Here is a 144,179-nt window from a genome sequence, read left to right on the forward strand (position 1 = left end):
AATCCCAGAACCCTGAGATCATGACCAGAGCTGAAATCAAGAGTCTGACGCTTAACTGACTGAGCCACCCAGGCGCCCCTGTACAGAAGCTTTCAGTTTGATGTAGTCCCACTTGTTTATTTGTGCTTTTGTTGCCTTTGCTTTTGGTGTCAGATTTAAAAAAATCATCACCAAGAGACTGATGTCAAGGAGCTTACCCCCTATGTTTTCTTCTAGAAGTTTTATGGTTTCAGGTCTTACATTCCCATCTTTAAATCCTTAAGTCAATTTTTGTGTTTGTAAAGTCCAGTTTCATTCTTTTGCATGTGGCAGTTTAATTTTCCCCACACTAGTTATTGAAGAGACTGTGTTTTCCCCATTGTACATTCTTGTCACCTCTCTTGTAAAATAATTAACTTTATAGGTGCATGGGTTTATTTCTGGATTCTGGATTCTGTATTCTGTTCCATTGATCTATATGTCTGTTTTTATGGCAACACCACACTGTTTTAATTACTCTAGCTTTGTAATCTAGTTTGCAATCAGGGAGCATGATGCCTGTTTGTCGCTTGTTTTTTCACTTTATTTTATGGTGTCTTTGTTCTTCTTTCTCAAGATTGTTTTGGCTATTTGAGGTCTTTTGTGGTTCCATGCAAATTTTAGGATTGTATGTCTATTTCTGTGAAAAATGACATTGGAATATTTTGAGAGGGATTGCACTGGGTCCATAGATTGCTTTGTGTAGTATACATTTTAACAGTATTAATTCTTCTAATCCATGAACATGGAATATCTTTCCATTTATTTGTGCCCCCTTCAATTTCTTTCATCTGCATCTTATGGTTTTTAGTATACAGGTCTTTCACCTCCTTGGTTAAGTTTATTCCTAAGTATTTTATTCTTTTTAATGCACTTATAAATGGGATCATTTTCTTAATTTCTCTTCTTGATATTTATAATTTTTTTATCCAACTTTACTGAATTTGTTCATTAGTTCTAACAGATTTCTAGTGGAATCTTTAGAGTTTCTATATATAATAACGTGTCATCTGCAAATAGTGAGTTTTACCCCTTCCTTTTCAATTTGGATGCCTTTTTATTCCTTGCCTAATTGCTCTGGCTAGAACTTCTAATAATATGTTGATTAAAAGTGGCAAGAATAGATATCCTTGTCTTGTTCCTGATCTTAAATTAAGGAAAAGCTTTCAGCTTTTCACTGTTGAGTATGTTAGTTGTGGGCTTGTCATATATGGCCTTTATTATGTTGAGATGCATTCCCTCTATATCCTTTTTGTTGAGAGTTTTTAAAATCATAATTGAAAGTTGAATTTTCTCAACTTTTTTTTCCTGCATGTATTGAGATGATCATAAGATTTTTAACCTTAATTTCTTAATGTGGTGTATCACACTGACTTATTTGCAGATATTGAACCATCCTTGCATCCCTGGAATGAATCCCACTTGATCATGGCGTGTGATCTTTTTAATGTATTGTTGAATTCAGTTTGCTAATATTTTGTTGAGGATTTTTGCATCTTTGTTCAGCAGGGATACTGGCTTGTAATTTTCTGGTGGCATCCTTGTCTGGTTTTGGTATCAGAGTAATGCTGGCCCTGCAAAATGAGTTTGGAAGAGTTCCTTCCTCTTCTGTTTTTTTGGAAGAGTTTAAGAAGGATTAGTATTAATTTTTTGAATGTTTGGTAGAATTCACCAGGGATGCCATCTGATCCTGGACTTTTGTTTGTTGAAAGGTATTCAGTTGCTGATTCAATCTCCTTACTAGCATTGGTCTACTCAGATTTTTGGTTCTTTATGATTTAGGCTTGGTAGGTTATATGTTGGAATTTATTCATTTCTTCTAGGTTGTCTAATTTATTGGCATATAATTGTTCATAGCAGTTTCTTAGGATCCTGTGTATTTGTGGTATCAGCTCGTCTTTCATTTCTGAAATTATTTTTTTAAGTCTTTATCTTTTCAAAGAACCAGCCTTTCATTGATCTTTTACATTGGTCCTTTTAAAATCTGTTTCATTTATTTTTGCTCTGATCTTTGTTATATTTTCTTCCTTCTATGAACTTTGGGTTTGGTTTGTTCTTTTTCTAGCTCTTTTTAAAAATTAATTACTTAATTAAAATATTTTTTATTATGTTCAATTAACCAACATGTAGTACATCATTAGTTTTTGATGTAGTGTTCAACAGTTCATTAGTTGTGTATAACACCCAGGGCTCATCACCACACATGCCCTCCTTAATACCCATCACCTGGTTACCCCATCCCCCAACCCCCTCCCTTCTGTAACCCTCAGTTTGGTTCCCAGAATCCAGAGTCTCTCATGGTTTGTCTCCCTCACTGATTTCTTCCCATTCAGTTTTCCCTCCCTCCCCTATGGTCCTCTGTGCTATTCCTTATGTTCCACATATAAGTGAAACTATATGATAATTGTCTTTCTCTGCTTCACTTATTTCACTTAGCATAATCCCCTCCAGTTCTATCCATGTCAATGCAAATGAGCTAGAAAAAGCTCTTTGAGTTATAATGTTCTTTTGAGATTTTGTTTCATGAGGTGAGCATTTGTTGTGAACTTCCTTTTTAGAACTGCTTTTGCTGCATCCTATAAATTTTGGTGTGTTGTATTTTCATTTTCATTTTTCTCAAGGTATTTTATTTCTATTGATTTCTATGTTGACTCATTGGTTATTCTATAGCATGTTGACTAACCTCCACATATTTGTGAATTTTCCAGTTTCCTTCTTGTAATGACTTCTAGTGTCATACTATTTGGTGGAAAAGCTGCTTGATATGGTATTAATCCTCTTAAATAAATTAAGACCTGTTTTGTGGTCTATTCTGGAGAATGTTCCATGTGCGCTTTAGAAAAATGTGTATTCTGTTGTTTTTGGATGGAATATTCTGTAAATATCAAGTTCATTTCATCTAATGTGTCATTTGAGGCCAATATTTACTGACTGATTTTCTGATATCCATTATTGATGTAAGTGGGATATTAAAGTCCCCTACTATTATTGTATTGTTGTCCATTCCTTTTGGTCTCAATACTTTTTTTAAAGATTTTATTTATTTGACAGAGAGAGCACAAGCAGGGGAAGCGGCAGAAGGAGCGGAAAGCAGGCTCCCAGTGCTGAGCAGCAAGCCTGACACTGGGCTCAATCCCAGGACCCTGGGATTATGACCTGAGCCGAAGGCAGATGCTTAACCAACTGAGCCACCCAGATGCCCCTGGCTCTTAATATTTGCTTTATATATTTAGTGCTCCTATATGAGGTACATAAATATTTCCATATCTTTTTTGTGGGGGGAGCTTGACCCCTTATTTTATAATGCTTTTGTCTCTTATTACAGTCTTTGTTTTAAAGTCTATTTTGTCCAATACAAGTATAGCTACCCCAGCTTTCTTTTGGCTTCCATTTACATGGACTTTTTCCATCCCCTCACTTTGTGTGTTCTTACAGCTGAAGTATCTTGTAGGCAGCATATAGATGGGTCTTGTTTGTTTGTTTAATTCAGCTGCTCTTTTTTTTACTGGAGAATTTAGTCCATTTACATTTAAAGTAATTATTGATAGGTACGTTTTTATTTCCATTTTTGTTTTTGGCTGTTGTGTAGTTCCTCCCTGTTCCTTTTTCTTCTCTTGCTTTCTTCCTTTGTGGTTTGATGACTTTCTTTAGTGGTATACTTAGATTCCTTTTTCTCATTATCTTTATCTACCTGATGTTTTTGTTTTGTGGTTACTATGAGGCTTACATATATATTTATGACAGCCTATTTTAAGTTGATAACTTAAGTTTGAACTCATTCTAAATCTCTACATTTTTATCCACCCCCCCACTGCATTTTACGGTTTTGATATATTTTATGTTTTTATCCTTTGTATCACTCAACTAATTATTGTAAGTTTAGTTTATTTTTACTACTTTCTTTTAATTTTCATATTAGCTTTATAAGTGATTACTACCTTTACTCTGTGTGTGTGTGTGTGTGTGTAGATAGATAGATAGATATAGTAACTTTTTTTAAGTAGGCTCCATGACCAGTGTAGAGCCCAATGTGTGGCTTGAACTCATGACCCTGAGACCTGAGCTGAGGTCAAGAGGTGGAGCTTAACTGACTGAGCCACCCAAGCACCCCCACCTTTAACTTTACCAGTGTGAATTACACTTTCATATGTTTTCTTGTTACTAATTAGCACCTTTTTTTTTCAACTTAAAGTGGTCTGACATTTCTTATAAGGCTAATTTAGTGGTGAATTCCTTTAGTTTTGCTTGTCTGTGAAACTTTATCTTTCCTTCAATTCTGATTAACTTTGCCAGGTAGAGTATTCTTGGTTAGAAATTTTTTTCTTTTTTAGCACTTGGAATATATTGTGGCACTCCCTTCTGGCCTGCAAAATTTCTTCTAAAAACTCTGATAGTTTTGTGGGGATTCCCTTGTATGTAACAAGTTGTTTTTCTCTTGCTTTTAAGACTCTCTCCTTTAACTTTTGACATTTTAATTGTAATGTGTCCCAGGGTGGGTCTGTTTGGGTTCATCTTATTTGGAACTCTCTGGTCTTCTGGATCTGAATGTCTGTTTTCTTCCTCAGGTTAGGAAGTTTTCAGCCATTATTTCTCCAAATAAGTTTCCTGCCATTTTCTCTTTCTCTCTTCTCCTTCTGGAACCTCTATAATGTGAGTGTTAGTGTGTTTGATGTTGTCCCTAAGTCCCTTAAAGCTATCTTTACTTTTATTCTTTTTTTGTTGTTGTTGTTGCTCTGATGGGGTGAGTTGTACTGCCCTGTCTTAGAGTTCACTAATCCTTTTTTTTCTGCCCATGTAGTCTGCTATTGAACACCTTTACTGTATATGTTAGTACAGTTATTGTATTCTTTTGCCCCGTGACTTCTCTTTGGTATTTTCTTACATTTTCTCTTTTTTAAGTTTTCACTGTTCATTCTTCTCCCAGTTTTGGTGAGAATCTTTATGATCACTGCTTTGAACTCTTAATCAGGTTACTTATCACTGTATTAACTTTTTATTGCTGCTACCACACACTTGGGGGTTTAAAATAATACAAACTTCAATGCAAACCTGGGCTTCCTGGCTGGCTCAGTTGGTGGAGCGTGCAACTCTTGATCTTGGGTTTGTGAGTTAAAGCCCCATGTTGGGTATAGAGCTTACTTTAAAAAATAAAAAATAAGAAAATTTAAAAAATACAAACTTATTATCTCACAGTTTCTGTGGGTCAGGAATCTAGAGTGGGGCTAAAATCTCAGGGTTTCCCAGGCTGAAATCAAGGGGTTGGCAGAACTGTGCTCCTTTCTGAAGGGCTGGGGTAAGAATCTACTTTGAAGCTTATTCTGGTTGTTAGCAGAATTCAGTTCCTGGCAGTTTTAGGACTGAGGTCTCCATTTCCTTGTTGGTTTTTAGACAGGGGTTGCTCTCAGCTTCTAGATGCACCTGCATTCCTTGCTTTGCAGCCTTCTCCATCTTCAACCCAGCAGGGGAACATGAAATCTTCTTGTGCTTCAAATCTCGGACTTACCATTGGAGAAAATGGCTTTTTGGAATACTCTGTCCTTCAAGTCAACTGTGACATGTAATCTAATCATGAGCATGAAACCCATCATTTTCACCATCTAAGAGATGATGTAGGCATGTCTTCCAGAAGATGGGAAATCTTGGGCCCTATTGTAGAATTCTGCTGACCACATTGCTCCACTGTTGCCTTGCTTAGTGCATTGGTTTATAAACGTGATGCCAGTTTCTTTTGCCTTTGTAAATTATTTGACCTTTTTACCTGTAGACTTTGACAATATTTTGTGTTTGAAATCTAGTAGTTTTATTAGAGTATGTCATGAAGTTGATTTTTTTTTTTTCAGTTTCCTGGTGAGTTCTTTCAATATGTAGATTCAGATATATTTTTTTCTATGTTCTTGGGCCGTAATTTTGTTTTTATTTTTATTTTTATTTTAGAGGTGGGGGAGGGGCAAAGGGAAAGGGAGAGAATCTTAAACAGGCTCCACACCCAGCACAGAGCCTGACATGGGGCTGGATCTCACAACCCTGAGGTCATGACCTGAGCTAAAATCAAGAGTTGGACACTTACCTGACTGAGCCACCCAGGCGCCCCTATAGTTTTAAATATTACTTCTGATCTACTGTTTTTTCTTCAGGCACCCCAATAACACAAATATTATTCCTTCTTTGCCCATCTTCCATTCCATTACTTTTTCTCTGAACTTTATTTTTTTTTTTTAGATTTTATTATTTTTAAGTATTCTTGACACCCAACATGGGGCTCAAACTCACAACCGCAAGATCAAGAGTTACACACTCCACTGACTGAGCCAGTGAAGCACCCCTGACCTTTTTTACTTCTTAATGCCATTTTCATTTCCTTGTTTTCCTGCCTTTCTTCAGTGACTCTTACTTTGATCTGAATCAGTTCTCACTTGGGCATCTTGTAACGTATTCCTCATTTCTGAGATAATTTTATCTTTTCCATTGTCCTAAGTGCAAACAAGTCTTTTTATTTCTCTGATTTTTGTCCATTTCTGTCCTTAGTTTTTAAAATTTGTTTCACAGTGGTTCACCTGTCCTGAAAAATTCATCTGAAATACAGTTTGTTTCGACTGTTCACTTTGGAGTTTCTTCCCCTTCATGAGGGTTTTTACTGGGGGCAATTTTCCTCCGTTGATATGGAAGGAATTTCATTCCTGACTTTCTGCAGGACTCTTAAGGACTTAACTTTCCTCTTGTTCATGTGTATGGTATTGGGTTGTTTTGCAATATTTCTAATTTATTGAGCCCTCATTTGGCCATATAGCAAAGTCCAGGTGCTTTTCAGGGTGTTTCTTGTGTTTTGGTTAGGGCGTATTTGTGTTGTGGGGTTGAGAGTCCTTCAATTTTTTGTTTCTTTTTCTTTTTTTTAACTGACCCTAAAACTTCATTTTCCTTTTCCCTTAACAGTCCAATTTCCAGTGGGGGCTTCTCCCTTTTGCCTTTCTCTCCTCCTCCAGCAGACATGCATTTTGCAGAATGCCACTTTAAATCACACCTTTAAATCCTGTGTACCTGGAAGTTCCTTTGCTGTAATTCATACTCTGATCTGTCTGGACACTTTTTTCAGTACTCCTCTGTTCTGGGGGCATTTAGTCCTTGTGGCGGCAGTGTCAGATCCACCTTAGATCCCTTCACTAGCTTCCTTTTTCTACCTTGATCTGCCTTTGTCTGCTCTAAACCTTGTAGTGAGGTGGGGCCGAAGTGTGAGTGAGCACACACTGGGATTTGCTGATTTTTCTCCTTTTACTTACTTTTAACGATTTGACATTGTCTGCAAGTTCTACTAAGTGTGGTTTTATGTAGAATTCACTTTTCCTTTGTTTCCTATTGCTTGTGAAGGAAATAGGAGGAGGTAGGTAGCTAAGCAGCTGCCTCAAACTCTCTAGGTTATTAAAGAATCAGTTTTAAAAGCCCAGGAAGAACTTGACAGCCTCTGGCTGTCTCCTAGAAATGCTTTGGAGGAAATGGAGTGTCAATACGAAAGGAACCTAGCACCTACTCAGAGCTCTGGGGCTGTGTTAATGAAGTTCAGTAGTGACCACGCTGGTTTATTTTCTCTGCTTACAGTCTTTTGACAGTTGTGATAGACATCTGTGGTTTTGATCTGACTTACCTCCATTTCCCCTTCTAGGAACATCACTGAGATTTCCTTTGGGGAACTATTCTCAGTTCCAGTTGGATACATCTCACCTCTAGACCTAGCCAATTAGTATATAATTTATCTTTGAAGTTACAGTGATTGATTGAGGGTGGACATGTCATCAGCCCATCCAATGAGACTCAATCCTGGATTTATTGGAGCTATATGAAATCTCTGCTGGGGTTGGTAAGCAGAAAACGTTCCAGTCTATTCTAGTCTTCTATATATTGTACATTGTTTCTGACCACTTATAAAATGGCTTGTATTAGCAAATGGTTTAGAGTCCCTATTGCCCAAAGAAGTCCAAAGTGGAGAACATCAGATGATGTAGAACAGTGGAACCTAAAGTCATCTTGCTCACTGAAATGCAATTGATCAGAGATAAGAGCCCAGAGTAAATGTTCTTGAGGAGATGCCAAATACCATCCAATAGTCAAATTTCTTAGATATTTTGCTTTTTTTTTTTCTTTTCTAAAGATTTTATTTATTTATTTGACAGACAGAGAGAGAGCACAAGTAGGCAGAGAGGCAGGCAGAGGGAGAGGGAGAAGCAGGGAGCCCGACGCAGGGCCCGATCCCAGGACCCCAGGATCATGACCCGAGCCAAAGGCAGATGCTTAATGACTGAGCCACCCAGGCGCCCCTCTTCTTTCAAATGGTATCCTGAGGTAGACCCAATAGCTGAAGTAAGAGCCTTATGTCCTTTTTGTTAATGGACTCAAATCTAAACTAGGGAATTTAATAAGAAAAAACACTGAAATGTGAAACTATTTTGGAAAACCAGTAATCTGTAGCTAGAAGTTTTTGGAAGTCTTAGAGTACACAAGCTCTGGCTGTCTATATAAAACAACTGACCCTGAGATAAAAATGAGGCCAAAAGATCTGTTAAGAATTGGAAGTCTGTCAATAAAGAGATTGGGAGAAATTCTAAGCAAAAATGTCATTGGGCTAATAGAAACTGAAGGACAACCCTCTGAAATCTAATGATGCCACTCTGGGGGAGATGAGCCCACAATTCCTTGTCTTTCCTCTAAACTCCCAAGTGGAATAGAACAGCACTTGATGCAAGTGTTAGCTACAACTAATCCTACTACTCTGGAACATCTGCTCCTTCAGGCCAAAATGTTAAAGCCTAAAAAGCAGGCGCCTGGGTGGCTCAGTCAGGTAAGCATCTGACTCTTAATTTCAGCTCAAGTCATGATCTCAGGGTTGGGAGATCGAGCCCCATGTAGGGCCCTGCACTGGGTGTGGAGCCTGGCTTAAGATTTTCTCTCCCCCTCTGCCCCTCCCCCCAACAAAAAAGTTGCCTAAAAAGAAAAGCAAAATGACTTACAGTGTGTGAGAGAGTGGTTTCGTCTTAATATAAAGGTGACTTTACGACAAAAGATGGTAGTAGGGGCGCCTGGGTGGCTCAGTTGCTTAAGCGTCTGCCTTCGGCTCGGGTCATGATCCCGGGGTCCTAGGATCGAGCCCCACATCGGGCTCCCTGCTCCGCGGGAAGCCTGCTTCTCTCTCCCGCTCCCCCTGCTTGTGCTCTCTCTCTGTCAAATAAATAAATTTTAAGAAAAAAAAAAAAGATGGTAATAAAAGATGAATTTGAAAATGTGTAGTAATTATAGAAGTTTGAGAGGAAATGAACATTATTTGCTTTGGTTTACTAAAACCACTCTAAAAAATGAGAACTTACAGCAATTTTGAGTCCTTTCCTAAGTCTCAACCCGTATCTGATACTTTGGGATCACTGGTCAGAATCCATATGGATTCTTCCTAGATTTTCATAAATCTTTTTGTACTAACATGAAAAGGTGGGTAGGTGTTAAAACAGCATACTACCATTGCCTATCCCTTAATTCAGTAGCCACAGCTTAGTCTCCTTGCTTCAGAACTACAGTTGTCAAAAAAAATAGTCAAAGCGTCTTCAGATCTTGTATCAGAATCCCCTTTAAGCCTGTTACCACATGTAAGTCTCCACTGCTAAAGCAAACCACCCGTCATTTTTCTACTAGTTAATAATTATGAATTATTTTCAATCTTCTATTACCATCCATTGTTGTAATATTCTTTGAACATATAGCTACAGTAACTGTTTTAGTGTCTTTGTCACTCCTGACATCTATGTTAGTTCTGGGTCAAATTATCCTGCTTCTTTGTATGTCTGATAATTTTGGATTGAATACCACAAATTGTGATTTTTTTTTTTTTTACCTTGATGGGTGCCATATATTTTTGTATTCCTCTAAATATTCTTGAGCTCTGTTTTGGAATGCAGTCACTTGGAAATGGGTCATTTGGGGTCTTGCTTTTAAGGTTCGTTAGGTAGGAGCAGAGCAGTGTTTCCTGTAGGGCTAACTCGTCTCTACATCTGAGACCGATACTCTTTAGTATACTCCCCCCAGTGTCCTGGAAAGCATGAGGTTTCTGATTCTGGCTGGTGGGAACTGGTACTGTGTGTGGTGGGTGCTGTTAACTCGGGCCCTTTTGGATGATTCTTTCTCCAGCCTTGGGTGGTTTCCTCCCATGCATGTATTCAGCTGAATACTCAGAGGAACTTCGGGACCTCTCTGAAGTTCTCCCTCCGTGCAGCTCTGTCCTCTCTGGGACTTGGTCCTGGACTCCGGCAGTCATGTCTCCCTGGGCTCTGGTTCCTTAATTCGGGGAGTCCACGTTGATTTCCCCTCCTTGCAATGCAGCATGAACACTCTGAAGGCTGTAAGCTGGGGCAATAGTAGGGTTTACCTCATCTGCGTCCTCTCTCTCAGGGACCACTTCTGTTGCATGATGTCTGGTGTCTTAAAAACCACTGTTTGACATTTTGTTTTTTGGTTGTTTCTGATGAAAGTAGAGGCCCACAATGGAAGCTAGTATACTATACAATAGACACTTGCAAAGGTACTATAGAAACACTTGAGCAAATTCATCATTCTAAACAGGCGGTTCTAACTGTAAGCTTTACTAGAAATGATCACCGACCTAACTCTATAATTCACTTCTCTCAAGCTAATGTTTGTTTAGTATACCCAACCTAAAAAATGATAAAAAGGTACGTTACACTGACTTTAATAGTGATACTCTTTGAAGACCATACACAAGTGAAGAAAAATGTCTTTGTTCTGGATGAAGATAAACATATTCTTGGCCAGTAACAGTCAATGTCATGACAACACTCAGAAACGGTAGGTTTACAATCCATTAAGGTTGATCATCTCTCCCATGCAGTAACTGGGATCTTTTTTCCTACAAAGAATTCAGGACTAAGGTCAACTCTTTTGTGGGGCTCTTGGTTAAACTATTTCAAGATTGACTCCCTGGTACCCTCAATTGACTTCATCTTAGATCTTATGAGGAGTCCAAAGGGATAGAGCCTGGGAGTTAGACAACTTGAGGCAGCTTTTACCAGTCTGCCAATCAGTGAGGCCTTACCTCTGAAAGCCCGACAACAGGAATGGACACACTCCAATAAACTTGCCCCTGAAAGCCAATTAACAGGCTCACCCCCATTAACTACACTTCTACAGAGGCCTCATAAGCCTCTGAAAGTCTTGAAATCCTTGACATCCTTGCTTCCCCAACACCCTGTAGAAGATCAGCAGTCTGCTCAGCTCAGGGACGACTCTGCCTGACCAACACAGCTCTTCTTTACCAGTGAGCATTAAACTCAGCTTTGTCTTTTTATATAAGATAAAGAGTGGTGGGCTCTTCAACCTCTGAGAGTCTTATTTTTTATATTCTCTCCAGTTTCACAATTGCTCACTTGATTTAGGTCCTGATAGTATCAGTAGCTGCCATGGCTTGAGCATCAATTAGGCTAGTTATTATGGTAATCCAGACTTAATATATATAATCTACCACTCAGTATCTGAAATTAAAAATCTGAATTTATTGCTTACTATAGTAAGGAAAAGCTGCATTGGTCAGGCATAGTTTCCTGGAGCAGAGTAGACTGCTCTACAGAATAATTTGCTTTGTAAATGTCCAAGGAAGCTGTAAATACAATCTCTTATATAAGAATAGATATGGGGGTGCCTAGCTGGCTCAGCTGGTAGAGCGTGTGACTCTTGACCTCAGGGTGGTGAGTTCAAGCCCCACACTGGGGGTAGAACTTACTTAAAACAAACAATAAAATACAGAATAGAGACATCATCTTACTAGGTAATTTACCTAGCATAAAAGGTATACATTTGTATGACTGTGGAAGAGTTTTACCATTTTCCAGATGATTCCAGTTCCAGGGATTATCTACTGGATATTAGGATATTTTGTTTCAATGAAATGCCCTAGTCTATCATTTGGTTGCCATATCATCTAGTACCTTACTAAGTGCTTTTTGATAAAATGTACTTGCCAAATATCATGCAACAGCATCACCTATAATACAACAAATTAATATAAATTTATTGGGTGGAAAATGGGGAAAAGGACAAAAAAGATGGGGTGGTTCTGTACTGATATCACCAAGCTCATAAAACGATAAACTCAAGTCCCAAATCTTCAGCCCACATCAAAGACTTCATGTTCTGATGACTGTGGACAAGGCCAGCCCTGGTCACCAGGCTCAGGAAATCATGGCAGTGTAGCTCTAAAGGAAGAAGCGCCTCTGTCAAGGACATCACTTTCTCTCTAGTTCAGAATGACCCTTCTTGGGCACAAGTTTAAGATTCTGTTTATTCTCCCATCGATGTAGAGCAGACTGGCTGGATGCAACATTGTGCCAGTTACCTTGGTCCTGTTAGAGAGAAAACAGACCTAACACTGTTCAAAACTACCTGCAGAGCTGAAGACCTATTTTGTCTTTATGAATATAATCTATTCATCAAGGTGAGTGGTTCTAATCTAGACAGTTTGGGAGATGGGCAACTTTTAAGGAAGAAACTTTGTTTGTTTTCCTTGCAGTTTAAAGAAATCTAAAGATTAGTGGGGAGAGGAGCTGGATGAAGAGAGAACTTCTGCAATGAGAAAATGAGAAGGAACAAATCCAAAATTGCTGAAGACAGCCATGTCTAAATACCCTACCTCTTCCAGCCACCTATCTTCTCGGGGAAGCCTCTGCAACCGGTTTTTGGTCAGCTCAAGTTGGAGGCCATCAAACCTGCACTTAAACCAGCGATGAGCTTCTTCCAGGTTAGCTGTTATCTGGACATATAAGTGTTATCAGTAAAAATCACAACAAAGAAAGTTATAAGTGTTTTGTGTATTAGTTGCAGAGACTTTTTGACCCAGATGTTAAAAGACCCAAATTCTGAGTGCAAGATCCTTGCAACATATTTGCATAACACAACTCCTACAGATGGGAGTGATTTCTGAATGCAGAGCTGAATGCATGCAAATCTGCTGCTTTCACGCTTTATTAATATTTCCTGGATGTGAATGGAAGTGAGAGGACCCAGGAGGAAAATAAGAATGAAAAGGACAAGATGGCACTGCTAACAAATATGGTAGTTCAAACCATAGTTTGAATTTTTGAGTTCTGTTCTCTAAGACTAAATAGTTCTCCAAAGTCCCTACACTAGATCTTTCTTTTGGGCTTTATGAAAGTAATTGAATTAGTAAAAGACTGGACTAGCTTAGTGTAAATTGCATTCCCTTTATTTCCTTTATCCTCAAAATATTGTATACTTTAGCTCCTAAGCACAAACTTCTAAATTACCTTTGTTAGACTTAAACGGTCCTTCTAGTAGTCTGCCTTTGAAGATGATCTGGAATCATTTGACAAATATTTACAGAGTGCCTATATGTGCCTGGCACTTTTGTATGTATTTGGGATACTTCAGTATTTTAAGGTAAAGCTGACATGCTTTTAGGTTATATAAAGGTTGCTTCAAAATAGCTCCAAAACATATCCTCTAGAATAAAAAGTAAAATGACTGTTTTCCCCATGTGATTATTTGTTTCATGGACAGCATTTTCGTTTTTTGATTCTGAAGTCAGGTATTTCTCTTGCCTGGGAGAAGGCAAGTTCCATGAAAGCAGGGGCGTCCTCGGGCTTGGTTCATCCAGCATCCCATCACCCAGCCCAGCGCCCACCATAGGATAGGTCCACAGTCAGTATGTGTGACTAAATATTTGTCCTAGATTAGCCAGGTCCTTGTGTGGGTACAAAATAGTGAGGTAAGAAAATAAAGCTCCCCTTGGCATTTAACCTTTAGAAAGCTACAAAGCTCATGCACTTTCCAGGGCTGTTTGTATATCCTAATGCCAGTGATACTCTCACACCCCCTCCCCCAAACCCAACCCCACCTTTCTCAGGCATTCTTTACCAGGGGTGGAGGGAAAGATGCTTGCAATGGCCCTGTACATCATGTCTCCTCTTGTATGGTGAATGAGAAGGGAGGTACTACTTATTGAGACGTACTCTGAGTCATCTAACAGCATAACGGCTTAGTAAGTCGTACTATCCCGACTTTTTGGGATGTGGTAACTGATGAGTTAATGTAAATGTAACATCCTCAAGGGCACAGAAAGTGTCACAGCTGGTGTTCAAACTCATGCGTGTCAGAGTCCATATTCCTTTTAATATACCATTCTGATAGTCCTATTGTCCTGTCATTTAATGGCTATAAAAAGGACAAATCATGACCAACCAATGACATCATCACTATGATAGCTTAAGAATCTCTTTTCTTATCTGGAAAATGAGGAGTGGTTGTGTCAGACAATGATTTCAAAGATCCTTTCCAGCTCTAAAAAATGTATGATTTTAAATACCTTCAAAAAGGCCAATTTAAGATTAGAGAAAGCAAATTCCCAAATTAAAAGGGCCTATGAGGTGTGCCTGGCTGCCTCAGTTAGAAGAGCAAGCAGCTCTTAATCTCAGGGTTGTGAGTTTGAGCCCCATGTTGGGTGGAGAGATTACTTCAGAAAAATAAAACTTAAAAAAAAAAAAAGAGGGCCTACTTTACATTTCTAGTTATTGACTGAACAAAGAGCTTCCATTTTTATTAGTGATGTCAAGCAGGAATGCATTAAAATTTACACACATGCTGGTCTTCCTTCTTATATTTAGGGGTAGAGACTTGGACTTAGTTTAGTCAGTATTTCAACATTCTTTTATTAGGACACAGAATCTCAATCTAAAAATTATTCTTCATAGTAGATATTAGGCTTAGTTAAGTTATTGGTTCTTGCCTGTTACACTCCTGACAACTATGTTAATGAAGGATTTTACCTTGAATGTCTAAGTCTTTATGTCCGTGGCTTACCTGTTCTGATTCCACACTGGCTTCTTTCAGTTTATGCTCTGTTGCCTCTTTACATTTCTTTAGGTGTCTGATAGTTTCTTCCAATTCCTGAAAATGTGATACAAAGATTTTTACAAATTCCCAATATACCATATGGAACAGGAAGCTTCCATATTGTAATAAATGGGCAACCAAATTATGAAAGTATAATGGGGTTATACTTTCTAACTTCATGTGCTACCAAAATAAAAGATAAGAACTGTTACTCTCAGTAGTATACATAATGCATATGATCACAGATTTTGATTTTATGTATTCTCCTGAGGAGGAAGAGATTGACATCTCTTTCCAGAACCGAAGGAATACTTTTTCACAGGAGACACCGTCTGCTAGAAGGCAAGAGCTTGATGATCCCTTGAAGTCCCTGTATTCAGTGACAGAATGTTGTGCTTTTCAGAAGGCTGGGTAGAGCTGCAAGTCCTATTACAGCAGCAGGGATAGCTGAGCTTCAGGGAAGGACCAAAGGCTATAAAGTTCCTGAAAGACTAGGAAATTCAGTTCCAAAGTCTTAGGAACCAGTATTTTGCATATGTGAGCTTCAGTTGTTAAGAATGAATACTTCATAAATTGAAAATTGAGAACATGTGCCATATTCTCAGCTATAGGCTTCTTCCTCTTGCAGGTTTATGTTTCTTCTTTAGAATCTAGAAAATCTAGGTGCTCTGATGCTGGGTTTCAGTACATGTCATTTGCTGCTCATCTCAGAGGACTCTGAGGAAGCCTCTCACCCGGCACCGGCTCTCTAGTTCCTGCCTTATTTTCCGCTCTGCCTCGAGTCGCAGCTCTTGCTGTTTATTCCGTGCTGACGTCTCATATTGGCTCTTGGCCAACAGCTGCATCTCCTTCTGTAGGTTACTCATTTCGGATACGAACTTCTGGATACTCAGTGACTGGTGGGGCACAAAGAGGGAAGCAGTTGGTGAACCTGAGTCTTGAGATTTTATGTGAATGGTAAACATGCAGTTTGTGAAAATCACCTACCTGTTCATAATTTTTTTTCTGATATTGATCCTTAATTAGCTCCATTTGCCTCAATTCTGTTTCTATTTGCTGAAAGTAAATGTGGAAATAACATAGAAAGATGATCAGTGAAAAAACTGGCTTGCTCTTTTTGCCTATAGGATGACAGAAAGAATCCCATATGAGACCCACAGTTAGCAGCTCCTCCTGGGTCCTCCTTCCTGTCTGGCCCACTACCCTAAAAGAGCAAAGTTGTATGCAACCACTGGGGAAGAGGCAGTTGGGGGGGCCAGAAGGTGACATGGCAGCTAATGAGAAACCACACATTTACACAGCAGTATCTCTGCTGGAAAAAGAGATAGTAACCCCCCCCCCAGGCCCCCCGGCAATCTGCCCACACCCCAGGTGTAGCTCTAATTCCCAGAGAACACAGCTGCTGTTAGAGGACTCTGGAACCATCTTCACCGGACCCCGCCACCTGCCTGGATCCTCATCAGATACTAAAGAAGTGAGGGGAGACTTAGCATTTCTCATACAACCTTCATCCTCTCTACATTCTGAGTATTATTCGCCTTGGTCGACAAGTGGAGCTTAATTTGGGCCTTTTGATTCTTTATTTTCTCCTTGCTACTGTTCAGGATCTTCTCCAGCTCTGTCAGTTTCTGCCGCAGCTCTCGGTTGGTCCGGGTTACCTCCACTGATCGGAAGTTGGCTTCGTCAAGGGCTTTCTTCAGCTGTGGAACACAAAGGGAAAATTTGATCATTTTAAGCTTCCATTCTGGAAAAGAAGCTTATGATTAGGCCTGTCCCCGTATTTAGTTCTCTTTGGACCTTTCTTTTAAAGAGGAGGGTAAGTGAGGCAATAATAATGATGTCTCATTAAGAATTGTGGAGCAAAATTCTAAGTGGTTTTCATCCTTTTTTTTGTTTTAATTTTTAACACTAAACACAATCTTTCCTAGAACAGATAAACAATATATATTCATCATTTGCTTTTAAAGAGCATGACTTTGGAGTCCAACCTAAGTTCAAATCTCAGCTGTAGCACTTATTAGCCAAGTATGCAAATGACCTATCTCCTAGGATTCCTAGTTAAGTAAGATAAAGTAGAGAAAGAAGGGAGAGCCTGGCACATATGCTCAGCTTTAAGCTTTTCTCTTCCTTTCTGTTGCTTGTGACTTCATGTCTGGAGAACTGAAAATTAGAAGGTTAATTTATATAAATACTTGCCCGTTACTACCATTGTATAGATTTTTATAATACTGCTTTCAGTTTTTAAAGATTTTAATAAACTTGTCTGGCGGAAAAATGGCATAGAGATTACTGTTAAAAACAAGATGATAGCCCCAAATGGAATCCTGTATGCTAAGCCCCACGTCACCAAACTGAGACTGAATTAGTTCTGGCTTTCCCAGAAATGAACTCTTAAACGAGTCCTTCAGGAATTGCCTGATCAACACGAGTTGGGTAATCTGCCTGACCCTGCCATCCCCTACAGGAAAGAAACTCTGCAATAAGCAACTCAAGTCATGGCTTGTATGACTTGTTCCTGCTCCCTTCTGCCTCTAAAAGCCTTCATTTTGTACAGCTCCTTGGAGCTCTCTGCTAGATTGCATAATGCCCAATTTGAATCAATTTTTGTTCAAATAAACTCTTAAAAGATAAACTGAGGCATATTAAATATTTAACAGTTCTGGTGTCAGAAGAGAAAAAGGAAGGAGAGCAATGATCCCTGGGAGCAACAAGCAACCAGGTGTAGGCACCCACTGAGCTCCCTGCTTCCTTGAAGCCTCTGGAGGTCACAGTAAGTCCCTATTGGATCCTTGCTCTGCAGCTTTGTGTTAGCAGCTGTCAGACTTTGAGCCTTTGTTTTTCTGAACTAGGTCCAGAAACTGACTGGAGTTAGATTGGTTCTGACCCTAAAATCGAATTGGGTCCAGAGTTGGAGTGGGTCCAGTGTGAGGCCTCAGGTGAATAAAACTTTAAGGCTGAACAGACAGATAATTTGGAAGTACAGTGGCTACCATGGAGAACTTTTAACCTAAATAAGCTTATCCATGTATGATGTACTCTAGAGAAGCAAAGCCAAGCACTTATAATGGGTAGAAGGAAAATTATTATTTTTCATCCTCTCTTGTTTCTGGTGACTAGAATGAGACCCGCTGGAATTCCCCACTTGCCCACAGCCTACAGACAGGATTTGGAAAACTAGCAGAAGCTAGCAACGGGTGACAAGTCTTACCAAAGTCAGCTCTCTCAGATGTCCGTGGTGTCTGGTTGAGAGAGGAAGGTAAAATTTCACATCCCTTCCAAATTCAGACTGACAGGCAAAAGATAGGTGTAAGAATTAGATCTTTGAATTGTGTCTTGTGAATCTGCTTTTGGGTACCCATTGGTAGTTGATCCTTTGTCTCCGAGGGACAACTACTGCCTTCTTGTTTATCTGGTTTTGTGTCCTGAGAACTTGGCTAGGCAACCATCAGGTTAGAGGCTCTAAAATTATGGTTGGCTAGGAACCTGACTGATGCCAGCCAGGACAATTCTTTTGGTTATCTTTGGGGGTGGCTCTGGATCTTGGGCGGGGATTATCTTTTGTGTCCTCTCTGGGGACCTCTCTTGCATCCATGGGGTTGTTCAGTAATGCTAGGAATATTTACTGTTTGTCATGGCTAAAACCTGGCAAGATATCTGAAAGGATTTCAAGTAGCTCTATGGTCAGAAGATGGCCATATTCAGAGCCTGATAGACTTAAAAGTTCCTTTCTTCCCCCTGCCATGATGGCAGTATTTTTTGTCAACAGCAGTTCACCTAGTGAGTGCTGATACTTTGGGTCTGAGTGAAGCTGAGGAAAAAAGAAAAGTCCTTCTCCCCTCAGCTAAAATGAAACTATGTACCTAGAGAGAAAGAGAAACATTCTAAAGTCTCTATGGGAGCATTTACTAAAATATTCCAAAGACACACAACTCTAAATCTGCAACATAGGAATCTTTTGGATACAAAGAAGCAAATCGAAGATAATGTAGTTGGCTGGGTGGGTCAGTCTGTATATTATTAAAGGTTGTAACCCAATTCTTTGATAAATTAAAAACTGTACTTGTCTTGTAAATCAAGTGTACAAGAACATCAATTCAGGCCTAGACTAATTCAAATTTTTTACCAATCCCCAAAACTCCCCTAATTCATCTAAGGCTTGCAGATACTGTAAAAGATCTGGATTTAGGGAACAAAATCCTCCTTGGTGCAACTTATATTCTTTTTCTGTGACTTTTGAAATGTAAGTATTCTACTTGGTCTTTTCCAAGAATGAAGGAGGAAAAAAAAAAAAGGATATTTTGAAAAGTAGGCCCATGAAGAATCTTAAAATTCTCCTTCACGAAAAGGAGTTAAAAGCTTGAGCCTGAACAGGTAACCTTAATTTTATTTCATTTGTCAAAAACAGAATTTGGATCCAACTGTTCTTTTATAAACTAGTGAGTTTTGCATTATTGTACCTGTCTCAAAACTAAAGTTGTAAAATGAAACTTGTAAGATCTGTTTGTATCTGTATGTTTGTTTTTGTATGCACGTTAGAGGCTTTTTTCTTACCTTTGAAATGAATTTATCAAGAGCTCTATTTAATTGGTTTAAAGACAAGTATTTATACATATCAAGTTCATAAGATCGAGGATAATCGTCAACAAATAAAACAACAAACTTAAACTAACTTTTACTTAAAATATCCATGTCTTCAGAATTATCAGCATTAGCTGTAATACTTCTGTTTTACCACGTTTACTAAAAGTCAGATAGGCTCATCTATCTGTTACAGAATTTGTCAGCAAGAAATTTAAGATCATGGTAAGCTGTTTAATGTCTCATGAAATTTTCATCAGTAATCTAAACATAATTGTTAAAGAGATGTAGGATAAAATTTTCCAATTTTGGGTAAAATTACCCAATTTTTTGTTAACTAGAAATCTTGAAATCACCCTAAAATAAATTAAATGGTGGATACTCATTGAATATCTAGATCATTTCCAAATAAAATACCAAAACATTAATTACTAAACATAGGTTTATCCACTTTTGGCTTTCTTTTACAGAGAAACTAAAGATATTTGGGTTAGTAAACATTTTTTTTGTGCTACATTAGAAAGTTTACTATGAGGAAGAATATACTTCTAGAAAGTAAGAAATGTATTTATAAACTTGCCAACCCACAGAATTTTAGTGTAACACACTCTACAACTGCTTATTTCTTAGTTTTCACTAGGAATAAGGGTTCTAAGGGTTAAGGATTCTAGTCAATATGTGTAATTAAAATTACTTCAAAATAACTATGAAAAGTAGTAAGGAAAGTAAAATGACTGACTGCTCCTGAATGAGAAAGAGGAAAAGACACAGAACAAAGTTTGAATGGATAAAAGAAAGAGTTGGTTTGTGGAAAAGGAGTCTTGAGAAAGGAATTTTATGTGTGGTCAAGGTGGTTGTTTTTAAAGAATGAATTTGGTGCAAAATTAGAATTTGGTTTTCTCTTCATTAGAGGGACAGTTTTCTTGGACTATTGGTCTGTTCTTGATAAGAGTCTCTGAAAGGTTTTTTTTTTTTTTAAATCTTTTGGGTAATCTCCCTGAAAAACAAAGATTTTTACATCCTAGCAAAATAACTTACTGTGCTTCACATTGTCTTTTATTACTTAACATTGAGAAGACTGGGTTTTCTTAAGAGCTAAGTTTTGTTCACAACTATATAACTTTCTGTATTTGCCTTTAAAACTTCTATTGTCACTTTGTTTAAATAATATTTCATAGTAATTTGTGATCATAGTCAAATGTTCAAATGTTTTGACAACTTCCCCAAATCAAATTCTAAATGGAGTCTTTTTTGATCTCAAAGTATTTGTGTCTCACCATGTAAAAGAGAAATGTTAAATTAATTAGGTTTATTTGGTATGCTAAATTACATGGGAAGCATTGTCAAATAAGTGATGATAAGCCTTATATTTGTATAATGTGTGTTATTAATATGTGTTCTAGCAATTGTAGGAAATTCCTAAAAATCTGGTATGTTCTTTTATCAGTCATAATTCCAGTTATTATCTTAAAATGGTGTATATCACAGATATAACCCAATATCCTTATCAATTCTATTAGAGTGAACTCTCATCAGATCTTTAAACATGAGCATATTAAAGTCAGCTGTTGTTACACGTGGATACTTTTGCAAAAGGGAGATTCCTGGAAAGGACCCTACTAAGTACTCTTGAGTACTGACACCCCTGCCAAATTAGAAGGTATCAAACCTTTGGTGCACATTTCACAACTGAAGAAGGCTCCATCTGACATCTGGTCCTATGTAAATATGAGGTGTGGAGGCCTCAAAATCAAATTGACTGAGAAGTAGCTGACATTGGGGTAGACTGTTTCCGCCTAAGATGTCAGATCAAGAATGTTTCTTTCCATTCTTCCTTCTCTCTCTGACCATCATTTTCCTAATTCTTACACCATGAAGGTCTTTAGGATTCTTTTGCCCACCTTTTGCCTTGCTCTGGCCTACAAAAATGATGCCATTGCAAAGGGTGTAATCCAACCTTCAAACAACTGGTGGAAATGCCATGATGTCGGTGATCCTGTAGTTCTGCCCATCACACACTTCTCCCTGATTTCCAATGCTTCAGTTTCTCTGGACCAAATTCTCCCCCCTCTCCACTGTATCATACTCCCTACACCCAAGGGTCAATTTCTCTGCTTCTGGTTAAAAACTCTAAGCCCGGGGAATCTTGCATCCAGGTTCTGTACAAAAAAGGGACAGAGGCAAAGGGAACTAGAATAAAATTGGTGTGGTCTACAGACTTAAATTTTACTGGCCTCCACTGTTGTCACCTTTCCAGTCCTGAGCCACAGACTGAAAACAGTACTTACCAGGAGGCATTCATGATTCAAAATTAGCTTCCTTTGGCAGATCCCTAGTGCCTTGGCTAGCAGTATGTGCAAATGGGGCTACAATCAGAAACCTCTCCTTAACTCTTAAAGGTACTGCAGAATCTGCTGATAAATAGCTGCCCAACAAAAACCCCTAGACTCTCTGCCTGAACTTGTTCTGGATAATAGGGTATTATTGATTATCTTTTAGCTGAGTAAGGAGGTGTTTGTGCTGGGGACAACACCACATGCTGCACTTAGACTGACACTTCTGGGGAAGCTGAGACTCAGCTACATAAGATTACTGAACAAGCTAGCTGGCTTAAGAAAGTGACTCCTTCAACAGAGTCCTTCCCTTATTAGACTCTGATTGATTTGGGTCTTGGGGACCATGGCTCCAAAGGACATTCTAGACATTGGGAATTATCCTGCTTATAATAATCATAGCAGTCTCCCTAGTGTGCTGTATTCTCTCAAAACCTTGAAATGTATGTTCATTGTTGCTAACCACCAAGTAATCTGCCTGATAAGACCCCTGCCATCCCCTAAAGGAAAGTACTTTTCTATAACCAACCTGCTTTTTTGCCTAATATATCTTGTTCCTGGCTCCTGGCTGCCTCTGAAAGCCTTTCATCTTGTACCACTCCTTGAAGCTCCTTTTTATCTGCTAGATTGGATACTGCCTGATTTGAACTGAGTTTTGCTCAAATAAACTCTTAAAATGTTTAATATGCCTCAGTTTATCTTTTAACATGACTTAAATCATTTTACAGAGCTCCTTTCCTCCTCCAGTACCCTTACATCAGTGCCGCTTGGTTTTTAGGAAGAGGTGGCAGCACACAAGGGAGAAGAATGCAGTACTTGGGACGGCTGGTAGTGTTTGACATGCTGTTATTTGTACATTTTCTTTCTACACTGGCTCACTCCTTCAGATCCTAACTCCATTCCACAGTGCTGGCCTTTTTATTTATATTCTACCATTACCTCAATCACAGCTTTGTCAAAACTGGGTAAGCCCTAATAATGATCACTTACTTTGTACTTACTATGTTCGGGCACTGTGATAATTACATATATTTTCCCACTTAAAAAAAATAAAAACAAAAACAAAAACACTGGAAAGTAGTTATGATGATTTCCATTTTATGACTGAGGAAATAGAGACTCTGAAATTATCTGCAGTTAATTAACACCCCGTTAATAAGAGGCAGAGCCGGGACTCTTGAGTGGTGCACCCTGAGCCCACCCTGCTGCTAACCAGCCCCCCCAACATCAACTCTCACTCTTCCATTGGTCTCCCCACAAGTTCACAATCTTCAGTGATCCTTGTTAAAAGGATTTAAATTTTATAAGTATTCTGACAACTATCTCTGATTAAAGGTGCCTTTAATTTCAGTGTACCTTTGTTTCCCTTTATAAAGTTTTAATGTTTAAATAGTGTTTTGTAATTTACAAATTTTCTAAATGGTCTCTGTAAATTGCAATCGCTAAATACACCAAATTTGGCAAAATATAGACCTACAGACCAGCCACTCCAAGCAAGTCTTGGAGTTAATTCCTCCCTCCCCTTTGTTCATGATACAACATTCAGTGTCTGTTTGATGATTTTTCTATTAAAATACTTTTTTGATTTATTGTTCTCTATTTTCAGCTTAACTATGTTGGTTGGCCCTAATCTTCGAAAGCCCAAAGTAACTGTCCTAGTTTTCTTTTTTTTTTTTTTTTTAAAGATTTATTTATTTGACAGAGAGAGATAGCGAGAGAAGGAACACAAGCAGGGGGAGTGGGAGAGGGAGAAGCAGGCTTCCCACAGCACAGGGAGCCCGATGTGGGGCTCGATCCCAGGACCCTGGGACCATGACCTGAGCCGAAGGCAGACGCTTAATGACTGAGCCACCCAGGCACCCCAACTGTCCTAGTTTTCTTGGGTCTACATGCCTCCCATTTCTCTTCATGCTTGCCTACTCCCCACTACCACCAGACTCCCCTTCCTAAAATGGTGGTTACATCACACCACCCATTTCTTAGAAAGCCACAGAACTCCACTTTGACCTGAAAGTTCACCTCTAACCTTCTGACAGTCAAGGTACCAGCTGGTACCATCTCAGCTACCAACTCTTTCTCAGACATTTCCCAAAATCTCTGCTCTGATTGGGAGAAAGAAATCCTATTCATTTGCTCACACGTCCTATTCATTTTTGTAACTAAGCTTTGGTCATCCCCTTACACTGGGTGTCCTGGCCCCGTCAGCTCTGCCCGGCTCAATAGTGTACTTTTGTTTCCCTTCTTCTATCACCCAACCCTTACTCTGAGTTCCTTCAGAATTGTACATAGCCTCTAGTTACTCAACAAAGGTCCTCTGCTGTTTACCCTATTTGTCTTATGTAAAGAGTGGAGATCACAATTAAGTAAGGGTCACGTAGCACACATCAGAGCATGGACATACGTGCCTCTCAAGAGAAGGTAAACGAGTAATAGGTGCTAATGAAGCAAATTGAAGAGACAGACGATTTGATGCCTACCCTATGGGCAGCCACTTCCTTCCTCTATCCCTCAGTTATCACTGTCCAATGGGAAAGCTCTCATCGAGACACTCCTTGGCTGGGCAGAGAACTGTCTATCAGAAGCTTTTTGTGTTTTGATTTATGAAGAGCACAGAGATGGCTTGATCACATTGGGCTTATTGATCACAGAGGGACTAGAAGGACCAAAGAACAACTGCAGCCACGCTTGGAAATCCTGTAACTGGTTCTGCTCTTAAAAGGCACTCATCTAGAGAGACACTTCTTGTCACTTGACTCCATACCTCAGTCATTTCCCGTTGTGCTGCTTTCTTGGCCGTTTCTCTCTCAGTTTGAAACTGCTTTCTTAGAGCTTCTATGCGTTCAGCATGCATTTCCGCTTCCATTTTAGATTCCTCAGTCATTCGTTCTCTGTTTCGGGGGGAAAAAAGAAGTCACCCTTAGAAATCATCTTTAGGAGGTAAGGAAGGCCTGGAGAGGAACATGCAACTGTCCAAAAGGTGTGATTTACAAACAAGAAGCAGATCAGGCACCAGGTGAACTTCATTGGTCTGGAGCCCATTAACAGAAGGGGGGGAAAAAAGCATGTACCTGTAGCATTAAAAGCCAAAAAGTCATTCACAATATAAAGATACCCAACTCAAAGAGTCAAACATACTCTTGTTTCAACCAATAAACAAGCCAGCAACAGTTTCTGGCTCATTTCTTGAGCTAGCAACATTTCACTACATTACAGAATTTGCACAGATCATAAATTGGAAAACATGCCTTTTCGTTTTATGCCTTTCGTGTATCAGTATGTTCACTAGCCGAAAGGCATAAAGATCTATGTGCACACTGTGTTTCCCTTGGTTAAAAATTTTCATGAAATTTTATATCCAAATCCTATTTACCTAGATGCAGTTTACAAAAAAATGAGGGGCTTGACCTGAACTTGATGGGTTTGACCTAACTAATTTTAGGCCCCAAGGGAAAACAATGGTTTAGGATCTGCCTGGGTGGAGTCATCCCACTCCTAGAATGGGTTATTCCCACCCAGGCTGTTGCTCTTCCTTTCCCAAATCATGCTTCTTAAGGACACATCAGCTTTTGATAGGAAAGGGTTGGCAGAAACATGCAATATTCTTTAAGTTTTGGTTTAACCTTCATGTGGAGCAGCAGCTTGACACTAGATGAGGGAAGAGCTGAAAAGGAGATCCGAATGAGCATACCCCAGCTAGCTAGTGTCTGCTGCTGATCAGGTATGTCTGGTTCCTTAACATGGCTCTGCTGGGAGTACCAGTTCCAAGCTGAAGACTGGCGCAAACTGGTTTATGTGATTGGGCTGAACTTTCTCTCCCAGAGGCTCTTCCCTAATTTCACCGTGACTATCCTGCCCTTACTTGAAGCTTTCCAAATTTTGTCGCTCAAGTTCATTGTTTTCCAATTTCTCTTGAACATGATCGAGCTTTGTTTGTAGATGATTATTTGTCTGGAGAGATTGTTCCAGGCTCAAAGCCAGTTTCCTGTTGTCTTCTCTAGCTACATCGAGAGCTTTCTGTAGAGGCTCCATCTGAAAGAGAGAAGGCTCTTTTTAATTCCACTATCACAGATGCAAGAAGTCTGTAACACTATATATTCACTCCTTACACTTTACCATCAAGTGCCCTGAAACAATAATTAGATGGAACCAGAACCAAAGACTGCAGCTGCCTGGGATATATATGTGAGAACTTACTACAGACATTGCTTAGGAGACGCTCAGAAGGCAATGGGAAAAGTATGCTCCACTGGTAACCAGTGAGCTTTGAAAAATTGAGCCAACTTTATTTTTATTTTTAAAATTTTAAACTAGTTAAATTCCCCTTTCTGATCCTATAACCTTCAGGGGTCACTGCCTAGATAGATAAGAATAGGCACTTGTTCCTTATATGTCCTTTCAGAAAAAGCTCCTTTATATGAAATACCCCTGGCTTTTTAATATATGTGCATATATGTAGAGATATATTCGTAAGTGCATACACCCGTGAGCACACACATGTAAATATGTCTCCTTATTCATAGTGGGATCACTCCAACAACTTTTGACTGAAGTTACAAATTACTCTCTGAGACTTTAACTTCTGCAGTTATTTACACATTAATAAATAAAAAGAAGTAAACCATATAAGAAAGAGAAAATTAGGCATAACTGCGGTCCTGGTTTGCCAATAAATGGCTCCCTGGAAGGCTCCAGCAGGACCACTTCCCATTTGTAACCGAAACTCAGACTTGGATGAACAAAGAAATTTCCCTGATTATTTTACTCCCTTTTCCTAAAAGAGCAATATCCCCCCAAAATAAAAAATATCAACATTATCATCTATAAAAAAAAAGTGGCCTTTACCTCACTGTTGTGCTGGGCATCTACAACCAGCATCCTGGCCTGCCACTGGTCCACTTCTGCCTCCAGCTTCTGCACCCTCTGTTGATTTAGAGCCCTAAAAATGGAAAGCGCAGGAAGAATGATTGCAGAAAAGAACCATCTAGGAATGATACCACTGGGAGTTACAGGGCACTCTTCTTCCAAGAAGCTCAAATAGCATACGTAGTAGAGATGCTCAGAGTATCTAAGACTTGGCAAGTGACAATTAGTAGCTTCAGCTTCAGGTTAAGAAATTAAGGCTCCCAGAGATTAAAAATTTGTCCCAGCTATGATTCAATTTGGCTTAATACATTAAGCTGTCAATACTTGTTAATGACTAACTTACGAGCTGGTAATTTTATACATATATACAAATCACTAGTACAAAAATATATCCCCTCTAGATGGATGGGCCTGTTGTTGACATTTTGCTTCTAAATACAACCACCTAGAATTTTATTGTGAATGGCAAGCAATTTTCAATACCATCCCCTTAACTTTTTAAGTTCAGGGATAACATATTTATAATATGTAAAAAATAAAAATAAGTACAATGGAGAATATAAAACTGGCATCTGTTCCCCCATAACACAGAGGGTATATGCACCATTAATATACACATTACAATATATTTCAGAGCAATTATTAAACTCAAACCATTTGTTTATTAACCTCAAGGGGAAACTTTTATGCAACTTGAAACATTCAAAGAAGGAGTTTACTCATAAAACATGGCTAGAAGTAGTTCTCAGAATTCCTCTAAAATAATTATTAATCTTTAAATAGGACACTAATAGGGGCACCTGGGTGGCTCAGTCGTTAAGCATCTGCCTTCGGCTCAGGTCATGATCCCAGGGTCCTGGGATCGAGCCCCGCATCAGGCTCCCTGCTCCGCGGGAAGCCCACTTCTCCCTCTCCCACTCCCCCTGCTTGCGTTTCCTCTCTCACTGTCTCTCTCTCCCTGTCAAATAAATAAATAAAATCTTTAAAAATAAATAAATAAATAAATAGGACACTAATATATAGATAATTCAAACTCAAGTAGGCACTTAGCTTTAGTTATCTAGACTAGACAACTATTATTCTGTAGACCCAAGAGTAGGTTTAAATGGTGTAGAAACAGGATGGGTAAAGCAGCAATATCACACACGAACTTCTAGAATACAACTCCTTTACATCACTACAAAATACGGGAATTTTCAATCTTTGAAAATCATGTTCATTGCTAATTCCAGATTCTCCCTAATTTTCTAGGTCTTTATGTTTTATAATATTGCGTTTCATTGAAGAGGTCTACATTTCACCATTTCTGAAACGTAAAGCTAAAATAGAGGACTTTACGAGTGTAGCATAGTAAAGGGGATGAATGGTCATATTCATACATTTAGTGAGTAGTAAAATAGGGAGAGGGAAATATGTCAAACTTTGGGTTGGAATTGGAAGAAAAACCTGTTCAGGACTGAAGGGAGGTCCTTGGTTCCAAACAAAAATCTCCCCTTGACTAAAGACTATCCAAATAAGCATGTTGGTTTACAAAGAACAGTGCGTTGCACAAAACCCCACTGGGCAGGAGGAATGGCCAGGATACAAGGGTGCGGCTGCGGGGGCAGCCAGCGTGCATCAGGCACGGCCTGGCAGGAGGCGGGGGACCCCGGGTGGAGGCTGTGGCTCCGGGCCGAGGCCTGTAGGTAAGAGCAGCTTGGGAAGTCGAGAGGCCGAGGTTAGTGCATTCACCATAAGATCTTGCTTTCCGGTCAAGTTCCTAGGATGCTTTCCTCAAACAGGGCCTAGTTCTTTAGTTTAGAGTGACTGTTCCTTGACTGCACGCCGCTCCTTACTATAATGCAGCAGACAGCTACACGCACAAAGACAGAAAAATAATCTCCAGTACCTTTCTTTCTTGAGGCCTGCAATCTCTGAATCCCTCCGCCCAAGCTCTATTTGTACTTTTTCCAGAGCACCTTGCATCTTACTGTGAGAAGCCAGCACATTCTCCAACATAATTGTAACCTTGCAGTTGTCTTCTTTAGCCTCTGCCAGTTGTCGCTGAAAGTTTCCCACCTAAGAGAAAATGAAACAAGACAAAGATATTTGATCCTTTCTGGTTATTCTGCTGTTGCTGAGTCCCATTACTTCTAGGCAAGAGTATGGAAAGCAAGCATGGGTAGAATGCTAAGAGGAACGGAAGCATGTTTATCTTGTTAAGATCTGAAGCTATTGTGACTTAGAGAAAAAGGAACACTAGACCCCACATCCTGTGGGGAACTGCAGTGCTTCCCCACAGCGGCCTCCCGCACGGCGTGCGTATTAACCAGAGGCAACAGCATCAACGACTGCCCGGTTCTCCATGTGCGTGTCCCAGGCTGGTCTGCTTGGTGAGCTCATGATGGGGCCAGAGGAGAACACACCTGAGAGCCATCAGAATTAAGTGACGTCTTAATAACACTTAAGTAGACAGTTTTTTGTTACCAAGGTCCCATGTGTTTCAACAGAAAAAAATTAGGACATTTTCTTTTAAGATTGGGAGTTAAGTGATGTGTTTTTAAGGCAAATACTTTGCAGCTCTTCTAAAGTTATCTTTAGGAAAAATAATCCACCTCTGATCAATCCTCATTCTTACTCAAGGGAACAAGAAATGAAGGAATAGGACTTGTGAAAGATTTCTTAAGCACCTCGTGTCAGTAACAAACTCTCACAAAGGACTGATGCCTTGCCTTCTTGTTCTCTCTGTCCTCCAAGGCCTCGAGGTCCCCTTTCAACCTCTGGCTCTCTTTCAGGGCTGCGTCCCGACACTTCATGGCTTGTGAGAGCTCCTCTTCATTCTTTTCAAGAATGGATTTCACCTTAGTAGAGAACAAAGCACTGTAAATCAGCAATTAGAATAAGACACAGCAATTTGGAAACCAAACTTAAAATGTTTAATTAAATACGCTTATCCACTATAATAAATCCACCAGCTTTATTGGCTATTTTTCCCTTTAAAGAAAACTACAAAGCAAAATAAAAAAAAAAAAAATCTGTGTCAGTAAACATGAGCAAACCTAATAGATGTCAATCTCCAGGAAAGTACAGGCTAAGTGATAAGGGAGATAAGACTATGAAGGTCAGATGTAATGGGGGGGGAAACAGATTATCATGGAATTTGAGAGTATAACAAATGCAGACTATAACAAAAGCAAAGACAAATAAATACTAAGTAGTGTCAAGAAAATAGTGTTAGAGTGCATCCTAATTAGAAGTATTAGTATTTTATATCCCTGAAATACTTTTAGTATATCTACGCAATCATTTCAAACGATCACACTATTTTAAATATTATTTTTTTAAAAAGTGTTGAAATAACTAGATTCATAGGATGTTGCAAAAGTAGCACAGAGTCTTATGTATTCTTCACCCTGCTTCTAATGGTGACATCTTACACTACTGTAATTCAACATCAAAATTGGGAAACGGACTTTGGCACATTATTGTTAACTAGCAGATTAAATGGACTACAGAACTTACTCCATTTTCCCTTTTTAAACCTGCATTCATCTGTGTGTGTGCATGCACAGAGCTCTATGTAATCTGATCCCATGAACGTTATTCACATGAACACCATCGCAATCAAGATACAGAACTGCCCCATCCCGCCACAAAAGAATCCACATGTGCTACTTCTTTGTACACACACTCTCCCAAACCCATCCCCTGCCCCGGGGCAAGTAATAATTTGTTCTAGACCTCCGTAGTTTTGTCATTTCAAGAATGTTGAACATTTTAATGTAATTAACTTTTGTATAGGTAATACGTTCACATTATCCTTTTTTAAACAGCATGACTGAGGTATGAATGACCTACAATAAGCTGTGTATATTTCAGGCATACAGTTCTGACATCTGTATAAACTGAAACCATAATCAAGATAATAAGCATTTCTATCATCTCAAAAGTTCTCTCATGCCTCTTTGTAATCTCCCCCTTCTGTCTCTCCTTGTTCCCCCACCTCCACACAAGGCAACTAGTCTGTTTTCTGTCATGATAGTTTTTATTTTCTAGAATTTTTTATAAATAGAATTATATTGTATGTACTCTTTTTTGAATGGCTTTCACTCAGCATAATTATTTTGAGATTCATTCCATCTTTTTCATGTATCAATAGTTCGATCCTTTCTGTTGCTGAACAGTATTCTATTGTAGGACATACCACAATTTACTCATCCATTCACCTTCTGGACACTTGCGTTGCTTCCAGCTTTAAGCTATTACAAATAAAGCTGCTGTGAATAGTTGTATACAAGACTTTGTATAGATTTATGCTTTATCTTTGGTAGATATGTAGGAGAGGAATGGCTGGGTTATACAGTAGTGTTTCGTTTTTAAAGAAACTACCAAACTATTTTTCAAAGTGGTTGTACCATTTGACATTCCCTTCAGCAGTGTGTGTGAGTCCCAGTTGCTCTGCATCTTCACTAACATTTGGTATGATCAGTTTTTCAGTTTTATACATTCTAATAGGTGTGTGGTACTATCTCACTGTGGTTTTAATTTGCATTTCCCTAATGACTGATGTTTAACATCTTTTCAAGTACTTAGTTATTATCCATGTATCTTTTTTTTCATTGAGTTGTTTTCTTCTTAATAAGTTTTGATAGTTTAATACATTCTGGAGACAAGGCCTTTATAAGATATGTGATTTACAACTATTTCCTCCCGCTCTACAGCTTATATCTCATTCTATTAATATTGCTGAAGAGCATAAGCTGTCGTATCTTTTTTTTCCCTTTATGGATCATGCTTTTGATGTCAAATCTAAGATATCTCTGAGTGATCCAAGATCACAAAGATTTCCTCCTATGTTTTCTTCTAGAAGTTTTACAGTTTTAGGTTTTACATTTAGGACTGATCCATTTTGAGTTCACTGATTTTTTTTTTTTAAAGATTTTATTTATTTGAGAGAGAGAGTGAGCACACAAGGAGGAACAGAGGGAAAGGGGCAAGCAGGGCTCAATCTCACGACCCTGAGATCATGACCTGAGCCAAAATCAAGAGACCAGCGCTTAACTGAATGAGCTACCCAGGTGCCCCTGAGTTAATTTTTACATATGGTGTGAGGTATGAATCATAGGCTTTTTGTTTTTGCATATGGATATCCAACTGCTCCAGCACCATTTGTTGAAAAGACCATTCTTTCTCTACCTTCACTTTTGTTGAAAATGAAATGTTCATAAAATTACTTTGAATAGGTGTCACATTATTAAGATACAAAAGGGTAAAGTGAAAAATTTCCCTGCCATCCAGTTTTCTTCCTCAAAAATAATGTTGCCAATTTATGATGCATTGTGGAGCTATTCTATGCATTACAAGTGAATATATATATATATATATATATATATATACACACACACACACACACACACTCACATATGTATATATTTTTTATCCTCCTACCCCTTTTACTACACAAATAGTAAAATACTATGTATACTCTTCTGAACCTTGACTGTTTTAATATAATACATATATACTATATACATATGTAGTATATACATACATATGTTCAAACAGTATTCCAAACCATGAATACACCATGATTTATTTAGCTAGTCTCTTACTGATGAAATTTTGGTTGCTTCCAGTCTTTTGCTATTAACAAACAGTACTTCAATAAATAATCTTGGAAGCATGTCATATGTATAAGCTGGTATATCTGTAGGAGAAAGTCCTAAAAGTATAACTGTGAGGTGAAATGATAGATACTAAATTGTCCTCCACAAGAAGTTGTAACATTTTACACTTCCAACAGCAACAAAAAACAGTATCTTTTCTCTACATCTTCTTCAACATTATTACACTCCCTTAAAACTTTTCACCTATAACATTTGAAATACTTTTTAAGGTTCCAAAAATATTACAAAGGATGTCAATTCACAGACTCTGAAAACCTACTCGATTTTGTTCTAGAAAGGGACTCAAGGAAGAATACAGTTTTTATAATTTTACCAATTTTTTAAGATACATATGAAAAGGCCACTAGCAGAAATGTTTACAGAAAAGATCTAAATAGTAGTCAACTCTAGAAGACAAACTATATAGTAATTTCTATTTTTAAATATCAAGCAAAGATGGATACTCTAAAAAGTTTTCTTTGGAAAATATTTTCCAATGTTCAAGTTCTTGGGGCTTTTATTAATGTATTTCTATTTTAAAAGCAGGCTTTATCTAAACATTTTACCATGAATATTAAGATTAGATATTTTGAATTTTAAAAAAATCAAAATCAGATTAAAAAAATCTCAATGGCTATTGTTAATCCAAATCTTTGTCTAAAAATTAGTTATGTGCTAGCCAAAATGATGGTTTCAATCTACATTGTCAGTTTTTCTTATTTGTGAAGAACCTAACTTCCTTGTTGTTACTCATACCTCCAAACATTATCTTTCTGGATTGTTACTACTTTTCTTCATTGTTGTATAAATCTGAAATTTCCTTATGACTTAATTTGTGGTCTTCACTTACCGAATCCCGTTTAAGAAAATTTGGTGATTCATTAATTAATGGTCTTGAAGCAAGAATGTCTATTTTACCTTCCAGTCTTCCCTCCATGGTTTTAATAGCATTCAAAAGAGTCTTTAGAGAGATTCTAGAGTCTCCAATCTCCTGAGAAGCTCTCATAGTAGTCAGAGTAGGTGCAAAGGTCACACGGCGTGCAGAGTTGGGAATAACACTGGGCAAACCAACTGACGAAGTTCTTTCCCTTACGTTGTTTACATGGGGCCTATAGCTTTCAAACAATTTCGAAGACGCAGGCCTCTCCGGAGATTTCCTTCTTCTTGGAGGCATCACCAATTAAAAACAGTAAAATGACTAAACCTAGAGTTATTTTTCAATGAGTGCTCCTTTTATGAGGAGGAACAACACAATACTCTAAATGAAGCTCTGATGGAAAATATACTTGAAAATGTGTTCCTTTGCTTTCAGAATGAAGAAATCACACTGTAAAGTTGTCCTAGTGAAGAAACAGACCTTCCTTAAATCGAATTCCCTGTAGGAGAGTGTATCTAATGAGGCCCCCTTTTCCAGTATAGTCAGATGGTTAGAACCCTAACAGTATTCTCTTTGAAGACACATTCTACCTCCTTGGTTACCAGTGGTATACAAACAAAAATATTATAGATACAGAAGTTAGACATACTGAGTATTTAAGATTTTTTTTTTTAAATTTCATACATGGTAAATCTAAATCGTTGAAATGAATCACTTTCTCTTGGTAACACATTCCTGGATTATTTTTCTTTTTTCTTTTCTCTCTTTTTTTTTAGGGACAAAGGACTTTATTTTCATGGCACAACAAACAGCATGGGCATCAGCATATTTTCATTCACTCCCTGAGTCCTAAGGGCAATACGAGGGCCAGATGGCACTAGCACACGCAATGAGTAGCATTAGAAAAGAGGAACCCTGAGTTTATGGAACTTGAATCTTCTATAATGGACAATAAGCATGCCTGCCCCTTGGTCAGGAGAGAGATGATGCCATCTCTGTCCCACAAGGCTATTTGCTATATATTCATTCTTGAAAAGAGTCCGAAACAAGAGGCAGTAAGTGTCACATGGAGAAGAACAAAGAATCATGGCAAGTTTTTTCTCAACAAAAAATAATTTTTACAGTTGGCCAAATTTGTAAGTCTGGAAACTACTGAATTAGATGTAATTCCTGAGAATAAGGAGAAAAGAAAAAGCAAGGAAGCAAACAAACAAACAAAAAAGAGGACAGTTATTTTGTGGGAGTGTGGGGAGGTGACAAAAATTCTTCCTGAGGTTCTATATCTGACTCCTAAGTAATTAACCAGCTCTTAAAGTTAGCTTTATATTGTGTCCTATTAATAGGAATAATGGCTTTAATTATTTTTCAACCATTAATTTATTGCCATAATGATTCTGAAGTGTAGCCTATAATAGTGTAAATGTTTTGGGTTATGTCATCTTTGTTGAGTAAGTGGCTTTGTACTACTGAATTTTGAATTCAAATTGATAATATTAGCATTTTTTGAAAAGGTATGATAATTTTACATTTTTGTTAAGTGTTCATCGAAATTTTCAAAACAATTTCAGAAATTTCTGTGAAAGAGGGAATGTGAATCTTGGGGAGAAAAAATAGGACCATTTACTACAAGCAGCTTACATGAAGTCGTCTTCTATGTAACTACTCTGATTATTTTTCTTCACTAAATATTTTGTTACATTGTTTGTCTTTCTCCATTCATGTGTTAAAATTTTATATGAACTACAAAATGTTTTCAGCCTCAGCAGCCACCACGGTGACAAGTAAGCACTTATACTAATGCCTCTTTCATGTGAGCTGTCTGGTGCAGGTGTATCTTGTTGGCACTGAGTTCTGAATTTGCCAATAATTATAAAACCGCTTCCTCTATGAAAGTGTTTCTCGATGCTTTCATTAAAATGATGCTCCCTATGAATGCTCACTCATAACATTATTTTGCTTCTGAAAGACATAACTTTTAATTCTATAATAAAGTTTATGAGTACATTCCTAAGCCTCCAATTAGAGCATAAATAAGTTGGAATGTCCCAGTCCTATTTCAGGCATCTTTTTTTCTCACAGTTCAGCAAAACCTTGTACATTGGGGTGTTTAAAAAATATTTGTGAATTGAGTCAAATGAGAGAATATTCATCTTTCTGGGACTATATGGTAAGGTGGGGAGAAAGGCATCAATTTCTTAAAACCTAATTAAAACAATATAACAGCAATCTGTTTTGTAGCTATTAATCACACCTGAGCATATTTGCTCTCTAGAGCCTTGTTCAACTTGCGTAGATGGTCATTCTGTGAACTGGTTTCAGTAAAAGAATGTAGTTGTTCTTCTAGCTGTTTAACTTTTATCTAGGGTAAAACAGAAGAATAATAAAATAAGGCTTATTAATTTTATGTGTATATATATTATTAATACATATACTCTAAAAGGATATATTATATATATACACACATATACATATACATACATATATACATGCACATACTCTAAAAGGATATATATGTTATACATATATACACACACACACACAAAACTCTAAAAAGAAAAATAAGATGTCATGAGTTTGGAAAAATCACAGAGAATCCTTAAAAGTTATAAAAGCAATCCCAAGTTTTTCTAATCATGTAAAGAACGCTATTTCAACTAACATAGCTATTTCAATAGCTTAAAGTAGGCTATAGCCATTTACATGTACGGAGATAACTAATTTGGTTTCTATTGCTTATGGGAACTCCAAATTAACATGACTCATGAATATAAAAGTGAGACTTTGTGGGTAATAATTTCAATTAAAAAATTGTGATATCTAACATTCAAAACACATTTTGAATATGGATAATTAGAATTGTCAATATGCAAGATGACAGTCTTGTTTTATTGACAGAATTATAAAAGTTGAATAAATGAAGTTCTTATACAATGAATTATACTTTAACACTAACTGAGAAAGATGACATATCTTTCTCTTTAAAGAAAATGATCATTTGGGGGAATGAAATCATTAATATTTACTCACTAACCTCCAAACTGTGTTTTTCCACATTTTCTTCCTATCCTACCCACCCTTTCATACAAACCAACAATTAACATTACTGAGCTTATCCCTGAATCAGAAAAAATTTCATCCAAAACTTTTTTATTTAAATCAACTTTTCCCCCTCTGTGTGTCTTGTTTCCTACCTGTAGAGGGTAAACACTTCTTGCCTATAGTTACTGGACACTTTCAGGAACTGTTAAAAATGTGATTGCTAATATTGGGTTTTTTCAAAGACTGCATAAAAACACATTCTGTCTCAGGATCTCTCTCCTGTTCCACTAAGCTGGATCCTTCTTTTATCTTTGCTTAACTCAACCTCTAGGTACACAGTAAAATGCTCTGAAACTTTTCAGATGGCATGTTCTCATTTATAAGCACTTTAATTTTTGTATTGTCTTATTTGGCATGATTTTTAATTCAGGACATTCATAGGGGAAAGAACACAGAAGCAAATACATTGTGCTGCCCCACAGAGATCTGGGTGGGTGGGGGGATTAAAATTCAAGCAGCTTCCAACACTAGCTTATCAGCTAGTCTCAGGAACAGCAATAACTTAGGTCAAGGTCTTTTGTTTATCATTCTTAACCCTTTTTAATAGTTTTACTATAAATGTATCCCTAAATAGTATATAGTATTATTTTATGAGACTGATCCATGTTAACACATGTCTCTATTATAGAGACTGCTTTCAAAACTGGTATAACTACTTTCAGGAGTAATTTAATAAACTCTAGTAAAATTCAACATCTGTAATCCTACAATCCAGGAATTCTCCTCTCAAGATTTATACTCAGCCTAGAGAATTTTTTTACATATGAGTACAAGGAGACATGTACAATAATTCATCACATTGGTGTTGTTTGTAAGCAATTGGAAACTGCCTAAATGTCCATCAATAGAAGAAAGGATAAATCTATTTTGGCATATTTATAAAATGGAATAGTACATTACATTGAAAATAAAGTTCAGACCATGTTTGAATCTGGGGCAGCAGTTTCTGACACAGTCTATATTCGCAGCTAAAACCCACTCTTTATACCAATCATTAAGTCAATTCTAAAATGTAATCTTTTATCAAATGATTCATAGGTAATATTTTAATCAATTATTCAATGTAGAGAGAACACAGAAGATTATTTTGATCATGTTTAGTATGCAGCTCTTCCTTTAAATTATCTTGCAAGAGTATTATGGTATAAGAGCATTTTCCCTTGGGTTGATGAAGTCAGTCCCTTTGGAATGTGCAAACCCAAGGTATGACATAAAAACACCATGAGTCAATAGTTTCAAGTGTTTCAGCTTTCAAAGACTATCAAAAACATTAAGCCCTTGTTGTAGGAATATGAGCAGAAAAAAGTTGTATTTTCCTTAAGATTCTGAGGATAACCTCTAAAGTATGTAATTGAGGTATAAAAGGTTAAATAGTAATCTATACACCCAGCCTGTAATGTTGACTAGCTTTCCTAATGAAAAGGAGATGAGAGGTATGCTTTCCCCTCCTCATTTTATAGGTGAAAGAGATGAAACTCAAACACAATCAAAAAACGATTAACAAAATGCCAGTAAGTACCTATCAAGAATTGCTTTAAATGTAAATGGACTAAGTGCTCCAATCAAACAACATAGGATGCAACCCAAGCACTTTTAAGAGGGAAGTGTACAGCAAGGCAAAAGAAAAATCTCACATAAACAACCTAACCTTACACCTAGAGGAGGTAGAAAAAGAAAAAGCCCAAAGTTAGCAGAAGGAAGGAAATAATAAAGACTAGAGCAGAAATAAACCAAAGAGAGACTGAAAAAATAGAAAAGATCAATGAAACCAAAAGCTGGTTCTTTGAAAAGATAAAACTGATAAACCTTTAGTCAAACTCATCAAGAAAAAGAGGACTCAAGTAAATAAAATCAGAAATGAAGGAGGAGAAATAAACACCATATCACAGAAATACAAAGGATTATAAGAGAATATGAAAAATTATATGCCAACAAACTGGACAACCTAGAAAACATGGATAAATTCCTAGAAACATACAATCTCCCCAGACTGAATCAGGGACAGAAAATTTGAACAGACTGATTACTAGTAATGAAATTGAATCAGCAATAAAAAAAATCCTAATAAACAAAAGTCAAGGATCAGATGACTTCACAGGTGACTTCTACCAAACATTTAAAGTAACAGGTTCTGGGGCACCTGGGTGGCTCAGTCAGTTGAGCATCTGCTTTCAGCTCAGGTCATGATCCTGGAGTTCTGGGATCAAGCCCTGCATCAGGCTCTCTGCTGAGCAGGGAGCCTGCTTCTCCCTCTGCCCCCTGCTCTTGCTCTCTATCTCAAATAAATAAGTAAAATCTTAAAATGAATAAATAAATAAATAAATAAAATAATAGGTTCTGCTGATACTTCTGTGGTTTACTGCCTACATTAAAAAAATTTTTATAGTTGACATACAATATTATATAATTTTCTCTGTCATTTATTTATTTCATAACTGGAAGTTTGTACCTCTTAATCCCCTTCACCTATTTCACCACCCCCCGCCCCTGACAACTACCAGTTCTCTGTATTTATGAATCTGTTTCTGATTTTTGGAAGTTTTTCTTCCTCTTCTATATTCTGGAATATTTGGGAATATTGAAAAAGAATGAAATCTTGCCATTTGGAATGACATAGATGGACTTAGAGGGTATTATGCTAAGTGAAATAAGTCAGAGAAAAACAAATACCATGTAATTTCACTTCTACGTGGAATCTAAAACAAAACAAATGAACAAAACACCAGAAACAGATTCATAAATACATGGCTGTCAGAGGTGGGGGGGAATGGATAGGTGAATTAGGTGAAGGGGATTAAGAGGTACAAACTTCCAGTTATGAAATAAGTGACAGGGATGAAAAGTACAGCATTGGGAATATTGTCAATAATGTTATAATAACTTTGTATGGTGACAGATGGTAACTACACTTATGGTAAGCATTTTGTAATGTACATAATTACTGATTCACTATGTTGTATGTCTAAAATTATATAATATTGTATGCCAACTATGTTTCAATTAAAAATAAAAAAATGTAGGCAGTACACCACAGTAGTGTTAGCAGCACTTCTTACTTTGTTTCCAGTAGACATCACAGATATTTTCATATCACATTAACAGTTACTGCAAATATCTTGAGAAGCTGTGCTTATCACTAGTTTGAAATTATAGTTTATAAAAACACTATTAGATCTTGTTATTGAATGCATTAAAAAAGAAACAAATATTAAAGTATCAATTATTTTTGAATATTTTGATAAATAGATTTTAAAAGAATTTTTTTTTTTAGAGAATGCACAGTGGGGTGCGGGGTGGAGAGGCAGAGGGAGAGGGAAGAGAGAATTTTTTTTTTTTTTTTAAGATTTTATTTATTTATTTGACAGAGAGAAAGAGCAAAAACAGGGGAAGTGGCAGAGGGAAAGGGAGAAGCCGGCTCCCCGCTGAGCAGGGAGCCAGACCTGCAGCTTGATCCCAGGACCCTGAGCCGATGCTTAACCAACTGAGCCACCCAGGCGTCCCTGGAAAGAGAGAATCTTAAGCAAGCTCCATGCCCAGCATGGAGCCCGACATAAGGCTTGATTTCACAACCCTGAGGGCCATGACCTAAGCCGAAATCAAGAGTCCAAAGTTAACCAACTGGGCCACCCAGATATCCCAGGAATTGAATTTTTTAAAAAAATATGAAATTCAAGAAAATTAAGACTTGCCCAAGGTTAAACAAATATAAATGATTATATTTAAATGTATCACTGACTCCAGAAAATATTAAAAGCACACAGACAGTGGCCAAATAGCCTTATTTTTCAGTGGACAACCTATTATTTCACAACCAACTTTACCAACTGCCTTTTACATATCTGGGCCGATCTGGTGTGCTAACCCTATAACAAGCTCCTGGAGCAAATGAGATGAGATTAACACTGACATGCTTTACATGTCTGTAGTGAGATTACTTAATCAAATCAGCTCTAACTGGACTTCACTTCATACCATTTAATCCAGTGGTCCTCAAGTATGGTTGCATATTAGAATCACTGGGGAGCTTAAAAAGCACTGAAGCCTAGGACCTATTCCCTGAGATTCTGATCTAATTGTTCTGGGGGGCAAGCCTTGTCATGGGGATTTTTCCCCTTGTATTTTATAGATAAACAGAAAAATTGAAAGAATTTTACTGTGAATGTGAATACCCTCACCATCCAAATTCTACCATTAATTTTTTTATACCTGCTTATCACATACCAATTCACCTATCAATTTCCTCTATTGATCCACCAAACTATTTTTTTTTTCTGATTCATTTCAAAGTAAATGGCAGACATCATACACTTCCCAGAATGAGGTGTTTAAAAAATTCCTCAAGTTGTAATGTGTAGCTAAGGCTGTGACCCATTTATTCAGACTTCAGCATTTCTGCTGGAGTTGGTTATCAATGGCAAGCTTCTTGCTCTGCAGGTACTATAGGGATAAACCCCACAGGAAGCAAAACAGTATCCCATTCACTCAAGTCTATTGCCTTTGAGTCCCAATTTCCAGGGTTATTTCTTTTTAAGAATATTACAAAATTCCAGCAAAAAAAGAGAGCATAGGCTGTCTACATTCTCAGCGAATGACCATGCATAAAACAATTATAATACAACTTCAAATAGTCACAGAATGGGCTTTGGTTTCATAATTTTAACTTTCAGTATTATATTACAGATATGTGAATAGAAGTCATCTGGATTTTATTTAATAAGGCAACAAACTTAGGGGGGGTTCAAAAACTTTGGTCCAAAGTTACAGAATTTCTCAAAACCTGGCAATATTTAACTTGACAACTGTGATTAAAAAATTACACAACACAAATCAGAAAATAAAACCTCATACCTGGAGTTTTCCCTTTTCATAGGCCAGTTTATTTTTACTCTCAGTAATTTTTCCCAAAGCCTTTTCCACTTGCTGTTGGGCAAGCTGACAAAGCAAACACAGGTATCAGTACCTAGGCATAGAATGGAATAACCATTTTCTGAACAAGTATTCATACCCTTATCATTTCTACAGTGACAAAACCAGGATTCATATTTATTTGCCTCTGCTGCCTCTTAGTTTTTCCCTAGAGTGACTAGTCTTTCTATACAACCTACCCCAAAATTATGCACATTCAATATAAAAATTTATATCCAATATGAAGCATCAGTAGGTTAACTATTATGGCCATCTGAGTATTTGTCCTATCAGAGCAGTATTTATTTCATACATTAATTATACATATTCATACATTGTTTCTCAAAGTTTCTTTTTTTTTTTTTAAAGATTTTATTTATTTATTTATTTGAGAGAGAGAGAATGAGAGACAGAGAGCATGAGAGGGAGGAGGGTCAGAGGGAGAAGCAGACTCCCTGCCGATCCCGGGACTCCAGGATCATGACCTGAACCGAAGGCAGTCGCTTAACCAACTGAGCCACCCAGGCGCCCCAAAGTTTCTTTTTTTTAAGAGAGACAGCAGCACGACAGAGTACAAGGGGGGAGTGGGCAGAGGGAGAGGGAGAGAGAGAATCTTAAGTAGGCTCTGTGCAGAGCCCAACATGGGGCTTGATCTCAAGATCCTGAGATCATGACCTGAGCTGAAAGTCGGACGCTTAACTGACTGAGCCATCCAGATGCCCCATTAAAGTTTCACTTTTAATCACTATGTGTGGTTCCCACTAAGGCAAAGGAAAATATTTTTTAAAAGCATTCAGACCAAAAAAGTATTGGTTTCAAAATAACCTAAGAGAAATATAGACTGTTATCAATAAATAGGCGGCTAATAACAATATATTATCATAAAGTTAATCATCAATTTTCTGTCAGTGGAAATCCCCCTTTCCCACAATACTTTCTATTTTGGAAACTGAGGCAAAAACATTCCATGAACACAACATTTGGGATTATGTTTTGACTAAGTCTTCAGCAAAAATAAATGACAAGGGTGGCCAATGATGTTACAAAAACAAAGCTATACCATAACCATAAAAGCTTAGTTACTTAGAATTCAATTCTAAAGTCTATAAACTGAGGTGCCCAATGTACTGTAAAGTGCAGATTCAGTGTATAAAACACCAAGAGCTAGATTTAACCTAAAATATGCTAGCTGTAACAAACAGAGATAACTGCTTGCCTTTTTGGAATATGAAAAGGGTTTTTTTTGCAGTAACTTAGATGATCTGGGTCTCTTACAAAAGGTGTCCAGGAATTTTTTTAAATAATGGCACTTTTACCTCAATAAAATTCCCTCTTTTAAGCAAAGGTATACAGAAATTCTATTAATCTGTTAAGTATACTTTAAAAATAATCTTCCCTTTTTTTGGTCACCTAAGAGAATGCTAATGCAGTGGTAAGTGTAAAGTGTCTAAGCAAAATCAAAATGTGATTAATATTTGACACAAGGTCACTTAAATTCACAACAAAGAAAGAAATTGTTCTAGTTGCTAAAGGAAAGCAGATATTAAGGCAGTAATTTAAATTATTGTTTCCAGATTATTATTATTATTATTTTTTTAAAGATTTTATTTATTTATTTATTAGAGAGCAAGCGAGAGAGAAACAGCATGAGAGGGGAGAGGGTCAGAGGGAGAAGCAGGCTCCCCGCTGAGCCGGGAGCCCGATGTGGGACTCGATCCCAGGACCCTTGGATCATGACCTGAGCCGAAGGCAGTCGCTTAACCAACTGAGCCACCCAGGCGCCCTGTTTCCAGATTATTTAAATAGGCCTTATATTAAAGAGAATCAATGGAAGACCAGAAATTAGAGAGCACTTGAATGAGTGAACTGAGTTGTGGAAGGCCAAACAGAGATTAACCTTTGCTTAAATAATCTTGTCAATATACTACAAAGGTTATTAATATGCAAAGCAAAATAGAAACTGGAGAATCATTTGAGAATTACCATACAAAGAAAAATGCTAATGGTTAGAATATGCATTTTAACTGATTCAAAAATATCACTACTTGGAAAAAGCAGGAAGCAAACAGAATTATCTTAAGATATGAAAGAAAGGTTGACAAGGATTCAACTGTAAGCCACAGAATGATTTCTAAAATCATTTTTAAATTTTAGGTGAGCTGACCCTACTCAGCGGGGACTCTGCTTCTCCCTCTCCCCCTGCTCGTGCTTGCTCTCTCTCTCTCAAATAAATAAAATCTTTTAAAAAAAATTTAGATAAGCTGTGAAAGTTAGCAGAAGCTGTTAGAATACATAAAGCCAACAGATACTAGCATCTTGTTAAAGCTATTTTATAGGCAGACTGTAAGCAGGGATTTTTTTTTTAAGTAATCTCTATACCCAACATGGGGCTTGGACTCACAACCCCGAGATCAAGAGTTGCATGCTCTACTGACTGAGCCGTCAGGCACTCCTGTAAGCAGGAACTTTATCCAAATATTTAACAACTAGGGGTGCCTGGGTGGCTCAGTCGGTTAAGTGTCTGCCTTTGTCTTAGGGTCATGATCCTGGGGTCCTGGGATCGAGCCCCACATTGGGCTCCCTGCTCAGGGAGGAGCCTGCTTCTCCCTCCCTTCCCTGCTCAGTGTTCTCACTCGCTATCTCTGTCTCTTGCTCTCAAATAGATAAAATCTTTTAAAAAAATATTTAACAACTAGTTTGCACGGGCCACAGCAAACAGAACCAACTTTGACACCTGCCCAACTGTACACTGACTGAATGTCATCCTAGTTTTAAGAAATACATTTATTTATTTATTCTTAAGATTTTATTTATCTGAGAGAGAGAAGAAATACAGTTAATTCATTTTTTAATGATTTCAAATCATTAAAGTCCTAGTTGTGTAGGGAACTGTATTTCTGTCTAGTGCTATCATTTGAAATCGAGAAGTGAGGAGAATAGTTATTTAACTTGAACTCAGGAATAGTAAGCTTCCCCCATTTTCATCATTCCTCACTATGGTTCCCTGAATGACTGCCTGTGGTGAGAGACTTATACCATCATTAAAGGCCAAAATAAAAACAAACCCAAAATCAGTGTGAAGAAGAAAAAAAAGAATACTGTTTAAACATGGATAAAGTAAGCTAGGCCCCGTGATGAGCACTTTACACACAATATGACATTTAATCCTCATATCCTGGCAAGATAGACATGACCCTCCTTATGTTCCACTGAATTAATCTTTCTCAAATACCTATTATGTATTAAGTGCTATGTTAGGTAAGGGAGTATAAAGATAAGTAACTACAGTTCTTGCATTAGAAGAGAGTGAAGGCAGATACATAATTCTAATCAATTTCTAATCAATGAAATTATTATTTTGATATGTATATGCACAGCATGCTGTGGGAACCCCATGGTTAGGGGGGATCTCCTTAGTCCCAAAGTCCATAGAGGTTAAGGCCTGCACAAGTCACACAGTAAATGGAACCAAGGGTTGAAACCAGGTCTGTCTGAATTCAAATCTGTGGTGTGGCATATGTAACACACACTCATAAGCATTATCTCCAAAATCCAGTAAGAGGTTATTTTAGAAGGTAGTTCTTATTGAGAAGTTCAAGTGTTAATTCCCAAAGAACAAAAATACACTGCCAACATTGAATGGTGATAGGTTTAACGATATTGCTGAGATTAAAAAAAAAAAAAAACAAAAAAACCCCCTGACACCTCAACCGCATTTCTCAAGATTCATACAGCCAACAGGAGGGCTTCCAGGCAGGCGTGGTCAGAGAAAATTCTATGTGGAAACACAGAACTGCAAGATGGAATTGAGGTTTGTTTTATCACTGAGAGACCTTAAGAGGTGCTATGAGCAGGCAAGAATCAACACTGACTGATCAAATCATTGGCAGGATCTGTCAAAATCACTATTAGGATGAGGTTACAGGCCTACTCACTGGCAGAGGGGGATGAAAGAATCAGGAAGACTGAGATGTGGTCTTCCAGAGGGACCAGAAGCAGGTGGATTGATATGCCCAGCTGATGCATGGCCAATGAGCAAGTAGAGGACATGGATAAATCTTTAATCTTGGGGGAGGGAGTATTGGTCTGAGATAGTACCAGGAATTAGAGCTAATGCACCTTGTTGCTGTAATAGCAACTTAAAGGCCTTTTTTCTGGGATGGTTCAGATACTAAAATTTCAATAAATGCTAGTTATCTGCTACATGCTTTACATGTATTAACATACTTAATCCTCAGACAACTTCCTAATAATGGTATTATTTTCCCCACTTTGACAGATTAAGAAACTGAAGCTCAGAGAGGTCACAGCCAAAATTGAAACATAGGCAGTCTGGCTCTAAAGCTATGAAAATGTAATGGATTTAGACTTACTCTCTACATAGTTGAAGTAATGAGCAGCTTATGACAGAGGTTGAAAGAATTTAACTCAGATTAAGACAGACTCACATCGGAGCCTTCTCTGCAATTTTCAAAGGTGATCTGCATTCTATAGAAACAATTTTTTTTTTCAAGTACTCAAAAGCACACAGGAAAACTCATTAGCTGCTTAACAGAATGATCATCTCTTTAAATACCTTTCACTGAGAGATGTTTTACAAACTCTACCATTTATTTGTTTTGCACTGACCTTGTCAAACAGCTTTTAGAAATTGTACTTATTACTGATTACCTAATAGAACTGTCAGACAAGGAAAAGAAAAATATATAAGTTTCTTCCTCATAATTTATGGAAGAGGAAATATTTTAAAACATTATAAATATTTGTGCTTTTCAGTATTATAGATCATCTGTGGAGGCAGATGTTTAATAGCTGCCTTAAATTCTTGTTTTCTTAAATCTTTTATTGTTTGAGTACTCATAAGGCTCTCTGCTATATTAAGCCTGAGTTATCCAGGACTTAATAATTATTAAAACGCAAACAAATGAAGAAAACCCATCTTCTGACTTCTGATTTTTAAAAAACTCATCAGGCATTAATTCCTAATTTAGACTGACCTTTTTATACCCACCCCATTGTAATCAGAAGTGACTTGCTGAAGTTCTAGGGAAGCCATTTGTTCCGCCAGGTGCTTATTCTTTTCCTCTAGAGTCTGCAGGTTGTGGGTTAATGCATTTATATCTACCTTTGAAACACAAAAGGAGAAAAGAAATCTATTTATGCTAGATCCAAAAATATTATCTTATTTTAAAAATGACATTTTTAACTGTAATTTAGAAGTTATTGTATGAACATGTCCTCCTGTCTCTAAATGCAGGGATTTGTAGTCTGATAGCTCTGATGATTTTGTAAACTTTTTTCTTTTCTTTTAAAAATTTTCAGCTTTTCTAGTTGTCTTCAGCAGGAGGGCTATGACAAATTACATTGTTCACATTTACTAGAAGTAGAAGACCTTCTGGTACTTGGTATTTACTTAAATATTAATTTAAGCTTATGAACATAGATGCAGAAAGCCTCCACCAAATACTAGTAAAATGATTTCAGCAATATATAAAAAGGATAACAAGCCAGGACTAAGTTTATCCCAGCAACACAAAGCTTGTTGAACATTCAAAATTAATTAGTATAATTCACTACCATCAATAAATTAGAGAAGAAAAAATGTATGACCATCTCAATAGATGCAGAAAAAGCATTTCACAAAACTCAACATTACTTCATGATAAAAACTCAGCAATCTGGAAATGAAAGGGAACCATCTTTACCTGATGAAGTGTATGTATAAAAAACCTACAACTAATATCAATCTTAATAGTAAAAGACTTGAATGTTTCCCCCTAACACTGGGAAAAAAGCAAGGATATTTACTCTCACTATTCCTGTTCATTATCATACAGAAGGCTATAGCTGATGCAATAAGGCAAGAAAAAGTACAATAGACCTAAAGATTGGAAATGGAGAAATAAAAATATCTCTACTTACAACAGATATGATCATCTACATAGGAAATCCCACAAAAGTGTACAAAAAAGATACCAGAATAAGTGACTTTAGTAAAGTTGAAGGATACAAGGGATGCAACTCAATTGTATTTCTATATACTAGCAATAAACAATTGGAAATTTCTTAAAAGTATGCCTTTTGTAATAGTATCAAAACCCATGAAATTCTTTGGTACAAATCTAAAAAAAAATATGTCCAATATTCAATATGCTCAAAATTATAAAATACTGGTAAGAGAAATTAAAAACCTAAATAAAATGGAGCGATATATCACATTCGTGAATAAGATCAATTGCTAAAATGTAAATTCTCTCTAATCCCAATTAAAATTGTGTGGGCCTGGACCAGGTCCACTCTTTGGTGGGGCCTGGACTTAGGGCTAGAAAAATATGCCCTAGAATAAAGACTAAAGGGAGTTCTTCAGGCTGAAATAAAAGGCTATTAGACAATAACTGGAATTCACATAAAGAAAGAATACAGCTACTCAGTAAAGGTAGCAACATGAGTACATATAAAAGGTGTTTATGTCTGTAACTCTCTTTATTACCCATAACTCAAAATTATATAGTAAAAGAAAGAATAAGGGAATTTAAAAAGTACACTAGAAGTATCTTAACACAGAAGGCAGCAGTAATGGAGAGAGAGAGGAATAAAAAGCATATAAGACAAAAAAAATAAATAAAGAGTAAAGTGGCAGACGTAAATCCTACCTTATCAGTAATTATGATAAATATAAATGGATTAAACACTCCACCAAAAAAAAAGCAGAGACAGGCAGAATGAATTTTTTAAAAGATCCAACTGTATGCTGTTTATAAAAGACACATTTTATTTATTTATTTATTTTAAATTTTATTATGTTATGTTAGTCACCATACAATACATCATTGGTTTTTGATGTTGTGATCCATGATCCATTGTTTTCGTATAACACCCAGTGCTCCATGCAGTACGTGCCCTCCTTAATACCCATCACCGGGCTAACCAATCCCCCCTCCCCTCTAAAACCCTGTTTGTTTCTCAGAGTCCATAGTCTCTCATGGTTCATCTCTCCCTCCAATTTCCCCCCCCCATTTTTCCCTTCCTTCTCCTAATGTCCTCCATGTTATTCCTTACGTTCCACAAATAAGTGAAACCATATGATAATTGACTTTCTCTGCCTGACTTATTTCACTTAGCATAATCTCCTCCAGTTCCATCCATGTTGATGTAGAAGTTGGGTATTCATCTTTTCTGATGGCTGAATAATATTCCATTGTATATATGGACCACATCTTCTTTATCCATTCATCTGTTAAAGGGCATCTCGGCTCTTTCCATAGTTTGGCTATTGCGGACATTGCTGCTATGAACATTGGGGTGCATATGGCCCTTCTTTTCACTACATCTGTGTCTTTGGGGTAAATACCCAGTAGTGCAATTGCTGGGTCATAGGGTAGCTCTATTTTTAAATTTTTGAGGAACCTCCACACTGTTTTCCAAAGTGGCCGTACCAACTTGCATTCCCACCAACAGTGTAACCACTAAGGAAATTGAAGCAGTAATCAAAAATCTCCCAACAAACAAAAGCCCAGGGCCAGATGGCTTCCCAGGGGAATGCTACCAAACATTTAAAAAAGAATTAATACCTATTCTTCTGAAACTGTTCCAAAAAATAGAAATGGAAGGAAAACTTCCAAACTCATGAGTCCACCATTACCTTGATCCCAAAACCAGACAAAGACCCCATCAAAAAGGAGAATTACATACCAATATCCTTGATGAACATGGATGCAAAAACTCTCACCAAAATACTAGCCAGTAGGATCCAACAGTACATTAAAAGGATTATTCACCACGACCAAGTGGGATTTATCCCTGGGCTGCAAGGTTGGTTCAACATCCGCAAATCAATCAATGTGATATAATACATTAATAAAAGAAAGAACAAGAACCATATGATCCTCTCAATAGATGCAGAAAAAGCATTTGACAAAGTACAGCATCCTTTCTTGATCAAAACTCTTCAGAGTATAGGGATAGAGGGTGCATACCTCAATATCATAAAAGCCATCTATGAAAAACCCACAGCGAATATCATTCTCAATGGGGAAAAACTGAGAGCTTTCCCCCTAAGGTCAGGAACATGGCAGGGATGTCCACTATTACCACTGCTATTCAACATAGTATTAGAAGTCCTGGCCACAGCAATCAGACAACAAAAAGAAATAAAAGGCATCCGAATCGGCAGAGAAGAAGTCAAACTCTCACTCTTTGCAGATGATATGATACTTTATGTGGAAAACCCAAAAGACTCCACCCCAAAACTGCTAGAACTCATACAGGAATTCAGTCAAGTAGCAGGATATAAAATCAATGCACAGAAATCAGTGGCATTCCTATAAACCAACAACAAGACAGAAGAAAGAGAAATGAAGGGGTCGATCCCATTTACAACTGCACCCAAAATCGTAAGATACCTAGGAATAAATCTAACCAAAGAGGCAAAGAATCTGTACTCAGGAAACTATAAAATACTCATGAAAGAAACTGAGGAAGACACAAAGAAATGGAAAAATGTTCCATGCTCATGGATTGGAAAAACAAATATTGTGAAGATGTCAATGCTACCTAGGGCAATCTACACATTCAATGCAATCCCTATCAAAATACCATCCACTTTTTTCAAAGAAATGGAACAAATAATCCTAAAATTTGTATGGAACCAGAAAAGACCCCGAATAGCCAGAGGAATGTTGAAAAAGAAAAGCAAAGCTGGCAGCATCACAATTCCGGACTTCAAGCTCTATTACAAAGCTGTCATCATCAAGACAGTATGGTACTGGCACAAAAACAGACACATAGATCAATGGAACAGAATAGAGAAATGGACCCTCAACTCTATGGTCAACTAATCTTCGACAAAGCAGGAAAGAATGTCCAATGGAAAAAAGACAGTCTCTTCAACAAATGGTATTGGGAAAATTAGACAGCCACATGCAGAAGAATGAAACTGGACCATTTCCTTACACCACACACAAAAATAGACTCCAAATGGTTGAAAGACCTAAATGTGAGATAGGAGTCCATCAAAATCCTAAAGGAGAACACAGGCAGCAACCTCTTCGACCTCAGCCTCAGCAACTTCTTCCTAGAAACATCACCAAAGGCAAGGGAAGCAAGGGCAAAAATGAACTATTGGGACTTCATTAAGATAAAAAGCTTTTGCACAGCAAAGGAAACAGTCAACAAAACCAAAAGACAACCGACAGAATGGGAGAAGATATTTGCAAATGACATATCAGATAAAGGGCTAGCATCCAAAATCTATAAAGAACTTCTTAAACTCAACACCCAAAGAACAAATGATCCAATCAAGAAATGGGCAGAAGACATGAACAGACATTTTTCCAAAGAAGACATCCAAATGGCCAACAGACACATGAAAAAGTGCTCAACATCACTCGGCATCAGGGAAATCCAAATCAAAACCTCAATGAGATACCACCTCACACCAGTCAGAATGGCTAAAATTAACAAGTCAGGAAACGACAGACATTGGCAGGGATGCAGAGAAAGGGGAACCCTCCTACACTGTTGGTGGGAATGCAACCTGGTGCAGCCACTCTGGAAAACAGTATGGAGGTTCCTCAAAAAGTTGAAAATAGAGCTACCATATGACCCAGCAATTGCACTAATGGGTATTTACCCCAAAGATACAAATGTAGTGACCCGAAGGGGTATGAGCACCCTGATGTTTACAGCAGCGATGTCCACAATAGCCAAACCATGGAAAGAGCTAAGATGGCCATCGACAGATGAATGCATAAAGAAGATGTGATACACACACACACACACACACACACACACACACACACACACACACACACAATGGAATATTATGCAGCCATCAAAAGGAATGAAATCTTGCCATTTGCAACAACGTGGATGGAACTGAAGGGTATTATGCTGAGCAAAATAAGTCAATCAGAGAAAGACATGTATCATATGATCTCACTGATATGAGGAATTCTTAAACTCAGGAAACTGAGAGTTGCTGGGAGTGGTGGGGGTGGGAGGGATGGGGGTGCTGGGTGATAGACATTGGGGAGGGTATGTGCTATGGTGAGCGCTGTGAATTGTGTAAGACTGTTGAATCACAGACCTGTACCTCTGAAACAAATAATACATTATATGTTAAAAAAAAAAAGAATATAGCAGGAAGGGAGAAATGAATGGGGGGAAATCGGAGGGGGAGACGAACCAATGAGTGACTATGGACTCTGAGAAACAAACAGGGTTCTAGAGGGGTGGGGGTTGGGGGGGGATGGGTTAGCCTGGTGATGGGTATTAAAGAGGGTACGTATTGAATGGAGCACTCGGTGTTATATGAAACAATGAATCATGGAACACTACATCAAAAACTAATGATGTAATGTATGGTGATTAACATAATAAAATTAAAAAAAATAAAACTTCAAAAAAACTATAAAATTCTTAGAATAAAAAAGTGTTAATTTTTGTGGCCCTGGATTAGGCAACAGTTTCTTAGATGTGACATCTAAGGCATAAGCAACCAAAAAAAAAAAAAAAAAAAAGTTAAACTGAACATAATAAAAATCTAAAAATTTAAAAACAGAACCCATAGAATGGGAGAAAAATATCTGCAAATCATGTATCTGATAAGGGTCTGCTATCTAGAATATATAAAGAACTCTTACAACTCAACAATTAAAAGACAACCGAGTTTACAATGGGCTACTGATCTGAATAGACATTTCTCCAAAGAAGATATACAAATGGCCAATAAGCACATGAAAAGATGCTCAACATCATTAGTCATTAGACAGATGCAAATCGAAATCACAAGGTACCACTTTTCATATCTACTAGGATGGCTATTATTAAAAAACAAAAAAAACAACAGTGTTGGTGAGGATGTAGAGAAACTGGAACCTATGTACACTGCTGGTGGGAAGGTAAAATGGTCTGGCACTGTGGGGCGCCTGGGTGGCTCAGTCGTTAAGCATCTGCCTTCAGCTCAGGTCATGATCCCGGGGTCCTGGGATTGAGCCCCGCATCGGGCTCCCCGCTCCGCGGGAAGCCTGCTTCTCCCTCTCCCACTCCCGCTGCTTGTGTTCCCTTTCTCGCTGTGTTTCTCTCTGTCAAATAAATAAAATCGTAAAAAAAAAAGAAAAAGGTTTGGTACTGTGGACAAGAGTCTGGTGCTTCCTCATAAAGTTAAACAAAATTACCATATGACCCAGCAATTCCACTCCTAGATATGTATCTCAAGTAAATACATGTATAACACACACATTTATAGCAACACTAATCACAACAGCTGAAAGGTGCAAACAATGCAAATGTCTATCAATAGATGAAAAGATGAACAAGACAAACTGTGGTGTGTGTGTATATATATACATACCACATACAAAGACACATACACAGTGAATTCTTACTCATCCATAAAAGGAGTAAAAGGGAATGAAGTTCTGCTTTGTAGAACAACATGGATGAACCTCAAAAATGTTATGCTAAGAAGCCAGACATGAAAGATCACATATTGTATGATTATATGAAATATCCAGAATAGGTAAATCTACACAGATGGAATGCAGATTAGTGGCTGTCAGAGGTCAGGGGAAGGAGGGAATAGGGAGTGATTGCTTAATGGGAACAGGGTTTCCCTTTGGGGTGATAAAAAGGTTTTGGAACTAGAAGAGTTGGTGGTTATACAACACTGTAAATATACAAAATGCTACTGAATTGTTCACTTTAAAGTGTTTGATTTTCTATTATGTGAATTTCACCTTAATTGAAAAAACAAAGTGAGATACTTCATACCCACTTGGATGAGTATATTAATTTTTTAAAAAGCAGATAGTAACAGATGTAGGTGAAGATGTGCAGATATTTGAATCCTCATACACTGCTGGTGAGATTGTAAAATGGTGCAGCTACTTTGTAAAAACACTTTGGTAGTTTCTCAAAATGATAAAGAGTTATCCTATGACCCAGTTTTACTCCTACAGAATCGAAAACATATGCTCACATACAAAAAAAATGTATACACATGTTCATAGCATTATTAAACAGCCAAAATAATGGGAACAACCTGAATGTCTACCAATTGATGAATGGCTAAATGAAGTGTGGTACAGTCACATAATATAATATCATTCAACCATAAAAAGGAATAAGATACTGACATACATTACAGTATGGATAAACCTTGAAAACATTAACCTAGCAAAGAGGCCAGAGACAAAAGGCCACATACTGTTTTATTCTATTTATATGAAATGTGGGAATAGACACACCCATGGAGACAGAAAGTAGAACAGTGGTTGCCGGGGGCTGGGGGCAGAACAGAATGGGGAGTGACTGTTAATGGGTACCAGGTTTCTTCTTGGTGATAAAAAGGTTCTAGAATTAGATAGTGGTGATGTTTGCACAGACTTGTGAATAAACTAAGAAACCATTGAATTGTATATTTTAAGAAGGTGAATTGACAGTATATTAATTATATCTCAATAATAAAAGGTACCAGATCAGACTATCCATCTAAAAATAAAATGAACCTTGCATGATATACGAAAATTAACTAAAAATGGATCATTGACCTATGTAAGACCTAAAACTATAAAAGTTCTAGAGAACTAAAAGGAAAATCTTTGTGATTTTAGGTTAGGCAAAAATTTCTCAGCTATGACGCAAAGGGTATGATCCAAAATTTAAAAACTGACAAGTTGGATTTCATCAAAATGTGAAACTTCTGCTCTTTGAAAGAGCATTAAAAACAAGGCGTAAAATGGAAGAAAAAATATGTTAAGCACTTAGAAGATTTGCACATATACAAAAAGTATGAATTTTTTATGTAAGAATCAACATGAGACTATTTTAAAATCTCTGAAAAATCAATAATAAGAAAATAAACAACTGAATTAAAATGGTTAAAATATTTGAAGAGACACTTAAACTTGTGGATGGATAACCAATAAACAGATGAAAAGATGCTCAATATATTAATCACTAGAGAAATGCAAATTATAGCCACAATGATATGCCAGTATACACCAGTTAGAATGGCTAAGACCAAAAGGACCAACAATACTAAGCGCTGGTGAGAATGCAGAGAAAGTGGAGCTCTTTCATACTATTGATGGAAGGCAAGATAGTACAGATTCTTTGGAAAACAGCTGCTGAATAGTTTACTATGTTAAATATTTATTTCCCATAGGATCTAGAATTCCAACTCCTGATAATTAGCCAAGAGAAATAAAAATACATGTTCATATGTGAACATTTATATAGGCTTTATTCATAATTGCCAAAATTTACCAACTCAAATGTCCTTCAGGTGGCAAATAGATAAAGAAATTGTGATATATCCATATAATGGAACACAAACAACTGATACACACAACAAGAACTTGGATGAACTTCAAATGCCTTATGCTAAATAAAAGAAGCCAGACTTAAAATGTTGCATGTTGTATGATTCCATTTCTGGGATATTCTGGGAAAGACGTAACTATAGGAACAGAAGAACAGGTCAGTGGTTGCCAAGGGATGGAGGCGGAGGAAGAGGTTAATGATAAAGAGGCACAAGGGACCTTCCTGAGGGGATAGAAGTGTTCTGTATTTTGATTGTGGTGGTGGTTACATAATTGTGTTGGTCAAAACTCACAGAACTGTACACTAAAAAAAGGGTATATTTCACTATGTATATTATAACTTAATAAGCCTGACTTCAGAAAAACATAGCTTTACAATGAATACACATTTGAAAAATATCAAATTAGACCTAAGAAGAAAAAAATGGGACTCTGTATAAGCATTATCATTTGGCCTAATAGAACCTCTCTAATGAGCCAGTATCTTTCAGCCCCATGAACTTACACTTAGCCTACGTTCAGACAAATAAAATCAGAAAAGCAAAACTGTTTTAATCACAGACATACAGCATTTGCCTTAGCCATGTAACATTCCCTACATTTTAAGCAAAAAGCATTCATGAATTTAATAGTATCCACCAATTTTCCAAATTTTAAAAAGCATATTGGAGGACAAACTGACACCAGTAAGTCCTTACCATGGGAAGTGAACTTTTTAAAAAGATTCTTAGGTTGGACTATTTTTCAAATCACTACAGTTTAGTCAATAAGCCACAGATTACCTGCCAGAGTGGTGAGCTGTATTAGAGCTTGGGCTCAGAATTTATCTTCTCTTCTCTCTCGAATTCTTAAATTACAAGTTCACACATACATGGTAATATGGTGATGGTAATATGAATACTATTTAATTGGGCCAGAAGCCAAGAAGAAATCAAGGATTGACTGTTATATTGACATGTGTTGCAGAATTTACTGTCTGGGGTAGGCTAATTCTCCTTGACACTCCAGATAATTCCAGATGACAGTGATACATAATCTTTACGCTCTTCAAAATTTGAAACACAAACAGCAATGTTTTAAAGACTGGCTTTTGTTTTATTTTAATAAGAATTGTATTTGTGTCTCTGGCCATTCTATCTTTTTAGAACCCAGAAAAGAGTATATTGCAGATGAAGTGACAGGTGCTAACAGGTACTTAGGAAGTCTTTAAAACAAAATAAAACAAAACAGCACTGTCAGCAATGATCTCTTTGCCTCCCACAGGGCCAGCAGCTCACTCTCAATGGATTTCCTGGCTAAAATACTCAGTGAACACTAGGGCCAGAGCCAGTCATGACTCTGGCCCACACCAGATGCTCAACAAGCAAACGCTGCCCAGAAGCAGCCCTGTGCTGCCGTGACCGGAGTGCTCGGTGCTGCACCCACCTCAGTGGCTCCTTTATCCTCCCACAGCCTGGTATTCGACAAAATAACCCATCTCTTCAGTAAGATAAGCTGATACCGGAGGCAGAAATACAGAAGGGAATACAGTGAAATATCAACAAAGAAAATGTGGAATACCTTGTTTTTAGCTAATTCCTTTTCCAAATTGCATTTTTCTTGCGCTGTTTCTTTCTCTGTTTTATTCACCTGCCCAAGGAGGGGAAAAGAAATGGGTGAATTTTAAAGCACCTGCTCTACGGTAGCAGACACACCCTGCACGTTAGTTAATACCTACACTGCAGAGATAGCACATCCTCTCAGAAAGGGGGCCACTCAGGGAGTCTCTGAGGCAGAGCAGACTTCACAAATAGCCCTGAAATTAGAAAGACACGTCTGCATGTCAGACTGCTGCTTCCGTCCTAAAGAGGAAGACAGAGCTGTCCCCCCCTTAACCTCCATTGTCCCACGCCTTCAGGGGAAATCAGCTTTTTAAATCTGACCCCTTAGCTATCATGAGGATGTGTGAGCTATTAGTTAATGCTATAAAAGGGTACTCTGTTTGGCACAGTCTACTTCACATGCTAAAAGACAGAGATTAGCCACCTAAAGATTTCTTTAATGGGCAACTCAGACAAACTGCATCTGGGCTGTATTTCTTATCTTTTGCACTTAAAATAGTTTTAAAACAAGATCACCGCCACAACCAGGAGGTAACATAAATCTGCTTCTACCTACCTCTCCCTGAAATCTTTCTTTCTCCTCTAGCAGAGACTTCTTCTCTTGGATTGATGCTTCCAATTCACCTCGCAATCTTGCAATAGTTGTTTCTAGCAGCTCTTTCTGCAAGGCTGTCCTCTTCTCAGCATCCTGTGCTTTCTGGATACACTGATTATGCTCAAGGATTACATGGTCCCTGGAAGAAGACAACGAGGAGATACGACCGTTAGACAAGAGTTCTTTAATAGACTCATGTTCTCCAAGAACATACTGGCTGAGAGCAGTTACCAAAACGTTCTAACAAGACTAGTTCCCTGGGGGCAAAGCCTTTATTTTATCTTTGTGTCTGGCCCAAGAAAAGCAGAATGAAACGTTTCCATTAAAGATAAGAAATCAAATGCAAGAACAAAAGATACAGAAGAAGTTGCCTGTAATTTACTTACAGATGTGCTTGGAGTTGGATTTTCTCATTCTGAACGGTCTGTAGCTCAGTAGCGATGTTGGCGTGGGCTGCATCCAGGAGTAAGTTTTGTTCTTGAAATGTCTGTGTCATCATTTTCTGCTCTACCTGAGTTTTGGAAGTAATATTAAAAGCTGAGATGCCAGAAAGTCATTTAATAGGGTACCACTGAAATTAACTGATCAAATATACTGAATTAGCTTATGAAAGACAAATTTTTATATAAATAAAACCTCTTTTTATTTAATGTTCAGCTTTCTCTTTGTCCCCACTCTGTCCTGACCACAATTCTATCATTTTACAGCTCTACCAGCCAACAGTGAAGATGCATTATTTATTTTTATTTTTATTTTTTTTAAAGATTTCTTTTATGTATTTATTTGACAGAGAGAGACACAGCGAGAGAGGGAACACAAGCAGGGGGAGTGGGAGAGGGACAAGCAGGCTTCCTGCGGAGCAGGGAGCCTGATCCGGGGCTCGATCCCAGGACCCTGGGATCATGACCTGAGCCGAAGGCAGACGCTTAACGGCTGAGCCACCCAGGCGCCCCTGAAGATGCATTATTTACCCAGCCTGTTGCAAAATTTATAAAACTCTTAACATGAACATATTTTTAGATATAAAATTCTACTAGGAATATTTTGATACTTTAAAATTTCAATATGACACATATTTTATTTTAAAAAAACATCAATGTGTATAAAGTGAAAAGATCTCTTCACTTATACTCCCCCCTCCTTAAAATAATCTCACTCTCCAGGGACAATCATGTTAATAATCTGGTGTGAATTCTTCCGAAAATATTTGAAATTGCACTCAGATACTGTTACAGAAGAAAGACTATATGGCAATACCTAGGAAATACTGTGGGTTCACTTCCAGACCACCACAATAAAGTGAATAGTACAATAAAGCCAGTCAAATAATTTTTTGTTTCCCATTGCATATACAAGTTATCGTCTATTAAGTGTGTAGTAGCATTATGTCTTAAAAATACAACGTACATAATTTAAAAATACTTTTTTGCGAAAAAATGCTAACCATCATCTGAGTTCTCAGTGAGTCATAATCTTTTTGCTGGTGGAGGGTCTTGCCTTGGTGTTGATGGCTGCTGACTTATCAGGGTGGTGGTTGCTGAAGGTTAGGGTAGTTGTGGCAGTTTCTTAAAACAAGACAACAATGAAGTTTGCCACATTGATCGTCTCTCCCCTTCATGAGCGATTTCTCTGTAGCATGTGATGCTGTTTGGACAGCATTTTATCCACAGGAGAACTTCCTTCAAAATGGGAGTCAATCCTCTCAAACTCTGCTGCTGCTTTATCAACTAAGCCTACATAATATTCTAAATGCTCTGTTGTCATTTCAGCATCTTCACCAGGAGTAGGTTAAGAAACCACTTTCTTTGCTCATCCATAAAAAGCAACTCCTCATCCATTCAGGTTTTATCATGAGATTGTACCAATTCAGTCACATCTTGAAGCTCTTCTATTTCTAGTTCTCTTACGATTTCCACTATATCAGCAAGTACTTCCTCCACTGAAGTCTTGAAGCCCTCAAGGGCATCAATGAGGGTTGAAATCCCTTTCTTCAAAATTCCTGTGAGTGTTGATGTTTTGGCCTCTTACCATGAATCACAAATGTTCTTAAAGGCATCTAGAATGGTGAATCCTTTCCAAAGGTTTTCAATTTCCTTTGCCCAGATCCATCCAAGTAACCACTATCTATGGCAGCTATAGCTTTGTGAAATAGATTTCTTAAATAATAAGACTAGAAAATTGAAATTACTCCTTGGTTCATGGATTGAAGAACAGATGTTGCATTAGCAGGCATGAAAACATTAATCTTGTCCATCTCTATCAGAGCTCTTGGGTGACCAAGTACGTTGTCAATGAGTGGTAATATTTTGAAAGGAATCTTTTTTCTGAGCATTAGGTCTCAACAGTGGGCTTAAAATTTTCAGTAAATCATGTTGTAACCAGATGTGCTGTCATCCAGGCTTTGTTGTTCCATTTATAGAGCACAGGCAGAGTAGATTTAGCACAATTCTTAAGGGTCTTGGATTTTCAGAATGGTCAAGGAACATTGGCTTCAACTTAAAGTCACCAGCTGCATTAGCCCCAAACAAAGAGCCAGCTTTGCTCTTTCTCTTCAACGAGTTGGCCAAGCAGCAGATGCACAGATGCAGATTTTTGTGAAGACTCTGACCCTCACTCTGACCCTATAGATTGTGCCCAGTGACACCATTTAGAACGTCAAAGCCAAGGGGTGCCTTGGTGGCTCAGTTGGTTAAGTGTCTGATTCTTGATTTCAACTCAAGTCATGATCTCAGGGTCGTGAGACTGAGGCCCAGCTCAGGGCTCTGCGCTGAGCGTGGAGCCTGCTTAAGAATCTCTCTCTCTGGGATGCCTGGGTGGCTCAGTCAGCTAAGTGTCTGCCTTTAGCTCAGGTCATGATCCTGGAGTCCCAGGATGACACCCCACGTTGGGCTCCCTGCTCAGCAGGGAGTCTGCTTCTCCCTCTTCCTCTGCCCCTCCCCTCGTTCCTGCTCTCACTCGCTAACAGATAAAATCTTAAAAAAAAAACAAAAAAGGATTCTCTCTCTCTCCCTCTCTTTCCCTGCTCTAAAAAAAAAAAAAAGAAAAAAAAAGTCAAAGCCAAAGTCCAAGACAAGGAATGCATCCCCCAACTAGCAGTATCTGATTTTTGCAGGCAGTTAGAGGATGGCTGCACTCTCTGAGACTACAATATCCAGAAAGAGTTCACCCTGTAATGGGTGCTTTGTCTGTGGGGCTGCATCATCACATCATCGAACCTTCCCTCCTCTAGCTCACCCTGTCACAACTGGGACATGATTACCTGCTCCAAGTGTCATGCTTGCCTGCAGCCCCGTGCTGTCAATTGCTGCAAGAAGCGCAGTCACACCAACAACCTGTGCCCCAAGAGGATGGTCAACTAAGGCCCTTCCATCAGCTTTTCCTTCGCCCACAGGGCAGCCTCCTGCCCGAGCCCCGTGGCCTGTAGCTTCAATAAAGTTTCCCTTACATTGAGTGGGAGGAAAAAAAACAACAACAAAGAGCCTGTTTTGAAGCCAGGCACTGACTTCCTCTCTAGCTATGAAAATCCTAAAGGCATCTTTCAATGGCATCTGTTGTTTAATGTAGCCACCTTCATTAATTATCCTCTTGATCTTCTGGAGAACTTGCTGCAGCTTCTACATCAGCACTTGCTTCACCTCGCACTTTTATGTTATGGAGATGGCTTCTGTCCTTAAACCTCATGAACTACCCTGCTAGCTTCCAACTCTTCTTCTGCAGCTTCCTCACCTCTCTCAGCCTTCATGGAATTGAAGAGAGTAAGGGTCTTGCTCTGGATTCAGCTTTGGTCTAAGGGAATGTTGTAGATGGACTGATCTTCTATCCAGATTACTAAAACTTTCTCCGTATCAGCAATAAGGCTGTTTCACTTTCTCATCATTCATGTGTTCACTGGAGTAGCATTTTTAATTTCCTTCAACAGCTTTTCCTTTGCCTTCACAACTTGGCTAAATGTTTGGTGCAAGAGGCCTATCTTGGCTTTTGACATGCCTTCTTCACTAAGCTTAATCATTTCTAGTTTTTGATTTATAATAAGAGATGTGAAACACTTCCTTTCATGTGAACACTTAGAGACCATTGTAGGGGTTATTAACTGGCCTAATTTCAATATTGTTGGGTCTCAGGAAATAGGAGGTCTAAGAAGAGGGAGAAGTATGGGGAAAAGCCAGTCAAAGCAGCCAGAACACACACAACATTTTTTAAGCTTACCATCTTAAATGGGCATGATTTGTCGTGCCTCAAAACAATTACAATAATACATCAAAGATCACTGATCACAGATCACCAGAACAAAAATAATGATGAAAAAGTTTGAAATGCCGTGAGAAGTACCAAAATGTGACAGACACAAAATGAGCAAATGCTGTTAACAAATGGCACCAACAGACCTACTAGATGCAGGATTACCACAAACCTTCAAGTTGTAAAAAATGCAATTATCTGCAAAGCACAATAAAACAACGTATGCCTGTAATTGTTTTGTATAATTTATTTCCTCTGGCTCACCATTTTGGACTTCTCAAAACATAACATTTTTAGACACATCCCTTCTACCTACAATTTATAAAGCTTTTGCAAGTATAGTACATATTAACAATTCTGTAAACATATTTTAAAACACTTTTATCTTAATACTTGATTGCAAAGCAAACCTGCACACCTTTGGAAAATAAAATCCCATTTGTGTAACATTTCAAAGTTAAAAAATGTTTGTAACAGTGTGAATTACATGTCACATTATTCTATTAAATTGTTAGTCCATGAAAGTAGAGATTTTGTCTTGTTTACCACTATAATCCCATCTAGACCTAGCATCATACCTGCACAGAGTAAACACTAAGTGCTTGTTGAATTAATGAAAAATATTTATTATCTGTTATGTGCAGTGGGAAGCACTATGGGAAATAGCAAAGATGTATAAGATGATGCCCCCAGTTCTAGGAAGCTCACAATGTTATCCAGGAAATGAGCCATGCATATAAACTGCTACAGAATGCAAAATAGAGAGGCAGCATAATGTAACAATTAAAAGCACTGACTCTGCAGTCAGACCTTGGTTTCAATCCAGCTCTACCCCTTACTAGGTATGTGACTTCAGGCAAGTTGATATACTTCTCTAAACCTCATTTTCCTTATTTATAAGATGAGGATAATAAATATCCCTTTACATACTGGCTGCTAGAATTAAAGGAGATAATATATGTAAAATCATTAGTATAATGCATGGTATATAGTATGCTCCCAAAAAAGTGAGAACTATTATTATGAGAGTCTGTTTAATGTCCTAGGAGTAGGAGTTAACAGAGAAAACTCATTCCCTCTTGTTTGAGTGAGCAAGCTTCCTGATGAATTTGAGTCCTAAAGAATGAACAGAATTTCAAATAGTTGAAGATGAAATAAAGACCATTCTCAGTAGACGAAATGGCATAAGCAAAATGGGAAACCACAGGTGTTTGAGGAAATGGTATTTGGAACAGGTAATTACTTTTCTTAAAGTAATGGTATTTGAGAAGAAACCATTTAGAAAGGACTGAGTATAAGGCTAAATGGCCCCCTGATGAAAAGTGAAAACCACTAATGAAAAAATAATTCAGTAAATTTCTTGGAACTGTTAAAGTATTTTATTTACCCACTTGGTCATACACATTTCCTAATTTCTTAGCCAAGGAGTCTTCTTGTGATTCTATCAGAAATTGACTAGTATTAAATGAATACCTGCAGAATGGCTTGATGGTTGGCAATAATTCTGGCATTTTCCATACTAAGAGTCTCAAGCATGCTGTTCAGCTCTGAACACTTTCTAGTCAGCTGGTCATTCGAAACCTAAGATGATATGTACAGCAAGTCATAGATCTCTCCAGTAAATAATTATTTTTACTTACCATATTTTTAATGATGGTGTAGTATTTCACTCTGTATGTGAACCTAATTTATTTAACTTATCTCCAACTGATATTTCATTAGGTAATACTTTCAAATATTTGGAGTCAACACCCCACATAATTCTAAATCAAAATGTTCATCTGGTGGAGGAACTGAAGCATTCAACAGTTTACTGATCTCCTGTTCACAATTTTGAACACTTGTGAGACAGAGCAAGATATATATGGAATGGACTTTACAATGTAGATGCCTAGCCAATATTACAGAAATTCATTCCCAAAATGAGATGAGCATTCATAATTGTTTAGCTAATAATACAAACTGTCTAAGCTCTTTTACCACCAATTACAGTATCCATAAAAGCAAAATATAGATAATTGTACCTTTTCACAAGACAGATCATCCAAAACAAAAGTCTTTTGTGCAACAAATTTATCAGATAATTCTGTTGTCTTTTTGATATTTGAAATTTTTATTCCTGAGGAAAACATTTATCTTATTTATCAGTTATTTTTGCAAAGTGTATTTGTCAAGGATTTTTTTTTTTTTTAGGTTTAAGCCCAATAGAGGGCTTGAACTCATGACCCTGAGATCAAGACCTGAGCTAAGATCAAGAGTCAGACACTCAACAGAATGAACCACCCAGGCACCCAAAGGATCTTATCTTTTATTTTATTATTGTTTTTTAAAGATTTTATTTATTTGACAGAGAGAGACAGCGAGAGAGAGAGAGCACAAGCAGGGGGAGTGGGAGAGGGAGAAGCAGGCTCCCCACTGAGCAGGGAGCCCGATGGTGGGGCTCGATCCCAGGACCCTGGGATCATGACCCAAGCTGAAGGCAGACGCTTAACGACTGAGCCACCCAGGCACCCCAGATCTTATCTTTTAATGAACAAGTTCTTCAAGGATGGGGACAAATAACTCTATAGGATCAATTAAAAAAAAAACACTCAAAAAATGATAACAAGAAAGTAAAGAAATGAAAAACTATCTGGGAAGCATAAGTGGTAGTATAGTAAAGAAGTAAGGAACACATTCAGAGCATTTTAAAATTATAACCAGATGTACAAACTATTCACCAAGGAATACCTAGAGGTAAGACAGAGATGAACTGTTGATCCTTGAAAAGAATAATTTTCTTTGGAGCCAGAATGCCTAAGCTCAAATTCTAACTCTGCCATTTATTACCTATGTTATTGAACTTCTCTGTATATCAACTTCCTTATCATTAAAATGAGAATAATAAGTTTCTATAGTAGTGCTATTACAAGCATTACAATTTGTTAGTAACATAAGGTGCTTACAATTATGCCTGGAACATAGAATGGGTTTGGTAAATGTTAATTACTACTACCATAGCAAGAGTAGTAATTTTCATTATATTATTTTATAAAATAACACATTTTTTTTTTTTAGATTTTATTTATTTATTTGACAGAGAGAGACATAGCGAGAGAGGGAACACAAGCAGGGGGAGTAGGAGAGGAAGAAGCATGCTTCCCGCGGAGCAGGGAGCCCGATGTGGGGCTCGATCCCAGGACCCTAAGATCATGACCTGAGCCGAAGGCAGACGCTTAATGACTGAGCCACCAAGGCACCCCACACATTTATTTTCTATTTTCTTTATCATAAAGAAAGCACAGCAACATTATGATCCCAACACTGAAGTAATCAAATTGTACTAACAAAAAGTTCTTTTAAGTGATTAATACCATTTCACTGACCCTATGAGAAATAACTTGTTTGCCTGCATACACACACACACACACACACACACACACACACACACACACACATAAATAACATCAGCTAAATTTGGCAACCACCATCCCACAGGAAATATTTACACATAACTCTAAAATCTGGCAAGCACTTATGTTCCTACTGTGCTGTTTGTTATGAAAGTGTAAGCATACCCAGTGGCACTGAACTGCTTAGTTCATAGGTGTAGATGAAAGTTATATATTTAACGAGTAAATTATAAAGCAAACAAAGACAAAATGTAAATTAGTGCATGATTTAGCAGTGTATCTCATATACTTATGTGTCATAGGAGATTTGGTGAAATGGGAAATGTAGTTAATGTGATAATGGTTCATAGATGAAATAGATTTTATGAAAATAAAAAATTTGGATGATGGCAATGGTATGAATTTATACAATTAGAATCAATCTTCGGGGCACCTGGGTGGCTCAGTTGGTTAAGTGACTGCCTTCGGCTCAGGTCATGATCCTGGAGTCCCGGGATCGAGTCCCGCATCGGGCTCCCTGCTCGGCAGGGAGTCTGCTTCTCCCTCTGACCCTCCTCCCTCTCATGCTCTCTGTCTCTCATTCTCTCTCTCAAATAAATAAATAAAATCTTTAAAAAAAAAAAAAAAAAAAAGAATCAATCTTCGTTCTTGGTTTTTTAATTGAACAAAATTATGTAACATGTAAACACAAAAATGGGAAGATTTACCTGTGCTTTTTGTGATGGGGAAAGGACAATTTCGTCAATAAATGGTGTTGGAAAAACTGTACAGGCACATGCAAAAGAATGAAACTAGACCACTATCTTGTACCATACATAAAAATTAATTCAAAATGGATCAAAGACTTGAACATAAGACCTGAAACCATAAAACTTCTAGGAAAAAACATAGGTAATTTTCTTGGTCTCACACCAAAAGCAAAAATAAACAAGTGGGACTATATCAAACTAAAAAGCTTCTGCACAGCAAAGGAAACTTCCATCAACAAAATGAGAAGGCAACCTACCGAATGGGAGAAAATATTGGCAATCATACATCAATATCATATGTCTAATAAGGGATTAATATCCAAAATATATAAAGAACCTATACAACTCAGTAGCTTTAAAAAAATCTGATCAAAAAATGGGCCAAAGAGCTGAACAGACATTTTTCAAAGCAGACATACAGATGGCCAACAGGTACATGAAAAGATGTTCAACATCACTAATCATCAGGGAAATGCAAATCAAAACCACAATGAGATATCACCTCACACCTATGAGAATGGTGATTACCAAAAAGACAAGAAATAACAAGTATTGGAGAGGATGTGGAGAAAAAGGAATCCTTGGGCACTGCTGAAGGGAATGTAAACTGATACAGCCACTGTGGAAAACAGTACCGAGGTTTCTCAAAAAGTTAAAACTAGAACCACCATATGACCCAGCAATTCCACTTCAGGGTATTCTTCTGAAGAAAACAAAAATACTAATTCAAAAAGATAACTGCAACCCTACATTCACTGCAGCATTATTTACAATAGACAAGATGAGGAAATGACCTAAGTGTCCATCGATAGATGAACGGATAAAGAAAATGTGGTAAGTGTGTGTATATAGATAGATACAGATATTATTCAGCCACAAAAAAGAATTTACTCTTGCCATTTGCAACAACATGGATGGACCTTGAATGCATACTAAATGAAATATGTCAACCAGAGGAAGAAAACACCATATAATCTCACTTATATGTGGAATCTTAAAAAAACAAAAAACAAAATACCAAGTTCACACAGGTGGGTGCCAGAGGGAGGAGGTATAAGGGATGGGAGAAAGTGGTGACAGGGGTCAAAAGGTATAAACTTCTCGTTAGAAAATGAATGAGTCATGGGGATATACTGTACAGCATGATGACTATAGTTAATAACACTGTATTGCATATTTGAAAGTTGTTAAGAGAGTGAATCTTAAAAGTACTCATCACAAGAAAAAAAAATTTTTAACTATATATAGTGATGGATGTTAACTAGAATCATTTTGCAATGTATACAAATACTGACTCATTATGTTGTACACCTGAAATATAATATTATATGCCAATTATACCTATCATGATGGTATGAATTAATATAATCAGGATTAATTTGTTCTTGGTTCCTTATTTAAACAAAATAAAGTAACATCTAAAAACTATAGAAATGATAAGATCTACCTGTGCTTTTTCTGATGTTTCATGAAGGGATACTATTTCAGACCTCAAAAATGCATTTTCTTCATGTTCCTTGTTGAAAGACCTCTCCACATTCTATAAGAGCAAAAACAATAATAAGTTCTCTCCTTTTTTTACATGTAAGAGCTATTACGAATATCTCTATCAAAATACCTGTTCTGTATTTTGGCTACTATGAGTTCAAGTTCTTTTTTTCTTTTTTTTTATTATGTTCAATTAGTCAACATATAGTACATAATTAGTTTTTGATGTTGTGTTCAAAGATTCATTAGTTGCATATAACACCCAGTGCTCTAGTACTAATGATATATATAGGTAAGTGTCTTGTAAAGAATTTTTAAAAATCTTGATATCTTCAACTCTGAAACTTCTCTTTTTAAATAATTATAAAATTGTTTATTAAAAATGTTCTCATATGGAGTTTCAAACTGGAAAGAATTTGCCTAAAACCATACTGTAAATATTTAATTAGCATCCTCAAGTCAAGAAAGTTCTGCTAAGACGAATATTTGTTAGTTTATATTATAAACACATTATTTTCCCTAAGCAGTTAAGATCTTTTGTGATTTCAAAGAAACACATTCAAAGATCTTTTAAAGTTTTAAGTACGTGAACATGTTTTCATCAAGGAATACCTGGGTGTGGAGCAAAAGAAAATACCTTTGCTCTAAAAACAAAACAAACAAACAAACAGGTGACAGGGATGTGAGTTGTGGGTTAGGCTTTCCCTAACAGGTAGTTATTGAAATGGGGAAGGGCAAAGTGCAAGTCCTCTCCCTATGGAGAGAGGACCTCTCTTCTATTTTTCCAGGAGAAGCATCTCAAGGCTTAACGTAAACATCACCTACTACAGGATGAGATAGAACCCAGAAAAATTATTCCAAACAGGATCTACACATTAAGGTTGATTTAGAAATGTATTAAGATATAAATGTGGTAATAGTTCTTTTTTTCATTTTTTATTGTGGTAAAATATAAATAACATAAAATTTCCCATTTTAATCATTTTTACATGTACAGTTTACTTAAGAATATTTAAGTGTTAATTTCAGTGGCATTAAGTATATTCACATTGTTGTGCAACCATCGCTACCAAAAAGTAGTTAATATTTCTTATATTTCATAAAAAACTTTTTTATAACAATTATTTTGCAATAAAGATAAAATGCAAATTAGTCTCATAATTTTTGCTAATTCATCTTTTTATCAAACCGCAATAACCTGCATGAAATGATTTCCTAATACCCAGTTGACAATAGGTCTGAATATACAACTCACTTACACTGCAACTTTTTTCTAATAAAGACTTCAGGAGAATCAGAACAATTGTAAACCAACACGAGTGAGGAAATACTACTCAGTGAGAGAGGAAAGAACATCTCTGAACTTTACAACCTCAAAACTTACCTTATTTTCTTCAACCAACTTGGAAATGAGCTCATCTCTAGAAACTAAAAACAAAGAGTCCACGTAACTATGGTAATAATAACTTACTACAGCGACATTGAAATCACACAGTATCATCTCCTGGAGCAGCTTGCTTTCTTTTTTTCCCCAGTCTGTATGTTGTGTAAATAAGGAGAACGCAAATATTTCTACCATATGTTTATAGACTGGAAATTAAGTCATGAAATTATCAAGAAAATAGTCCACAGTCATGTGCAATTGTCAATGAGGTCATATTTTACTCCAGGCATAGAGGTTGATACGTCTGAGGGATTTTAAAGTGGAGAGGCACCTGATCAAAAGCTTTTTGTTAGAGAGAACACTCTAACAGAGGCTCAATAAGGAAGAGGATATCAGTTTAGTAGCTGTGCAGTAACCAAAGTATAAAACAATGAAAGCTGGCTCTAAGGGAAGGACAATGAAGATGCAAAGGAAAACACGCTCCAGAAATAACAAGAAGGGAGAACTGTCAGGACTTGGCGGCTGGCTGCTGGGGTAAAGGCAATAGATGAGTCAAGGAGAGTATCTAGTGTCCAGATTTAAGCAATGGAGTGGGTGGCAGACTCTTCAACTAAATAGGAAACACAGGACAAGGAGCAGGTTCGGGGGACAGAATGAGTAAGAATGATTGCAATATTTAAGTATTCACCGTGTGTTTTGAGGTATCTGTAAGGCATCCATATATAGATGTTTAGTTGGCAGTAAGATACCATCTGGAGCTCAGGAAGATGATTTTATGTGGGAAAAAAAAAAGATCTGAAACCACCCAGAGAGTATATACAGTGAAAATAAAACCAAAGATAGAAACGGGAACAGTTTGGCATTGTATACCAATAGCCCAAAGTAAACTTTTCTGACAGTAACGTTTTGGCTTCATGAAAAATGCATAAAGATTTATTAGTTTTGTTTCACTTAAATATTCTAAAGCCAGAAAATTACAAAACACATAAAAACTCACATTTTATGTAGGATATAGTCAGAAAAACTATACTTTTTGAATATATAAGTCCAAGACTCATTTCAAATACAGTAAATGCTAATTTAAATTATGTGAAGGATAAAAAGATAATTATATGATCTATTCTAAAAATTCCAGTAATCAAAGTAAGAATGAAAGGGGAGTGTTTATCTTACTTGGGAGAACAATTTCATCACCTTAGTGTGTGTGTATAAAAGTTTATTGCTAATAATTACATTTTTAAATTCATTAAAGCAAATATCTAGAGGCATTTCTTTTATTAACCTAGTTAGCCTAACTGTTGTACCTTAAAGTAATCAAATTGCATGCATGTAAAGAGTCTTTTATTCAATATGAAGCATATAGTTGGTATTCAGACAGGCTTCCTTTTCCTCGTGTTAGTTTTAATAAATGTTGTGTAATTTTCATCTTTTAAATAGTCTTCCATATATTCTTTACAAAATTCAAAACTAAAGCATTAATCCAATCAGAAAGTGACATTGAAAAAAATTACTACTATAGTAGAAAGATCTGTGTTTTAGTCCCAGCTATCCTATTTGCCATAGGTCCTTGGATACAGACCTTTTTATTCTTCTATAGAATGGGGTATATTTTCTTATCTTGCTCACAAGGTTGTAAGGTCAAATGAGATAATGTGGCAGCCCCATAAAATATAATAAGTATTTTTTGTAGCCACACAATCCCAGGAAGATGGAAAATTATCTTGGGGCATTATCAGTGAGAACTCCACAGATAATTAATTCACTACTCAACAACTATAAGGAAAAACAGTACTTTCTGTTAAAAGCAGAACAAAACACTGAACAGATTACTCTTTGTTCCATGCTTTTTATAATTTTCATTTCCCTTTTGGTATTCCCTGCTCTCACTACAGCCAGAGAGCATAGAAGGCACACTGGCAGGAACACTGGAGGTAGAAGATATAGGCTCAGGCATCGCTTTACCTTTGGGAAGTATGGATAGTGTAGCGTGTTACGTGAGATCGTTTATGTGAAAGCTCTATGTAAACCAGGAAGTGTTGCTCATGTGAAGCACTGCACTGTGATCCCTAAACTTGATACTGGCTGAAACTGCTTTACAATTACGTATTAACAACAGTAAATACGACAAGGCTGATGGGTTGGAAGAACCGTGACTGAACAACACGGGATCACGACTAGACTCATCCATTTTCCTAACTCAATCACCTATAAGGACTCTGTTTACTCATCTGTAAAATGAGGACATTAAGCTCTAAGGTAACTTACAACCACCCATTGCTACAAATACAGGTCAATAGGATGGCAACCTGAAAAATGGGAGTCTGACATGATAAATGGTTAGAATCAGGTTAGCAACTATTAAAGGACTTATTTCCTTATTAATGTTCTATTATCCAATATTCAATCTAGATTTCTAGAAATCCAATGTTCCCAAGTCCACGAACACTTAAATAAACCTGAGAAAAAATTTAAATACAGAATAGTTTACAGAGGATCAAATTCTATTTTATTACCTTTTTTTTTTTTCCAGTGCCACAGACAAAAAGGCAATCAACAATTTTTTACATTTCGTCCTGTGGTAAATCTCAGTAACAATGGCCTCTTCAAGAATTTCAGATCTTAAGAGTTTTTGCATGAAATCTCAAAAAAACTAACAGAAATGTAATTTCTAGCATCTATTTTCATACTTAGGTCAGACTTGAGCTGTGAGATAGAAGTCTCCAAATCTCCTTTTTTCTGTTGCTCCTGCACCAGTAATTCTTGTGTGGTCTGCATAGACCTGCGTAGGGCAATGCAGTTTTGCTGCAAGATCTGCACCTGAAATGTGTAAGAAAAACTCCTTTCTGTAAGGTAAAGATTTCTACCAAACTACCTTCGAGCACACGTGTGAGGCAGATTTTCTGATCTTAACATCACTGGAGGGAGAAGGGGAGTTTCTATGTTAAAGATTTCAGCAGGGTACAGTGTCTTACAGTAGGGCTGTCCGACAGAACTTTCTGTACACTCTCCAACACAACATGCATCAGGCACAAGTAACTGCTGAGCACCTGAAGTGTGGCCAGAGTGGGTGAGAAATTGAATTTTTAATTTTACTTAATTTTAACTAATTTAAATTTAAACAGCCATATGTGGCTAGTAGCCACTATATTGGTAGTGCAAGTTATAGCAATAAAGGATCATTTACAAATTCCATAAGTAAGGGCACCTGGGTGACTCAGTAGGTTAAGTGGCTGCCTTTGGCTCAGGTCATGATCCCAGGGTCCTGGGATCGAGTCCCGCATCGGGCTCCCTGCTCAGTGGGGAGCCTGCTTCTCCTTCTCCCTCTGCTGCTACCCCTGCTTGTGCTCTCTTTCTAATAAATAAGATCTTTAAAAAAAAATGGAAAGAGGTTAAAAACAGCAGTTGTATAAATTTAAAAAATCTTTAAAAAATAAAAAAGTGGGGGGGGGGGCGCCTGGGTGGCTCAGGCAGTTAAGCAGCTGCTTTTGGCTCAGGTCATGACCCTGGGATTGAGCCCCGCATCGGGCTCCCCGCTTGGTGGGAAACCTGCTTCTCCCTCTCCCACTCCCTCTGCTTGTGTTTCCTCTCTCGCTGTCTGTCTCTGTCAAATAAATAAATAAAATATTTAAAAAAAACAAAACAAATTCCTTAAGTAAAATCTTTTTTATAATTTTATTATGAAGGACAGCCATTGGTTAAAATAAAGATTATGTAATCCAAATACAGGTATTAGAATTTGGAACTACTAATTGCCTTGAATACTTAGAACTGAATAGTCTAATTTACATGTAGGTATTTCAAATAATGCTACAGGCAAAAATTTAATAAATCTAGAGAAAGTTAGCAAAACTAAAGACTTACAGGTAAAATATCAGCTTTCTTTTTGGTTTCACTTCCTTGACATAAGAAGAGAAAAATCTACCTGTTTCCGTTCCACCTCCACTGTTGATTCCATTTCTTGTATTTTGAACAGCATGGCTGATGCAGATTTCTCAAGAGATTCCTTCAGGTGCTTCTCCTGAGATAGTTGTCTCCTTAGCTACAGAACAAATTGCAGTTAGGCAAGACCAAGGGAACATCACAGCAGTTTGCCAAAGATCAAACTCACCATGAAAAGTTTACCAGACATGCCATCTCACTCCCAAACATTTTTCATTCATTAATGACTACTCAGAAACAAGCTTGTGTTTCTCCCTAAGGGATAAACTACTAAGAAATGAAGAGTCAAATCTGTTGCCCTTGTCTTCCCATTGTGTAAGTCTTTTTTCCAAATTGTGGGTCAAGATGTATTAGTAAGTTGCAAGCAGCACTTTCAAAAGGGGAAAAAAAATTATCAGAGCACAGAGCATGTAATAAAGAAGCATAAGTAAGGCTTCATGAAATGTTTGTGTATATTATTTATGTATGGTGTTACAGTATAAAATGTATGTCTCAGTAGACTTGTCAAAAAGAAGGTTGAAAAACACTAACATCACACCTTAGTATATACATACTTTCTGAATTTTCTGACTTTCACTTTTAACTTTTTTTCCATATTTGATTACTTCATCTCCCTTTTTAAAATATTTTTTATCCCATAGGATTATAAACATACCCTTGAAAGCTGTTCCAATTCTGTTTTGGAATTTAAAGGTCTAAAGAAACAATGAAGTAACTGTTAAGTAGTGGATAAAACTACCACTCAAGAATTGGGGTACACTAACCTTGTTTCTCTCAATACATGATGATGAGTTAGATAAAGATATAAAAAAGAATCTCTTTTCTCATGAGGTAAAGAGATCCTTTCAAACTTACATGGGAATTGCAGAATGCTATTCCTTTTATGAAATGATGTTAAGTTGAAAGAAATTCTGCTTTTTAAGCCCCAGTGAAGATGACCTAAGAGTACACTTTATAGCTCTTTTCCTAAATTGTACATATGTTTTACATGTGTTTTCTCTATGGATGATTTATTTTATGTTGAAAAACTTTTTAAAAAGTTGAAAGACATGGAAAGTGTGTCGGCATGAAACTTACGTGACAGCCCATTTTGCAAATGTTCTGTAATATTCTTAATCATACTCCTAATAACAAACATTTAGGTTTTTCCAGTTTTTCACTATTCTAAATATTGTTCTGCTGAACAATGCCTATGAATAAATCTTTCTTTGCATTTCTATTTCCTTAGGATAGATTCCTACAAGAGGAATCATTAGGTTAAAGGTTTAATAATGTTTAGACTTTTGATAAATTTGATATATAATTTTCCTTCCAATTTTAGCCTATCAGTAGTATTAGAATAAATCCCATCAGTACTATGTATTGTTGTTTTCTTAAATCTTTGCTAATCTAATAAATTAAAAATAACACCTTGACAGCTTTTCATTTCTTTGGTTACCAGTGAGATTAAACATTTTCTCATATGGTTATTAGCTCTGTATATTTTCTGAGCTATTATATATTTTTTGAAATGTTAGTTGACCACTTTTTTGGGGTTTTTGTTTTTTGTTTTTAGTCAATTTTAAGTTCTTTAAAAGGAAAGATTGTTAACTCTATCTAGTTTTGCTAGGTTTTACTAGTTTTGCTTTTTGCCCCCCTTTTCTTTACATGTAGGATTTTTAATTCTTATGTGTTCAAATCTATTGAACCTTTTATAATTCTATTCCTTCATTTCAAGTTTAGAAATTCCTTCCTCATCCTTCCTCATCATTATAAGTATTACAATCTTATTTAAGGATGAACCACAGTTTTTACTTTTGGCTGTATTAATAATCTAATACTAACTATACTATCAGATTATAATTTTTTTTTTAAATATTTTATTTATTTATTTGACAGAGAGAGACAGTGAGAGAGGGAACACAAGCAGGGGGAGTGGGAGAGGGAGAAGCAGGCTTCCCGCTGAGCAGGGAGCCCAACGTGGGGCTCGATCCCAGGACCCTGGGATCATGACCTGAGCCGAAGGCAGATGCTTAACGACTGAGCCACCCAGGCGCCCCATCAGATTATAATTACTTTGTAGCTTACTATATTTTTCTAAGCTCTGGATCAAATTATATAGTATAATGTACTCGAGATACTATTTAAGTCCTTTATAGAGGGATCTTTATTTGATAATTATACTACTGAGGTATTAATTCTGAAGTATTATTAAAAGCAACCAGTTTTATGTCTATCAGAACCAGATTCTACATATATTTCTTACCTCTTAGGAAGATGTATACCACATTTATTCTGTCTTTATACGGCCCCCTGATATGGACTGAATTGTATTCCCCAAAAATATTATGCTGAAGCTCTAACCCCAGTATCTCAAAATATGACTGTATTTGGAGATAGGGCCTTTAAAGAGGTGATAAACTGTAAGGATGCTGTTAGGGTGGGTCCTAACCCAACCCAAATGGTGTCCTTATAAGAGAAGGAAACGGAGATACATGAAGATACCAGGGATGTGCAACACACAAAGCAAAGACCACGTGAGGACCATGTGAAGGCAGCCATCTGCAAGTCAAGTAGAGAAGCCTCAGGAGAAAAAAACCTGCTGACATCTTGATCTTGGACTTCAAATCTCCATAAATATAAGAAATTTCTGTTGTTTAAGCCACCTAGTCTGTGGTACTTTGTTACTGCAGCCCTAGCAAACTAATACATCCTTCCTGCTTGAATACCAAAATGCATTTTGACAAGGACAGTCCTTCTAAGGATCCTTGACAGGGTTCAATAAAAAATTCAAGATTTTATCACAGCACTCAGAATTAAGACTTTCCTAATAAAGAGTAATGATAAATGGTAATCACTGATAGTGTTTTAAACAAATGGTGCTGAAACAACTGGACATACACACACACACACACACACAAAGAATCTAGATTACAGACCTCACGTCATTAATTCGAAATGTATCATTTATTTAAATTTAAAATGCAAAACTATAAGGCTTCTAAAAATAACACAGGAGAAAAATCTTGGTGTGTTGGGTTTGGTGATGACTTATAACACCAAAAGTACAGTTCCTGAAAGAAAAAATTAGTAAGTTGGACTTCATTAAAATTAAAAGCTTCTGCTCTGCAAACAAGCTACAGAATGGAGACAAAAATTGCAAAACACATATTTGATTAAGGACTAGCATCCAAAATATACAAAGAACTCTTAAAACTCAACATAAGAAAACAAACAACCCAATTACAAAATAAGCATAAGATCTAACAGACACCTCACCAAATGAGATATACAGATGGCAAATAAGCATATAAAAAGATATTCAATATCATATATCATTAGGTAATTATAATTAAAACAAGATACCACTACACACATACTAGAATGGCAAAAATTCAAAACACTGACAAGACACCATGGTGATGAGAATGTGGAGCAAAAGGAACTCATTCATTGTTGGTATGAATGGAAAATGGTACAGCCATTTTTTAAGACAGGTTGGCACTTTCTTACAAAGGTAAACAAAAGCTTACCAGATGATCCAGCAATTGTGCTCTAGGTATTTATCCAAATGAGTAGATAACATGTCCACACAAAAACCTGCATATGAATGTTTATAGCAGCTTTATTCACAATTGCCAAAACTCAGAAGCAACCAAGATGTTCTTCAATAGATGAATGGATAAACAAACTGTGGTACATCCATACAACTGGAATATTGTTTAGCAATAAAATGAGTTACCATACCATGACAAGGCTTGGAGGTACGTTAAATGCATATGCTAAGTGAAAGAAGCCAGTCCAAAACAACCACACACTGAATCATTCCAACTATAACAAAACTACAGACAGTGAAAAGATCAGTGGTTGCCAGGGGCTCAGGAAGAGGAGGTGGGAGGGATGGGTATATGGAGCACAGAGCATTTTTAGGGCAGTGATACTATTCTGTAAGATAATGTAATGAACAAAGGGTGAATCTTAATATAAACTGTGGACTTTAGCTAGTAATGATTTATCAATTTATTTATGAACAAGACTAGTTCGTCAAATTTAACAAACGTACCACAGTAATATAATAGGGGAAACTGGAGGGATAGGGAGAGCAGGTTTATGAGAACTGTTTTCTGTGCAATTTTTCTATAAATGCAAAACTTCTCTAAAAAAAAAAGAAATAGTCTACTAAAATATCTAAAAACTAAAAAAAATACACGAAATGTAATACATTCTAACTATGAAAAATCATGCTTTTATCAGTAGCTACTGGCAAATAAGTACATGAGAGAATTTTCCAGATAGCTATACTTAACACCTTACGCACTAAAAATCGTAACTTAAAAGAGTAATTTTGCATGAGAATTTTCTTTAAAAGTATATCTACTTCTTGGTATTTTAAATATAATTTGGATCCTTTTGATTTGGATAAACATCAATGATTATTCTGTCAGGGAATATTGAGGTTTTTAGGTCAGGGTGTGTGGGATTACTAATTCTCCTGACTCTTCCACTGTTTTCAGCTGCCAATTTTTAGTCCAGCAACTTTTAGCAGCCACCTACTTCACAAATCCCAATCTGTTATCTACTAAAACTTAGGCTGAAATGGAGGTTTCAAGGTAAAATTAGATGAGCAGGCTTATTAAAAGCTTTTTGTTTTAAACACAACTTTAGTTTAAAAGGTCTTTGGATGAAGGTGTTCACTTAGCTCTAGCATATGAATTTCATGGTAACTAATTTCCTTCCTGGCTCACAAAGCACTTACTTTATTTCTGGTTGTAGGGCCATACTGAGGCAAAAGGAACTCTTAATGTCAAATAAGGGTAGCCACTTTCACTTGAATTTCACGTGGCATATTTTTAAAATCTTCCTACTCCACAGTAACATATTTTTTCTTCAAAGTTTTTCATTCTTTCTACCTTCTTGACTTCCCCTCAGCAATTCCAATGCCCCCTCCACCCTCCAGAACCTTTTTTTTATCTTACCTCCTGAATTTTCAGGTTCATTTTGCGTTTTGTGGTCTTCAATTCCTCTTCAATAATGGCTGCATTCTTCTAAAAGTACAAGGGGAAAAGGTTCTAAATAATCTGAAATGAAGAAAGAAACTGTCTATAGGCACATCAGTTCAAATCTAGACTTTTTTCTAGCAACCTATATATGCTATTCCAAATATAGTTATAAATACTTCTTATTGTGAGTATAAAATAATTATTACAATGAGATATTTAAAAAGAAAGTTATTTTATCACTTTGATTCATGACTTCTATTATTTTCCCTTTTATTTTTATTTTTTTAAAAGATTTATTTTAATGAACTATTGGGACTTCATCAAGATAAAAAGCTTTTGCACAGCAAAGAAAACAGTCAACAAAACCAAAAGACAACCGACAGAATGGGAGAAGATATTTGCAAAACACGCAAAAATCAAATAATCCAGTCAAGAAATGGGCAGAAGACATGAACAGACATTTTTCCAAAGACAAACAAATGGCCAACAGACACACGAAAAGATCAACATCACCTGGCATCAGGGAAATACAAATCAAAACCATAATGAATCTGCGTTGGTGGTATAGTGGTGAGCATAGCTGCCTTCCAAAACCATAATGAGATACCACCTCACACCAGTCAGAATGGCTAAAATTAACAAGTCAGGAAACAACAAATGTTGGCAAGGATGTGGAGAACCTTGCCAGATGGGAACCCTCTTACACTGTTGGTGGGAATGCAAACTGGTGCAGCCACTGTGGAAAACAGTATGGAGATTCCTCATAATGTTAACACCAGAGCTACCCTACGACCCAGCACTACTAGGTATTTACGCCAAAGATACAAATGTAGAGATCCAAAGGGGCACCTGCACCCCAATGTTTATAGCAACAATGTCCACAATAGCCAAACTATGGAAAGAGCCCAGATGTCCATCAACAGATGAATGGATAAAGAAGATGTGCTATAGGGGCGCCTGGGTGGCTCAGTCATTAAGTGTCTGCCTTCAGCTCAGGTCATGATACCAGGGTCCTGGGATTGAGCCCCGCATTGGGCTCCCTGCTCTGCTGGAAGCCTGCTTCTCCCTCTCCCACTCCCCCTGCTGTGTTCTCTCTCTCGCTGTGTCTCTCTGTCAAATAAATAAATAAAATCTTTAAAAAAAAAAAAAAGATGTGCTATATATATATATATATATACACACACACACACACACACACACACATATACATACAATGTAATATTACACAGCCTTCAAAAAAGTGAAATCTTGCCACATGCAACGAAGAGGGTGGAACTAGAGGGTATTATGCTAAGCGAAATAAGTCAGAGAAAGACAATCATCATATGATCTCACTCATATGCGGAATTTAATAAACAAAACAGATGAATGTAGGGGAAGGGAGGGAAAAATAAAGTAAGATGAAATCAGAGAGGGAGACAAACCATAAGAGACTCTTAGCTATAGGAAACAAACTAAGGGTTGCTGGAGGGGAGATGGGTAGGGGGATGCACTGGGTGTTATATACAACTGATGAATCTGAACTCTACCTCTGAAACTAATAATACACTATAGGTTAATTAATTGAATTTGTATTAAAAAAAGAAAAAAAAGGAAAAAAGATGAGAGAGAGAGGGAATGCATGTGCAAGTTGGTGGAGGGGCAGAGGGAGAGAATCTTCAAGCAAACCACCCCCCCACCCCAGCACAGAACCCCAGGCAGGGCTCAATCTCACAACCCATGAGATCATGACCTGAGCTAAAATCAAGAGTCGGACACTTGACTGAGCCACCAAGGGACCCCAAACACATTCACTTTTTATGTAAAATTCAATAATGAGAGAACCTGGTAATTGACAGAACTTTTTCTTACAGAGTATATTCTTTTTTTTTTTTTTTAAGTATTCAATCTCTTCTTGCCTCAAATATTATCCGTACTTAGGAGCTGAGGATCAAAAATACAGCTTTCACTATTTATTCTTTTATATCACTATTAATGGCACCACAATCCAAGATGTAAAACCTCAGTCATCTTTGCCTTCTTTCCTATACTCAGCTCCTGTCCAGTATCATATTCTAACATATCTTTCTTCATAAAACATTTCTTTTCAAAATGCCACCCTAAGTCAGACCTAATAAGGCTTGTGGCTCAAATCATGCAATGGACTCCTAATTGGTTTCCCAAAACTCTACACCACTGCCAGATTAGTTTTCTTATTTTCGTTATGTCACTTCCTTATCAAAAATGATAATCACCCCCATAGTATCAAGCCCAACTATTGATTATTCTTGATTTTGAAATCCTCTATAATGTGATCCTTCACTAATGTCCAATTTATTTGCCCCCCCCCCAATCCTCACTCCTCTCAGGCTAGTTTATGCATTTCCTCTAACTTTATCAGTGGAAAAATCTAAGTTCAAAGCTGGGTAACAGGAAGAAAATAGGGAAGGGTCATCTTAGAGAAATGAGTTCTCTCTGGGGCCCAATGCTCTTATTACTAAAATGGGGACAGTATCATCCTGTCATGAGGTTTTTCAAAAATTTAACAAAATAACATGTTGACCATCTATTATACTGCCTGGCCCTTGAAGGGAGAACAAAATTGTGTTTATTATCCTACTCTATATTCTTTCCTGCCTGTGTATACTCCTTGAAATGTCCTCACCTCTCTACTTTGCCTTCTACAAAATTCAGCTCATGTCTTACCTCTTCCTTGAAGCCTACCCTAATCTACTCTAGGTAGATAGGGCATACCCCCCCTCTCAAACCCACCTGAACACAAAACACACGTCAATATTCACTTACTGTTACACTGTTCTTTAACACTTCTTATTTTTTCTCTATTTAGTTTTTCATGCTATTCCTTGTTCTCCCAGCTAGCATATAAGCTCTTGGAAGAGCAGAGACTCTGCCTTATACCTTTGGACTCCCACTCTCATGCATATCAGGGTAAGGGCTCTATAAACACCACATTACTGATAGTACACAATAGTTTAGGTTATCAATGTAGGTAACTTTGAAATGTCAAGAACCCTCACATCATATCACCTAATTTTAAAAGTCAATTTTATGGGTCTGTTGCCTCCTCCAGTTAACAGATAACAGTGAATCTGTATTTCAGAAATCTGGATTCAAACCTTTGTCTCTGAGGCAATCTCCAGGGTGGCAGTCAACCTTTGCACTTCTTCTTGTGCCTTGTCTTCTTCCTCTTTTACATCTCTTAGTTGCTGGCGCAAATTCATCACTTCAAGATGCAACAGCTTCAAGTCCTTGGAATGCTCCTCCTGTATTGCATTCAGTCGATCCTTCAGAAAAGCTACCCAACAGCACAGGAGGGTCATGGAGCAGTTGAAAGGAGTCAGGAAAGGAAAAGAATCATAAACTCATTAAGCACCCATACAGGACCAAATTTCTGATGATTCTCTTCTCTCTGTACCTGTTTTCTGTGGATTCAAATCCTTTTCAGTTTGCAGACGAAAGATGTTCATCTTTAAGGACTGGATGAGGCTTTCCAGACGGCACATTCGATTTACCAGAAACTCACAGTTCTTCCATAGGATATCTGGTTTTCCTGAACAAAACATTTCGTTCTGGATGGGACTAATGATATTCTGGCTCACAGGCTCTTCTAAACATTTCGGAGTCTCCAGTTGGCCTCTGGACAAAGATCCCAATTTAACAATATTATGCAATGCAATGTGTACTATGGTAATCCCAACCATCAGGTCATTTCTACCAAGAATAAAAATTAGATTCCTTAGTTAAGCATCTGTTGGTTCTCCAAATTTAAATATAGAAAGCACCATTAGGTAAAGAGGATGAGACTAATGTCAGTTGGATAAAGACCACTGACTTTATAACGGTTGTTTGTTTTAATGTGAATTTTTTGTAAAGTTTTATGTGGTACATAAAACATGTTAAATGATAAATCTATAATTATAAAAAATTAAAGTTAGCATGGAGTAAATATATTCACATATTTTTAGAAAAATTTTAAACAAGGTCATAATAAACATTCCTACTTTATTCTAACATACTCAGCATCTATACAAATTTAATCTCTAACTACTGAAGAATTATTCATTCTATGGGTGCTATAATACCAACTATAATAATTTTAGGTTTTCATGAGAGACACTAAAGAAATATATTGTAATCTTAAAGAAAATCACACCAGCAAATTTGATATTGGCTGCTTAAGTACCCAGATTCCTCAGGCCATTAATAATCCAACTTTTAGTGGCAATACCTTCTTTAGCCAAGGGGAAAAAAAGGTGGGGTTGTTTTTTTTTTTTTTTTTTTTGAGTACCTCATTTTAAATTATGAAATTTTTTTAAAGATTTAAAACCTTTCTTTTAATTTACAATAAATCTGGGGAAAGAAAATGAAGACAATATCAATGTCATGAATCAAGTTTAGATGTTCACCTTAACTAATATCAAAGTCTATTTTTGATTTTAAAAATATGAACTAAATTTTTTCTAATTATACAAAAATTCCGTATTTGTTTTCAATCAAGTTTTGAAGATGAACAGTTTGTGCACCTAATTAGCACATTTTTAAAATTTTATTTTAAAATAAAATTTTATTTTATTTGAATTCAATTAATTAACATATAGTGTATTATTATTTTCAGAGGTAGAGTTCAGGGATTAATCAGTTGCCTATAACACCCAGTGCTCATTATATCACGGACTCTCCTTAATGCCTATCATTCTGTTACCCCATTCCCCGACCCACCTCCTCATTTGAAATAAGTATCTGTTCAGGGGAATAGTGGTAGTAGCTCTATTACAAGATGACAACTCTATCTCACAAATATTTTCTAATTAATGTGCAAATGGAAACTGTTTTTTCTCAATTCTTTTATAAATACCTATATTTCATCTGCCGAACCATCTGTACTATGACCCCTAAGAATTCTTCAACCTACAAAGATCTAGTTCATTTTCCATTTGTTACCTTTTTTCACCAAAGTCCAACATTATTAGGTCATCCCTCAGAGAACTGGTCTGTTCCTCAACTATTCTCATCCTTTCCTGAAGTACCGTGAATGTTTCAGAAGCTGTAGCATTGATGTGGGTTGGAGAGAGGACCGGTCTGGACACTGTAGTTTCCATATGCACCTGAGATTAAAGTCACAATATTGGTATAGTAGGTTCTATTATGGTTCAAAATAGTCACTGTCCCTTCTTGTGGGAGAATTACACATCCCTGTTCTGTTGAGGTCAGGAATGGCCATGTGTCTTGCTTTGGTCAGTTTAATGTGGGTGGGAACTTTAAGAGCCAACTTGTCATTCATCATCTCCTTCTTTCTCCCCTCCATGAGATGAGCAACAACCCAGATAGGGCCGGCTTAGTGTGCCAAGATCCCACAGTGAAGAAGACATGAAGCAGAGCTATGGCCCGTCCATGACATCCAGTGTGAGCGGGCAATAAACTTACGTTGTTATAAGCCACTGAGATTGTTGAGTAGTTTGTTATTTCATCATAATCTAGTCTATCTATCTGGTAGTATTAGACACATACTAGGACCTATGACTTGGCTAAGGGAATTACTAGCCATCACCATTTTAACATATTCTAACCAACCTTTCAGAAAAACATTCTATACTTAGATTTCTGAGCACTTGTTGTAAGATAAATTTACCAACTACATTGAAGCAGTGATTTTAAAAAATAATTTGCAAACTTAACTTCATAGCCTAGCAAAGACTCTTCTATAGCTATTGACATAAAATTTCCAGACTTCTCTTCTTTCCTAATATTTTGAAATATTAGTGACAGAATTAGGCAGAATTAGCATAGAAGAAGCAGTCCCAACATATAGATGAATCATGGGCCCAAAGTTCAATGACAAGGTCATTGGGGAAAGAAACTTTAAGGACATTTTCCTGCAACTCCAACCTTTTGTATAGACATTTCTATACCAACCGACTGTAAACCTTAACCATTACTAGCAACAGTGCTCCCATGGAAACGTTCACAAAGATCCCACTTTGGATATTAGGAACACATCTTTTCTCCCCCTCTTGTTGTGTAATCAGAGATCTCTCTTCCCCTCACCTCCCAGGCAGTGCAACTGGTGACTACCTCAGGTCCAAGTAATTGATAGTCTCCATCACTCAAGGCAGGAATTAAAGAAGTGGGAAAACTGGTGGCAGGATTTAAGGGGGTAGCAGCATGATGGGGGCAGTGAAAAGACTGAGTTTCTTGCCAATATCAAGAACATTGCCTCACCTTTTTTTTTAAAAAAAAAGATTGATTGATTTATTTGACAGAGAGAGACACAGCGAGAGAGGGAACACAAGCAGGGGGAGTGGGAGAGGGAGAAGCAGGCTTCCCGCCGAGCAGGGAGCCTGATGCGGGGCTCGATCCCAGGACCCTGGGACCATGATCTGAGCCGAAGGCAGATGCTTAACGACTAAGCCACCCAGGTGCCCCGAACATTTCTTCATCTTGAAATAGCTCTCCAATCACCTTTTATCTCCCCACAACAGGTCCCAGAGAATGGTCTAGTCTTTTTTTTTTTTTTTAACTTTACTGAGGAATAATTGAATATAATTTTATTTAAAGTGTACAATGTGATTATTTGATATACATATACAGTGTAGAATGGTTACCAAGATCAAGATAATTAACACATTCATCACCCCACATAGATAACATAGTTAACTTTGTGTGTGTTGTGTGTGTGATCTACTCTCACAACTTTCAACTATACAACGTATTACTATGTTACCATGCTGTACATTAGATCCTCAGAACTTATTTGAAAAGGTAACCTACAGAATCATAGTAAATAATTGCATACCACAGATTTGATAAGCAGTTAATGTCCAAAATATATAAAGAACTCATATAACTCAATAGCAAAAATGCAAAGAAACTAATTTAAAAAAATGAGCAGAGGATCTTAACAGACATTTTCTCCAAAGACAACAAAGAGATGGCCAATAGATAAATTAAAAGGTGCTCAAATCACTAATCACCAGGGAAATGCAAATCAAAACCACAATGAAATATGGTTACACCTGTTAGGATAGCTCACACCTGTTAGGATAGCTATTATCAAGAAGATAGCAAATGTTGGTGAAGATGTGGAGATAAGTGAACCCTCATACACTGTTAGTGGGAATATAAAATGGTACAGCCATTTATGGAAAACAGTATGGAAGTTCTTCAAAAAATTAAAAATATAACTATCATATGATCGAGCAATCCCACTCCTTTGTATATATACAAAGGAATCAAAGACAGGATTTTAAAGAAGTACCTGCTCACTCATGTTCAGTGCAGCATTATTCACCATAGCCAATATAGAGAAACAACCTAAATGTCATTCACCAGATGAATGGACAAAGAAGAAGTGATTTTTATATATATATATTATATATATAATATATATAATAAAATATTATATTATTCAGCCATAAAAAGAAAATCCTGCCACTGACATTGATGAATCTAGAGGGCATTATGCTATGTGAGATGAACCAGACAGAGCAGAAAAATATTGTTTGATATCATTTATATGTGGAATTAAAAAAAAAGGTTGATTTCATAGAAACAGAGAATAGAATGAGGTGGAGGGAAGGGGAAATGGAATGATGTAGGTCAAAGGGTACAAATTTTCTTTTTACTCTTATTTTAGTGCTTCTGACCAGGATTTCTCTCTTTTATTCTCTTCTATGAAACAGAAAGCATTTCTGACACATGTAATCTGAATTTGTTAAAAGATTTTCTGTTAATGATCAGCTTAAGGACATGGGGGCAAAGAAGCTCTCTATTATTAATTTCCGTCCATGCTTTCAAAATTTCCTGAAGAGAAAGACAACGGTATAGACAGTAACAAAGTCTTTGGATCTACAAAGAGTTGAAGTAAGTTTCATCCATGTTTCTGAAAAAAAGCCAGATTTGGAGACTCCTGCTCATGTTACCACATGTACCAGGATAGTGTTCCTCAGGTAATAGAAGGAAGAGCCTCCATGAAACCAGGGTTAGGGTTGGGGGAGTGTGGGAGGGGAGAAAATGGAAGGGTAACCACAGAGAAACACCACATGGATTTACCCTCCATTCCATTTTCTATCACCTGCTGTCTTGTTACTGCCCACCTAGAAATAAACCAGGCTTGAAGTGGGGAGAAAATGTAAAGTGTTTAATAAGGTTTGGGGTAGAGAGAGCTGACTCCTTTGTTCTCTCTATAAAAGCAGCTGAAGAGTTCATGTCCCCAGCCTCCCTTGCAGCTGGCACAGCCATGTGACACATTCTGGCCAATGAGACTTTAGGCAAAAAGTTTGCAAGGCGCTTCTGAGAAGGCTTTTGTTTTTCTGATAGAAAAAACTGAAATGATGGTGCCGGTCCTTCACTTCCCTGTATGAGGCCCAGAGCTCTGAGAGCTCTCTTTTAGTCAGCCATGCAGTGCCTCACTTTTAGACACAGAGAGCTAGGGATCACCAGCATCTGAGAAATACAAGGAAAAGGCCAGAGAAGTTCAGATTAACCTGAGGTTTGGTTGTTTTTTGTTTTTTTTTTGCCCAAAACTAGCAACATCCATCCTCTGCTTATTTGAGAAAAATAAGCTTTTGCCTTTTGTGTTAGTCATATTTTTCTGTTGCTTGCAGCAAAAACATTCCTGAAACACAGTAGCCCCAGGCAATAGTTGGTGGAGAAACAAGTAGAAGGGGTGGTAAAAGAAAGGACAAGTACTACCGGAGATGTGAGGGAGGACAATTTCCCTGGTAACTTGTTAGGCTGAGGCAGCTGGTTATAATATAAAGGATGGCCTCTATTAATTTATATCAAAAGCCAAGCATAAAATACTAATACAAATATTAGTCCATTTTAGGGAAAAAATACAGAAAATGGAATACAAGTTTACCACATATTTTGAATGGGATACAGATTCCCATCTAAAATTTTTTCATGTAGGGGTGCCTGGGTGGCTCAGTCGTTAAGCGTCTGCCTTCGGCTCAGGTCGAGATCCCAGGGTCCTGGAATCCAGGCCCGCATCAGGGCTCCCTGCTCAGCGGGAAGCCTACTTCTCCCTCTCCCACTCCCCCTGTTTGTGTTCCCTCTCTCGCTGTGTCTCTCTCTGTCAAATAATAAATAAAATCTTAAAAAATAAATAAAATAAAATAAAATTTTTTCATGTATTGTTGAAACGTCACAGTTTTGCTGATATTTCCCTAAAGTACCTATGATATGTATAAAATGCTCACACTTACTTTACAGTATTGTGTGCACTTTTGGCCATAAAAACAAAATTTAAAACCAAATTAATTTTTTTTTTTAAGAGAAAGTTTATATATGTTTGAGTAAGAATTTGATTCCCCTCATCACTCATGCCCACCTGAACCTGATCTACCCTGGAGCCATTCAGGTTTCTGGAAAAATTCACCCTAAGAAAGGGAAGAGTGAGATGCTCGGGACAGACTGATGTTGGGCAGGGGATAAAGCTTCTAAGTGAACATGGCGGTGTTCTTGAAATATCCTCTTAGTGAATCACTGATGAACATGTGCAAGTCATCCAAGAAGTTGACTGGAAAACTAAACAAGCCAAAAAAAAAAACAAAAAACCACTAAACAAGCCAATCTACTCTTTGGAGATTAAAAACAGGTCCCAGGATTAACTGAAAACCATTCCTCCACAAACCTCCCCTGCAATAGGGAAAAAAAAAGAAAACATGTCAAGGTCAGGAGAGCTCGAGGAAGCAATCAATGGTAGATGAATAGCAAGAGTAAGACAGCCTTAATATCCACCAGGGAGAGGCCCGGAATACCTGGGAGCCTGTTAAAGGAAGAGTGAGGTAACTACCTGGGATCCAGTAAATCTGCTGAGTCAGGAAAGATTCTCACTTTCACTGCAGTATACCCTTGCCTGTCCTCCCTCAGCTGGCAGGCCCCACACACAGTCCTCTGGCCACTTGGCAGATCCTCAGAAGGCAGAGCTCAAAAGCTTGGAGTCTAAGAAGTACAATCTTACAAGAAAAGAATCTAGCTCTAATTGCTAATATTGCAGCAAAGAGACTATGGCTTGACTTATGTGTGCTTTGCAGTTTTTGAAAAGATGCAAATATCATTGAATGTAGTCTTGAACCCAAGGCCTGATGCTTGATCGTAACAATAATAAAAATACTAAGATATAAACTTTTAGTTTTAAAAAAGTGCACTCATAGCTACTTTCATAAACGTATCATTATCAAATTAATACAATTCTGTTTCTGTATTTAGGGAGAGTATTTCTATGGAGCTCCTAAGTAGGTTACCTCATTGAAAGGATGGCATGAATAAGACCAATGTCTTAAGTAATATACTAGTAAAAGTCAGGTGACTGAAAAGTCCAGAAAGAGTAAACAGTGAGTACAAAGATCAGTGAGTACAAAGATCCTTACAAACAGTAAGGAGGTCAGTCTGGCTGGAGAGGAGTAAGTGAAGGAGAGAACTATAGAAGGTGAGGTCAGAAGGTAATAAAGGGACCAGATCACATTAGGTCTTAAAGTTTTGGCTTTTACTCTCAGTGACTCTCAGAACCATTGGACTGTGTAGAGTGGGGGAGTGCTGTGATGTAACTTACCTTTTAACTGGATCACTCTGGGTACCCTCCCAGGAGGGTAGGACAACCACAGAGGTAGAAAGACCAGTTGGGAAGCTGCTACAATAACCCAGGCAGGAGGTGCCACTGGCTAGGACCGGGGTGATATCAAGAGAATAGTAAGAAGTGGTCAGACTCCAGATACGTTTTAAAGATTGGTTTTGCTGATGGAATAGATATGAAATATGAGAGCAAGGATATAATTGGAAGGATGGTGTTGCCATTAATTGAGACAACGGAAGCCTGTCAGAACTGGTTTTAGCTGAAAGATTGAGTTGTTTTGGAAATGTTAAATTTAAAACAGAAAAGATGGCCAAAACAAGACTGAACTTGTTAATTCGGAGTTCAGGGAAGAAGTGTGGGCTGGCGATATAAATTTTGGAGTTGTCAACGCACATGCCACTTGTAAAGCCACAAGACTGTCTAACGGAGAACAGAAAGGATTCAGGGAACTGAGTGTCCCTAGGTGCTCCACTATTAACAAGTCGAGTACATGAGGAGTGTGTGGGTGTTCGAGCTAGACTGAGTTCTCCGAAGTACGGTCAGATTGATCTCTCCCTATCTTCAGAGCCTAGCACAGTGAATGGGGCGCTGTGGCTGGCAAACAAACGGAAAACTCAACAAAAATTTAACGAACATCTATTCTGTTCTAGCACAAGTGTCAGGTACTGGGAAAACTTCAAGGAACGAATGCATTCTAAAAAGCAGATCGGGGAATAGAACAGGTGACAAAAATCAAAAAAACAAAAACAAAAACACGTCGAAATGGCTTTCCTAAGAACCTGTAACCTCCAACCTAACATATAAAGAAAAGGTGGTATTGGGGCTTATCTGAAGGCCCTCCCTGGTGGCTATCCTCCGTCCCTCAGCTGCAGCCAGTCCAACGCAAACTTAGCTCCTAAACGGTTTTCACCTGCATCCAGCGCAGAAGCGCCATAAATTAGGATCCTGGGGTCGGGAGGGCGGAGACTAAACACTGCCAAGAGAATGAGAGGGCGGCAGGAAGAGATCATGGTGGTCTTGGCTGAGTCGCCAACTCCCCCCGCAGGACCGGCACCCCGTCCACGGCCGGTAGCCTTACCTCACACTCCATCTGTCCGCTGGTAGCTCTATCCCTCAGCAGGCAGGCCGGTTTCCATGGAACTAACACAGCGCTTTAAACCAACCCGCTCCGGCGCGGTAGCTCCTGTACGCAGGCGCATCCGTGGCAGCGCATGCCGGGAATTGCAGTTTTCCCGGCCCAGGAGGGCCCTCCGCCCGGGGCGGCACCCAGGCCGGAATCCGGCGGCGCGCACGGAACGCGCAGCCCCGTGACCCGGATGACGACAGGGCTCCATTGTGCTCATGAGCGAGGCATGGCGGGATATGTAGTTTCCTCCCGCTCGCCTCCCGGATTGTCCTGTCGGCTTTGCAGTTACAGGTCTCACCTGGGTGAACGTGCGGCGTTTGGATAATTTGGCAAACATACCCCACAACGGGAGAGAGTCCATGATTAAAAAATGTTTTTAGGTTTAGGAGGACTAAAGTATCGGGTAACTTCTGAACGATAGGAAAATAACAGATTTCATTAATGAGCATAAGAAATGGTAAAAATACAAAGTTCAAACATTCTTTTCTTTGAAGGAAAAGCCAAGAGCCTCTTCATCCTCGTCCATGATGGCCAGGCGGAGAGTAAAACACATGTTTTCTGCTCTCTTGTCTTTTGTCTCATCAGCATAATATATTTCTTGCCTTCTCGACAGGGAAGTGAATAGGTATTTCTAAATATGACTGTAAATAGCTAAGAAACAAGAAAGCATTGAAAATAATAGTGCAGTCGTTTCAGAGTTGTTTTGCTCTAAGAGTGGGAATTCACACTTAAGGATGAGAAGCCTTCTACAGTGAAAAGACAAAACGGCTTTACATTTAGGTAGCTGAAGAGAACACCTGTTAACCACCATCAGGGCAATTAATGCGTTTCTCTCCTTTCCTCGGGGGCACAGCTGAGAATAACTTTAGCCCTCAGATGAATGGAGTCAGATTCCAGATGAGTCCTCATTTGCTAAGCAAGTGACTGACTGAAATGATCTGGCTGTTCTGATTCTTCTGCTAGCCAATCCTCCACACGAGATGGAGTGTCTATCAAACCACCGCTGTAAGATGTATTCATTAAACTGTAAGCCCATCTGGTGAAAGAGAAATGAGTGCTGCCTACATTATTCAGGTGAAGGGACCAAATAAAGCTTTTAATAGGAAAAGTGGGAGAGTACTTTAGAGCGTCAACACGAAGAGCCAATTATTCTCTCAGTATGTACACTTTCTCTTTCAATGATCTCTGATTTATCTGTGGAGATGAGGGGTATGTGTATGCACTCCACAAATACCCATACACTTCACTGTAATGAGCATTTCACCTTCCTGAATCTCCATTTTAAGCAGCAGTCAGGGAGCCAAATTGACGAAATTTACTGTTTTTCATTTCCTTTTCTCTTTCGACCATCTGGCAAACCATATAAGAACTTAAATCAAGCAATTACAAAGTTAGAAAAAAGAATCTGAATTCTTCAATAAACTAATTCATCTGCTGGAGAATCAGTCCCGGATACCTGAGAATTCATTACATAAAAGGTGTTTTTATTTTTTAAGTGCGTAGACATACTGATTTTTTTTTCTGATTTCACTCTTAATTTTCGATTGGTAAATGGTTTTTATACTCCTTGACCCATTGATAAAGTCTTTTTAGTCATGGAAATCTCAAGATTCCATGAAAACCATCTCCTCTCTCACTACAATACCACAGTAGGCTTCTAATTGGTTTTCTGATCACCCTTCCCAATGCAACCTTCATACAGCTACTAAAATGATCTTAAAAAGTACAGATGACCCTTCAACAACACGGTGGCTAAAGGCGGTGACACCCCTGCATTCAAAAATTCATGTATAACTTTTGACACCCCAGAAACCTTGATACTCTACTGTTGAAGCCTCACTGATAATGTAGAGTTGATTAACACATATTTTCTCTTTTTACAATAAGGTATGCTAGAGAAAAAATATTAAGAAAATCATAAGGAAGAGAAAATACATTTACAGTATTGTATTTATTTAAAAAAAAATCCACATATAAGTGGACCCACGCAATTCAAACCCATGTTGTTCAAGTCAACTGTAAATCCAATCATTTCAGTCCCTTGCTTAAAAACATTTAATAGTTCTCCCCTTGAGGGGGGTGGGGGGATGGGTTAGCCTGGTGATGGGTATTAAAGAGGGCACATACTGAATGGAGCACTGGGTGTTATATGCAAACAATGAATCATGGAACACTACATCAAAAACTAATGATGTAATGTATGGGGATTAACATAACATAATAAAATAAAATAATAAAAAAATTAAAAAAAACAAAAAAAATAAATAAAATCAAGTTGGGAAATGTAAAAAAAAAGAATAGTTCTCCCTTTGAACTAGTAGTTTTCCACTGAACAGGATGAAACCGAAACTGCTTATGATTTCGGCTTAATCTACCAGCCAGTCTGCACCTAGTAGCCCAAAGGAACTGTGAATTCAAGCCTACCAGCATGTCTGTGCCTGCAGGCTCTGCATCCTCTGCCAGGCATGCCCTTTCTCTTGTCTGTCTGGTGAACCCAATGGAAATTTAACCTCTTCAGTGATGCCATTCTATTACGTCCCAAAGTACTTACTGCACTGCATTATAATTGTCAGTGTGTCTTATCGCCCCTTAATTAGGCTGTAAGTAACTTGAAGACAAGAGTTTTGTTCTTATTTTGAGCTTATTATTTTCAACACCAAGCACAGTGCCTGGTACACAATAGAGGCTTGGTTAAGTCCTTCTTGTTAAGTGAGTGAATTAATGAATAAATAAATTTTGAAATCTTCTACTGACAGAGGCTATTTCTCACTCTCTTGACTATTTATATACATATTCTATTTGTAGGCCAAAAAAATTAAAAAGGCATCTGCTTTCTTCCAGACCTGGCAATGATTTGCCATTGCAATTACAAAAGTGATAGCAAAGTTACCTGCAACCACTTTCCCTTGGGGTTGGAAATGTGTTCTGTGGATAGAGAAATACAAACACAAAAACTCAAAGTTTTCTTATCTTGTTGGTACAATGGAGAAATAAAAATGGCAAGTTTACTAACTGGTCCAACAACTTTTGTAGGCAGTCCAGACCTTTTGGTAAAGTATTGGCTCTCAGTATAGAGATTAAAATTTGGAGGAGTCTCAGACTTTTTAATGAACTGGTGCTTTGGCCCAGGGCTGGGAAGATAAATCTGTTATTTGAATCAGCTGAGAATAACAACACTTCTTATAAGGTCTCTGTCACTTAGAGTTTTACCAACTAAATTTTGTGGCCAAGTAGATTTTCACATTGTTCTATTGACCGAATTTAAGAACAATCAAGGTCATGGTGATACTGCTGCAGCTCTATTTGATGTTTCCTAAGATTACTCTTTTTGTCTTGATAGGTTGATACATAATCAGCAAGAGGAAGAAACATGAGTGTTCTTCTAGAGGGTATTATGCTAAGTGAAATAAGTCAATCAGAGAAAGACAAGTATCATATGATCTCACTGATATGAGGAATTTGAGAAACAAGACAGAGGATCATAGGGGAAGGGAGGGAAAAATGAAACAAGATGAAACCAGAGAGCGAGACAAACCATAAGAGACTCTTAATCTCAGGAAACAAACTGAGGGTTGCTGGAGTGGAGTGGAGTGGGGTGGGAGGGATGGAGTGGCTGGGTGATGGACACTGGGGAGGGTATGTACAATGGTGAGCGCTGTGAAGTGTGTACAATTGATGAATCACAGGGGCACCTGGGTGGCTCAGTCGTTAAGTGTCTGCCTTCCGCTCAGGTCATGATCCCAGGGTCCTGGGATCAAGCCCCGCATCGGGCTCCCTGCTCAGCCGGAAGCCTACTTCTCCCTCTCCCATTCCTCCTGCTTGTGTTCCCTCTCTCACTGTGTCTCTGTCAAATAAAAAAATAAAATATTTTTAAAAAATTTAAAAAAAAAGACTGATGAATCACAGACCTGTACCCCTGAAACAAATAATACATTATATCTTAATAAAAGTTTTAAAACTTAAAAAAAAGAATATTAAAAAAATAAGAAACATGAGTGTTCTTTTTTTTTTAAAGATATTATTTATTTATTTATTTGAGAGAGAGAATGAGAGAGAGAACTTGAGATGGAGGAGGGTCAGAGGGAGAAGCAGACTCCCCGCTGAGCAGGGAGCCCGATGCGGGACTCGATCCCGGGACTCCAGGATCATGACCTGAGCCGAAGGCAGTCGCTTAACCAACTGAGCCACCCAGGCGCCCCGAAACATGAGTGTTCTTTAAATTGGCTCACATAGATCAACTGCCTGATATTTATGAACTTTTCTGATTGAATAATAGCAATAACAATGTGTATCATCTGTTGAATTGGTGCTTTATATATACCATCTCACATGATCCTCCCATATGAGGCAGCTAAGATTTGGGAAGTTAAGTAACTTGACTGGGGCTATGCAGCCAGTAAGCGACAGAATGGTTATCTGGACTAAGCTCTATTTGGTTTCAAAGTCCTGCTCTTCAATTTGATTCCATCTCCTACCAATTCTCCACTCCATTTTGACAACAGTGGGTCAAGACAGAAATTTCAGCATTTAAGTATGAGATGAGAAATACATGTGAGTTGGTGTGCCTGGGTGTCTCAGTTGGTTAAGCGGTCTGACTCTTGATCTCAGAGCCCCCCATTGGGCTCCATGCTGGACATGGAACCCACTTAAAAAAATACATGTACATTAACTCCACACAATGGAATACCATACATTTATAAAAGAAAATGAGGAAATATAGGTGGTAGCATGTGGGTGTTTATGCCAAGCCATACCAATTTTCTGTATGTCTTAAAATTTTTTCATAATACAAAATATGAAAAGAAAATGAGGCAAGTCTGTGTATGTATATGGAAAGTTTCTAGGATATATTTTAAATGAAAAAAGCAAGGTGTGTGGAAATAGGAGAGATAAGAATTTTGTATTTGTATGAATAATCACTGAAAGGATATCCAAGAAACCAATAAAATAATACCTTTTATTACCTCTGCAGGTAGGGTAGCCATATAATTTTCCATCTTATCTAAGATAATTCTTACAAACTTTGTATTATGAAATAATTTTAGATTTACAGGAGAGCTGCAAAAACAGCACAGAGTTCCTGTATACCCTTTATCCAGCTTCCTCTAATGTTAACATCTTGCATAATCATGATACAATGATCAAAACGAAGAAATTAATACTGGTATGATACAATTAACTAAATGACAAATTTCATTTGGATTTCATCAGTTTGCCCAGTCATGTCCCTTTCCTGTTCCAAGATATAATTCAGAATTTTACATTGCTTTTACTTGTCCTGACTCCTTCCTCAGTCTTTGTCTTTCATGGCCTTGGGATTTTTGAAGACTGCTGGGCAGTTATTTTGTAAATGTCCCTCAGTTTGGGTTCGTAATAATTTCTCATGGTTAGAACAAGATTATGCATTTTGAGATGAATACCACAGAAGTGATGTGCACTTCTCGGTGCCTGATGCCTGGGGTTACACAACGCATATGTCTTATTACTGTTAAAGTTAAGGTCCATCACTCGCTTAGGTGATGTCTACTAGATTTCTCCAGTAAAATCTTACTCTTACCGACAGTAAGATAGTCGGTTTATCTTGCCAAGAGCAGTTATTACTATGGTGTGCTAAGAGTGACTTTCCATGTTCCTCATTTATTAATTGGAATTCTTTTGTAGAGAGGATTTGTATATTTTCTCGCATTGATTTATTCAGATTTATTCAGTTGTTTCTTTATATCAGTGTGGGCTTATGGATATTTGTTTTATTCTTTGGATTATAATTCAATATGATCATTATTTTATTGCTCTAGCAATAAAATTGTTCTAGCTTTGGCCATTCAGAGATCATGAAGGAGCTGCTATGTCCCCTCTTCTTTTTTAAAAAAAATTTTTTTGAGCACTTCCTTACTTTCTGTCACTGCAAGATTTCCATGCTCATCTCGTATTTTCCCTGCTCAGCCCTAGATTCAACCATTTCTCCAAGGAGCCCTGTTCTGTTTTATGAAGTAATGATATTTAAAATCACTGCTGATAGCTCCTCTCAAAAGATAGAGATAGGAAACACACATTTATATACCAACCCATGCATATACATACATATCTATATTTCTGTATCTATTTCTCTATGTATTTGCATATATATACATAAACAAAACATGAGTTCCTACCAATACTGCCACTCAAATCCAGCACCACAGCTTATTTTAACCTTTGTCTTTCATGACTTTTAACTTCTATGACTGTAGGAATCCTGACTCTCAGTATCCACAATATATCTATTATTTGTTCAATCCTAGTATACATATAAAATAGTTTTTAAAATTGCTAAGCCATACCCAAAGAGAAACAAATTTAAAACTAGAGCATATTGGGGGTGCCTGGGTGATTCAGTTGGTTGAGTGGCTGACTCTTGATTTTGGCTCAGGCCATGATCTTGGGGTCCTGGGGTTGAGCCCCAGGGGTGGGGGGTTTTGCTTGAGGGTTCTCTCTCTCTCCCTCTCCTTCTTGCCCTCCGCTCTCACCCTATTGCTCACTTTCTCTTTAAAATAAATAAATAATTCTTTTAAAACAAAAAAACTAGAGTATATTGCTTTAGCACTGTTCTTTTTGCTTTAGCCTTACAGTATCCAGTCAAAACACTGTTCTCCAAAGTGACTTACATCAGCTCCGTTTGTTCTCCACCTGCTTCAGCATGGCTATTTGATTTATTTGTAATACAGTTAGATTCATGTGGGCCAGTCTGTATGCATCTTGTGTTCTGCCTATATCCTGATTGATTTTATTTAATCTACATACAGTAAAATTCACTTTTTGTGGTGTACAGTTCTATGGCTTTTGACAAATTATTAGAGACTTATTCTCCCACCATAGTTGTTTACACAAGTTTCTTCACTCTCAAAATGCCATCACACTTCCCCTTTACAGTCAACCCCACCCCTCACCTCCTGGCCACTGGAAACCACTGATTTGTTTTCCATACCTATAATTTTGCTGTTCTAAAATGTCATACTAATGGAGTCATAGTGCTTTGGGTCTAAATTCTTTCAGTGACCAGATGCATTTAAGATTCATCCATGTTGTTACATGAATCAATAATTCATTTTTTAACAGAAAATTCTTTTCAGTTCTGGGATGGTAGACTTTATAGAAAAAGCTATAAAGATAGAACATGGTCTTGGAGATTACCTAAAGCATCCAACTTCTTTAAATTAATAAGGTTACTGAAAGATTGATAATGATGTCACAAGAAGGCCCCAGGAAAGAGCAAATTGAATCAATAATTACTAGTACATAGAATTGCTTATTCCTAACTTTTTTTTTTTTTTTTGCAGAGAGAGAGAGCGAGAGAGAGAGCACAAGCAGGGGGAGTGGGAGGGGGAGAAGCAGGCTCCCCGCTGATCAGGGAGCCCGATGAGGGTCTCGATCCCAGGACTCTGGGATCATGACCTGAGCCGAAGGCAGATGCTTAACCAACTAAGCCACCCAAGCGTCCCAGAATTTCTTAGTCCTGTAGAGACACAGGCATACTCTAATTCCCACTGCCTCCTCAGGGACCTTACTCCATCACTTACCCACCTTCACCCTCCACTTGGCTCCTTCTTATAGGCCTAAAACTAGACTCAAAGTCTCTACCATCCTAAAAAACACATTGACTTGACACTGCTTCCCTAACAGGCTACCAATATCTCCCTCATTCTCTCACTGACAAACCTTAAGAAAACATAATGTAGCAGAAAGAATGTTCTATGGACTGAGTATCTCCCCCAAGATTTCATATATTGATGCCCTAATCCCCAACATAATGGTGTTTTGAGGTGGGACTGTTGAGAGGTGATTAGTGTTAGACTAAATCCTGAGGGTGGGGCCTTTAGAGTGGGATTAATGCTTTTAGAAAAAGAGAAAGAGACACAAGATCTCCCCCACCCTCCCTTCCATATGAGGATACAGCAGGGCAGCCAACAGAAAACTAGGCAGAGGGTCCTCACCAGACACTGAATCTGCTAGCATCTTGATCTTGGATTTCCCAGCCTCCAGAACGGTGAGAAATAAGTGGGTTTTTGTAGTTGTTTAAAAAATAATAATGACTCACCTTCGTAGCTGACTAACATTCCACTCTATGGATACATCACAGTTTGCTTATTCATTCCCTGGTTGAAGGACATTTGGGTCGTTTCCAGTTTTTGGTGATCATTAATAAAGCTGCTATCCATATTTACATAGAGGTTTTTGTGTGAAAATAATTTTTTCATTTCTCTTGGATAAACACCTGTGAGTGGGATTGCCGCATTATATATTAGGTAAATTTGTAAGAGACTGCTGAATTGCTTTCCCAAGTGGTTCTATCACTTTGCATATCCATCAACAATGTATTGCTCCTCATCCTTGTCCACACTTGTTAGTATTTTTAAAGTCATTTTAGTAAGTGTGTAGTGGTATCTTGCTGCAGTTTAATTTCCATTTCCTTGATGACTAATGATGTTGAACATATTTTCACACATATATATCTTTTGCCCACTTTTAAAATCAAGTGGTTTCTTTTCTTAAATAAATTGTGGTTTATTTCTCAAATAAATGTTTTGAGACACAAGTCCTTTATCAAAATATTTTTTGACCACGTTTTCTCCCTATCTGTGGCTTGTCTTTCATTCTCTGAGCACTGTTTTTTGCAGAGCAGAAGTTTTTAATTTTGTACAACTTATCAGTTTTTTCTTTTATGAACAGTGCTTTGGAGATCATACCTAAAAACTCCTACCCTAATCCTAGGCCATGCAGATTTTTTTCTTACATTTTCTCCTAAAAGTTGTATCATTTCCTGTTTTATCTTTAGGTCTATGATCCATTTAAAGTAGATTTTTAAAAATAAGGTATGAGGTATAGGTTGTGGGGGTTTTGTTTTTGTTTTTTCTTATGGACATTTAATTATTCTCACACTATTGTTGGAATAAATTATGCATCATTCCTCCACTGAATTGCCTTTGCATCTTTGTCAAAAATCAATTAATCTATCTAAAAATCACAAGTCTGTTTCCAGGCTCTCAACTTTGTTTCATTGATCTTTGTATCTCTCTCTCTCCATCAGTGCTACACTGTCTTCAGTTAGTGTAGTTTATAGTAATTCTTGAAATCAGGAGGTGTAGTCCTCCAACTTTGTTCTTCTTTTTCAAAAATTTTTGGCTATTCTAGTTCCTTTGCCTTTCCTTAGAAATTAAATCAGCTTGTTGATACCCACACAAAATTCTCCCAAGGCGTTGATTGGGAATATGCCAAAACTATATATCAAAATGGTGAGAATTTAACATTAGTATTGAGTCTATCAATCCATGAACATGATACATCTCTCCGTTTATTGAATTAATTTATCTTATTTTAATTATTTTTTCAATTAATTGATAATTAAAATTGATAAACCTCTAGCCAGACTTATCAAAAAGAAAAGAGAGAGGACCCAAATAAATAAAATCACAAATGAGAGAATCACAAATAACACACCAGCACCACAGAAATACAAACAATTACATGAGAATATTATGAAAAACTGTATGCCAACAAATTGGACAGCCTGGAAGAAATGGAAAAAAATCCAGCAAACATATAAACTATCAAAACTGAAACAGGAAGAAATAGAAAACTTGAACAGATCGATAGCCAGCAAAGAAAATCAATAATCAAAAAACTTCTAACAAATAAAAATCCAGGGCCAGATGGCTTCACAGGAGAATTCTACCAAATATTCAAAGGAGAGTTAATACATATTCTTCTCAAACTGTTCCAAAAATGGAAAAGGAAGGAAAACTTCCAAATTCATTCTATGAGACCAGTATTGCCCTGATACCAAAAACAGATAGACTTCACTAAAAAAGAGAACTACAGGACAATAACCCTGATGAACATGGATGCAAAAATTCTCAACAAAATACTAGCAAACCGAATCCAACAGTACATTAAAAAATCATTCAGTATGATCAAATGGGATTTACTCTTGGATTGCAAGGGTGATTTGATATTTGTAAATCAATCAGTGATATACCATCTTAATAAAAGAAAGGATAAGAACCATATGATTATTTCAATAAATGCAGCAAAAGCATCAACACCTATTCATGATAAAAACCCTTAACAAAGTAGATTTAGAGGGAACATATCCCAACATAATAAAGGCCATAGATGAAAAACTCACAGCTAATATCATCCTCAATCAGGAAAAACTGAGCTTTTCCTCTATAGTCAGGGATAAGACAGGGATGTCCACTCTCACCACTGTTATTTAGTGTAGTACTGGAAGAACTGGCCTCAGCCATCAGACAACAAAAAGAAATAAAGGCATCCAAATCAGCAAGGAAGAAGTCAAACTTTCACTATTTGTAATTACATGGTACTTTATATAGAAAGCCCAAGAGACTCCACCCAAAAACTGCTAGAACTGATAAATGAATTCAGTAAAGTCACAGGATACAAAATCAACATACAGGAATGTGTTGCATTTCTATACACTAATAATGAAGCAGCAGAAAGTGAAATTAAGGAATCAATCGCATTTCTAATTGCACCAAAAACAATAAGATACTTAGGAATACACCTAACCGAAGAAGTGAAAGACCCATACTCTGAAAACTATAAAACACTTATGAAAGAAATTGAAGATGACACAAGGAAATGGAAAAACATTCCATGCTCATGGATTGGAAGAACAAACATTGTTAAAATGTCTTTACTACGCAAAGCAATCTACACATTTAATGCAATCCCTATCAAAATACCACTAGTATTTTTCACAGAGCTAGAACAAACAATCCTAAATTTTGCATGGAACCACAAAAGACCCTGAAGAGCCAAAGCAACTTGAAAAAGAGAAGCAAAGCTAGAGGCATCACAATTCTGGACTTCAAGTTCCATTACAAAGCTGTAGTGATCAAAACAATATGGTACTGGCACAAAAATAGACACATAGATCAATAGAACAGAATAGAAAACCCAGAAATGAACCCACACTCTATGGTCAACTAATCTTTGACGAAGCAGGAAAGAATATCCAGTGAGAAAAGACAGTCTTTTTGGGGAGCCTGGATGGCTCAGTCGTTAAGCATCTGCCTTTGGCTCAGGTCATGATCCCAGGACCGTCCTGGGATCGAGTCCTGCATCGGGCTCCCTGCTCAACGGGAAGCCTGCTTCTCCCTTGCCCACTCCCCCTGCTTGTGTTCCCTCTCTCGCTGTGTCTCTCTCTGTCAAATAAATAAATAAAATCTTAAAAAAAAAAAAAGACAGTCTCTTCAACAAATGGTGTTGGGAAAACAGGACAGCAACATGCAGAAGAATGAAACTGGATCACTTTCTTACAGCATACACAAGAACAAACTCAAAATGGATTAAAGACCTAAATGTGAGACTTGAAACCACCAAAATCTTAGAGGAGAACACAGGCCGTAACAACTTCTTACTAGATATATCTCCTGAGGCAAGGGAAATAAAAGCAAAAATAAACTACTGGGACTTCATAAAAATAAAAAGCTTCTGCACAGCAAAAGAAACAATCAACAAAACTAAAAGGCAACCTACAGAATGGGAGAAGATATTTGCAAATGACGTATATGATAAAGGGTTAATATCCAAAATATGTAAAGAACTTATAAAACTCAACACCCAAAAAATGAATAATCCAATTAAAAAATCAGCAGAAGACATGACAACACATTTTTCCAAAGAAGACATACAGATGGCCAACAGACACATGAAAGGATGCTCAACATCACTGATCATCAGGGAAATACAAATCAAAACTACAATGAGATATCACCTCACACCTGTCAGAATGGCTAAAATCAACAACATGAGAAACAACAGGTGTTGGCAAGGATGTGGAGAAAGGGGAACCCTCCTGTACTGTTGGTGGGAATGCAAATGATGAAGCCACTGTGGAAAACAGTTTGGAGGTTCATCAAAAAGAATCTTAAGCAGACTCCCTGATGAGCAAGCGCATAACCCGACACAAGGCTCAATCTTGATCTCACAATCCTGAGATCATGACCTGAGCAGAAACCAAGAGTTGAACACTTAACCGACTGAGCCGCCAAGGCACCCTGGGATATTATTTAAACAGCATTTTTAAAAATTTCAAATCTGAGTGTTTATTGTTATAATAGAGAAATATATAGAATATGGAAATACTGTATAGAAATATAATTGACTTTTGTATTTTGATATTTTATCCTATGGCCTTGCAAAACTCATTTATCAGTTTTAGGAACTTTTTTTTTTTTTACATGTTCTTTGGGATTTTCTACATAAACAATCCTGTCATCTACAAATATTTTTTCCCCCTTATAATCTGAATAACTTTATTTTTCTCACATCTTGCATTGGCTAGGATTTTTACTGGGATGATGAATAGGAGTGGTGAAAGAAAGATATCCTTGCCTTGTTCCCACTAAATTTGATTTTAGTTGTAGGGTTATTATAGTTGTCCTTTATCAGGTTAAGGAAGTTTCTGTCCATTCCTAGTTTGCTGAGAGTTTTTATTGTGAAGAGATATTAAACTTTATCGAGTACTATTTTTTTTTTTAAAGATTTTTATTTATTTTTTGACAGAGAGAGAGAGAGACAGCAAGAGAGGGAACACAAGCAGGGGGAGTGGGAGAGGGAGAAGCAGGCTTCCTTGCCGAGCAAGGAACCCGATATGGGGCTCGATTCCAGGACCCTGGGATCATGACCTGAGTGGAAGGCAAACGCTAAACAGCTGAGCCACCCAGGCGCCCCTATCAAGTACTATTGAGATAATCATATTTTTTTTCTTCTTTAGTCTGGTAATCTGATAAATTACATTGATTTTTCAAAAGTTTAACCAATTGCATTCTTAGGATAAGCCTCACTTGGTCAATCTGTATTATCCTTTTTATATATTCCCAGATTTGATTTGCTAATAGGTTGTTGAGAATTTTTGTGTCTGTGTTTGTGGAGGGATATTGGTTTTTATTTTTCTTTTATAATAATGTGTTTGGTTGTGATAGTAGGATAATTCCAGCCTCATAAAATGTATGGGTGTTTCCTCTTCTTATATTTTCTAAAAGAGATTGTATAGAATTGACATTATTTTTTCTTAAATATTTCTTAGGATTTGCCAGTGAAGCATCTAGGCCTGAAACATTCTTTCTTGAAACGTTTTTTAACTACAAATTCAATTTCTTTAATAGTTCTAGGACTATTGCATTTTTGTTTGGGTTTTGTTTTGTTTTGTTTGAGTGAGTTTAGGTAGTTTACTTCTTTTTTTTTCTTTTTTTTTGAAAGAAAGAGAGAGAGAGAGAGAGCACATGAGTGGGGGGAGGGGCAGAGGGAGAGAGAGAATCTCATGCAGGCTCCACGCCCAGTGAGGACCCCAATTCAGGGTTCAGTCTCATCACCCTGAGATCATGACCTGACCCGAAATCAAGAGTCAAATGCTTAACTGATTGAGCCACCCAGGTATCCCTTGTAGTTTGCGTCTTTTAATGATTTGTCCATTTTATCTAAGTTGTTGATTTATGGGCTGAGAGTTGTTGGTGGTCTTGCCTTATTATCCTTTCACTCTCTGTGTGGATCTGTCATGATAGTTTCTCTTTCATTCCTAATATTGGTAATTCTTGTCTTCTTTCTTTTTTTCTGGTCAATCTGGGTAAAGGTTATCAATTTTATTGATTTTTTTTTTCAAAGGACTTGCTTTTGGGTTCATTGATTTTCTCTATTGTTTTTCTGTTTTCAAGTTTATTGATTTTTTTCTCTTGTTTATTATTTATTATTTTTTTTTCTTGTTTATTATTTAAACCAGAACGCTTTTGAAAATAAAAGGGGACACTACTAATAATTAAACCAAGACAAAAGGCACAAAATGGGAACTTCTATGTGAATAAAACTTTACAGTGCATATCTCCTATTATTTTGATTCTAAATCATTTGGTTGTATGATCTATTCACAAAATAAAATAAATGTACTTCTCTAATGTACTTCTACTGTACTTCATAATCTGGTAAAATTCCTGGCATATAGTAAAATCTCAATGTACACAGTTGAATAAATGAATTAGTCAATCCGTAAGCACTGGGGATTACCTGAGTTTTATTGGAGAAAATGGGATAATTATTGTATAGTTAACTCTAAATGTCAACAACGTATTATCAGAATTGAATGATTGATTTGCTCTGTATTCCTAACCTGCAGGTTTGGGAACACAACTATTATCCTCACATACTTAGTTATTTGGGCTATTTTATTTATATCTCTCTCTTTTTTTTTGCCTATTTTCCAATTTATTTGTGGCATTTTACATACAAAGAAAGAGTAAACTGCAACTTGCTTTAGTAAATCAGAGGGAAGGTAAAGGATATCATTGATAGACCCATTGAGGGTCTCCCCAGCTCTGCTCCTTTTCCTCACAACCTATGCCCCATCTCCATGGTGACTATGGGGATTTCCATTTTCATACATGGTTCTGTATGTATATCCCCAGCATAGAATTCTCTTCCACATGATTTTTGGTCAAGAGAACCTATGCAATAATGGGAAAACTGATGAAAAATAAGATCTATAAAGTGGTTGTTTAGAATTCAATGTCTGGGTGAAATGTTATCATAACTGTAGTCAAGACCTTGGTTCTATTGTTTCTGAGATTTAGTTACATTCTAAGATATTGAGTATGTCCTTGAATTCCATGAGTCAATAAATCAGATGAATAGCCGAAAATTGTTTTATATATGGAATGAAAAGGATAACATTATTTATTTTTCTGTGGTTTGAGAAAAATCACATCTCTCTCTTAAAAGCACATTAAAAATATACACATACATACATACATTAAAGAAATGATTTGATGAGGGATGCCTGGATGGCTCAGTTGGTTAAACGTCTGCCTTCAGCTCAGGTCATGATCCCAGGGTCCTGGGATCGAGCCCATTTTGGGCTCCCTGCTTCTCCCTCTTCCTGTGCTCCTTCCCCCACTTGTGCTCTCTCTCAAATAAATAAATAAAATCTTAAAAAAAAAAAAAAGAACTGATTTAATGAGTTAAATGCAAGTAATGTATTTCGATAAGTATTCCCGAAAAGAATAAGAATGCTCCTGGTTATAGTCATCAAAGATTAGTCCAGCCCTTCAAAATACAAGGCTCTGAGGGAAGCTATGGATCAACACTACAACAGAAATGTGTCTCATCCAAAATATAGAAAGTATCAGGTAGGTGAAAAAGTGAAAATTAACATAACATTTCACCCAGACATTGAATTCTAAACAACCAATTTATAAATCTTATTTCTCAGGGTCTATTCCTTTATTTCTAAGGTTTTCTGTAGATCTTTGTAGATCCTTCTTAATTATATTTGAACACAGTTGGTACCTTATTCTTACAATAGTGGTAACCCCTTACAGAATATTAATATATATATATATATATTCTATTAAAAATGTTCAGTTGAGCTTAAGGTATCACTTATATGTCTTGGTACAACAATTGTTGGGTGGTAAAAGGCTTAATCTTTATAAAACATTACTTAATAAAACTACATTACAAAGTAGAATTTTTTCTCCCCTGGCTCTCAACAAATAGAAAAATCCATATTTACATTTCTTTCTTCATTGTTTCTCTATAAAAATCAGTGCAGATGACCTGCCAAGGTAGTAAATTTAATCAAACATATTGATGATAAAATCAAGCTTCTACATTAGCTCTGAAGTGCATATTGTCTCTTGAAGCCCTTGACAGCTTGGCTGGTTTCATTTTCTACCCCCATACACTCCCTTCCTGGAAAGCATCCTGGCTTCTTAAAAGAATTATTTATGGAAAATGTTCTCTCTAGCTATAGTGCTATCAAGATACAATTTCTTTTCTTATATAAACTGAACCCCTTAATAAAGACAAAAAGACTACTTTTTATATGATAATGAAAAAATTGGGTTCCTACATTCCTTATTCCACAACTGTAGTATTAAAGATTTTTCCTAAACAAAAATCTATCTTTGTCTTAGAAATATTGACCAATATGCCTGACTCTCCTATTCTTTAGCTGTATGCTCTTGGGAAAGTTACTAAATTTTCTGTGCTCTAGGTCCATATTTGTAAAGTAGAGAGGATTAAGTTAATAATACCACTAGAAGACGATTGTCCATAGATCTCTCATATTTCTCAATGACTTGTGAGGACAGGCACTTCTAGCCTATCTTTTCGAGAGTATTTATATAGCGAATAGCCTTGGAAAATAGAGCTAGGGTCTGCCTCTGGAGTAAAGGGCAGGTTTGCTTACCATCTATTATGAGAGATTTGGGTCCCTTAAACTCAAAGATCCCTTCCTGTAACACAGTCCATGTGCAGTTATCCATCTGGGTCAATCTGTGATGCCTCTCTGGTGCTTTGGGAGCAAGTGGTACTAATACAAACATGCTGATATTTATGCTGCTGATCATAAGTAACAAAGTCCTTGGATTCAGGAGTCCCATGTCTCTGTCAAGCATCTATGAAACTGTGGTGGGATAACTTGTTAGCTTGCAAGTAGAATAAAATTTCAGACCCTTTACAGTTCTGGACACATGTGAAAGACTTAGAGAGTGGAATGTAGAAAATGTTTAACAAATGTTAATATTTATCACCACCACCATTATCTAGCTAGCTTCAAAAATACTAAGATTTGACTTAGCTATTATGCTTCTAGGAATTTATCTGGCTGAAAGTTGCAAGATATGTGTAAAGGGAAGGATATTTATTGTATATTTTTTATAATAATACAAAGTCTGCTCTTGCCATCATGATACCACCTAACAAAAACATTCTAAAACTCAGTGTCCTACAAAAGCAAGCATTTATTCTCATACTCACAATGTCTACAGGTTGGCTGGGAAAGCTCTGCTTGGTTTCCTTCTGGGGGAGGCAGACAAAAGGGGTCAGTGACTACCTGGGGCATGCTCTTCTTGGGAATAATAGAAGAACCAGAGGGCAAGCCGAAGTGCACAAGCATATTTCAAGCTTCTGCTTCTGTCACATCTAATAACAGTCCAATGGCCAAAGTAAGTAACATAGCCAAGCCAAAGTCAAGACACCAGTAATTATACCAGGCTCACTAGGAAGCCATGGCAAGGGTGTTAGATGTACTATAGGAGAGTGGAGAATTGGAATCCATAAATTAATCTACCACAATCTTCAATAGGAAAGTGGTTAGGTAATAACAGTACATTCACACTAAATTGCCTTCAAAAAGAATGAGTATATCTGAAAATTCTAAAGGGAAAATGTACACATCACATCAGTGGATGAAAAGAACAAATTGTAAGAAATGTATGTGACCCTATTTTTATTTAAAAGAAAAACTTTTGAATACATTTATTTTAGGTGCATAGTAAAGAGTTTGAGAAGATACACAAAGTGTTAGTATTTATCTCTCAGGATTGGAGTTGAGAGATGAGAAATAACTTCCATTTTATATTTTATGAATTAACATAAATACTTTTGTATCATTGGAAAATTTTTTATAGATACATATACTTTTAAAATAAAGCCTTATAAAGATAGAACAACAAAAACAACAAAAAACAAATATTAAAAATGACAAAAATGTTTTTATCTTCCAGGTATTCTCTAGTTGAGAACACATTTCTCATTCCTTTCTCCAGTCCACATAAGAATAAAATAACATCTAATATCTAGAAGTTGTAGTCTGAGGTCCTGCACTATAAAAGCTCATTCTGCTTCAGAAATTATGTTTCATTCCTCATAATAAAGGTTTTATTTTAATCCTATTGGGTATCTTGGTGGAGCAGAGAATTACTAAGATTATTTGAGGATTTTCTGAGTTTCTTGACATTTATTTCTGATAAAGTATTTTTCTGTTTTAAAATTATTGTTTGTTTTAGATAGGTGGAAAGATGATAGGTAAGATAAATAAGGATAGATAGTTTCCATTTTTCAGTTGAGAACTTCTATCTTTCCATTCATTTCAAGAGTGTTGATCTTTACCTCATTGAGTATTGTTATAATAGCTACTTTAGAGTCTTAATTCCAACAGCTAGACAGGAGTTGGCAAGCTAAAACCTGTGAGCTAAATCTAACCTGCCGCCTGTTTTTTATACGGCCCATGAGCAAAGAATTGTTGTCACACTAAAGTTTTAATTAAAATAAAGTTTTAAATCATTGGGAGAAAAATCAAAAGCATGCTAATATTTTATGACATGTTAAAGTTATATGAAATTCAAATTTGTTTCCATAAATACAATTTTATTGGAACACTATCATACTCGTTCATTTAAATATCGTCTGTAACTGCTTTTGCACTACAATGAGAGTGTTGAGTTGTTGTGACAGAAACCATATGGCCCGGTTTAAGACGCACCTATCCGGGGGATGGAGCAAGATGGTGGAGGAGTGGGAGACCTAAATTTTGTCTGGTCCCAGGAATTCAGCTGGATAGGGATCAAACCATTCTGAACACCTACGAACTCAACAGGAGATCAAAGAAAAGAATAGCAGCAACTCTCTGAACAGAAAAGCGACCACTTTCTGGAAGGTAGGACGTGCGGAGAAGTGAATCTGAGGCGGTATTTGGGAGGATAGACGGCGGGGGAGGGGGCCTCTGTCAGCCGCTACCGGCAAGTGATAGAGCCGCGGAGCACAAAATCGGAACTTTTAGAAGTCGGCTCCGCTGAGGGACGTCGCTCCAGTGGCTAAGCCGGGGGGGGTGGGGGTGGGATGGGGGGTGGAACCCTCGTGGGACAGTGTGGTCTCAGGACCTTCGGGGTCACAGAAAGACGGGGGGTGCCTGAGTGCGGCAGAGCTCCCAGGTATTGGAGTGGGGAAGCCAGCTGCAGAGACGGAGCCGAGGAGTGGGCTCTCAGCTCGGGGTTGCCACAAACCATGATCCGCAGCACAGTTGGGCCACTGCTCTTCCAGCAGGGACCCAACAAGTAGCAGATCCGGGGAGACACCCCTTCCTCCCCGGGGAGGAGCGGCGCGGGAGCGCACTGCAGGGATCTGCTGGGTTTGGAGACTCCACACGGGTTGTGTGCCAGAGATAGAAATGCTCGGTCACAGGCCAGGTGAGCACGGAGTGCGGCCGGAGACCGGGGAGACGGGAGTGATTGACTGCTTTTCTCTGGGGGCTCACTGAGGAGCGGGGCCCCGAGTTCTCAGCTCCACCAGGGCGGAGATTGGGAGGCCGCCATTTTCAGTCTCAGCCTCCAAAGCTGTTCGGAAAGTTTGCAGGGAATAAAAGCTCCCGAGAGCAAACCCGAGCAGATTACTTAGCCCTGACCGGGCAAGGGCGGGGCAATTCCGCCTCCGGCAAAGACATTTGGGAACCACGGCAACAGGCCCCTCCCCCAGAAGATCAGCGAGAACAGCCAGCCAAGACCAAGTTTACCGATCAATGAGAACAGCAGAACTCCTGCGCTAGGGGAAGACTGCACACAGAATTCATGGCTTTTTTACAATGATTCTTTAGTCTTTCAAAGTTAATTTTTTTTAACTGTCTTTTTTTTTTTTGAATTTTTCTTTTTCCCTTTTTCAACCAACATCTTATCAATCCCTTTTTTAAAAAATCTTTTTTATTTTTCATTTTTAGAGTCATATTCTCTCCCTTCATAGTAGTTACCCTTATTTTTGGTATATATATATAAGTTGTTCTCTCTTTAAAATTTTGGGATACAGTTTCTTTTAACAGATCAAAATATACCCTAAATCTCTAGTGTATGGCTTTGTTCTAGTCTCCTGCCTGATCACATTCTCTCCTTTTTTTTTTTTAAATCCTCTTCTTTCTTCTTTCAACCAACTTCTTATCTTATCAATTCCTTTTATAAAATCTTTTATAATTTTCATCATTATAGTCATATTCCATCCCTTCATTGTATTAACCCTTAGTTTTGTACATATATAAGTTTTTCTTTCTTTACAATTTTGGGAGGCACTTTCTTCTAACAGATACGCCCAAAATCTAGTGTGTGGCACTGATCTATGCACCAGCCGGATCATATTTGATCATATTCTGCTTTTTTTGTTTTGTTTTTGTTTGTTTTATCTTTTTCTTTTTCTTTTCTTTTTCTTTTTTCTTTCTTTCCCTTTCTTTTCCCCTGGTTTCAGGTCTTTTCTGATTTGTTTAGTGTATAATTTCTGGGGACATTGTTACCCTGTTAGCATTTTGTTCTCTCATTCATCTATTCTCCTCTGGACAAAATGACAAGATGGAAAAAATCACCTCAACAAAAAGAACAAGAGGCAGTACCGACTGCCAGGGACTTAATCAATACAGACATTAGTAAGATGTCGGAACTAGAGTTCAGAATGACAATTTTAAAGATACTAGCTGGGCTTGAAAAAAGCATGGAAGTTATTAGAGAATCCCTTTCTGGAGAAATAAAAGAACTAAAATCTAAGCAAGTCGAAATCAAAAAGGCTATTAATGAGGTGCAATCAAAAATGGAGGCTCTAACTGCTAGGATAAATGAGGCAGAAGAGAGAATTAGTGATATAGACGACCAAATGATGGAAAATAAAGAAGCTGAGAAAAAGAGAGATAAACAACTACTGGATCACGAGGGCAGAATTTGAGAGATAAGTTATACCATAAGATGAAACAACATTAGAATAATTGGGATCCCAGAAGAAGAAGAAAGAGAGACAGGGGCAGAAGATATATTGGAGCAAATTATGGCAGAGAACTTCCCTAATTTGGGGAAGGAAACAGGCATCAAAATCCAGGAGGCACAGAGAACCCCTCTCAAAAATCAATAAAAATAGGTCAACACCCTGACATCTAATAGTAAAACTTACGAGTCTCAGAGACAAAGAGAAAATCCTGAAAGCAGCTCGGGAGAAGAGATCTGTAACCTACAATGGTAGAAACATTAGATTGGCAGCAGACCTATCCACAGAGACCTGGCAGGCCAGAAAGGACTGGCATGATATATTCAGAGCACTAAATGAGAAAAATATGCAGCCAAGAATACTATATCTAGCTAGGCTGTCATTGAAAATAGAAGGAGAGATAAAAAGCTTCCAGGACAAACAAAAACTAAAGGGATTTGCAAACACGAAACCAGCCCTACAAGAAATATTGAAAGGGGTCCTCTAAGCAAAGAGAGAACCTAAAAGCAACATAGACCAGAAAGGAACGGAGACAATATACAGTAACGGTCACCTTACAGGCAATACAATGGCACTAAATTCATATCTTTCAATAGTTACCCTGAATGTAAATGGGCTAAATGCCCCAATCAAAAGACACAGGCTATCAGATTGGATTAAAAAACAAGACCCATCGATATGCTGTCTGCAAGAGACTCATTTTAGACCCAAAGACACCCCCAGATTGAAAGTGAGGGGGTGGAAAACCATTTACCATGCTAATGGACACCAAAAGAAAGCTGGGGTGGCAATCCTTATATCAGACAAATTAGATTTTAAACCAAAGACTGTAATAAGAGATGAGGAAGGACACTATATCTGACTTAAAGGGTCTATCCAACAAGAAGATCTAACAATTGTAAATATCTGTGCCCCTAACGTGGGAGCAGCCAATTATATAAGGCAATTAATAACAAAAGCAAACACATAGACAACAATACAATAATAGTGGGGCACTTTAACACCCCCCTCATTGAAATGGACAGATCATCTAAGCAAAAGATCAATAAGGAAATAAAGACTTTAAATGACACACTGGACCAAATGGACTTCACAGATCTATTCAGAACATTCCATCCCAAAGCAACAGAATACACATTCTTCTCTAGTGCCCATGGAACATTCTCCAGAATAGATCACATCCTAGGTCACAAATCAGGTCTCAACCGGTACCAAAAGATTGGGATCATTCCCTGCATATTTTCGGGCCACAATGCTTTCAAACTAGAACTCAGTCATAAGAGGAAAGTTGGAAAGAACTCAAATACATGGAGGCTAAAGAGCATCCTACTAAAGAATGAAAGGGTCAACCAGGAAATTAAAGAAGAATTAAAAAAATTCATGGAAACCAATGAAAATGAAAACACAACTGTTCAAAATCTTTGGGATACAGCAAAGGCAGTCGTAAGAGGAAAGTATATAGCAATACAAGCCTTTCTCAAAAAACAAGAAAGGTCTCAAATACACAACCTAACCCTACACCTAAAGGAGCTGGAGAAAGAACAGCAAATGAAGCCTAAACCCAGCAGGAGAAGAGGAATAATAAAGATCAGAGCAGAAATCAGTGAAATAGAAACGAAAAGAACAGTAGAACAGATCAACGAAACTAGGAGCTGGTTCTTTGAAAGAATTAACAAGATTGATAAACCCCTGGCCAGACTTATCAAGAAGAAAAGAGAAAGGACCCAAATAAATAAAATCATGGATGAAAGAGGTGAGATCACAACCAACACCAAAGAAATACAAACAATTATAAGAACATATTATGAGCAACTATATGCCAGCAAATTAGATAATCTGGAAGAAATGGATGCATTCCTAGAGATGAACAAACTACCAAAACTGAACCAGGAAGAAATAGAAAACCTGAACAGACCTATAACCACTAAGGAAATTGAAGCAGTAATCAAAAATCTCCCAACAAACAAAGGCCCAGGGCCAGAAGGCTTCCCAGGGGAATTCTACCAAACATTTAAAGAAGAATTAATACCTATTCTTCTGAAACTGTTCCAAAAAATAGAAATGGAATGAAAACTTCCAAACTCATTTTATGAGGCCACCATTACCCTGATCCCCAAACCAGACAAAGACCCCATCAAAAAGGAGAATTACAGACCAATATCCTTGATGAACATGGATGCAAAAATTCTCACCAAAATACTAGCCAATAGGATCCAACAGTACATTAAAAGGATTATTCACCACAACCAAGTGGGATTTATCCCTGGGCTGCAAGTTTGGTTCAACATCCGCAAATCAATCAATGTGATATAATACATTAATAAAAGAAAGAACAAGAACCATATGATCCTCTCAATAGATGCAGAAAAAGCATTTGACAAAGTACAGCATCCTTTCTTGATCAAAACTCTTCAGAGTATAGGGATAGAGGGTACATACCTCAATATCATAAAAGCCATCTATGAAAACCCCACAGCGAATATCATTCTCAATGGGGAAAAACTGAGAGCTTTCCCCTAAGGTCAGGAACACGGCAGGGATGTGCACTATCACCACTGTTATTCAACATAGTATTAGAAGTCCTAGCCACAGCAATCAGACAACAAAAAGAAATAAAAGGCATCCAAATCAGCAAAGAAGAAGTCAAATTCTCACTCTTTGCAGATGATATGATACTTTATGTGGAAAACCAAAAGACTCCACCCCAAAACTGCTAGAACTCATACAGGAATTCAGTAAAGTGGCAGGATATAAAATCAACGCACAGAAGTCAGTGGCATTCCTATACACCAACAACAAGACAGAAGAAAGAGAAATTAAGGAGTCGATGCCATTTACAATTGCACCCAAAACCATAAGATACCTAGGAATAAATCTAACCAAAGAGGCAAAGAATCTGTACTCAGGAAACTATAAAATACTCATGAAAGAAATTGAGGAAGACACAAAGAAATGGAAAAACGTTCCATGCTCATGGACTGGAAGAACAAATATTGTGAAGATGTCAGTGCTACCTAGAGCAATCTACATATTCAATGCAATCCCTATCAAAATACCATCCACTTTTTTCAAAGAAATGGAACAAATAATCCTAAAATTTGTATGGAACCAGAAAAGACCCCGAATAGCCAGAGGAATGTTGAAAAAGAAAAGCAAAGCTGGCGGCATCACAATTCCGGACTTCAAGCTCTATTACAAAGCTGTAATCAAGACAGTATGGTACTGGCACAAAAACAGACACATAGATCAATGGAACAGAATAGAGAACCCAGAAATGGACCCTCAACTCTATGGTCAACTAATCTTCGACAAAGCAGGAAAGAATGTCCAATGGAAAAAAGACAGTCTCTTCAACAAATGGTGTTGGGAAAATTGGACAGCCACATGCAGAAGAATGAAACTGGACCATTTCCTTACACCACACACAAAAATAGACTCCAAATGGTTGAAAGACCTAAATGTGAGACAGGAGTCCATCAAAATCCTAAAGGAGAACACAGGCAGCAACCTCTTTGACCTCAGCCGCAGCAACTTCTTCCTAGAAACATCACCAAAGGCAAAGGAAGCAAGGGCAAAAATGAACTATTGGGACTTCATCAAGATAAAAAACTTTTGCACAGCCAAGGAAACAGTCAACAAAACCAAAAGACAACCGACAGAATGGGAGAAGATATTTGCAAATGACATATCAGATAAAGGGCTAGTATCCCAAATCTATAAAGAACTTCTTAAACTCAACACCCAAAGAACAAATGATCCAATCAAGAAATGGGCAGAAGACATGAACAGACATTTTTCCAAAGAAGACATCCAAATGGCCAACAGACACATGAAAAAGTGCTCAACATCGCTCGGCATCAGGGAAATCCAAATCAAAACCTCAATGAGATACCACCTCACACCAGTCAGAATGGTTAAAATTAACAAGTCAGGAAATGACAGATGTTGGCAGGGATGCAGAGAAAGGGGAACCCTCCTACAGTGTTGGTGGGAATGCAAGCTGGTGCAGCCACTCAGGAAAACAGTATGGAGGTTCCTCAAAAAGTTGAAAATAGAGCTACCATAAGACCCAGCAATTGCACTACTGGGTATTTACCCCAAAGATACAAATGTAGCGATCCGAAGGGGTACATGCACCCCAATGTTTATAGCAGCAATGTCCACAATAGCCAAACTGTGGAAAGAGCCAAGATGTCCATCAACAGAGGAATGGATAAAGAAGTGGTGTGTGTATATATATATATATATATATATATATATATATATATATATAGTGGAATATTATGCAGCCATCAAAAGGAATGACATCTTGCCATTTGCAATAATGTGGATGGAACTGGAGGGTATTATGCTGAGCGAAATAAGTCAATCAGAGAAAGACATGTATCATATAATCTCACTGATATGAGGAATTCTTAATCTCAGGAAACAAACTGAGGGTTGCTGGAGTGTGGGGGGTGGAAGGGATGGGTGGCTGGGTGATAGACATTGAGGAGGGTATGTGCTATGGTGAGCGCTGTGAAATGTGTAAGACTGTTGAATCACAGACCTGTACCTCTGAAACAAATAATACATTTTATGTTAAAAAAAAAAAAAAAAGAAGAAGAAGATAGCAGGAGGAGAAGAATGAAGGGGAAATCGGAGGGGGACACAAACCATGAGAGACTATACTCTCTGAAAAACAAACTGAGGGTTCTAGAGGGGAGGGCAGCGGGGGGATGGGTTAGCCTGGTGATGGGTATTGAAGAGGGCACGTTCTGCATGGAGCACTGGGTGTTATGCGCAAACAATGAATCATGGAACACTACATCAAAAACTAATGATGTAATGTATGGTGATTAACATAACATAATAAAAAAAAAAGAAAAGACAGCATATGGCCCATATAACCTAAAATATTCCTTCTATCTGGCTGTTTACAGAAAAAGTTTGCCCTGATCTGGATTATCTCAGGCTTTGCATCTGTTGATCATCTTTTTCCTTAAAAATTGATCATATTTTCCTGGTTCTTTGCATGTTGAGTAATTTGGGATTACATCCTGGACATTTAGAATATTATATGATGAGGCTCTGACATCTAATTCATTTATGCACAGCTTGGGAATGAACCTAGGACTTACGTTGGTTTATACACAGAATTAGAATATATTCTCCAGCTCTCTTCTCTCTGATATTTCTGTTATTCTCTCCAACTTCTGAGGGCCTCTTTTCCCAGTCTTCTGGCTAGAAAGATGGGTTTCTCTCAGAGTTATAGTTGTCCATGCTGATGCATAGTTACATACAACTGGAGTTTTCTTTAGGTCAACAGTAAAACAACAGATAAAAGAGAAGAAAAAAAGAAAAGAAATTCACCCCTTACAGGCCATTCAAGTTTTCTGTCTTCTCCATAATCTACTTGCTGTTTTTTATTCAGAGTGTTCAAGTAGTTGCTTTTCATATATTGTGTAGAGTTTTTATTTGTATAAGGTTTTAGCTCCTGCAAAGAGGCTGAGATTTCCAGGGCACAAGCACATCCTAAACAATGTCTTAATAATCCATATGCTACTATTTGGTGTTGATTTTACTCTAATATCTAAACTTCTTGGGGTTAAGAATATGGAAAAGGCAGTATCATTGTTTGATTTACCCAGGACCATCAATACTCATGAACCCTGAGAATCTTTACTAGAGTACAGTAGGTGGATGAATTCCCATGATGAAGTCATGTTGACCTGCATGAAGAGGCTTATAGGCAATGACAACTCTAAGGGGACTCAAAGTATTTATTCTGTTAGCTTTAGTATGGGAAGTTGCATGGTCAGTTAGGACTCTTGTTTGCAAGTGACAAGAGGAAGAGAAGAGGAAAATAATTTTTTTGCAAGTCCAGGGATGGGTTAGTGTGGTAGAGAGACTAATGGTAGAGTGTCCCAAAGGTTTTCCGGTAGAAAGGTTTTTGCCGTAGAAAGCCCCAATGATGTACACATCCTAATCCCCAAAACTTGTGAATATGTTAATTTGGGGCCTTGCAGATGAAGATAAGGATCTTGACCTGGAGAGATTCTCCTGGATTATATGGATTATATAATGTAATCACAAGGAAAGAGGGAGGCAGGAATGTCAGAATGATAGAAGGAGATGAGATAACAGAAGCAGAGGTCAGAAAGAAAGATGGAGACACAGAGACAGAGACAGAAGATTTGAAGATTCTACACTGCTGGCTTTGAAGATGGAGAAAGGGCCATGAACCAAAGAATGCAAGTAGCCTTTAGCATCAGGTAAAAACAAGGAACCAGATTCTCCTTTAGCATCTTTAGAAGGAACAAACCCTGCCAATACTTCGACTTTAGCTCACTGAGATTGATTTTGGATTTCTGACCTCCAGAATTATAAGGTAATAAATGATAATGTTTTAAGCCACTACATTGTTGGCCATTTGTTATAGCAGCAATAGGAAATTAATGCAGTTAGCTCAGGGAGTTAAATGTCATCAAGTCTGAGGCTTCAACCAGCACCAGTTTTACCTTTCCTATCATGTATCTCTTGAGTCAAATGATGCTTTACCCTCTAGAGCCATTTAAGACAATCTCAGAGCACTTTGATTAGCTTGGCTTGGGTCAAGTGCCTACCATTGAACCAATCATCCCAATAAATGGAAGGGGGCACAATTATAAGGCAGAAATGCCTGAGTCACTTGCAGACCCCCTTAAGTAGGAGGGCAGTAACATAATAGCAATCCCACTAGAATCACATGGAAAAAGTAACAAATTTTCCAACGAAGAAAGGCGTGCTGACGAGACAAAGAGAACAAATGTCCACCATAGTTGCTCATTTTGCTAGCTAGACCCAGCAAGGCCACAATAAGGATAATATTGATACATAACCCTGAATTTCCATTGAGATTACCAACTAAGATGACAATCCATTTCCTTTCTATAAGCATGTCTACACTCACTTGTCCACTTTACCAGTAGCATCAGTTAATATTATTAGATCTTGCTTTGAGTGAAAGTAAACTCAAAATAACAATGGCTTAAGTAAGATGGTGGTGGGGGGTGTTGTTTCTCTCTCATGAAAATACTGGAGGTAGATAGTTCAGGGCTGGCAGATGCTCCTCAGTGCCAGGATCCTAGATGATTTCTCTCTTATCTACCATTCTTAACAAATAAATGCCCCCAAATGGTCCAAGACAGTGCCTCGGGCCTAGCTATCATGTCTGTGTTCCAGAAATCAGAAAAGAAAGAATAAAGAAGAGCACATCTCCTTCCTAAAGATATTTCCTGCAAGTTGAACACATCCATTGATCTGAATATAGCCACATAGCTTGGTTCTAAAGCCACTGATTTCCTAAAGGTAGTGGGGAAAATAATTGAACTTAAGGAAAGAAAGTATGACTTTGCCACTTTCTAGTTTGGTGACTTTGGGAAGTCATAATCTGAGACTCAGTTTCTTTATCTGCAATTTGACAGTATGAAAGTTAAAATACTTTTTAAATAGAAGCTATTATTTCTTTTAGTTTGTAATGGAAAGAATGTTCTAAACTGATTGCTTCCATTTCTTTTATCTATCCATCTTTAGGCACTGTAATTAGGTGATTAGTCTCATTATCTTCTTGTAATGGTCATCTGAAGTGGCACTGTTGACTTCCACTTTGCAGAGTCCCAGTGGCCTTTTTTTTTTTTTGCCTTCATTCTTCCTGACCTCTCTGTACCATATGACACCATTGATTACCCTTATCCTTTTGAGCACACTCTCTTCACTTGAGTTTTAGAATAGAGTATTCCAAATCAAGCACAGACAGACTTACATCCTCAAAATGAGCTGAACCGAGGTTCTACGTTGTAACAAAACTTGACTGTAGTCTCGGGAAATGGAAGGGAAGCACAGAACAGCCTACTGACTACCAGATATGGCTGTTTTTGTAATTCTGGTTCATCCATACAGCTGCTTTTCTGCCTCATTACCACATGACCTTCATGGTAGAAGCCAGTTTCCTTTACCTTTATGAGGAGCTTCATATACATTCTTGGAACTCAGGCCGAGAGAGAGAGAGATAGAGAGAGAGAGAGAGAGAAAAGAGAAAGAGAAATTCCTTCTTACCTTATTTAGGGTCTTTCTCTTCCCAAGATGATTGACTGTGAAAACAACCATGTCTTTCATACTAGCTTGCATACTTTCCCCAATGTGATATCTTGGTGCCCAGTTTCACTATGGGAGCTGCCCTGTCAACAGTAGCAGGATCGCAACCTTAAGTGCCTTACTTTCAAATAGCAAAGAGAATTTTTCTTTTTAACATTTCTCAAACCTGTGTTGTTATATTTTAAATAATACTAGATGCTGAACAGCTGCAATTCAGTTCAAGATGAACTTTGTCAAACCTAGTCTGGTTCCTTTTGTGACCTCTTCTCCAATGTGAGATGAAAATGCTTGCACAAGCTTCCTGCAGTTCTTAGGGTCTGACCTGTGATAACTGCCCCGATGAGAACATAAGCATCTCAACAAATGCAGCAACATTCTGCAGGCATAGGGCAGTTTAAATCTACTCACAGTAAACATTTTTCCAAAGAGTACACAAATTGCAGAGATTCAACTCTGGCTAGGGCAAAGACACAAATTTATGAGCAGAAATGCAGTTTAACTTCTTAGAACCCAGAGCAGACACTTGGGTGCTCCTTGCCTGTGGGGGACAGTTCCAAGGACAATGCCAGTGTTAATTGCATTCTCTGTCAACTTCCATATAGCTTAGAAGTGTGAACTTAATTCATTAACCAAATAAACAACCATTTGTTGCTTGGATCAGAAACTATGTAAACTGTAGGGTGGCTCAGTCAGTTAAGCATCTGACTCTTGGGGCGCCTGGGTGGCTCAGTTGTTAAGTGTCTGCCTTCGGCTCAGGTCATGATTCCCAGGGTCCTGGGATCGAGCCCCACATCGGGCTCGGTGGGAAGCTTGCTTTTCCCTCTCCCACTCCCCCTGCTTGTGTTCCCTTTCTCACTGTGTCTCTCTCTCTCAAATAAATAAATAAAATCTTAAAAAAGAAAAATCATCTGACTCTTGATTTCGGATCAGGTCATGATCTCGGGGTGGTCATGGGATCGAGCCCCACCTTGGGCTTTGTGCTCAGTGGGGAGTCTGCTTGAGATTCTCTCTCTCCCTATCCCCCTTTCCCCCCTACTCCCACTCAATCCCTCTCTCTCTCTCTCAAATAAATAAATAAATCTTAAAAAAAGAAATTAGACAAGATTCCAGAAGACAAGGAGCTCACTATCTTATGAGAGATTGAAATGCAAACAAGTACCCACCTTCTGTGATCAAGAAAAGCCCAAGTGGCTCAGAGAGCAGACAGAGTCCAGGTAGTGAGGTCTGAGAAAGTGTTCTGGAGGAAATGATCCAGGGATAAATAAAAAGTGATGAATAGGAGTTTTCCAATTGACTAAGGACAGAAAAGGAGCCCCAGGGAAGAGGAACAGTCTGTTGCAGTGTGTTTGCACTAAGAAAGCAAGGTGCACGTGCTGTGTGAGTAGAGCAAAAATGGTGTGAAATGAGACGAGGCAAGTAGGAGTAGTTGGATCAAAGTTATGCAAAGGACTCTGAATATTGTCTTGAAGCTGATTTTTCCAAGTCTCTAAAGTCATTTAGTTATGGAGTGAATTCATTAGATTTATGCTTTGGAAAGATACATTTTGTAGTCCTATGAGAATGGATTGGAAACAGTAAAGTTTAGTGGCAGGGAGACTGATTAAAAGGCTGCAGCAATATCTGGGCAAATGGTTCTAAAGATCTGAATCTATATATGGCATGCTTATATGAAATACGAAGCTATCCAAGAGGAAGTGGTGGCCTGAAGAGACTGGTTGAATGCGGGGGTGAAGAAGAGGGAAGAATTCAGGATAGCTTGGTCAATAGAGTAGAATATACACTCAAAGACACAGAGAAAAGAGGAAGAAGATGAAGTTTGGGGTGTATTAGTTCTGTCTTGCTGTGTAACAAATTTCCACAAACTTAGCAACTTTAAATAACATACTTATCATGTGACAGTTTCTGTGGCTCAGGAAGCTGACATGACTTAGTTGGATCCTCTGCTTAAGGTCTCACAAGGCTACAGTCAAGGTGCTGGCCGCGTTGCATTCTCATCTGGAGGCTGAACTGGGGGGAATCTACTTCTAAGCCCACTCAGGTTGTTGGAAAAATTCATGTCCTGTGGTTGTAGGATTAAGGGTCCCACTTTATTGGTGATGATCAGCTGAATGTTGCCCTCCGCTCCTTGAGGCCAGCTGCAGTTTCTAGAAGCTGACCACAGATCCTTGCCACATGGACTCTCCCAAAATGAGTACTAACTTTGTTAAGCCAGCAAGAAGAGTCTCTAGAGTGAGTCAGCTGGCAAGAGTATCTTCTATAACATCACATCCCAGAACTGTCCTCCAATCAACTTTGCCATTTTCTACCGGTTAGAAGCAAATCACAGGTCCCACCCACTCTCAAGGGGGAAAGGATGGCACAAAGGTGTGAATGCTGTGTGGCAGGAATCAAGGGCCACCTTAGTGTCTGTCTGCCACAATGGGGGAAAGATGGGTTCAGTTTTGACATGTTGAGTTTCATGAAACATCCAAGTAAAGATGTCCAGTGGGATATGTGAGTCCAGTGGGGTATGCAAAAGAGAGGTTTAGGGCTGGAGCTATAAATCCACAATCTACAGGTGGAATATAAATGGTAGCTGAAATGATGAAAGCAGAGAATATTGCCCAGAAAGAGTGTATATGTAGGCATCTGGGGAGACAGAGGTGAATTATCCTCTCCTTAAACTTGAGGACAGTCAAGGTTTTCCTCAGCCTTCTCCTTTTCACAATGAAACAATGCAAACAGCCACTTCTATTTTCTCTATACCTACTCCCTCTTATAATCCTTTATATTTTTTATCTCCTTTGGATGTTCATTTGTTTCTGTACATTACACTCAAATGAAGGTATTCAAATTAGAGGCAGTACATTAATAAAGGTTCTGATAAATCCTTAACAGAGCAGAACTACCTCCAGGGTATCTCATCATCTTTTTTGTTTGTCCCCATTAATACAATTCTAAACTTTCACAGAATATATCGTATCCTAAATGCTGCTTCACTCACCTAAGACAATATTGAAAGAAACCAAAAATAATTGAAATCTCCCCAAAGTAATTAAAAACCTCAGAGCATGTCTAATAGTAACTAACAAGAGTGAGAAGGGAATATGTAGTTACTGACGTGTTTGACAAAGTAATTTGAGCATCTGTGTTGATGGGTAATACATAAGGGAAGAATGTTAACAATGTTGCTAGTACATCCAATAGGTTACCATAATACATCGGGTTTAGTTCCTTAGATTTTGGAGTCAGAATTTACAAGAAAGTTGTAAATTGTGTAAGCTAAGGAATTGCATAAATTACTTCTTGCAGTGTAGGAGCAGGTGACCAAAAGAGTTGAAAAGGAAAGGGTATTGGAGTAATGGCTAAGGGGTGTGGAATTTCTTATTGGGAAAATAAAAATATTCTAAAATTGGTTTTGGTGATGGATGCAAAACTCTGAATACACTAAAAACAATCGAGTTGCACACTTTTATTTTCAATAAAGATGTTTTTGGTTTTCTTTTTTTTTAAAGGTGGGGCAGTGGTGTTTCTTTGCTAAGAGCATTTGCTTCAGCTTCCATATCTCTATTTTCCACTAGGGCTAGGTGAAGGGTTAATCACCTAGTGATGCTCAGTTGACAGAAAGCCAGAATGTTCTGTGCTTTTGCTGCTTCTCTAAGCCATCAGAGAAGGAAAAAAAAAGTCTACTCCCTTTTTCAAGGAATTGTGAAATCAATCTTTCCACTCCCCCTTCTATCTCTTCCTTTTTCTTCCCTTTTCCTTCCTTCCTTCTTTTTCCTTCCTTCCTTCCTTCCTTCCTTCCTTCCTTCCTTCCTTCTTTCCTTCCTTTATGTTTTGTTGCCAAATGCGTGTGGATAAACAACTGTGGTGTTCAGAGATAAAACTTCAAATTTGGTAACTTGAATTTTCATTTAGGTTTTCTGTAAGGAAGCAGTTCACACATCATTTTAAAATTAACTTTATGTATTTTATGATAATATATACTAATTTTTAAAATACAAAACAATTGTGTTATTATCTGTTTGCCTTTCCAGATCCATTTGCTTCCCTTCTTTTTCCTGTTTTGTGTCAAAAGAAGTTGGCCTGGACAGATAGCGTCAGACAGGTTCTCCTGCCTTCCAGTTGGTTGTGGCCAATGGGAGGCATAGGCAGGTGACCAAAAGAGGGAGGAAAGAGAGCCTGGTATTGATCTTCCCTGGTAGACCTTGGTTTGGACAATAATTGAGATCTTCTAATTCCTCTACTGAAGGTCAAAGCTGCTGTCAAATGCCTGTCCCATGCTGCAACTCACAGCAGGTTCTGGAAACATTATTCCTTCTCCTGCCCTTTCATGTTCAGAGGTGGTAAGGGCTTTCCACTGTTACTATTCCCTGGATATTTTACCATGTCTCATTCTTTAAAACTGTCCATACTTCCATAAACAGTCTCTTCATTACCCTCTTATCACGTTCTTTCTGATTAACCCTTAGTCCATCATCAGCTTCTTGCTGGGATCCTAGCCAAATTAGGATTGAACCATAGTATATGTTGTGTCTGGATATACACATGCATAGAAAAATGTTAGCAAACACCAAAAAAAAAAAAAAAAAAAAAGGATGGGAATGATATATTCCACCTTCAGGTTAGTGGTTATTTCTGAGGAAGAAAGGGAAGAAGAAAAGTGGGAATTGGGGTTTTTTAGCTGTATCTGAACTATCAGTTCTGAAAATAGTATTTAACACACAAAAAAAACCTAAAATAAATATAGCAAAGAGTTAATGCTTGTTTAATTTCAGTCATGGATACCTGGGTGTCTCTTCCCTGCATTTGGTAAAAATTAAGAAAGGAAATAAAATTTACCTTATTTTAGACTGAGCGTGTTCGTAAAAGAACCTACTCTGTATGACAGGTTGAGTGTACATGTGAATATGGATTTGGCGTACATGGACTAGGGAAAGGGAAAACAAACGAATATTGAAGGTGCTAGACTGGCTGAATTGCACACAAAAAGTGAGCTGAGTCTATGTACATTAAAACAAAGATAAGCTCCTATTGTTCCCAGGAGATGATGTGATGACATTACCCATCTTACTTAGAGTTCACATGGAAATAGTGTCTCAGGGCCATGTAATTTCTTGCAAAATGTAAATACAAATAAACTTGGAGTAGATTTAACCTTGGGGCTACCTCAAAGAGAACTCTCTCCCAGCCCAGGCTGCTTCTGGTTTGGGGATGAATCACAGTGTAAACAGAATGCTAGACTGTGAGGATTGCCATGGGCTAGGAATTAAAGGTGTTTGCATTAAATCCTCACTTCCTGAGCTAGAAACATTTTTGCTAATTATTCTATGGCTCAAATTCTCTAAATTCCTAGAGAAGTCTCTTATGAAACTGGTATGCTGACATGCTAAGTTTTCTATACCTCCCCAGAATTCTCGCTGTCTCTGTAACAAACTTAGCACTTTACTATACTCCCCCTGGTTCTCAGCCACGTCGTTTGTGTGGGATGGACCCCACTCACATCTGTAGGGGCAGGTCCTGATTGGTGTAGGTATAAAATAAAGGATCCAATCTATCCCAACCCCAGCCCCCAGGAAATGCACATAATTTAATCAATTCAATGACACATATTGAGACCCTGCAGGGCTTCAGGAAAAGAGGCTTTCCTTCTTCCTTTGGACTTAGGGAAATAAAGATATGAAAAAGATGGATTGCTGCAGCCATTTTGTGACCATGAGAGGAACCAGCCAGGTAATGAAATCCCAAGAAGGCAAAGTCAACCCGGGTGCTCATGTTCCAGTCTGGCCTAAAGCCAGGCTGTGCCTGGTGCCAACCCTAACAGAAGGTTTCAGTTATGGGAGTTGACACATTTCTTTCTTTTCTTTTCTTTCTTTCTTTCTTTTCCTTTTCTTTTTCCTTCCCTCCCTCCTTCCCTCCCTCCTTCCTTCTGCCCTTCTTTCCTTCCTTCCTTCCTCCCTCCCTTTCTTCCTTTTCCTAAATTTACTTTGAAAGCCCAACTAATTACAGAGGCACATAGTGCAGTATGACTCTCAACAAATATCCCCTGATCAACTGACAAGGTAGATTTACCCAATTAAATAATATCAGTTAGGCAAGAATTGTGTTTCGATGGTAGTAACATAAACACAAACAGTGACTTATGTACCCAAGAGATTATTCTCTCATATAAATATAAAATAAGTCCAGAGTTTAGCATTTCAGGTTGGTACAGTGACCCTGAAAGGCCCAGGCTTATTTTGCCTTTTTTGCTTCCTTATCCTAGTCATGAATTCTATTTCCAGTGTTAACCTCAGGGTTCAATGTAGCTGCTGAACTCCAGCCATCATGTCTATGTTTTGAACAGAAGGGAGGAAGAAGGGCGCCTGGGTGGCTCAGTTGGTTAAGCGACTGCCTTCGGCTCAGGTCATGATCCTGGAGTCCCTGGATCGAGTCCCGCATCGGGCTCCCTGCTCGGCAGGGAGCCTGCTTCTCCCTCTGACCCTCCCCCCTCTCATGTGCTCTCTCTCTCTCATTCTCTCTGTCTCAAAAAAAAAAAAAAAAAAAATCTTTAAAAAAAAGAAGGGAGGAGGAAAAGAAGAACAAAAGAGTACATTTTGCAATTAAATCAACTTCCTTTAACTGTTCTTCTTAGAACGTCCACCTACTATATCTCATTGGCCAAAATTTAATCTTATAATTGCATGTGGAAGAGAGGTTTGTATATGTAATGTTTTAGCTGGAGCTACCGCTACTTACGATAGACTGATTAATAGTCAGCTTAGTCCTGTGAATATGTTACCTTACATGGCAAAAGGAACTTTGCTGATATTATTACATTAAGAATCTTGAGATAGATTATCCTGAAAATTATCTAGGTGGGTCCAATCTATTCACAAGGATCCTTAGGGAGGCAAGAGGGTTAAAGGTAGAAGAAAGAGATGGGACGATGGGAAGTAGAGGTTGTAGTGATGAGCTTTGAAGATGGAAGAATGTGTCACAAGCTAGGGAATAGAGGTGACATCTAAAAGCTGGAGAAGACAGGGAAAAAGACTCCCCTAGAGTCTCCCAAGGGCAGGCCTAATGACACCTGGGCTTTTTAGTCCAGTGAAACTGATTTCAGGCTTCTGAACTCCAGGACTGCCAGGTAATACATTTGTGATTTATAAGCTGTTGAAATTGTGGTAATTTGTTACAATAGCAATAGGAAACGAATACATTGTTCTGTTACCAGGGAAATAGGTTCTATCTGTTTCTCCTGGAGCAGAAAGTAATGAACATGTGAAGTGTTATGCATTCCCCAAACCCATTGCTGCTTTAGTACAGTTCGGCAGTTCAGTAATCAGTCCTGATAAATCCATCATAAGTTTGAACACCATAGCTTAGGCTAGTCTATCTTAAAACATGCTCAGAGCACTTGTGTTAATCTACATTTGGGCAAAATCATCTAAAACAAAGCCTATTTGATAATAAAGTATTGAATATCTCATGTAATTTATTGAATATGATACCCAAAGTGAAAAACAGAAGGGTTGTATGGGTACAGATAGTTGTAAGTGTATTGGTTGTTGACCCTCGTGATTGTGCGGCTGACGGGAGCTGTGACTTGTTGCTGCTATCCAACATCGTGAGAGAGTATCGTACCACACATCACTAGCCGGGGGAGAAGAACAAAATTCAAAATTCAAGGTACAGTTTCCACTGAATGCATAGCCCTTTTGCACCGTCATAAAGTTGCAAAATCACATGTCAAACCATCAGAAGTTGGGGGTCATCTGTAATCATGAAAGTATGACTCATTTAAAAAGAGGATGGCCTTAGTCAATGCACTTTAATTTGGAACCATAGTTGGCTGAAAAGTCCCTGCATTTTAATTTTATTAGTTATTTTGTTTGTAAAAGGTTTTTTGTTTGTTTGTTTGTTTGTTTTGTTTTTTGGGGTTTTTTTTTTTTGGCAGTGGTAGTGGGTTGAAGTAGTAATAGCACTTACATTTTCCACAACTTTAGTTAACAATAGAAAACAAGAATGTATTTGGAACTGGATTTCAAAAATTGGATTGGAGAGTTCAGAGTTATATTAGGAGACCTACCACTAGAAATCTGATTGTCATGAATGCAATGGTTACAAAAGAGATATTTGGACAATTTTAATCACAGTACAATTTGCTAACATTGTTGATACATACTAAACATTCTGAAAAACTTCTTATGTTGAATATTTTCGTTGAAGTAGTGAACCAGAATTCTTCCCCAAAAGGAGTGAGCGTATGAAGGCATGAGAGTTTTCCTGTTTCCTTTGATAGCTAGGTGGGTGAGACAAATCTTATTATGAGCAAACTAAACCAAAATAATCAAATGCCTAAAATAATAAACTATCATTATTATTAGAAAGAATTATATGATAATTCTCAAAGAAAAATAGTATTTTCTTTAGATGAGTCAAGGCAAAGTGGAACGAAATTCTTTCTCAAAGGTTTTACTTTTATTTATTTGAGAGAGAGCGCGCATACACAAGTGGAGGGAGGGGCAGAGGGAAAGGGAGAAGCAGGCTTCCTGCCAAGCAGGGAGCCTGATGCGGGGCTCGATCCCAGGACCCTGGGATCACAAACTGAGCCGAAGGCAGTCGCCTAACGGACTGAGGCACCCAGGTGCCCCTGGAATGAAATTCTTTATTGCAGGGTTTCTTTAATGTTCATTAGTGACGGTTCGGAATGTTGTTTAAACAAAGTCCCTCTGGCATGGCAACTGTTGCCAGGTAGGGCTTAGCTTCCTAAGGAGTTCAATGAGCTGAGACTTGTTTTTTTTTTAGATTTATTTATTTATTTGAGGGGGGATGAGGGGCCAAGGGAGAGGGAGAGAAAATCTCAGCACAGAACCAGACATGGGGCTTGATCTCACTACCCCGAGATCATGACCAGAGCCAAAATCAAGAGTGGAGGCTTAACTGACTGAGCCGCCCAGGTACCCCGAGATGAGGCTGCTTTTAGTCAATATGCCAGAGGAACCGTATGTCGGCTGACTATGTAACGCTTGGTCCCACAGGTCAACATCCAGACAAAATGAACAAGAACCTAAATGGCCACTGTACAAATCTCTTGTCTACATGCAAGTCTACCAGGAACTCTGGCCTTCAAGTAGAGGGCTGCTGGTGCCATGAGAGTTTCTTAGATGGCGCTTGGGTTTGGTTTTATGATCTTCCTCCAATAGTGTGAACTCTTAGCTTATTATTTTATAAAATAAGCTAAATAAGACTCAAGAAAAGTAGTTTTTTTGGGGGTGGTAAAATATACCTGCCATAAGGGACGCCTGGGTGGCTCAGTTGGTTAATCGTCTGCCTTTGGCTGAGGTCATGGTCCGGGGGTCCTGGGATCCAGCCCCATATCAGGCTCCCTGCTCAGTGGGGAGTCTGCTTCTCCATCTACCTCTGCCCCTCTCCCCACTCATACTCTTTCTCTCTCTCAAATAAATAAATATATACACATACCATAAAGTGTATATATTTACCTAAATTAACCATTTTTAAGCTTACATTTAGTGGCAGTAAGTGAACTCACAACGTTCTGCAACCATCACCATCATTCATCTTCAGAACTTTCTCATCTTCCCAAATTGAAATCTGTACCCATTGAACATTAATTCCCTATTCCCCTTCTCCCCAGTTCCTGGCAACCACCATCTTACTTTCTGTTTCTATGAATTTGACTACTCTAGGTACCTCATATAAGTGGAATCAAATAAGATCTGTCCTTCTGTGTCTGACTTAGCATAATATCTTCAAGGTTCACTCATATTGTAGCATGTATCAGAATTTCATTCCTTTTAAAAGCTGAATAATATTCCATGGCATGTTTATATCAGATTTTGTTTATCCATTTATTCAGGGACATTTGGATTATTTCTACATTTTGGCTATTGTGAATAATGCTGCTCTGAACATTGGTATACCAATATGTGTTGGAATAGGAGAGTGGATGTAGAGAAGTAGAGAAGGATGTCTGATTCACCCAGGACACATTCTGAAAATATATATGACAAGAAAGTGGGAAACTCTACTCAGAGAGGCTTTGACTCAATAGGTGTGGAGGTGAGATTCCAAGGCACTCATCTGATTACAAATTACTGTTTGATGTATCTAGAGGCACATAAATAATGTTTCTAAAAGACACCATTGGAACTCTCTCCAGAAATAGCCCAGTCTAAGAAATTATTTCTAAGAATTTTGTGAAATGGGACCAGAGTGTCATCACTGTTTCATCATTCATTTATTTTATAAGCTAATACAAAATCATTGTGATGTTGAACATTAGTATTTGAGATAGTATCATGATAGAAACTTCAAAACTGACAATGAATACCCCACTGGAGAAACAAAGTTGGTGGTAGTTGATCAGTGGATCTACAGTATTGCCCAAAAGAGAGAAGCTTTGGTTCTAGAAGCAGTACTGGTAAATTTTAAAGAGCTATTTATTGAAGTATAGTACAAATACAAAAATATGCACTCCTATTATAAATGTATGGCTTGATAAATTTTCACAAACTGATCCATTTACACAAACATCGTGTAACTAGCACCCAGATTAAGAAAGAGAACATCACCAGCTTTCCAGAATCCTCCCTCATGGTTCTCTTCCAGTCATAACCCCCACCTTCATCCCCATGCCAAGGTAACTACCACTGTGACTGCCAAATGACATTGATTAGCTTTCCTTGTTTTGTGCTTATATAAACTGAGTCATACAATATATGCCTCTTTGTATCTGTCTTCTTTCATTCAACATTACACTTGTGGGATTCACCCATATTATTAATTAGTTGTAACTTGTTCATTCCCATTACTTTATAGTATTCCATGTGAGTACTATTTGTTTTTGTTGTTGTTTTCATGCAGGCATATACTTGAAGTTTATAAAAGCAATTTATTAAGTCAATTAAATTCATAGGAAAAGCCCCTAAAAATATACAATGATTCTATTCTAACTCTGTGTTCACCATGATGCAAACATCTGATCTGTAATTTGAAACTCTAAAAGATATTATCCACCAGAAAGGAGACCCCTGAGCTGATGGCCTAACAGTTCTGGTATCAAATTCCCTTCTTCAAGCTAATAAAAGGAAGTCTGGAAATACAACTCAATGTCCTGTGAATTTGGCATGGACAGATTCCCTATGGTTCTGTCATCTTTGGGTGAATTGACAAAGTTGAAATTTTTGAACCTTCAAAGCTGAGGTATAAACTCTCAATGAATCTAGGTCTGAAATTACCCAATGGTAATTGATTGGAGCCCTATTGACCTGAACTTTATTGATCTGAATTGTAAAGACTGTCTACTTTAAATGCACTTCTGTGTCTAAATCTATCATTTTGTAAAGTGTAAATATCCTGGGAAAGAATGCCGATCAGGAGCCCAGCAGAAAGTAGAAGGCATGCTCCACTGGAATGTTGTACAAATGTGAAGAAAAGTCTATTCACAGAAACTTGGGCAGAGTTAAGAAAACTAACAAGAAATGTTGAGACCCCCAGCAATCAGTGACAGCGGGAGACTGCTGCTATCCAAGGCACAAAGGGGTAAGGAAAGGCAATAAGGTCCTGGAGTCCAGCAAGGGCTGGAGAAGTGGGAGGGGCACTGACTGACAGGGTGAGTACTGGAAATACATCACCAGGTCAAGAAGGGAGTTGGGGAGAAAACCCTCCAACCCCACTCTCCTCTTACCCCCCAATCTCTTCCAGTGCTAGAGAGCAAGGGAGCCTGTAATGCAGTCCATATGGGTCAGTCTCCCAGCACACAAAGCAGGGCAGAGAAGAGAGACGCATGGGTCTCCAGAAGTATGGGTCTCCAGAGGAGGGCTCCAGAGAAAAATGGTGTGAAAGGATAAGCTGTATGTAGTATAACCTGGCCCTAGGACATGGGGTGAGAATAACACTTAAAAGAGCATGGTAATTAAATTTGTTGTATATCTTATATTATTTTTCTAGGACCTCACCCTTGCTTTTAATTTCACAGTGTATTTTCTACACTTCTGTTTCCCTTTACATCTCTTTAGATTAACTGCTGCTTCACCTGTTACCTCTCTGTGACCTTGAACTAAATCATGACATAAACTCTTTGGCACAAGTTTCAATAATGGTACAACCGCTGGGAAAGATGTCTTTTCTTCGGCCAAAGCTACACTGTTCTCCCCAGACAGAATCATGTGTAGGTTGGAATTCTGAGCCAAGTGGAAATGCTGGGTTTATCTGACATAAGAAAAATATGCCAACCTTAATATACATTTTGGATTTTTAAAGCATTCATGGTATTTCTTATTATATAACCAAAATATTATCCTCTTGGAGGATCTCTTTCCACATCTTTAAGTTTATTTTGGCTTCTCTCAAATTGTGATAGTCATTCAACAAGCAATTTGGGGCTCTTTATATGTGAATATTATTGAAAATGTTATAAGAGATGGTAGTGCTAAGAAAGATGTTAATAAGAGGAAAACAATAAGACAGTACGAAACTAATAAGGAAATGAAACAAATGCAAAAGTGATCTGAGCTGGTGAGTGATTTGAGTAAGCATGGGATTAGTATTAGGCATCTTAAGGAAATAAAACTGTAAAAAGTAATTTAAAAGCTAACTTTTTTTTTTTAAAGATTTTATTTATTTATTTGACAGAGAGAGACACAGTGAGAGAGGGAACACAAGGGAGTGGGAGAGGGAGAAGCAGGCTTCCCGTGGAGCAGGGAGCCCGATGTGGGGCTTGATCCCAGGACTCTGGGATCATGACCCGAGCCGAAGGCAGTCCAACTGAGCCACCCAGGCACCCCAAAGCTATCTTATTTTAATGAAACGGACACTACACCATGGTGGACAAAACACCGGATGAGGAGTCAGAGGCCTTGTGCTAATCCTGGCAAATGACTTAGCAGTTCTACTGCTTCAATTTCCTACCTGTTGAGATAATAATGGAATTCATTTCTTAAATGAGATATTATAGATTGAAATTAGTTGAGAAGTTAAGTATTCTTTGTTAATAATGCAATTGCAATGTTTTAGAATTGCCTCCTGATTTAGTTTCCCTCATTGGTAAGCTGATTTTATTGCCCTCATCCTGGCCTCATTAAGGCTTAGCAATGAGGCTGGGTTTGGGAAGGAGCACATTGGTATGAAGACATTGGGCGGCCTGAGGCTCATTTTTAGCCAAAGGAAGTCCCAACTAGACAGGAAAGGAAAGTCAAAGGACATTTCTTCCAGTTCCAGCAGGTCATGGGAGAAGGCGACCGACAGGGATAGAAGAGGCCATGGAGTGACAGATGTGTGTCTCAAAATATATGTCCTCTCCAGGCTTTGGCCCCGAGAGGGTGGATATGTTAGGGCAGGGACACTTGCTTCAATTTGTTTCATTTATTCATTTATTTCTATTGTGGTGAAACACACATAACATAAAATTTACCATCTTAACCTTTTTAAATATACAGTTTTGCAGTATTTTTTTTTTTAAAGATTAGAGACACAGGGGCACCTGGGTGGCTCAGTGGTTAAGCGTCTGCTTTCGGCTCAGGTCATGGCCTCAGGGTCCTGGGATCGAGCCCCGCATCGGGCTCCCTGCTTGGTGGGAAGCCTGCTTCTCCCTCTCCCACTCCCCCTGCTTATGTTCCCTCTCTCACTGTGTCTCTCTCTGTCAAATAAATAAAAAGTCTTAAAAAAAAAAAAAAAAAGATTAGAGACACAGCGAGAGGGGGAACACAAGCAGGGGTAGAGGGAGAAGCAGGCTTCCTGCCAAGCAGGGAGCCCGATGCGGGGCTTGATCCCAGGACCCTGGGATTATGACCTGAGCCAAAGGCAGATGCTTAACAGCTGAGCCACCCAGGTGCCCCTACAGTTTTGCAGTATTAAATACATGCACATTTTTGTGTGACCATCACCACCACCCATCCCCATAACTCTTTCATTTGTAAAACTGAAACTCTATACCCATTAAACAAAAGCTTCCCATTCTCCTTTCTACCCAAATTTTCTGTCTTCATGATTTTGACTGCTCTAAGTACCTCATGTAAGTGGAATCATAGAGTCACAGAATTATGTCTTTATACACGTGTGCCCCAAAATGTAAATTAATAATTCTTTTAAATGCATTGGTCTCTTAAATTATATAGAAAACAAGATTTGGAGTTACAAACCAAAATTACAGTAATACTAACTTTTACATTAACGTCTTTTTCTTTAAATGCATTAATCTTTTAAATCATGGGGAAAACAAAGTGCAGTAACAAACCATTGGTACAATAATACCAGCTTATATAATTACCCATGTATTTATCTTTATTGAGATATTTATTTCTCTGAAAGCTCGAAGTTACTGTCTAGTGTCCTTTCATTTCACCTTGCAGGAGTCCTTTGAGTATTTCTTGCAGGGCAGGTCTAGAGGTCACAGACTCCCTCAATTTTTGTTTATCTGGGAATGTCTTAATTTCTTCCTCACCCTTGAAGGACAGTTTTGCCAGACAGGATTCTGGGTTGACATTTTTTTTTCTTTTAGCACTTTGAATATATCAGCCTACTGTCTACTGGCCTCTGAAGTTTCAGATGAGAAATTGAAATCTGCTGATAATCTTAGATTCATCTGAGGATCCCTTGTATGTGATGATTTGCTTCTCTCTTGATGCTTTCAAGATTGTCTTTATCTTTTGATACTTTGATTATAATGGGTCTCTTTGAGTTGATCTTGCTTGGAGTTTGTTGAGCTTCTTGGATATTTATATGTTTTTCATCGAATTTGGGAATTTTTCAGCCATTATTTCTTCAAACATTCTCTCTGTCCCTTTCTTTCTCCCACTTCTAAGACTCCCGTGTTCTGCTTAAGGGTTTTTTCTGACTCTTTAGGCTCTGTTCACAGTTTTAAATCTTGCTTCTTTCTGTTCCTCAAACTCAATAATTTCCATTGTCCTATCTAATAATGTGGTAACTCTGTGAATCAGTTTCTCCCCTTTCCCCAGGGTTTTGCTGTTTTCTGCTATTATTCTTTTTCAGTTGTTGTAGGCTGTCTCTGTGCTAAGGATCAGCCTGCCTTGTAAACTTAATCTGATCCTTCCTCAGGGGAGGTATGGTCAGTTTCAAATTTTCCCTGTATCTACAGTAACTTTTGAATGTCTTAATCTTTAATATCTGGCTCCCAAAAGGGTAAAAAAGTGAAAAATAAAGGAGGGGGGAGAGGGTGCCAGGTCTTTAAATCCACTGGCAGTCACTTGGGCCGGAGGGGGAGGGTTTAGCATCAAGGGGGTTATAGGTGCAACAAGAATGGTTACCTGCTCCTTTTTCTGCACCTCTGTGATCAGAAGCAGCCATCAGGGAGCAGAGCACAGATCCCAGCCATCTGGAGGACAGGGTCCTTTTTGTCCGTCCTGGCTCCCCAAAGCTGTGTGCAAGTTGCTCTAGGAGCACGTGCAGAACTGCCTGCCATGTGGCCAGGGGTGAGGGATGGGAAGCTGCTACTGTAATGAGAGCTGAAATTGACTAAAAGTAGCCACAGTTTACCATACAAGTATTCCCCTGGAAGTTGCAAGCCTTCAACAGACCCTAGAGTTCTAAAATAGTTACATCAGACAGATTCTGAGAGTGCAATTGTTGTCTAAGCGGAAACAGATTCCTGGTGCTTCCTACTCCACTATCTTCCCAGAATCTTCTTCAATTTATATTGAAGGTTTACTAAGGAGATTGTCTCACAGGCTGCCCTGACACCAACCAAAGGGCAGTTGCATCAATCTAGAAATGACCCACATTGTACTCACATTTCACTGGCTAGAACCAGTCACATGGCCACTTCGCCATAAAGCAGCTTGGGAGAAATAGAGGTGCACATAGTGATTGGTAAAAACCCATATATTTGGCTTCTGTTCACCAATTATCCAGTTGTTCCACTTTTAGAAGGACAGACAATGAGCTAAGTCCCCCAGTGAGTCATGTCCTTATAAAATCCCTTTCCTTGAGTGTGGGTGAGATCTGTGACTTGCTTCTAACCAATAGAATATGGCAAAAGTGATAAAATGTTACTCTCTTGGTTAAGTTATGTTATATAAGACTGTCTTAGAAGACTGGAAAGATAAATTCTCCTACTGGCTTTGAAGAGACAAGATGCCATTAAGTTCTAGAACGATAAGGAGTTGAATTCAGCCAACATACCGAGAGAGTGGATTTTTTTCCCTAGTCAAGGCTTCAGATGTGAATACAGTAGGCAGACACCTTGACTGAAGTCTTGTGAGACCTGAGCAGAGGTCCCAGCTGAGCTGTGCCCACATTTTCCACCCACAGAGACTATGAAATCATGTGTTATGTGTTAAACTACTGAATTAGTGGTAATTGGTTACACAATAATAGAAAACTAGTCTATTCCTGTATTTAAAAAAAAACACTCATTTTCTCCCTAAGGAAAACAATTTGTCATTTTTTTCTAGTTCTAAATTCAAGATCCTTGGTTGATGTATAGTCCTCTGTCAAGTCCAGATGTGGTGCTTTATGGTATAGTAACAACTTATGACCTAATAGGACAAGATACCTGCCTCCTGTGAAGTCCAATACATAATGATGCACACCTATAGTAAATACCACATTTGGAAAAGAAAAGAATGCAAAGATACACAGCAGTCTTTTGTAGAGTAATGCTGAAATCCTGTGGGTAGGTATTGTGATGTACCCCAGGCCTGGCGGTTTGGCAAGGTGCATGATTAAATTCTGGTTTTACCCGCAGAGAGGATCTTCTTTGTCCGTTGTTTCTCTTTACTCTCATCCTTGCCCCTTCCAGCTCTGTGAGGTTCTTCCTTCCCCATTATCTTGCCTGGCCATGTATGAAATGAGGAATGTTGGGGTGCCTGGGTGGCCCAATTGGTGAAGCATCTGCCTTCAGCTCAGGTCGTGATCCTGGGGTCCTGGGATCGAGCCCCACATAGGGCTCCCTGCTCAGCAGGGAGTCTGCTTCTCCCTCTGCCCCTCCCCTCTGTTCGTTCTCTCTCTCTTCCTCTCAAATGAATACATAAAATCTTAAAAAAAAAAAAATGAGGAATGTTATGTGGGATCTCCTTGGGAAGGGTGTACAGCATTCAAAGTCTGCTTCTTGCACATGGAAAGTTATGTTAAGTCTTGAATGGACAAATAATTTTTTTGTCTGGGCTCGTAGTTTCTTTGGTAATACAATTTTGTCTAAAATAAACTGATTTGTGATTTTTTTCCCCCAATCAGTTGCATGTGCCAGTAACTACACCCAAAACGTTTTTTGAAACATAAGTTTTAAACTTCTCTCAACTGAATGGTAACCCTGAAGCTATCTGACCACACCCTCAAATTTGATCTTTTCCATGGCTGAGTTTTACTGAGCTTTTGTCTCTCAAAGTCTTTACAAACCCCATTTTTACTGCTTGGGATCTAAAAGCAGTCAGCCTTTTTACCTCTGCAAAGACCCAAATGTCTAGACTCTCTCTACTCTCATTTATAAATTTTTGAAAACTGGTGACTTATTTCCTATCTCATCTATTTATTGTGATACTTTGCCATATGCTACCAACAGTTTCTTTTTTTATATTGTGGTATAATTGATATACAATATTAGTTGCAGGTGTATAACACAGTGATTCAACATTTATATACATTGTGAAATGATCATCATAATAAGTGTAGTTATTATCTGTCACCATATAAAGTTAATACAATATTATTGACAATATTCCCCATGCTGTACATTACATGCCCATGACTTATTTATTTTGTAACTGGAAGCTTGTACTTCTTGATCACCTTCACCCGTTCTGCGTATCTCCACCCCCCCAACCCCCCACCCTCTGGCAACCACAAATCTGTTCTCTGTATTTATGAGTCTGGGTGTTGTTTGTTTTGGTTTGGTTTTAGATTCCACATATAAGTGAAATCATGTGATATTTGTCTTTTTCTGTCAGACTTTTTTCACTTAGCATGATATCCTCAAAGTTCATCCATGTTGTCACAGATGGCAAGATTTCATTCTTTTTTATGGCTGAGTAATATTTCATTGTGTGCATGTACATCATTTTTATTCGTTCATCCATTAATGGATACTTAGGTTGCTTCCATATGTCAGCTATTATAAATAATGTTGCAATGAATACAGGGGTGCATATATCTTTTTGAATTAGTGTTTTCATTTCTATTTTTGGATAGATACCCAGAAGTGGAATTGTTAGATCATATGATAGATCAATTTTTAATTTTTTGAAGAATCTTCATATTGTTTTCCACAGTGGCTGCACCAATTTACCTTCCCACCAACAATGCATGAGGGTTCCCTTTTCTCCACAACCCCTACCAACAGTTATTTCTTTTTTATAATAGCCATTCTGGCAGATGTGAGGTGATACCTCATTGTGGTTTTGATTTGTATTTCCCCAATAGTGATGTTGAACATCTTTTCATATGTCTGTTTACCGTCAGTGTGCCTTTTTTGGAGAAATATCTATTCAGGTCCTCTGCCTATTTTTAAATCAGATTTGTTAATTTTTGTTTTTTTATTGAGTTGTATGAGTTCTTCATATATTTTGGGTATTAACCCCTTATTGGATATACAATTTGTGGATATCTTTTCCCATTCAGTACCAACTAATAGTTTCCATCACTGACTAGTTGATTCTTCCAATCACTTTCCTTAGAGCTGTTGACTTAGTGGCACAAGATAAATTATAAGTTATCATAGCAACATTTTATTGTTTTGCCACTGCATATTATTATAACCATCTTTCTAGCTTCTAATATTAGTTTCCTTGCTGCTTGCTACTGAACTCCTGAGTAAATGACACATATTTTAGGTTTTAATTATAGCAATACCCTATTTTAAGTTACCAACTTCCATTGTAGTCAGGATCGTTAATCCTGATTGATGGAACAAATAACCCCACATCTACTTATTGTAACATTTTATTTCTTGATTACATCACAGTCTTATGTCAGTTAGTCAGCTTTCCTCCAAGTGATAGTGCAGGGATCCAGGCTCCTTCCATCTTGGGATGATACCACTGCAATATATGAGCTCTGTGGTTTCAGTGAAGGTGAAGAGAATGAGAGAAGTCACATTGGATTCTTAATATCCAGAGCCAGAACTGACACCCATGATTGTTGCTTAAATTCTATTTGCCAGCAGTGATCACATGGCTATCCTAAATGCAAAATAGAATGGAAAATGTAGAGGAATATATGGACATTGTAAACACTCACACTTTTTGCCGGACCTTATTATTTGACCTCTCCTTCCCTATCCTATTAGAATATAAGCTTTATAAAGGCAGGGATTTTTGTCTATTCCCCTCACTTTTGTATCCTCAACATTTAGAAGAATGCCTGGCTCACATTAAGTGGTTATTAAATATTTACATAAGGAATATATGTAAGGGACAATCCAGAGTTTTTCACCATTGGTAATGGGTAAGAGATTAGAAGAAAATGTGAAAGGATTTCAAGCAACCAAAATAGATGCCACAAAATGTATGCACTAAAGCTCATGTACATTATTCACTGACCCTCCTCCCTCCCACAATCCATTCTAGACAAAGTTCTAAGAATATATATCTAGTCTATAGATTCCACAACAGGCTGTAAACAGGAACTTAGAATGAGATAAGATTGTCAATAAAAGAAAAGGTGATAAGTAGGAAAAATATGTGGTTCTAAGAAGAAAGTTATTTTTTAAGTACCACCACTACAAGAAAAACTGTAAAAGTCTAAGGCTATTGGTATAGAGGCAAAAACATGTTATACCTACCTAGCACCTAAGGGCATCACTGAATGACAGCATAGTAAATAAGTCATAGCCACTATGAAAATAATGAATCAGTTAGGTCTGGTATACTTTCTTTAAAATTATAGAAAAGTTGTAACATATTTGTTATATTTTGGCATTCAAATGGGCATCCTTTAGTTATTCCCCAAACTCCCTAGCTGTAATTAGCTATTCATTTCCTTATAATGGTTGATTGATGAAATATGACAGAAATGAACATCTCAAAGCATTATTGTACTTAGTCATTTCTGTTGGAATCTCCCACTCCATGAATGCTGCTATCCTGATGAGGCCTCATTTAGAGTATCAGGTTCAATAGGGGATAGATCCATGTTTTTTGGAGTCTGAAGATTATACAGTTTGGAGCCTTTTTAAGAAAACAATGTATAAGTACAAGACAATATTTAGAATTAAAAAATCACAACAGATTATAAGTTAAAATCCATTCACAAGTATCAGACATCATCAAATATAAAAAATACCATGATTTGAAAATAATTGCCTAATATATTTTATAATATTTTTTCCTACACTTTGCATACTCTCTGTTTTCTTCTTCATGTAAAAAGGATTCTGTCACATTTTGTTCTACGGCATTAATAGATATCTCAGTCTTTCCATTAGCATAGTTGACTGAAATGTGTTTTTATTATTGATAGTTTAGAAGAGTTTCTTTCCAGTCATTACTGGAAAAGCCATATACATTTTTAAGATTGTTGTCGAATATGGAAAAATTTCTTTCCCATATAATAAGATGTGGGGGGATTTTCCATATTCTTTTTAATGTCAATTTTTTAAAAAATTTATTTTATTTGAGAGAAAGAGAGAGTGAGTGAGAGAGAGAAAGCACAAGCAGGGGGAGTGGCAGGCAGAGGGAGTGGGAGAAGCAGGTCTCCCTGCTGAGCAGGGAGCCCGATGTGGGGGCTCGATCCCAGGACTCCGGGATCATGACCTGAGCCGAAGGCAGACGCTTAACTGACTGAGCCACCCAGGCGCCCCTCCATATTCTTGTTCTGGATCCATGTATTTCAAATATTGTCTACCCCATTACCTGTATACTTCCGTGCTGGATCCTGAGAGACACATTCATTTGCTGATAAGGTGTCTGGCCCTCCACCTTATTGTCACAACACCCGGTGATCAGATGATAGCAGGCCTTCAAGCAGCTGGAATAAATGTCACTTTAACTATGGGCTGTAATGCCCACAGACCCCACATATTTATTCCACTTGACAAACTCAACTTCCCCTTAGCCAGATCCCCAAAATGCCCACAACCACTCTGATGTTTCAGAAAGGAAGTTAGATGAAAAGACACAGCAGTCTCTTGAGATTAAAATATTTTACTTCCAAAGCCTTACAGAAATATAAAGCCACGTGAACATACTTCTTGGACTCTTCCTGTGGTGTTAGAAGGAGCTTGAAGTTTAAGTTTCTTGGAATCTGCCTTTGGGTTCAGCTTTGGACATTACACTTCAGGGGGAGTGTCCACAAACTTGAGCATGTCCTTAGTAAGGAGGTAACCTAGTATGGTGAAGAGTTAGGACAGTGTCAGATAATAAGCATCTAAGGGCCATGTGAAGATCTTGGAAGACACAATTCAAGTGGTCCACAAGTCTGTCTTCCGTACTTGGAGTCCTGTGAGGGGAAAAAGTATGATGACTCAATATTAGGAATCATCTTCTAGTGTTATGTCAGTTTCAACATAGAATTGACCAGCGTGTGAAATATGAGTTTTCTTTATGGGAATGGTTCAAGGCAAGGCTAGGTGAGAACCTGCCCTGGATCCTGTGAAGCGGAGACCCAAATTAGGTAACGGTGGTGATGGGTGATGGGGAGTACAGCGTGAAAGAACCTAACCTTTACACACTTTCGGAAATCTGAGATTCTAGGATGACTTTGCTATTAATCTTATTTGATGCCTTAGCCTCAGGTTTTATGCTTGACATATAGAAAATTTTAAAGATAGATGGGGCTGCTTTTTAGGTAAGAGAAAAAAAACAAGTTTTTTTTTTTTTAAAGATTTTATTTATTTATTTGAGAGAGAGAGAGAGAGCACATGAGAGGGGGGAGGGTCAGAGGGAGAAGCAGACTCCCTGCTGAGCAGGGAGCCCGATGCCGGACTTGATCCTGGGACTCGAGGATCATGACCTGAGCCGAAGGCAGTCGCTTAACCAACTGAGCCACCCAGGCACCCAGTTTGTTTTTTTTTAACGTAAGGGCAGCAATAATGATCTATTTTAGTGCTATTTATTTTTATGCTTTTTTGTTTAAGGCAAGATTGTAACGTAGTGTTTAATCAATACAGGAAGTTAAGGGTTTGCAGGTGTAGGGTTGCTGAGTCTAGAGCAAGTTGTAGAAAGAGAACATCATGTGGGATCTCTTGGGATCCTGATTCTTCCAGTAGGAACAAAAATAGGACTTTTTTTTTTGCCATGTGCTGGGGGGTTCATCAATTCTGTGGAATAGCTTGGCAATGGATAGATCTCTGGGAATAATGAGTCAGAGCTTTTTTTATGACAGGTGACAGGACACAAGTGAAACTGATCTAAGGAAATTAAGAGTAAGGGGATTTATTGGCATCAGGGGTACAGACAAATTTGCCTCCTGAGGCTCAAAAGACATCATCCTCTCTCCCTCAGCTTTCCTTCCCTTGAAGTTGGCTTTCTTCAAGTGGTGGTACTTGTTATTAGTGGCTTATTAGTTATCCTAGTTAAAAGAGCTGCTTTTTTCTGAACTGATTCAGCAAAAGCCCCAGATGGCGTTCCGGGACCAACATCACAGAACCAATTACTATGGTCTGGATATGATGATTGGTCAGTTCTGGGGAGTGAGGATGGGAGGTGTCATGATCCTGAACCATAAAGACTCCTGGGCAAGAGGGAGGGGTAGTTCCCAAAGGAAAATATAATTCCTGTTAATAGAGAAGGGGGAGAGATGGATAATACTGAAAGCACATAAAATTCCAAAATAATGGATATCCATTATTTGGGGGAGGGGGCAATGTTTGGGAGCTTCCTCCACAGGGCTATAGTTGTTAAACCGTAAAATCAAGTACATCTTTTCTCCCACATCTGGATAGATACCATGCATAGTGGGCAATAGCCTTACATTTCGGCTTTTTCAGTCTTTCCCCTAAGTGGGACTGAGTCAATGAAGATGCTACAGAAGAAGTAAATAGAAAGCTGAAAGTATTAATACAGTAATTTTTAATTTAGTTCCCTCTTTAGGCAAAGTAGCTCGGAGCGCTTCCAATAATCCATTTTTTAATTGTGACCACACCCCGTATAGGTGACGAGTATTACCGTCTTGCCCTTGCAGTTGGGGAAACCGAGGCATGACCCTCCTCCATTCAGTTTTTCGGTAGGATTTAGGAAGAGTCCTGCTTGCATGACCTCAGAGGGTCTCCTCCTTCCTCCACGGCGCCTCTCAGAACCCTCATGTCCTTCGGCGTCGCAGGAGAGCAGCTCGGGATCCTCCGCAGCCTCGGGATTCGTCCTCCGCCCAGCAGCACCCGCCCCGCTCTCCCGCACCTTCCTCAAGAGGTCCAGCTGGCCAAGGTCTGGCTGTCCCTCCCGTCCTTCCCCCGGCCCCCCGCCTCCCTTTCCCCGGTCCCCGACGTGCAGGAAACCCCCAGCCAAGTGCCCCGCAGGAAGGTGCGGGCAGATGCTGCTCAGGCGTCTAGCGGGAGGGGCGCCGGCGCCGCCAGAGGTGAGCTGGCCGGCCCTGCGCTCTCCCAGGGCCGGGGCGCAGGGGCTGGTTGGGGCGGGCGCCCGGGCCAGCCGGGCAGGAGGAAGGTGGCGGCGGGAGGGAGGCCGGGCGACGCGGCGGGGAGCGGCGAAAGGGGAGACGCCGGCGGGCCGGCGCGCTGCTCGCGGGCGACACCAGGAGAGCGAGCGCCAGGGAGCCGAACGCTGCGGAGTCACTCGGGGACGCGCCGCGCCCCGCCGGGGCCGCCGAGCTCGGCCGTAAACCTCCTCGCGGCGCCCGGACCCCCGGCGCCCTCTCGAGCGCGGGCTGGAGACATGGCTTCGCGCGTCCCCGCCGCGGCTGGTGCTGACTCGACACAATCGGCGGGTCGCGCGGGGGGCGCGGCGTAACCCGGGGGTGGGCGGCTGCGCGGAGCCGCCGGAGGAGCTCCGAGTGTCGCTGGGAACGAAGGAAGATGCCAGTACAAAGGCGAGCGGAGACCCAGCCCGCTGCGGAGGGCGGCGGGAAGAGTCGCTAAGGGGCGCGCCGAGCGCGCTCTGCTCCTGCGCCGCGTCTCTCCCGTCGCCGCCTCAGGTCGCGGGGTCGGGGGCGGCAGCGCAGGGTCCCTTGCCGCCCTTGGCAGCGGCCGCCGCAGCCGGGAGCTGCATGCGACGCGCGGCGGCGCCCCCGGCCGCCTGCTTTCCCCGCGGCGCGCGCGGACCGGCCGGAGGGCGCCGGGGCCCCGGGTCGGGTCGACTGCGGGGGCGCCCTCCCGCCCCGCGGCCCCGTTCCCACCCGCAGCTCGCGACGGCGGCGGCGCCGAGCCCCAGGTGAGTGCGTGGCCAGGGCCCGGCCCTCGCGCCGCAGGTACCGGACGGCGGGAGGTGGCTTTGTTTTCCTTCCTCGCGCTCCGGCGCGGTCATTCATTTGACATTTCGGCTTCCCCTGCCCTGAAATGCGGGTGAGAGGCACGGGGACGTGTTTCGTGGTTTGATTACCCCAGGGAGCTGAGACCTTTGGGTCCATTTGAGCATCACTTTAGGGAGAGGGGGCTTCATTTCTTTTTGGTTAGGAATGTATAGTGAACATCCTCTGCTGGGGCTTGGGGCCTGGAGGAAACTGGGGCTGCAGATTTAGACGTAGACGTTTCCGAGGACGTGCGACTGCAGAGGGTGGCTCTTGCATGCCTGTCTTTTCCTCCCTTTGCAGTGCTCAAGTGTTTTTCCTTGATAATTATCAACTTTAGGAACATCTTTACAGGCACGTTTCTTTCTTTTAGAGTTGGAAGTCTTTGGAGACAAGACAGAGAGCTCACAGAGTTACAAGGGATCGATATTAAAGTTCCAGAAGGCAAGCATCGGCGATCATCATAGTTAGAGGTGGACGGTAGGCAAACTTGCTGGGAGGCTTTACGTCTTCCTGGTCTGTTTCTGCTCTCACTGCCCCAGAGTCAAGCAAACTCTGAATTCTCGTGTATGTACACCTTTGTGAAAGTGTGAAACTTGTCTTTTCTTGAACACTTTTCTGTACTTTGGCTTTTAGAAGAAAAAGATTTTAATGTAATTAGTAGCGTCCTCTGTTAGACCTGGTGAAATTTCATGTATGCGTTTGTCTTACAAGTATGATTTTCGTTTTATTATTTCTTCTGTTCCCTCAAGGGTTCATTTCTTCGTTGCCTAGAGAGAGCTTCCCCCACCCCCCTTCCTCCCAACAGATGGCTCTGTATGTTCTGAGAGGTTATCTTTAAAATGACACTCACAGTCCCTATAAACAGAGAAGGATCAGTTATTAGGCTTATCGTTGGCATTATTAAAGCAAGAGGCCTAATCTGGATGGGGATATTATTAATGGTGTGAAAATCTGGAGCTTGCTAATCTGTTTGGTCATCAGAAGATTCCTGCAGGGATTGTTTATATAGTGTGGGAGACAGATGGCATCCCTAGCAGACAAGAGAAGCCAGGCATAAAGGGTCATTGTATCTTTCAGAAACTATCCACTTCACTGTTTGGAAGAGGGGTAGGGTGGGGTGGGGGGTGGGGAAGACATCATTTTGATCTCCCAAAGGAGACATAACCTTATCATCCGATCTCCTAAACCAGTTAATTTCTTCTTTCTTTGAACATTTAAAAAGTCATCATTAAGCTATTTGTTTTGATTATTTGTTTGGCACATTTTGGTCTTATTTGTAATCATGTGAAGCAGTTTAAACAGTTTTCTTAGCAAAAATGTCTTTGAATTTAAGATTATTCTACCACTTATGGGGAGAAAAGAGTCATAACTTTCTTAGGTCTTGTTCATTTCAACAAATGACCCCTTGGACTCATAGTGTCTCCTAGCTGGAAGGACTTTGGTCCAATCTGCATGAATTCTTCCACCATCTCTAAGACAGGTGATTCCCTGACTTCTAGCACTTGCCCTCAGACCCTCAGCTATGGATAGAATCAGCTTCTGTAATTACTGAGCCTAAGACATTTGCTTTACCATTGCCTCTATCACAACATTGAGCAGCCTTTGGCAGTGAATCTTTATGAATGACTGTGGAGTCCGTGAAGAATCAAAGTCATTCTGAACATTTGAGATAAGCCAGCTGGAGCTTTTCTGCTCCAACCACCATTATAGGTTCTTTGTGTGCTGTAGATTGCAAAACTGGTCTTCCCTCAGTGATTGTGAGGGAAGATATCTCAGTAAATTAATATTCACCAGCCACAGGACGAGATTTGATGAAGAACATGAGCGATGTTTGACCCCTCTGAATAAGAAGTATGGAATAAAAGTAAGCATTAGCTCTGTTTAACTTGGGCAATGTGATCTTGAGAGAAAAACATGGTTTCTTATTCTTTTCAAAGCCCTTTTCACCCCTGATCTCAGCAAAAGACAAAGAAACTAAAGTTGTTACCTGTAATTGAGGACAGATGGTATAACCTTTTGGGTGAATGCATTTTGCAGGAGAGGTGGCTTTTGGGCTGTGTCCAGTTTCAGTGGGTGCCCTAGCGTCGAAAGATCTAACATTCAAAATACTTGTTAAATCTGTGGCTGGATCTGTGTACCCTCTCCCCAGGTTGCTGTCTCTCTTGTGAAGTGTTGCTTTAAGAGAAACCCGAGGCTCCAGGTCTGGGGCTTGCTATGGGCCTGGCCTGGATCCACATTCTCGTGTGTGGCTTGTTTTCTTGGGTAAAAATGGAACCAGTTTTGCATGGTGTGTTGGATAGGGAATGGCAGCATGGCGTGAAAACATTTCTAGTTTCATTGTCAGAAGCCAGGCCTGGCCTGAAAGAGAGAGGGCTATATTTGAAGTTCGGTGGATCCAACACAGGCAGAGGTTACTTCTTTACACACAGGATGTCTTTTGTATGGGAATATGAATGAGGAATTAGGAGAGTGACCAGAACTCCTAGTTTGTCTACAATGGTCCCAGCTTATTCCTACTGACCTATGTTAGTTATCAAAAGCATCCCTTTTGACATTTAGAAGTGCC

At 38.3% G+C, this 144,179-nt stretch overlaps 2 protein-coding genes, 1 non-coding gene and 1 pseudogene across 9 annotated transcripts in view; 2 read left to right on the forward strand and 2 right to left on the reverse strand.

Moving 5' to 3' along the window:
- Positions 1-12,146: 12,146 nt before the first annotated feature.
- Positions 12,147-88,640, reverse strand: CCDC150 (coiled-coil domain containing 150). The gene is given in 28 exon segments (XM_032416962.1): positions 12,147-12,404; positions 12,692-12,811; positions 14,878-14,964; positions 15,645-15,806; positions 15,898-15,966; positions 16,416-16,610; positions 24,583-24,709; positions 25,681-25,850; positions 26,664-26,757; positions 28,573-28,742; positions 29,396-29,524; positions 35,008-35,088; positions 35,458-35,565; positions 41,154-41,237; positions 46,222-46,335; positions 56,096-56,164; positions 56,693-56,870; positions 57,118-57,242; positions 62,444-62,551; positions 66,559-66,651; positions 67,984-68,027; positions 70,671-70,800; positions 71,906-72,022; positions 76,878-76,946; positions 80,018-80,196; positions 80,317-80,537; positions 81,843-82,006; positions 88,556-88,640. Coding segments are annotated over 28 exon segments (3,336 nt in total). The 5' UTR covers positions 88,568-88,640; the 3' UTR covers positions 12,147-12,287.
- LOC116638193 lies at positions 18,646-18,716 on the forward strand. Its single transcript, XR_004300655.1, has one exon. It is a non-coding gene; the product is annotated as a small nucleolar RNA SNORD56 (small nucleolar RNA).
- On the reverse strand, positions 58,186-60,806 carry LOC116640218 (annotated as a pseudogene).
- Positions 88,641-140,520: 51,880 nt separating the features above from the next.
- HECW2 (HECT, C2 and WW domain containing E3 ubiquitin protein ligase 2) overlaps positions 140,521-144,179 on the forward strand; it is a 357,621-nt gene continuing 353,962 nt past the window's right edge. The window contains exons 1-2 of one of the 7 annotated variants that reach the window (XM_032405716.1): positions 140,591-140,725; positions 141,984-142,090. The gene's annotated coding sequence lies outside the window, so the exon portion shown is untranslated. The other 6 variants (XM_032405702.1, XM_032405743.1, XM_032405753.1 and 3 more) reach the window with 6 other exon arrangements.

The sequence above is a fragment of the Phoca vitulina genome, unplaced genomic scaffold, assembly GCF_004348235.1.
Source record: "Phoca vitulina isolate PV1807 unplaced genomic scaffold, GSC_HSeal_1.0 scaffold1, whole genome shotgun sequence".
NCBI classification, from domain to species: Eukaryota; Metazoa; Chordata; class Mammalia; order Carnivora; family Phocidae; genus Phoca; species Phoca vitulina.